Here is a 109616-nt window from a genome sequence, read left to right as displayed (position 1 = left end):
TGTGTTTGTGTATGTATGCAGAAACCATAGGTCTATGCGAACCCTCTTTTTTTTTTGTTACAATGTGGATGCGATGATAGACTGGAGAGGAGAGGACACACAAACAGGCAGAAAGAGTGCCCCTCAGAGCCCAACTGGCAGCCGGCCCGGTGGCTGGGCCTGAGACCCCTGCTGTCCATAAGACACCAAAAAGAGGTGGCTGGCTCAGCTGGGTCTTTGGTGGAAAACAATTTGTATTTTAACTGTGAGAATGTTACTAATATACAGTATGTATGATATAAATATAGTTATGGGAATGCAGTACTTAGGGGCCGGCCTGCAAACTCAATTAATAAATTACAGTGCTGCAAGGATTCTGACACAAACACAAACGTCTGCCCACATCACCCCCATCCTTGCTGACCTCCATTGGCTACCTGTCCCTCAAAGAATTGACTTTAAAATTCTCCTCCTCAGATCGACATTTATTTATTTATTTTTATTTAGCAGATGCTCTTATCCAGAGCTACTTACAGTTAGTGAGTGCATACTTTTTTTTCAGACTGGTCCCCCGTGGGATCTACTCTCCCCCTATGAACCTCCACGCATACGGTCAAGCCATGCCAAACTGTTTCATGCACCCAGGACCCGGTGCCGAACAATGTAGGACCGTGCCTTTTCCTCCCACGCACCACGCCTTTGGAACTCCCATCCTGACAATCTCAGGGCTGTTCAGACTGTTGGGGCTTTTAAAGCAGGCCTTAAAACTCCCCTGAACTACCCTTCCTCCTAGACTTTAATTGTTACTTTTATGATATGGTTATACACTGAGTATACCAAACATTAGGAAGACCTTCCTAATATTGAGTTGTATCCACCCCCCTTTTGCCCTCAGAACAGCCTCAATTCGTCAGGGCATGGACTCTATAAGGTGTCGAAAGCATTCCACAGGGATGCTGGCACATGTTGACTCCAATCCTTCCCACAGTTGTGTCAAGTTGGCTGGATGTCCTTTGGGCGGTGGACCATTCTTGATAAACTGTTGAGCGTGAAAAATCCAGCAGCGTTGTAGTTCTTTACACAAACCGGTGCGCCTGGCACCTACTACCATACCCCGATCAAAGGCACTTAAATATTTTGTCTTGCACATTCACCCTCTGAATGAAACACATACACAATCCATGTCTCAATTATCTGATCACTGATTGAAGTGGATTTAACAAGTGACATCAATAAGGGATCATAGCTTTCACCTGGATTCACCTGGTTAGTCTGTCTTGGAAAGAGCAGGTGTTCTTAATGTTTTGTATACTCAGTGTATATGGCGATTTTATTTTTTATGCACTTTAAGAAAAGTACTTTACAAATGTAATATATTATTATTATTATATTTTTTGAAAATGTATTGATGTGTTTACAGAAGAAGCCTATGCCACCTCCTCCCCTGATGGGGATGTATCCTGCACAGGAGGTTGGTGGCACCTTAATTGGGGAGGACGGGCTCGTGGTAATGGCTGGAGCGGAGTCAGTGGAATGGTATCAAATTCCATTCGCTCCATTTCAGCTATTATTATGAGCCGTCCTCACCACAGCAGCCTCCACTGGTATCCTGGGTATGTGGGGAACATTCTCGTACCACCACCTCCCCCCATGGGAATGAATGGGTATCTGGGGAACAGGGACCCCAAAGAAGTGAACACTTACTCCAGGAAAGCAGGCAAATATTGTTTTCGACTATATGACAATACAGTGCCCACCAATCATTGCTCTCTCTGGCCATCTCCCGCAAAAAAAAATGTCTTCCAATAACAGCAGGTATGTTGGGCAGACACTCTACAAAATGCACCCTGATTCGACCATCACAACGGCTCCAACTCAAATGCCTAGGCCACTCCCTGGCCAGCTCCCTCCCACACACTCAGACCTCATGGCACCAATGGCTGTGCCATTTGATTGTGTTGGCACTCTACCCTACTGAGGTATGATTCTGTACAATCCTTCCAAAATATATTAATTTTATTAGCTGTTCTTTTACTTAGTATAACACATGGCTAAAGTAGCAGTGATATAAACTATTTTTTTTTGTCCCACAGGCCATTTGTCCAGAGTGGATTTTCCCATATCCATAAATGGATTTCTCAGCATTTTAAAAGACAAAAAAAGAAGAACATTTCAGCGTTTAAAAAAAGAAGAACATTTCAGCGTTTAAAAAAAGAATTTGGTGACAGCCGAATAAGAAACTCAAGCATATCCCTCTCTCTGTCATGTTCACATTGCTTTGATATGTGTTCTATCATAATTTACATGCCCATTGCGTGTGCATTGCTATACATCACATACCATACAGATGAGTGTATTTTATACATCTCTTTCAAAAATATTTAAAAACAATTTGCACTTCCCAAATGTAAACATAATTTTCCGTATGGGGACAGACAGACACTGTAACTGTGTTTATTTTATTTATTGAATGGATCAGCTTAATATTGCAGATAGATTGTATCTTCTATCAATGTAATTGTCTGCATCACTTCCAATCCCCCATGTTTTTTTTATATATATATACTCCCCTTTATTACTTTTCAACCCCACCATCCTTTCCTTACTTGGAGTAAATTAGTGAAAAACAATGCCCAGGCCTCTACTTCCGGTCTATACTTACTATCTACACCTTATGGACAGAGTTAATTTTACAATAATTATATTATATATATATATATATATTATTATTATTTTTTGCTCCTGAACTTCTTCTACTCTCAACCTATCCGATCATTTTCATGATGTCCATCCGGTTTGCTTCTATATGCCATATCTTTCTAACTGTGCTCTTTCCCAAAAGCTCCCAACATACAACCTATATACTTATTATGGACACAGTATGCTTAAATTATTAGTTATCTTTGTTATTATTTGTTGTTATTTGTTATTAGTCCCATCCTTCAACTCTATTCAATACCTCCCATCTATCTCTTAACACCATCCATATAGGATTTCTATTTGCCATATATATTTCAACCGTACTGTGATGTTTTACAAAAGTTCTGAACCTTTCTATTCTCATTGCTTCTACAGAATGTGAATTAAAAATAAACATTTTTGCTAAAAGTATTATTATATTATTGATTGATTGACTATGACTTTTCAGATCACCCAGTAATGCTATCTGCAGGGTAAGCTCCAGGTAAATATTGCAATCCTTTAGCCATTCCTGGACCTGTGTCCAAAAACAAGCTACAAATGGACAGAACCAAAACAAATGATCTAATGATTCTGTCTCTTCACAGCAAAATCTGCAGAGCTGGGAAGATTGTATCCCCCATATAAATAACATTCTATTGGTAGCAAGAATTTTATATAATAATTTAAATTGAAAGATTCTAATTTTTGAATCCGGTGTCGTTTTGCATGTCAGTTCATAAACACTATGCCATGGGATCGGTACGTCAAAGATCTCTTCCCAACTATTTTGCAATCTATATGGGACGGCTGTCAATCCTTTGGTCCTTAAGTGAAACTGATATACTTTTTTATTTATCACAGTTTTCCTTAACCAAGGCCGACAGACAAGTTCCTTACTTTCTCCCCCTTCCACTTTCCTCTTCCACTTTTGCGGTAAGGCTGCAATTATTTGGTTGTAATTTTGGGTAGAGCAGACATTTCCATATGTTTTTGTTAGCTGCATGTGCGACATAACTCCACCAGTCCTACCGATGATATCATTTACGAAGATTATACCTTTTTTAAACATTCTGTCAAAAAATAAAGGTTTTTTGTCAATTAGTATATTTGAATTTAACCACAATATGTGTTGCATTATTTGTTCTGTCGTTTCTGGAGGATTAAATTGAAATTGCAACCAACTTTCTATGGCTTGTTTTAGAAATAGTGATATTTGGGAGATTATTTCCTTTTCAAATAACTGAAAGTGAGAGGTTGTAATCTGAATAAAGGGAAAAAGGCCTTTCTTGAACATTGGGTGAGACAATCTTACTAATTTGCTTGAGAACCAGTTCGGATTTAAGTATAACTTTTGTATGACTGAAGCTTTTAGTGATAGGTCTAATGCTTTAATATTTAATAATTTCTGTCCTCCGAATTCATATTCATTATATAAATATGCCCTTTTAATTTTGTCTGGCTTGCCGTTCCAAATAAAATTGAATATTTTTTTCTCATATAATTTATAAAACTGTTCGCTAGGCGTAGGCAAGACCATAAGCAAATAGGTAAACTGGGAAATTACTAAATAGTTAATCAGGGTGATTTTTCCACAAATTGACAGGTATTTTCCTTTCCATGGTAGTAAGATCTTATCTATTTTTGCTAACTTTCTATTAAAATTTATTGAAGTGAGATCATTTATTTCCTTTGGGATATGTATTCCGAGTATATCCACATCACCATCAGACCATTTTATTGGTAAACTACATGGTAATGTAAAATTTTTATTTTTTAGTGATCCAATACGTAATATAGTACATTTGTCATAATTTGGTTGTAATCGAGAGAGGTTAGAAAATGTATCTAGATCCTCTACGAGGCTGTGGAGGGATTCTAGTTGTGGATTTAAAAGAAAACATGAATCATCAGCGTACAATGACACCTTTGTTTTTAAGCCCTGTATTTCTAATCCTCTGATATTATTATTGGATCTGATTTTAATAGCTAACATCTCGATGGCCACAATAAATAGATATGCCGATAGTGGACAACCTTGTTTCACTCCTCTTGACAGTTTAAAACTTTCTGAGAAATAGTCATTATTTACTATTTTACACCTAGGGTTACTATACATGATTTTGATCCATTTTATAAGAGATTCTCCAAAATTGAAATGCTCCAGGCATTTATATATAAACCCCAGTCGAACTTTATCAAATGCCTTTTCGAAGTCTGCTATGAATAGCAGGCCTGGTTTCCCATATTTTCCATAGTGTTCTATTGTTTCCAATACTTGCCTTATATTATCTCCAATGTATCTTCCATGTAAAAAACCTGTCTGATTAGAATGAATAATATCCGACAATACCTTTTTAATTCTATGCGCTATACATTTGTCACAGTTGAGTGTAGAAGTGGTGTGGAATCAAGCGCAGGACACACAGAGGCTTCGTACTGACGTCTTTAGTGAAGACAAAAAGAACAAGCCAAACACGGCTACATACAACCTGGCAGGCAAGCGAACTTTACGCACACCGGTAAAGTACATACAAAGGCACAAAAGTGCGGAGCTCTCTACTACACCGAACAGAGAGACAAAACGAACTAGCATCCCACAGTGACAAAGAACAATTACACACAACACATGACAAAACTCAAGAGAACTTATAGGACGCATAATAAACACTAACAAGGAACAGGTGTAACAAAACAAACAAAACCAATCAAACATCGAAACATAGAACGGTGGCAGCTAGTACTCCGGAGACGACGACCGCCGAAGCCTGCCCGAACAAGGAGAAGGAGCAGCCTCGGCCGAAACCGTGACAACATTTTGCTAGGATTTTTGCATCACAACACTGAAGTGTTAGGGGCCTCCAATTTTGTAAATGGACTGGATCTTTATATTTTCCACTTGTATCCTGTTTCAGTAATAATGAGATCAGACCTTCTTCTTGAGTGTCAGATAATCTACCATTTACATAGGAGTGGTTAAAACATGCTAATAACGGTCCTCTTAGTATATCAAAAAATGTTTGGTATACCTCGACTGGTATGCCATCCAACCCTGGAGTTTTCCCGGACTTAAAGTCTTTAATTGCATCCAGAAGTTCCTACTCTGTAATTTCACCTTCACATGAGTCTTTCTGTGTGGCTGTTAATTTGACATTATCAATAGAAAAAAAATCTCTACAATTAGCTTCAGTTAGAGGAGATGGAGGCGACTGAAAAGAAAACATATGCTTAAAGTACTTTGTTTCTTCCTTCAAAATATAATTTGGTGAATTATGGTGACTCCGTCAATTGTAACCAGTTTCATTAAGTTCTTTTTGGTAGCATTCCTATGTTGAAGATTAAAAAAGAATTTTGTGCATTTTTCCCCATATTCCATCCAGTTTGCTTTATTTTTATAATATATTACACTTGATCTTTCTTGAATAAGTTTCTCCATTTCTTTTTGTTTTTCCTCTAATTTATTCTGAGCCTCTATGTTACAGTTTTTATTGCCATCTATCTGTTCTGTTAGACTTTCTATTTCCTTTCTTAGTATAAACTCTTTTGACCTAAATTGCTTTTGTTTTCGAGATGAGTACTGAATTGCATGGCCTCTAAAGGCATATTTAAAGGTGTCCCATACAATAAGGGGATTCGCTGTACCTATGCTATGTTGGAAAAAGTCAGTTATAAAATCCTTTGTTCTAATTATAAATAAATTATCATCCAATAGGCTTTGATTAAATTTCCAATATCCTCGCCCACGTGGAAATTCAGTAAGAGTAATGTATATGCCTATTATATGATGGTCTGACCGCATTCTGTCCCCTATCAACACTTTTTTTTACTTTTGGTGCCAACGAGAATGAGATAAGAAAGAAGTCAAGACGACTAGCTTGATTCAGTCTCCGCCATGTATATCTCACTAGGTCAGTATATTTAAGCCTCCATATATCTACTAGTTCTAATGTATCCATGACATTCACAATTTCCTTAAGAGCATGTGGGTGATTTTTTGTGGTGTGATTTCCTTTACGGTCCATTGAGCTATTTAAAACAGTATTATAATCCCCCACCATAATAATATTGTCTTGAGTTGCTTGCAGGCTTGATAATTTATTATATATATTGTCAAAGAATTGTGGATCATCATTATTTGGTCCGTAAAGGTTAATGAGCCATATCTGTTTATGGTCCAATAACATATTTAAAATAATCCATCTACCTTGCGTATCTATTTGGACAATTTGCATATTCGGATCGAAATTACTATTAATTAATATCATCACCCCTTTTGAATTTATTTGCCCATGGGAGAAGTATATTTCCCCCCATTCTTTTTTCCACGCTACTTCATCTCGAATTGTTGAATGAGTTTCCTGTATACAATAGATATTATATTCCTTCTCTTTGAGCCATGTAAATATTGTTCTTCTTTTGTTATTATCAGCTAAGCCATTACAATTATAACTGGCTATACTTATTTCACCATACACCATAATGAGAAACAAGTTTCAAGTCTATTTATGATTATATATGTTTGTAAATTTACCAATAAAAAATTGCGTAATGATTGAGTGTCCATATAGCTGTACCGTGATATTTGCATTGCTACGGAGTAACCCTTCAATTGTTCTCCACTAATTCCCCCGCTAAAGCCCCTCCCCATCCCAAGTTGAGCCGTCATCCCACCCACGTCCCTCCGGATCCCTAAGGCCCCGAGAGGCCAGAACCCATCCATCGAAAACAGCACACAGTGCCACCCACAAAATAGAAGCAGATTTACCACCAAAAGCATTTCCAATGCTTTCACCTCTATATATATATCTATATAACTATTTTTTTTAAATTATGCATATCCTATTTTCCATCATTATCAATTAATATGCGTAATAATGTCGGCAGTTCACGCTTAGGATTCTAACATATAACCCGGATTGCCATTGTATTACATTTAATTCATTGACAAGCAATTATTATCCTAGCAAATAATTCCAGTGGTCCATCCCTTTTCAAACACAAAAATGCACACCACATGGTTGACTGCGGAAGAAATGGGCCGAGCGTGCAAACGCACCCGCATCCACATCTGCCGCAAGGGGGAAAGGACGCCAGAGAGAACACAGGACCAACCACAACAACCTCCCGCCAAAAAAGCCATGTTCTAATTATTTGTATTTAAAGATGTATTATTCTGCTTGTTATATCGTTTTATCCTTTTATAAAATACTATACTTACTATAAATGTTATTTAATATTACAATCCCTATCATTGCTAGTATCAGGTGCTCCAATATTTGACTCCTCTATTACAACTTTTAGAATAGCCATGGAGTAGTCTTTGTGTCTCTGAACATTTGGTTGTCAATATACAGTTTATCGACAACAAGTGCAACACGTTTCCCTTTTAATCTATTTTCCTTGAAGATTGGATACAGAACTGATCATTCATGCATATTTTCGTGCCAGCAAGTCTTTTTCCTAGGCTTTTCACCATAGCTTTATCTTTAAAAAAAGCAAATTTGGCAACGATTGGGCGCTCATATTTCTGTCCTCTTTTCCGAAACGATGTACACGTTCGAGTTGGATTTTATCGACAGCCAAGAGTGGGATTGTTTGCTCATAGTAATTATAACGTTACAAACCAATAGGGACAAGGTTATAGGGCCACTAATTTGTATTAAGGCCTTCTCATTCCGATTCCCATTAACCGACATGGAGACACCTCAGTTTAATTTCACAATTTCCCATGTGTGTGGCCATTGCTTTTTCCCTTTTAGAATATAGACACCAATAAAGGTTGGTCAATCATTTTTCACTACGTTTAGATCCATCTGTCTATGATATATCAGACCACCTTAAAAAACACACACGCGCGCACACACACACACTTCAGGCTGTCAGATGCGACGGTCGACCTTAAAAATATCCCTGTTTACTTCCGTGTTTAGCGTTCTAGACAGTTTTCGTTTCGGAACAGCAACATGGTTCGGCTGAAAACAAAACGTTCCTGTAAACTGTTACATCAAACTAATTCACCTTCATGTAAATTATCATGTAGTCAACTTGTCCAACCACTCCTGTCAATAATATTAGTCAGCTCCATCGCAGGTTCTGCTGTAGCAGAAACAGAGACAGGCGTCCTGACAATAACAGATGCTAACTGGATGGTCACTATGGATGGAGAGTGGATGATAAAGTTGTGAGTACAGTACAAAGAAAGAGTGATGATCTGATGTATGAATGTTGGGGGGGAGAAGAAAAAAGGAGGGGGGAAGGATGAGATATACAATTGAAGCTATTAAGTGCCGAATAAGATTGTAGCTCAGTTGGTAGAGCATGGCGCTTGCAACGCCAGGGTTGTGGGTTCGTTTTCCACGGGAGGCCAGTATGAAAAATGTATGCACTCACTAACTGTAAGTCGCTCTGGATAAGAGCGTCTGCAAAATGTAAAATGTAGAATGAAAATGTTGGTTTAGGTCCAGAGTAAGCATATTCTATTCCAATCAGACAGATGTTTCATGTTGAAGCTGATGGAACCTTGCATGTGAAACTAGGCTATATAGACCATGCGAACAGCGTTCCCAGTAAGCAAAATTACGTTTAAAATACGTGTTTTAGAGGTATTTTCCAGACGTTGAAGTTAGGTTCATTTTAGGTTCTGAATGAAAGGTGAAAATACGTATTTTCTGGACGTTGAAACCAGGTTCATTTTCAGTTCTGAATGAAAGTTGAAAAGACGCCAGGAACAGACATTGAAAATATGTATTTTTTGGTCATTGATTCTATGGGAAAATGTAAACTGCACGTTCATACTCAATTAAGTAAGTGTTACAATAATATTTGTTCTATATTTAATATAGGAAAGAGGAGCCAACTGAAGATTGCAACATCAAATATTTATTATTGCTCCCATCTGTCACATGCAATTATGTTAGCTTTTTCAAAAGCTTTAAAAAACTGGCAGCGATGATTTTCAAAGTAGTCCGTACTTCAGAATAAAACAACAGACCACTTCAACTACAACTACATTCTCAGTAACGGTAACACTGTAGAGTACAGTACAGGACAGTAGAGTACAGTATGGTACAGTACAGTCGTGGTCAAAAGTTTTGAGAATGACACAAGTATTGGTCTTCACAAAGTTCGCTGCTTCAGTGTTACGAGATATTTTTGTCAGATGTTACTATGGTATACTGAAGTATAATTACAAGCATTCCATAAGTGTCAAAGGCTTTTATTGACAATTACATTTAGTTTATGCAAAGAGTCAATATTTGCAGTGTTGACCCTTCTTTTTCAAGACCTCTGCAACCCGCCCTGGCATGCTGTCAATTAACTTCTGGGCCACATCCTGACTGATGGCAGCCCATTCTTGCCAAATCAATGCTTGGAATTTGTCAGAATTTGTGGGTTTTTGTTTGTCCACCTGCCTCTTGAGGATCGACCTCAAGTTCTCAATGGGATTAAGGTCTGGGGAGTTTCCTGGCCATGGACCCAAAATGTCGATGTTTTGTTCCCCGAGCCACTTAGTTATCACTTTTGCCTTATGGCAAGATGCTCCATCATGCTGGAAAAGGCATTGGTCGTCACCAAACTGTTCTTGGATGGTTGGGAGAAGTTGCTCTCGGAGGATGTGTTGGTACCATTCTTTATTCATGGCTGTGTTCTTAGGCAAAATTGTGAGTGAGCCCACTCCCTTGGCTGAGAAGCAACCCCACACATGAATGGTCTCAGGATGCTTTACTGTTGGCATGACACAGAACTGATGGTAGTGCTCACCTTGTCTTCTCCGGACAAGGTGTTTTCCGGATGCCCCAAACAATCGGAAAGGGGATTCATCAGAGAAAATGACTTTACCCCAGTCCTCAGCAGTCCAATCCCTGTACCTTTTGCAGAATATCAGTCTGTCCCTAATGTTTTTCCTGGAGAGAAGTGGCTTCTTTGCTGCCCTTCTTGACACCAGGCCATCCTCCAAAAGTCTTCGCCTCACTGTGCATGCAGATGCACTCACACCTGCCTGCTGCCATTCCTGAGCAAGCTCTGCACTGGTGGTGCCCCGATCCCGCAGCTGAATCAACTTATGGAGACGGTCTTGTCGCTTCCTGGACTTTCTTGGGCGCCCTCATGCCTTCTTCACAACAATTGAACCTCTCTCCTTGAAGTTCTTGATGATCCGATAAATGGTTGATTTAGGTGCAATCTTACTAGCAGCAATATCCTTGCCTGTGAAGCCCTTGTTGTGCAAAGCAATGATGACAGCATGTGTTTCCTTGCAGGTAACCATGGTTAACAGAGGAAGAACAATGATTTCAAGCACCACCCTCCTTTTAAAGCTTCCAGTCTGTTATTCTAACTCAATCAGCATGACAGAGTGATCTCCAGCCTTGTCCTCGTCAACACTCTCACCTGTGTTAACGAGAGAATCACTGACATGATGGCAGCTGGTCCTTTTGTGGCAGGGCTGAAATGCAGTTGAAATGTTTTTGGGGGATTAAGTTCATTTTCATGGCAAAGAGGGACTTTGCAATTAATTGCAATTCATCTGATCACTCTTCATGACATTCTGGAGTATATGCAAATTGCCATCATCAAAACTGAGGCAGCAGACTTGGTGAAAATTAGTATTTGTGTCATTCTCAAAACTTTTGACCATGACTGTAGAAAACACTGAAGTCGGAAGTCAGAGATTTCCAAGTTCCGAGTTCCCAGTTGTTTTGAACGCAGCACTTGAGACATAGGCTACCTTTTATTTCTGAATAGGGCTCCAACAAAGCCCTCCTGTCCATATTGATTTGAGAAATAGGCATATCTACACAGTAATGATGGTGGCTGGCTGCAAATCAACTAGCCTAATATATTTTTTTATGGAAGTGATATGCCTATTTTAGCTAAATCAACAAATTAAATTGATTAGATTACTCTGCCAATAAAAAACAAAAAAAGCATAATATAGCCTACATGTAGACTTCATGTAGACGTTTGTAAGGCGTTCACGGTGAGTTCTTTAATAATAAACTAAACTGACACAAACTGACACGTGACGTGTAAGTGTCACGTGTACTTGACGTGAAAGAATGATGTACAAGTAGATGTCATGTAGACCTTAGTAAGCTGTTCATGGTGAGATCTTTAATAATAAACAACATTTATGCCGCATTCAAAACAACTGGGAACTCGGAAATCTCCGACTTCTGACTTCCCAGTTCCCAGTTGTTTTGAACACTGCATTACACCTAAACTGACACGTGATGTGTACAGTGAGGGGAAAAAAAGTATTTGATCCCCTGCTGATTTTGTACGTTTGCCCACTGACAAAGAAATGATCAGTCTATAATTTTAATGGTAGGTTTATTTGAACAGTGAGAGACAGAATAACAACAAAAGAACGCATGTCAAAAATGTTATAAATTGATTTGCATTTTAATTAGGGAAATAAGTATTTGACCCCCTCTCAATCAGAAAGATTTCTGTCTCCCAGGTTTCTTTTATACAGGTAACGAGCTGCGATTAGGAGCACACTTTTAAAGGGAGTGCTCCTAATCTCAGCTTGTTACCTGTATAAAAGACACCTGTCCACAGAAGCAATCAATCAATCAGATTCCAAACTCTCCACCATGGCCAAGACCAAAGAGCTCTCCAATGATGTCAGGGACAAGATTGTAGACCTACACAAGGCTGGAATGGGCTACAAGACCATCGCCAAGCAGCTTGGTGAGAAGGTGACAACAGTTGGTGCGCTTATTCACAAATGGAAGAAACACAAAAGAACTGTCAATCTCCCTCGGCCTGGGGCTCCATGCAAGATCTCACCTCGTGGAGTTGCAATGATCATGAGAACGGTGAGGAATCAGCCCAGAACTACACGGGAGGATCTTGTCAATGATCTCAAGGCAGCTGGGACCATAGTCACCAAGAAAAAGGACTGAAATCCTGCAGTGCCCGAAAGGTCCCCCTGCTCAAGAAAGCACATATACAGGCCCGTCTGAAGTTTGCCAATGAACATCTGAATGATTCAGAGGAGAACTGGGTGAAAGTGTTGTGGTCAGATGAGACCAAAATCGAGCTCTTTGGCATCAACTTAACTCGCCGTGTTTGGAGGAGGAGGAATGCTGTCTATGACCCCAAGAACACCATCCCCACCATCAAACATGGAGGTGGAAACATTATGCTTTGGGGGTGTTTTTCTGCTAAGGGGACAGGACAACTTCACTGCATTAAAGGGACGATGGACGGGGCCATGTACCGTCAAATCTTGGGTGAGAACCTCCTTCCCTCAGCCAGGGCATTGAAAACAGGTCGTGGATGGGTATTCCAGCATGACAATGACCCAAAACACACGGCCAAGGCAACAAAGGAGTGGCTCAAGAAGAAGCACATTAAGGTGCTAGAGTGGCCTAGCCAGTCTCCAGACCTTAATCCCATAGAAAATCTGTGCAGGGAGCTGAAGGTTCAAGTTGCCAAACATCACCCTCGAAATCTTAATGACTTGGAGAAGATCTGCAAAGAGTGGGACAAAATCCCTCCTGAGATGTGTGCAAACCTGGTGGCCAACTACAAGAAACGTCTGACCTCTGTGATTGCCAACAAGGGTTTTGCCACCAAGTACTAAGTCATGTTTTGCAGAGGGGTCAAATACTTATTTCCCTCAATTTATAAAATGTTTGACATGCGTTTTTCTGGATTGTTTTGTTGTTATTCAGTCTCTCACTGTTCAAATAAACCTACCATTAAAATGATAGACTGATCATGTCTTTGTCAGTGGGCAAACATACAAAATCAGCAGGGGATCAAATACTTTTTTCCCTCACTGTAAGTAACAGGTGTACACTACGTGAAAATTAGTATGTGTCATTCTCAAAACTTTTGACCACGACTGTAGAGTACAGTACAGGACAGTACAGTAGTTTAACTCAGTAGAGTACAATACAGTACCTGATACTATACTCTACTGTGCTGTACTGTACTCTACTGCAGTGGTTCCCAAACTGTGGGGCGCGCCGGGCACGGGCTTTAAACCTGCAAAATGTTCTCTCCGCCAACAAGAGGGGTGTGAACAGTTTGTGTCATGAACAGTGCTTGCGCCCATAGAAATAGACGTGGCACGTGTGCGCGCAGGGGTGGGTACTGAACTATACTTTACTGTCCAAATAGTGAATCATAGATGTCTATGATTGATTCAGATTTGGTCCGGTCCGGACGTCTTTGGACGTTGAAATCAAGGCCGGTCCAGACCAGACCAAATCTGAACCAATTATAGACGTCTACGTTTGGCTGGAATCAAGGCCCATCTGGCTCAAATCTAAACCAAATATAGACCTCGGTGTCAGTCAATGCTTAGTGGGTTGCAGCTACAACAAGACCAAAAAAAAAACGGCCGATCCGGACAAGACCAAAAAAAGACGTCAAAAAGACATCGCTGCTGGTCCATGCTTAGTGGTTTGCAGCTACAACATATAATGTTCAGAATATGCTGCGGTTATTTTTAGAACACCTGACTTGTGCCCTGAACACCACCCATCTGTAGAGTCTTCATAATGTCCATAGATACATTTGTGTGTGTGTATAGTGTTGCCCCCTGGTGCCCGGCGTGTGCCCAGCTGAAGGAGCATTGGGAGAGATTTTCCAGCCTGGCAGCAGCCATGGGGGTTTCTGTAGGAGAAGTGGACGTCACAGAACAGCCTGGTATGGAAATATTATGAAGTTGATCCTGTTGGCTCTTACTGTCCTCAATATTGTCTTCTCCCCGCTGTGTGAGATGTGATGCCATACAGAGTCTCCTTCTAACCACCCATCTCTCCTTTCTCTTGTGTGTGTGTTTTTTTTCTCTCAGGTCTCAGTGGACGGTTTTTGGTTACTACACTGCCAACCATTTTCCAGTTAGTATCTCAGTTAACCTCTGACCCTATCCTTTGATCCATGACCTCTAACCTTTCTAACTCTGTATACAGTATTTATCTGTGTGTGTGTATATTCTACAGTGTAAAGGAGGGTAGCGTGAGGAGGTATGTGTCTGTCCGTGAGGCGGAGGAGTTCCATGCGTATATATCTAACAGGAGGTGGGAGGAGGTGGAACCACTGCCTTCATGGAAGTCTCCTACTTCTCCTCTGTAAATATACACACCATATATATTATACATAAACATGGAATTATTAATCTTCTCTTCTGTAAATATATACTGACCTTACCTCTGACTTTGTGGATCTCCTCCCTCCAGGATGAGCTGCATGGCCGGACTCTTCAGGCTTTCACTGTGGATCAGGGTGAGACCAAATCTCTCTCTCTCACACACACAGAGAATGGTGTAAAGGATCCACACTCACTCAAAATCGTGTGTGTGTGCATGTAGCGGACTCATGGGTATCTGACGGGGGATTTGGGCATGCCGGTGTGGGGCTCCTACCTCTCATTTGCCATGGCAACACTTGTCACTGGGCTGCTGATGGGACTGGTGAGTTACACACTAATAATACTTTCACCATATTATTGTATTACTACTAAACTATTACTAAACACAAAACACCCAACAGCCCAAAATTCAATTTTTATGTCACACAAATGCTTTTGAATGGTACTGAACATGTTGAGTATGTCATTGTTCTGAGAAAGATGCCAAATCGTCTCTCTCTTACAGCCTACTAGAGTACGTAGACAAACAAACACACACACACACTTCGATGAGTTTCTCTGCAGTGAAATGTGATCTTATGTAAGAGTGGGAGGGTGGCTGCTATTTCAGGACTTGACAGAGGAGACTGGAGAGGCAGCAGGAGGACAGATGTGTGTGTGTGTGGGCTGCACTCAGCTACTCTTGTGTAACCAGCTGCATTCTACTTAAAGTTTGGAACTCAACTCAACTCCTGCCTACACTGACATTAACCTCTTAACTAGTCTAAACTGGCTTCATTCTAAACTAGATTATTAACTACATTTAGTTGGCTTTATTTTAGTTTGACCGTTAACCCTGTCTAACTGCTCTGATCCTGTCTCAACTCTCCCCTCCACTCAACAGAGCTGCTTTCAACTCCTGTCTCTATACCTCATTCTCTGTGTGTGTGTGTGTGTGTAGGTACTGGTCCTGGTTGCAGATTGCCTCTGTCCTTCCCGACAGAAGCGGAAAGAGGAGAGAGCAGGTGAGAGGATGATTCCACAGAACAAAGCATGCATGCACGCACACACAAACACAGTGTTGTCAGTGCTCTACAGTGTGTGTGTGTGTTTGTGTTTGTTTGTTTCGAGCAGGAGTGTGTGTGAGTATGGCGGAGGAGAGGCAAGCGTCAGACGCAGATGAGGTTGAGGGGTCTAACGAGGAGGAGGAGCCAGAGACACTGAGACAGAGGAGAGGACAGGCAACATGCACCTCCTAACCAGGGGTTGGAACCTACATTATTTTCCATTAGTTTTGTTCTGTACAGAACCATTATTTTTTATGTTCCATTCCACTGTTTTCCGACCAGCAAAATAAAGTTCTGAACCGGTTTATATCGTTCCTTTCTGTTCCTTTTTAAACCTCTGAAATTGTAAATTCTTTACATTTAGCTCGACAATAAATGACTTAACCAATCATGCAGTGCAGATAGAGCAGCTTGCTATGGAGCGGGCAAGCTATAGCTCAGTGAGTTGTTTACATGCATAATGGGAAGACAAGTGTAGGGCGTGAGATGCAGCTGAAATTTTGCTGGTTGGGAGAGAGCAAGAGAGGGTGGAGGAGGAAGCTTGGCTTAATGCGCTGGGCATCTTGTGATGACATGCATTATCTGAATTAGGCTCACAGAATTATAGCTACGGAGGATCGGCTTCTGTGGAGGAACTTGAATGTCTTTGAACTTCAGAGATGGCTTAACACGGAACCAGAACTAGCTATAGCTAGCTAACAAGCTTGTGTGTGCAGAGCGGCACCAGAATTAAAAACACATCTTACCTTTTTGTAGTTAATAAATCCAATGTGAAATGTGATAACTATAGTATCCCTAACTAGCATTGAAAAAGTTAATCCATTCTTCTCTAATTAAAAATCTCTTCTGGAAGGTTTCGTCCACTTATCTAATTTCGTCCACTTATCTAATATTGTCCAATATTCTATGATTATCATAATATAAACGTTATTTTCTTCGATTTTAAATAGTTTTCTATTGTTAAAACTGCCATATGCATACATACCGTTTGAGCTAGGTGGTATGATGCGATTATTGATTGATGACTATGATAATGAAGTTGTGGTGAGTGTTGTTGCCATGTGAGGAGGGCCTTCCAACCTTGATAATGGATCATTTAATCACCAAAATAAACATTTTTATACAAAGGCCTCTTTACTGTCTAGTCATGGTTCCCATCTCCTATCTCTGCTATGTGGACAGTGTTATCATATATAAGGGTTGTGGGGTGAAGGGTCAGGGTTGCTTAAATTAGAATGTGTGTGTGTGAGTGTGTGGGAGGCAGGGCTGTGTAAACTTGTGGTTAATGATTGCTGGTGGTCAGATGATCAGAGAGGAGAGAGGAGAGACTCGGGAGTGTGTGTGTGTGTGACAGCAGTCAGAGTGGTCTATGTGTGTGTGGATCAGGTCGTTTTAGAGTTAGTCGGCCTGTATGTGTTATTGCGTGTGTGGATCAAAGTGTGCATTTGTCTGTGTGTGTGTGTAGTCATGTCTGAGAAGTTAGTGTGTGTGGCTGACTATGAGTCTATGGCCAAGAGAGTTCTACCAAAAGCTGTGTTTGACTACTACTGCTCTGGAGCCGACCAGCAAGAGACCTTGGCAGATAACACTGCTGCTTTCTCCAGGTAACTAGCACATACACTAGCCTATGCAGAGACGCCAGAAAACGCTAACATCCGGTTTTCAGGGATACAGTATTTTCGACCTAACTTCCGTTTCCCCTGAAAAACGGAAGTGGGAACTTTTTACGGCTGCAACGTTAAGTTACACATACACACACTGCTGTTTTCTCCAGGTAACATGAACGCGCACATTCTCTCCTGTAACAACTCTTGCAATGGGAAGAATCAAACCAAGTTGTAACATTGCAACCAGACAACAAGGTTTCATACAACACTACTGTAGAATACTGCAGCTCACACACCGTTTACTTAAGATCTGCGTACATTATGTTCTCCCTCACCATCTCATGGAATATGTCAGTGAGGTGAGTTACAGTGAGGGAAATAACTATTTGATCCCCTGCTGATTTTGTACGTTTGCCCACTGACAAAGACAGGATCAGTCTATAATTTTAATGGTAGGTTTATTTGAACAGTGAGAGAGAGAATAACAACAACAAAATCCAGAAAAACACATGTCAAAAATGTTATAAATTGATTTGCATTTTAATGAGGGAAATAAGTATTTGACCCCTCTGCAAAACATGACTTAGTACTTGGTGGCAAAACCCTTGTTGGCAATCACAGAGGTCAAGACGTTTCTTGTAGTTGGCCACCAGGTTTGCACACATCTCAGGAGGGATTTTGTTCCACTCCTCTTTGCAGATCTTCTCCAAGTCATTAAGGTTTCGAACCTGACGTTTGGCAACTCAAACCTTCAGCTCCCTTCACAGATTTTCTATGGGATTAAGGTCTGGAGACTGGCTAGGCCACTCCAGGACCTTAATGTGCTTATTCTTGAGCCACTCCTTTGTTGCCTTGGCCGTGTGTTTTGGGTCATTGTCATGCTGGAATACCCATCCACGACCCATTTTCAATGCCCTGGCTGAGGGAAGGAGGTTCTCACCCAAGATTTGACAGTACATGGCGCCGTCCATCGTCCCTTTGATGTGGTGAAGTTGTCCTGTCCCCTTAGCAGAAAAACACCCCCAAAGCATAATGTTTCCACCTCCATGTTTGACGGTGGGGATGGTGTTCTTGGGGTCATAGGCAGCATTCCTCCTCCTCCAAACACGGCGAGTTGAGTTGATGCCAAAGAGCTCGATTTTGGTCTCATCTGACCACAACACTTCCACCCAGTTCTCCTCTGAATCATTCAGATGTTCATTGGCAAACTTCAGACGGGCCTGTATATGTGCTTTCTTGAGCAGGGGGACCTTGCGGGCGCTGCAGGATTTCAGTCCTTCATGGCGTAGTGTGTTACCAATTGTTTTCTTGGTGACTATGGTCCCAGCTGCCTTGAGATCATTGACAAGATCCTCCTGTGTAGTTCTGGGCTGATTCCTCACCATTCTCATGATCATTGCAACTCCACAAGGTGAGATCTTGCATGGAGCCCTAGGCCGAGGGAGATTGACAGTTCTTTTGTGTTTCTTCCATTTGAGAATAATCGCACCAACTGTTGTCACCTTCTCACCAAGCTGCTTGGCGATGGTCTTGTAGCCCATTCCAGCCTTATGTAGGTCTACAATCTTGTCCCTGACATCCTTGGAGAGCTCTTTGGTCTTGGCCATGGTGGAGAGTTTGGAATCTGATTGATTGCTTCTGTGGACAGGTGTCTTTTATACAGGTAACAAGCTGAGATTAGGAGCACTCCCTTTAAGAGTGTGCTCCTAATCTCAGCTCGTTACCTGTATAAAATACTCCTGGGAGCCAGAAATCTTTCTGATTGAGAGGGGGTCAAATACTTATTTCCCTCATTAAAATGCAAATCAATTTATAACATTTTTGACATGCGTTTTTCTGGATTTTGTTGTTGTTATTCTGTCTCTCACTGTTCAAATAAACCTACCATTAAAATTATAGACTGATCCTGTCTTTGTCAGTGGGCAAACGTACAAAATCAGCAGGGGATCAAATACTCTTTTCCCTCACTGTAAGTTTTTTTTGGGGTGTTTCAGTGCTGTTCACTGTTTTTTTTCCAGCTGTTTTAGACAGACAATTTCCTAGAAACCACCACAGTAGTTTAATAATTGACTCACCACCTCACTTCAACTCAAAGTCCTGTTCAACGTCTGACACAGCACTGGCTTACACCAGATCACTTCTCTGTGTGTGCGTGTATAGGTGGCATTTGCTCCCTAGGGTACTGAGGGATGTGTCCAGTGTGGATCTGAGTGTTCGTGTGTTAGGTCAGCGAATCAGCATGCCTGTGTGTGTCGGGGCAACCGCCATGCAGAGGATGGCCCACCCTGACGGAGAGACCGCCACCGCCAGAGGTACACACACACACACGGCTGCTTCTAGCCTCTTGTGTATACTGTATGTGTGTAATAAAGCTCCATCTCCCAGCAACCCGAGCGGCGGGGACGGGGATGATGCTGAGTTCCTGGGCCACCTCCACCATAGAGGAAGTGAGGTCATCAGCTGGCAACGGCCTGCTCTGGATGCAGGTGGAGTACCGCTAGATATAGGTTTTGATTACATCACAGTTAACATCACTGGTCTGGTGAACATCTATGACGTATATGTAATCTGTACAGCTGTACATCTATAAGGACCGCGACCTCACCCTGTCATTGGTGCGCCGGGCTGAAGAGGCGGGGTATAAGGCCATCTTTGTTACCGTGGATACGCCCTACCTCGGAAAGAGACGAGATGACGTGCGCAACCGCTTTAAACTTCCCCCTCACCTGAAGTAGGAACCAAAAACACACTCATCACCTCACCATATTTACAGACACACACAAATGCTTCATCAAATAATCTATTGTTTAAACGTACCTCTTATTTTGGTGTTTGTGTTGTGTGCGCGTGTAGGATGACTAACTTTGGTTCGGCAGAGCTGGCGTTCTCCAGTGCTGAGGGTTATGGTGAGGACAGTGGACTGGCTGTGTATGTCGCTCAGGCTATCGACCCTACTCTCTGCTGGGAACACATTGCTTGGCTGAAGAAAAACACACACCTCCCTGTGGTCGTCAAAGGTGTCCTGAGAGGTGACACACAACACACAGTACACACCACATAATGATAAGGCGGGTTTAAGTTTCATGGCAGAGAAGTCGTAACATGTCTATACATCTATCACTCTACATCTCCCCTTCTTCCCTCCCCTTCAGCTGAGGATGCGTCAGAAGCACTTAACCACGGTGTAGATGGGATCCTGGTGTCTAACCATGGAGCAAGGCAGCTAGACGGGGTCCCAGCTACAGTGAGGGAGCCCAACACACACACACTCTTCAGTAATGTTTCATTTCTTGGCCTGTGACGTGTGTTATGTGTCTGTGTGTAGCTGGATGTGCTGTCTGAGGTGGTGTCAGCAGTAGCAGGGAGGTGTGAGGTGTACCTGGACGGAGGGGTGCGGAGGGGGACAGACGTCCTGAAGGCCTTAGCTCTGGGGGCTACCGCTGTCTTCCTCGGACGACCTGTACTCTGGGGGCTCGCCTGCCAGGTACGACTGTGTGTGTGTGCAAATAATGCCCATTGCAATGACTGTGGGGTTGTTTTACCTACTGCTAAATAACTAAAATGTCAAAACATGTGTTTGCAGGGGGAGCAGGGTGTCAGCGATGTTCTGGAGCTCATGAGAGATGAGCTACACCTGGCGATGGCCCTGGCAGGTAACCATGGTGACCACTATCCATGGCTAATTAACCTACTCTGGCCCCTTCCTCACCTCCTCTCATTGCCTTTCCTCCTTGTCTACTAATTCTCGCCCTCAGTTCAGAGGTAAAGGTTGAACCGTGTGTTTTCTGTCTGCAGGATGTTGTTCGCTGGTGGAGGTTAACAGATCCCTCGTCAGAAGACCTGAATTCACCTCCAGAATCTGAAGAATCTGATACACACACAAATTGAGTTTGAAGTCACCAGCCATGTAACACCTGGATGAATGAATTTAATCAATTAGTCAAGCGTAGTGATTCTCACTGCTTTTCGATCGTTTCCAAAGCACCACGAATCGGATGTAAAGTACTCATGACTGTCCGAAATGACAATCGCCACCTGATATAAATTTGAAGCCTCATTAAATAGTTTATTTCCAATTTTACTGGTGTTGGGGTTTTACTAGCCTTGCGCTTCCAAATCTCATCTCCCTGAAGTCTCGGCTTATGAGACTAGGGTTTGACTAACTCTGCTGTATTGACAAAGTCACCAAGCTAGGAGACAGAACTAATAGCAAATTACCAATAGTCAATCTGATAAAACAGCTGCAGTGACTTCAGTAGACCAGCAGGTGTCACCAACACAGCTTTGACACAAACATTTTTGGTACAATTGGTTGTAATGTTGAAAACCTTGGAAAGCTTTGTTTCCACATTACACACGCGCTTAAATTTCCCACCTCACACACTCTTGCAGAATCCTGATCCTCTTTACAGACCATACTAGAAATCTAAACAAGGAGTTGACTTACACACAGCGAGAGGCTATCAGAGCAGGTTCATGGTTCAATCACATTATTCATCAGATACAAAACTGTCAATCTGACAGAATGGTTCCCATGGCAATACTGGGTTAATAAACACACGCTCACAAGAGTTCATTTTTGAGTTTTTACACAAGAATGGGTGTGTTCAACTTGAGTCCTCAGGCGGACCGGTGGGTGCATCAAGTGTTTTATGTTGCAACGGTTACTTGGTGTTGCGGAGTTCAGTTGCCATGGTTACTTGGTGCTGTTGAGTACTGCGAGAGTCTTCATGCCGTAGTGATAGTAGCTGTAGCCTGACACAGTCGTCGTTATTGCTGTGATATACCTGCACAAACAGACAGTATTACCAACATGCAGAACAGAAACAAATGTACCATTTAGATTTCCAGTGTGTAGTCTGCAGAAACAGACTGGCTATGGTTTGTGTCTTACCATAGGGTCTGCAGGAGCGGACTGTCTGTGAAGTGAAAGACGGGTGAGGCCAACGATGCTGCTACCAGGAAGAGCTGAATCGCTGTGTTCACCTGCATGCATGCACGTACGCACACAACACACGATTAACCAACTAGACAAATGAACGAGGACTGTTGTTTACTTGTGTATGACGTTGTGCATGGGTGTGTTTCCCCTATTTTTCCTTCCTACATTTTCAGTGATGGCCACGATTTAGCAGCGGCTGGTGCGCCACTGCTAAATGCATATAGGGGAAACACTGGTGTGTGTGAGGTACAGAGACTTACCTTGCTGAGGGTGGTGGGTTTGAGCTGCGCTGTGGTGTAGCAGGGGTTAAAAAACTTACTGATAGTCACCTGGAGAGCGAGAAGGAAAGAAATTGAGAAGGAGAGAGGACGAGGAAGATAATTATTATGTAGTATAAACAGAGCAACACCACAGATCTAAATGTAACACAGTACTGGATACACTCCCATCCATCTCCTTGTTCCTGTATCCTGACCGATGGACCATAGTGTCCGTGACTTACAGGAGGTGGGACAGTCTTGTATCTGACGTAGAAAACTGCAGCAATCAGACCAACGTCTCTGGCAATCACCAACGCTGTTAGGGGAGCTGAGAACACACACACGGTCAGAAGAGCTGGAAGAGCACAAAATGAACTACTAATTCATTGGTTTTCTCATGGTCCTTCTCCCTCTGACGATTGTGTGGACATTGATTGGGATTATTAGCACCATAAGATTTATTTGAATATTGCAGCAAGGAAGGACTTATATTTCAACACACACCCGCAACACTTACAGACCTGGGATGAGCTGAGCGTAGGTGAGACTGATGTAGAGAACGCTGATGAGGATCTTATCAGCCAATGGGTCGAGAGCACTGCCCAACGCAGACTTCTGACTGGCCCAGTTGCGGGCTATATAACCATCCAGCTACAGAGACAACACTCAGGGTTACCAGAGGGTGTAGTGTAGTATAGTGGTGGTGGTGTGTGTTTATTGTTTTTACTTAAAATCAAAGTATTTACAAGGTGTGTGTGCAGGCAGGCGTGCATACCACGTCAGTAAATCCAGCCAAAGCGAACAGTCCCAGAGAGAGGTGAAAATGTTGCTCAGTGATCAGAACTCCCAGGACTGGAGCCAGTGCGATGCGACACACACACAGCAGGTTGGGGATGGTCCACGGATTCTCATACTGGAAGACAGACAGACGTTTTTTTTTTTTTTTCTTCCATTTAGCAGACGCAGAGCGACTTACAGTTAGTGAGTGCATACATTTTTCATACTGGCCCCCCGTGGGAATCGAACCCACAACCCTGGCGTTGCAAGCGCCATGCTCTACTAACTGAGCTACATGAGGCCTAAAGAGCTAAAGTTAGAGAACATGTTTAGAAATATTCAGTGCAGGACTGTGCATTGTTGATCTGACTAGAGAATGTGTGGTTCGGTCTGCCTTTATTCATGTCATGACAGGACAAAAGTGAGAGCATGGGAAACCAGCCCTAAAAGTAGGAAAGTGGTCCTCTGTAGCTCAGCTGGTAGAGCACGGCGCTTGTAACGCCAAGGTAGTGGGTTCGATCCCCGGGACCACCCATACACAAAAATGTATGCACGCATGACTGTAAGTCGCTTTGGATAAAAGCGTCTGCTAAATGGCATATTATTATTATTATTATTATTATAATAGACTCAGCAATATGGCATCATTTAGCCTACAGCGGGGCAACTTCTTCCTCACAGACAGACATCAACAACAATGAATCTGCCAAGACTACTACTTGTCTTACCACACACCCACAACACTTACCAATTCTTTAAACTTGAACAGCCCTTGGCCAGGATCGGGTGGTCTGTCAGCTGGCTGGGTGGTTTCCTTCAGATCCTCTCCAGGTGTGCTGTCGGCTCCAGGTGTGCTGTCCCGGGGTTTTCCACTACATTGACCTCTCCAGCCTAGAGGTGCACCAAACCTCACCGGGCACAACCTCAGCCCCAGGAGGACATGAGAGGGCGAGAAGGAGGGGTGCTTCGGATAAAAACTAATGCTGGTTTCGTTACCCTGCATCCTCTCGTGAACTCTCCGGCGACAGTATCGGGTGACGCTTTCGGTGGGACCCTTCAGCGCGTGGCCGGTAACCTCTGGGGTCGATAGGATTGGGATATTCGTGTCCTGTGGGGTGTGTGTGTCAGATTGTGTGTAGCTGGACCACTGGGCGACAGAGAATATTCTGTTTTTGAGTCTTTGCAGCCACTTCAGCTCTGCCCTCACACACACACCTGTCTGCTGCCGCCATGACGCAGTTGACCGAAACACACTTCTCATCGCACAGCGCGTTACATTAACTAGGTGCCCTCGCGCACACACCGCGAAGTTATTTTTACAAACCGACAAGAAAAGCATCGCAAACCGCGAACAAGACGCGACTTACAAACTAACCTAATCTACCTCTTCACACATATCCTGCTGTTTATAACACCCTCTTACCGGTTCATATTTTTCCCGTTTCCTTATTATCCAACCAGCAACTCTAGCCGATCAATCCGACGTGGTCCATGTTTTCTGCCGTATTCCGCGAGTTTTACGACGACGTCGTGTTGGTGGATGTCGCTTCAAAAAAAACAGTTAACTAGCTGTGATAGTTTGGGTTACTAAAATCCGAGTATGCAGGACGTGTAACCAGCTAGCTAGAGGTAAAAGAGCTTGATGGTTCAGAATGCATCATATGCTACCCTGCCTCCTTTTCTGTGCAAAGGTTAACTATTTCACGCCTGCGCACTCAGCGAAATCCTTGAACCAAAGACACTTGTGCCACAGCTGAACAAACAGCGCCACACAGTGGCCTCTCTGCGCAGCTGCAAAGAGTCCTGTTCCTAATATTTTCAACATCTACTTTATTTTACTAAAATGTTCGTAATATTTGTAGCTGATTTATTTTACCACACACAGTCTCGAGTATACAGGTACATTAATGTCATAAGTGTACAAGCGTGTCAAATATGACCCACGTAGCACAAAACGTTCCTGTACTTCGATTGGGAAAGGTTGTATATTGGTGTTGCAAAAACAAACGTTGTAACAACGTTCTCTCAACATTCCTAAATAAACGTATAAGAATAAATGTATTTGAAACATATTCCAACGTTGCCAATACATTTGAGTCATTTAGAAGACGCTGTTATCCAGAGCGACTTAGTTAGTGAGTGCATACATTATTTTTTATTTTTCATACTGGCCCCCCGTGGGAATCGAACACACAACCCTGGCGTTGCAAACGCCATGCTCTACCAACTGAGCTACATCCCTGCCGGCCATTCCCTCCCCTACCCTGGACCAATTGTGCGCCGCCAATAGGTTGAGATTTGGTACTGTTTGACAGGTATGAAAGGGAACTCTTGGTCAACGTTTCTAAATGTTGTCAGGAGGTTCAAAATGAACGTTTCAAAATAAATGTATTTGAAACCTATTCCAACGTAGCTAATAGGTTGGGATTTGGTACTGTTTGACACGTACGAGAAGGAACTATTGGCCAACGTTTATAAACGTTGTCAGTAGGTTTAAAAATGAACTTTTGCTTGCACTCCCATTGGCATAGAAACACACAGTTCCATCAACTTGTTTGCGGAATGCCGACATGCGCGCAGATAAGACGCTCTTTTCTAACTCACTTAAGTGAATTCACTGCAGTAACGTCGTCGGGTCACTTGGTAATTTTTATATGTAATAACATGTAACATTAGCTTTTAATTATGTAATCAGTGTTGATGTTAGATGATTAAACAACTGAATGCCTGGAGTTAGCTAGCTAACATTAAGTTAAGTAAGTTAACGTTTTAGTACAAGGTAACGTTAGCTTACCTAACTCAGTTGACTCTGTGGTGTCCGAGACAACGATGCTGATTTATGCTGTGATGATAAGAATTCCGCTGACGCTGTACTTTGATTATAAAGGTTTATTGTATCAAAGAATTCCAGCGTCAATTTACAGACATCTGCAGATATCTGGAGAATAACCGGACCCAAATCTCTGCTATGTTATTCCTCCCCGTCCTTTGTTCAAAACATGGTATTTATATCCTATGTAACATAAGATGGGTGGTTTTTGACAGACCAATCCCCGGGTTCCACATATCTCCAAATGTCCTCTATTCCAAGAAGCCTATGTAGTAATGCTTTCCAGATGTTTCAGCAAAGCAGAGTAGAGTTCATCCATTACACCATTTGCAAATGTCAGCAAAATCATAGACCCTCAGACACTATAACTCCCTTACTGTAACGTTAGCTAAGTTGACTAACGTTAGAGTAAACTAGGCTTATTAACACAAGCTTTACCGTTCTGCTAGTTAACCAGCCAGCTGACCAGCCGTAACCTTACGTTACCCCCTTGCCTTGTGTTCTTCGGATCATCATTCTCCTTTTGCCAAGTAAGTTACTACTGCTTCGGATTCCTCAAACCAAGCCCCGGGTGTGTTCGCTGACACTGACACAAATGTTCCAATGTAACTTAGATCAAGTTACCTTGCGTTGAAACATGGCAATCTATGTTTTCTGTCTACAGTTACAGCTTGCCAACCAGCCAGTCAACGAACCAGCTGTAGCCCTTGGTAACTTACTATTCGTAAGTCTTCCTCCTCCTCCAGCCAGCTAACGTAAGGCGATTGATTAACTAAATTAGTGAAATTAATTAACCCACCCAATTACTCAACTAAGCACCCATAGCCACTGTGTATATATATTAATGACACGACCAATACATTCATTTCAGGATATAATGGATAGAGCATGGTGAAGGCCTTCCCAGTAAACTATATGCATCAGGCTTGTCTGGGTGTCACAAAGAAGTTGATTCTGACTTGGATGCATGGAAAGAGGGAAACAAGAATGTCTAGGGGTCCTATTGCAAATATCAGTACCTGCATGTTGGAGCTGAAACCGGCAGTGCCCAACATCTTTGCTCGTAAGCCTAGGAGTCTAGATGAAATCGAAAGATGGAAAGCCACTGAATTCCGCCAATTCATGCTGTACAGTCGTGGTCAAAAGTTGAGAATGACACAAGTATTGGTCTTCACAAAGTTTGCTGCTTCAGTGTTTTTAGATATTTGTCAGATGTTTCTATGATATACTGAAGTATAATTACAAGCATTCCATAAGTGTCAAAGGCTTTTTTTGAAAATTACATTAAGTTTATGCAAAGAGTCAATATTTGCAGTGTTGATCCTTCTTTTTCAAGACCTCTGCAATCCGCCCTGGCATGCTGTCAATTAACTTCTGGGCCACATCATGACTGATGGCAGCCCATTCTTGCATAATCAATGCTTGGAGTTTGTCAGAATTTGTGGGTTTTGGTTTGTCTACCCGCCTCTTGAGGATTGACCACAAGTTCTCAATGGGATTAAAGTCTGGGGAGTTTCCTGGCCATGGACCCAAAATGTCAATGTTTTGTTCCCTGAGCCACTTAGTTATCACTTTTGCCTTACGGCAAGGTGCTCCATCATGCTGGAAAAGGCATTGTTCGTCACCAAACTGTTCTTGGATGGTTGGGAGAAGTTGCTCTCGGAGGATGTGTTGGTACCATTCTTTATTCATGGCTGTGTTCTTAGGCAAAATTGTGAGTGAGCCCACTCCCTTGGCTGAGAAGCAACCCCACACATGAATGGTCTCAGGATGCTTTACTGTTGGCATGACACAGGACTGATGGTAGCGCTCACCTTGTCTTCTCCGGACAAGCTTTTTTCCAGATGCCCCAAACAATCGGAAAGGGGATTCATCAGAGAAAATGACTTTAGCCCAGTCCTCAGCTGTCCAATCCCTGTACCTTTTGCAGAATATCAGTCTGTCCCTGATGTTTTTCCTGGAGAGAAGTGGCTTCCTCGCTGCCCTTCTTGACACCAGGCCATCCTCCAAAAGTCTTTGCCTCAATGTGCGTGCAGATGCACTCACACCTGCCTGCTGCCATTCCTGAGCAAGCTCTGCACTGGTGGTGCCCCGATCCCGCAGCTGATTCAACTTTAGGAGACGGTCCTGGCGCTTGCTGGACTTTCTTGGGCGCCCTGAAGCCTTCTTCACAACAATTGAACCTCTCTCCTAGAAGTACTTGATGATCCGATAAATGGTTGATTTAGGTCCAATCTTACTAGCAGCAATATCCTTGCCCGTGAAGCCCTTTTTGTGCAAGCAATGATGACCCCTTCACTTTTTCAACATTTTTAAGTTACAGCCTTATTCTAAAATGGATTAAATACATTTTCTTTCCTCAATCTACACACAATACCCCATAAAAATATTTGACTTTTTTTTTTTTTTTTTGGGGGGGTGGGGTGGATCAGCTTAATATTGCAGATATATTGTATCTTCTATCAATGTAATTGTCTGCATCACTTCCAATCCCCCATGTTTTTTATATATATACTCCCCTTTATTACTTTTCAACCCCGCCATCCTTTCCCTACTTGGAGTAAATTAGTGAACAAAAATGCCCAGGCCTCTACTTCCGGTCTATACTTACTATCTACACCTTATGGACAGAGTTAATTTTACAATAATTCTATTATATATATATATATATATTAATTTTTGCTCCTGAACTTCTTCTACTCTCAACCTCTCCGATCATTTTCATGATGTCCATCCGGTTTGCTTCTATATGCCATATCTTTCTAACTGTGCTCTTTCCCAAAAGCTCCCAACATACAACCTATATACTTATTATGGACACAGTATGCTTACATTATTAGCTATCTTTGTTATTATTTGTTGTTATTTGTTATTAGTCCCATCCTTCAACTCTATTCAATACCTCCCATCTATCTCTTAACACCATCCATATAGAATTTCTATTTGCCATATATATTTCAACCGTACTGTGATGTTTTACAAAAGTTCTGAACCTTTCTATTCTCATTGCTTCTACAGATTGTGAATTAAAAATAAACATTTTTGTTAAAAGTATTATTCTATTATTGATTGATTGACTATGACTTTTCAGATCACCCAGTAATGCTATCTGCAAGGTTAGCTCCAGGTAAATATTGCAATCCTTTAGCCATTCCTGGACCTGTGTCCAAAAACAAGCTACAAATGGACAGAACCAAAACAAATGATCTAATGATTCTGTCTCTTCACAGCAAAATCTGCAGAGGTGGGAAGATTGTATCCCCCATATAAATAACATTCTATTGGTAGCAAGAATTTTGTATAATAATTTAAATTGAAAGATTCTAATTTTTGAATCCGGTGTCATTTTGCGTGTTAGTTCATAAACACTATGCCATGGGATCGGTACGTCAAAGATCTCTTCCCAACTATTTTGCAATCTATATGGGACGGCTGTCAATCCTTTGGTCCTTAAGTGAAACTGATATACTTTTTTATTTATCACAGTTTTCCTTAACCAATTATATTATTTAATGCAAGGCCGACAGACAAGTTCCTTACTTTCTCCCCCTTCCACTTTCCTCTTCCACTTTTGCGGTAAGGCTGCAATTATTTGGTTGTAATTTTGGGTAGAGCAGACATTTCCATATGTTTTTGTTAGCTGCATGTGCGACATAACTCCACCAGTCCTACCGATGATATCATTTACGAAGATTATACCTTTTTTAAACATTCTGTCAAAAAATAAAGGTTTTTTGTCAATTAGTATATTTGAATTTAACCACAATATTTGTTGCATTATTTGTTCTGTAGTTTCTGGAGGATTAAATTGAAATTGCAACCAACTTTCTATGGCTTGTTTTAGAAATAGTGATATTTGGGAGATGATTTCCTTTTCAAATAACTTCAAAAGACCTTTCTTGAACATTGTGTGAAACAATCTTACTAATTTGCTTGAGAACCAGTTCGGATTTAAGTATAACTTTTGTATGACTGAAGCTTTTAGTGATAGGTCTAATGCTTTAATATTTAATCATTTCTGTCCTCCGAATTCATATTCATTATATAAATATGCCCTTTTAATTTTGTCTGGCTTGCCGTTCCAAATAAAATTGAATATTTTTTTCTCATATAATTTAAAAAACTGTTCGCTAGGCGTAGGCAAGACCATAAGCAAATAGGTAAACTGGGATAATACTAAAGAGTTAATCAGGGTGATTTTTCCACAAATTGACAGGTATTTTCCTTTCCATGGTAGTTAGATCTTATCTATTTTTGCTAACTTTCTATTAAAATGTATTGAAGTGAGATCATTTATTTCCTTTGGGATATGTATTCCGATATATATCCACATCACCATCAGACCATTTTATTGGTAAACTACATGGTAATGTAAAAATTGTATTTTTTAGTGATCCAATACGTAATATAGTACATTTGTCATAATTTGGTTGTAATCCAGAGAGGTTAGAAAATGTTACTAGCAGCAATATCCTTGCCTGTGAAGCCCTTTTTGTGCAAGCAATGATGGCCCCTTCACTTTTTCTACATTTTTAAGTTACAGCCTTATTCTAAAATTGATTAAATACATTTTCTTTCCTCAATCTACACACAATACCCCATAAAAACATTTGACATTTTTGCAAATGTATTACAAATTAAAAAACATACCTTATTTACACAAGTATTCAGACCCTTTGCTATGAGACTCGTAATTCAGCTCAGGTGCATCCTGTTTCCATTTATCATCCTTGAGATGTTTCTACAACTTGATTGGAGTCCACCTGTGCTAAATTCAATTGATTGGACATGATTTGGAAAGGCACACACCTGTCTATATAAGGTCCCACAGTTGACAGTGCATGTCAGAGCAAAAACCAAGCCATGAGGTCGAAGGAATTGTCCGTAGAGCTCCGAGACAGGATTGTGTCGAGGCACAAATTTGGGGAAGGGTACCAAAACATTTCTGCAGCATTGAATGTCCCCAAGAACACAGTGGCCTCCATAAATGGAAGGCGTTTGGAACCACCAAGACTCTTCCTAGAGCAGCCAAACTGACCAATCGGGGGAGAAGGGCCTTGGTCAGGGAGGTGACCAAAACCCGATGGTCACTCTGACAGAGCTCCAGAGTTCCTCTGTGGAGATGGGAGAACCTTCCAGAAAGACAACCATCTCTGCAGCACTCCACCAATCTAGCCTTTATGGTAGAGTGGCCAGACAGAAGCCACTCAGTAAAAGGCACATGACAGCCCACTTGGAGTTTGCCAAATGGCACCTAAAGGACTCTCAGACCATGAGAAACAAGATTCTCTGGTTTGATGAAACCAAGATTGAACTATTTGGCCTGAATGCCAAGCGTCACGTCTGGAGGAAACCAGGCACAGCTCATCATCTGGCCAATACCATCCCTACGGTGAAGCGTGGTGGCAGCATCATGCTGTGGGGATGTTTTTCAGCAGCAGGGACTGAGAGACTAGTCAGGATCGAGGGAAAGACGAACGGAGAAAAGTACAGAGAGAACCTTGATGAAAACCTGCTCCAGAGCGCTCAGGACCTCAGACTGGGGCGACGGTTCACCTTCTAACAAGACAACAACCCTAAGCACACAGCCAAGACAACACAGGAGAGGCTTCGGGACAAGTCTCAATGTCCTTGAGTGGCCCAGCCAGAGCCCGGACTTGAACCCGATCGAATATCTCTGGAGAGACCTGAAAATAGCTGTGCAGCAACGCTCCCCATCCAACCTGACAGAGCTTAAGAGGATCTGCAGAGAAGAATGGGAGAAACTCCCCAAATACATTTACATTTTAGTCATTTATCAGACGCTCTTATCCAGAGCGACTTACAGTTAGTGAGTGCATACATTTTTTCATACTGGCCCCCCGTGGGAAACGAACCCACAACCCTGGCGTTGCAAGTGCCATGCTCTACCAACTGAGCTACACGGGGCCACGTACAGGTGTGCCAAGCTTGTAGCGTCATACCCAAGAAGACTCGAGGCTGTAATCGCTGCCAAAGGTGCTTCAACAAAGTACTGAGTAAAGGGTCTGAATACTTATGTAAATGTGATATCAGTTTTTTTTGCAAAAAAAATCTAAAAACCTGTTTTTGCTTTTATTATGGGGTATTGTGTGTAGATTGAGTCGAAAAAACGAATCGATTTTAGAATAAGGCTGTAACGTAACAAAATGTGGAAAAAGTGAAGGGGTCTGAATACTTTCCGAATGCACTGTATATCTCGGTAGTTAACTATAATAATTATTTTATTTGTTAAAAAAATTGGGGGGGTTAACTATTTAGTTATTAGCACGTATTAATGTCATTGTCATGTCCGATGTCCTAATAACTTTCCACCGGCACTCGAGTGCGTTAATAAACCAATGCTAAATATTCCCATTGTAAAACCGCCTCTCCAGCACTCAATATTGGGAGCTGAGAAATAAATCGGACACCTTTGAAAGCTGTGTTTCCCCTCTATTCAACACTGGCCATGTCATTTGGACAGCCTTAAAATACATTCTTAGAAATAACTCCCAATGCTGTAATAGATCTCCTCTGAAACCTGAATATTTTAGCCTTACAAGTTATAAATAAACATGTCTTAGTTAGTTACCTTGCTTTGAAGTTGCTTACTTTAGCCATTTGATCCCTGATTCATTGAATGAGGAAATGTTTTGGGCATGTTTAATTGTAATGTTGAAATATTTCATAGGCTATGAAGGTTGGCCAACCATCCTCCATGAGAGCCTTAAAGGGCCAGTGTTGTATTTTGAGAAAGGCTTGAATATGCAAAGAAGCCAATAGGTAGAGGGTAGCCTACATTTTTGTCTGATTCTCTGTATGATAATAGACCTAAGAATGATCAATGTTATTTTGTAAAGTGGTTCCTTGCGTCATACAACACAATTTTCACTTACCTTTTAGGCCCATTGTGTTTCAGACTGGGGGGATCAAATGGCTATAGTTAGCAAGTGAAAAAACAAAAAGGTAATGTCAAGGCCTGGTGTGGGTTACCTGTATCATCTGGCTCTTCCCCAGTCCAGGGTCTCCCACCACCAGTATATGAAGGTCTCCTCGGATGGGGATCCTGTTCTTATCATCAGCATGCTTCTGACTGCCTCCAAACAACGCTAAAGACCTGCTTTTTTATTTATATGTTATGTTTTTTTTCTCTCCACAATTTCGTGGTATCCGATTGTCTTGTTCCATCGCTGCAACTCCCGTACGGACACCGGAGAGGCGAAGGTCGAGAGCCGTGCGTCCTCCGAAACACAACCAAGCCGCTTAACCCGGAAGCCAGCCGCACCAATGTGTCGGAGGAAACACCGTACACCTGGCGACCGTGTCATCATGCACTGTGGGACAAGAACATCCCTGCCGGCCAAACCCTCCCCTAACCTGGACGACGCTGGGCCAATTGTGCGTCGCCCCATGGGTCTCCGGGTCGCGGCCGGCTGCGACAGAGCCTTGACTCAAACCAAGATCTCTAGTGGCACCACTGCGCCACTCGGGAGGCTAAGGACCTGCTTTTACTAGCTACGCACACTTTTTATAAAAAATATATTCAGCCCAGCTAAAACATAGCCACAGCTCAGCTGAAACATTGCCAATGGAAAGCAGGCTTACTCACCAGGTGGCCATAAATGGCTGGACACAAGGAGCTGAAAGACAGTCACATCAGTCACTCAAAATAGATATCAAAAGCACTCTAGTACAGTAGTAATCACAGAATTATGTTTGATTGTGTCTTACTGTGTGTGTCTCTTACTGTACGATGAGCTTCAGTAGGTCAGTTTGGCTGTGTGTTTCCTGGATGGCGTACAGCTCCTTCAAAGATAACTCTATCCCTGATGACCTTTCACCTCCAGATGACCCCTGACCTCCAGCCTCCTTCACTTTCGGACATTAGAAACAAACTTTATTGTCCACACAATTTGGAAACACTTCATTGTTTGGCCTTCGACCTCCCAATAACATGAGTAACAACTACAATTACCTTTAGAGTTGCTGACGGAATTGGCTACGATGTAGAACAGGAACATACACTTATCCTTCTTCCCCCTGCTGCCGCCTACACACACACCTCATCAGTGACTCAGACAGTGCCAGTGATGATGAATTCCCAATCACCCTTACCTTCACCTCCACAAGCCTCCACCATGTTGTCAGTGCTGTCCCGAAACCAAGGGGTCACTTGGACATCATTGAGGGGTTAAGCGATTTTTAGAGGCTAGTTAGGGGATAGAATGACCTCTAACTGACCCTTACCTCAGACTAACTCTGTGTGTGTGTCTGACCATTACCTATTTGAGCACTGGGGGAGGGCGTGAGTTTCCTCTCCAGCTATCAAACTCACAATTTATGCTGAAAAGTTACCACTTAGCTAACATTAGCTACCTCACCTGCTACTAGAAGAACAGCTAGCTACTGTAATTGGAAGACAAATGTTGCTACTCACCCGAGTTGCTTGGTTGGAAAGCGAACGTCACTTCTCTGAAGACAAACTTTAAAAATGAATAGATACTTTTGGTTACGCTGCTTTAATAATGAGATATATTGAAAATGTAATAGCTAGCTAACTATATAGTAGTTAACAAAACAACAGTTTCTTTTGATGGTTCTGTTTATGTTTTCAACTTTGGCGCCATTTTTACGCAACTTCCGCACCGCTTCGCAGCAGGATTTTTCAGAAGAACCTCTCAAATCTCAAAAGCATAAAACATACTATGCACCGTTTTGTTTTCGGTCTTGTATGAACAGCTATATAGCGCACTTGTTATAATAGCAAAAATATATAAATGCAGTATGATTCTTACAAATAAGTCGTACTGGATTCAAACTTGTTGCAATTTTCTCCAGCTCGCTAGGTGGCGGTAATGCACCAAGACTGTCTTGAGGGAATCAATAGATAAAGACATACGACCGAGGAGGACTCTCTCATCAGCACCATCTCTCGGAATCCATTCACAGCTGAACGGATTCTGCGGAATATTTGTTTTTACCTTGTCGACGACACACACACAGCCCAAACAGCGATGGATACCTCCGGAAAAGAGAAGGAGGCCATGCAGCTGATGGCCGAAGCCGACAAGAAGGTCAAATCCTCCGGCTCGTTCTTGGGAGGGATGTTCGGGTGAGATGAGATGCATTGGTTCTCATGTAGCCTACGGAGTCACTACACGAGCGCAGATTCACTACTGCATCACGGCAGGGGGATGTGTCGATGCTTCATGACATTGGACACAACAAATCGCGAGTGCATTGGTTAGCTGTATGATGGTTAGGCCTATATTAATGGAAAGGGATTATAAGTATCATTTTGCAGTAGTGAGGGGGAGGATGGCGGTCCTGTTTGTCGCAGTCAGGCCTCTCTGCCTCGGGGAGAAGATGTGCAGTGCTCCGGTCACCTGACAGCGAACTGTCAACATTTACCGTTTAACCACCGGGGTTGTTGCTCATTACCGACGACAGTAGGGCGCTTATTGGTAGTGGCCTATAATATATTCAGCAGAACAGACATGGCTCTCTGACATGTAGAGTAGGGCAGCACTATTCATGAGATATTCTATATACTGAACAAAAATATAAACGCAACATATAAAGTGTTGGTCCCATTTTTCATGAGCTGAAATAAAAGATCACAGACATTTTCCATACACACAAAAAGTGTATTTCTTTCAAATTTTGTGCACAAATTTGTTTACATCCCTGTTAGTGAGCATTTCATTTCTCCTTTGCCAAGACAATCCATCCCCCTGACCAGTGTGGCATGTCAAGAAGCTGATTGAACAGCATGATCATTACACCGGTGCACCTTGTGCTTGGGACAATAAAAGGCCACTCTAAAATGTGCAGTTTTGTCACACTACAAAATGCCACAGATGTCCCATGTTTGAGGGAGTGTGCAATTGGCATGCTGACTGCAGGAATGTCCGTAAGAGCTGTTGCCAGAGAATTTAATGTTCATTTCTCTACCATAAGCCGCCTCTAACGTCGTTTTAGAGAATTTGGCAGTACATCCAACCGGCCTCACAACCGCAGACCACGTGTTACCATGCCAGCCCAGGACCTCTACATCCGGCTTCTTCACCTGCGGGATCGTCTGAGGAGGGGGAGGAGGGGTGCTGAGGAGTATTTCTGTCTCTAATAAAGTGCTTTTGTGGGGAAAAACTCATTCTGATTGGCTGGGCCTGGCTCCCCAGTGGGTGGACCTGGCTCCCAAGTGGGTGGTCCTATGCCCTCCCAGGCCCACCCATGGCTGCGCCCCTGCCCAGTCATGTGAAATCCATAGATTAGGACCTAATTTATTTATTTAAATTGACAAATGTCCTTCTATGAAGTATAACTCAGTAAAATCTTTGAAATTGTTGCATGTTGCGTTTATATTTATGTTCAGCATATATTTGCTTTGGTAGACAACGTTCAGTTTGCGTCCTCCTGAATGAGACCCAGTAGACACAAACACATGTTCTGATGGTGTCCAGGTCTAGAACTCATGTAACTTACAGTGTTGTTAAATGTGTGTGCGTGTGTGTGCGCGCATATGGGTGTATTTCAGGGGAAGTCACCACAAAGTAGAAGATGCATGTGAGATGTATGCCAGAGCAGCCAACATGTTCAAGATGGCCAAGAACTGGACCGGTGGGTCACACACACACGCACACACAGACAAACACACACACACACACTTCTGAAATACTACATACGTTCCATAGATATGATAATTATGTTTTTGTGTTTGTGTGTGTGTAGCTGCTGGTAATGCGTTCTGCCAGGGGGCCCGGCTCCACATGCAGCTGCAGAACAAACTGGACTCAGCCACCAGCTTCGTCGACGCAGGGAACGCTTACAAGAAGGCTGACCCTCAGGGTAGGAACACACTCCAATACATACTAGACTAGAGGGCAAAGCCTCCCTAATAGTAGTCCCTACTAGTAGGTACTGTATGTTTCTGTCTGTGTTCTTTCTCTTTCACTCACTCTGGTAGGAAAACCTAACCTCTCTTACTCCCTGCTCTTTCTTTCTCTATCCACCTTTCTTTTTTTCTCTCCCCCTCTTTCACTCCTCCCTCTCCCCCTCTCCCCTGTAGAGGCTATCAACTGTATAAATGCAGCCATCGATATTTACACTGACATGGTAAGCCTGGTCCAACCCTTGAGCCCTGACCTCTAATTCCAAACCTGTGACCGCTAACCATACCACTCTCATCTTAACCTGCTTCACCCATTTCTATGTGCAATTGTGCATGTACTGTGTGTGAGGGGGCTATATCTTCTAGCCATCAACGGCTGATACCGCCCGATATGAAGGCTGATACAGTATGTATGTTCTAATGATTCTGTATCAGTGTTGTTGCAATCGACAGGTTATTCTCCATCTCTGTACTAATGATCCACGTGTATTACAGGGTAGGTTTACTATCGCAGCCAAACATCACATCACCATCGCAGAGGTGTACGAGTCTGAGCTGGTGGACATAGAGAAGGTACGGAACACACACACTCACATCTAACTCCTTATGAACAATATTTTACGTGTGTGTCTCCTGTTGCCCAGGCGATCGCCCACTATGAGCAGGCAGCCGATTATTATAAAGGGGAGGAGTCCAACAGGTGAGTCTCCAGTGTTCTGTAGTATAAATGAATACTATACTATTCAGTTATGCTACACTCTGCTACTACTATACTGTACTCAAATGCTTTCTCTCTCTCTCTCTCTCCTCTCTCCTCTCTCTCTCTCTCTCTCTCCTCTCTCCTCTCTCTCTCTCTCTCTCTCTCTCTCTCTCTCTATCTCTCTCTCTCTCTCTCTCTCTCTCTCTCTCTCTCTCTCTCTCTCTCTCTCTCTCTCTCTCTCTCTCTCTCTCTCTATCTCTCTCTCTCTCTCTCTCTCTCTCTCTCTCTCTCTCTCTCTCTCTCTCCTCTCTCTCTCTCTCTCTCTCTCTCAGTTCTGCTAACAAGTGTCTGCTGAAGGTGGGCCACTACAGCGCTCAGCTGGAGCAGTATCCGAAAGCCATTGAGATCTACGAGCAGGTGTGTATATGTGTTTGTGTGTGTGTTGCATGCATTTTAAAGCCCTGAAATGTGATCAGCTCTCTCTGAGTGATGTAATGGTGTGTGTGTCAGGTGGCCACCAATACTATGGACAACCCCTTGCTGAAGTATAATGCCAAAGAGTACTTCTTTAAAGCCTCCCTCTGCCACTTCATTGTGGACGAACTCAACGCAAAGGTATTATTATTATTATCATTATTAGTGGTAGTAGTTCTCTTGTTTTGAAGCAAGACACACAGAGTAGACAAATATTCTTCAGATATTCCAACTGAACTGAGGAAGTACCTGTCAATTAGTAATGATTACAAGTGTGTGTTTGTGTGTTTTTACAGCTGGCCATAGAGAAGTATGAGGATATGTTTCCTGCTTTTGCTGACTCCAGAGAGTGCAAGCTGCTGAAGGTAGACACGATGAGCGCCTTTGTGTGTGTGTGTGTTAACGGACTTCACGTTGCTTGTTTAACAGCATAGCTTCCTTCTTCACCAGCCCACAACCATTTCCCTCCCCCTCTCTGTCTCTCTGTAGAAGTTGCTGGATGCCCATGAGGAGCAGAACTGCGAGGCGTTTACTGAAGCTGTTAAAGAGTTTGACTCCATCTCTCGTCTGGACCAATGGCTCACCACCATGCTGCTCCGTATCAAGAAGACCATCCAGGGAGATGCTGGAGACCTCAAATAAAGAGAGATAGAGGGGTGGGTTGGGTGGAGGGATAGAGAAAAGAATGGGTAGGGAGAGAGGATGGAGAGATGAGAGGGATGGAGGAGAGATATAGGGTTAGGGCAGTTGTGTGAAGGGAGACAGGTCTCTATGTGTTTGATGTGTTCTGTGTAAAGAACTCCATGACTCTGTTGCAGTGGTGTAAAAAGTACCCAATTGTCATACTTGAGTCAAAGTAAAGATACCTTAATAGAAAATGACACAAGTAAAAGTGAGTCATACAGTAAAATACTACTTGAGTAAAAGTCTAAAAGTATTGGGTTTTAAATATACTTAAGTATCAAAAGTAAATATATATGCTACAATATACTTAAGTAACAAAAGCAAAAGTATAAATCATTTCAAATTACTTATATTAAGCTAACCAGACAGCACAGTTTTCTTGTTTTGTTTAATTTACAGATAGCCAGGGGCACACTCCAACACTCAGACATAATTTACAAATGAAGCATTTGTCTTTAGTGAGTCCGCCAGATCAGAGGCAGTAGAGGTGACCAGGGATGTTCTCTTGATGAGTACGTGAATTTGACCATTTTCCTGTTAAAATGTAAAAAGTACTTTTGGGTGTCAGGGAAAATGTATGGAGTAAAAGTACATTATTTTCTTTAGGAATGTAGTGAAGTAAAAGTGAAATATAATAGTAAAGTAAAGTACAGATACCCAAAAAACTACTTAAGTAGTACTTTAAAGTATTTTTACTTAAGTACTTTACACCACTGCTCTGTAGTTCATCATGTCTTACCATACCTCCCCTCACACTCACACACTGTCAAAAACGTTAGCTGTTTCAACTTAAAAATATGAGTTACCCAGGAGTTGACAAAACCAGTTGACAAATTATTAGATACATAATAGTATATAAGTTTATACAACTTTATATTTTAGGTAAGTGGGGTACTCTTACACTCATGTTTTTAAGGTGAGTCAGTATGTTTTTTACAGTGTATGACACACTTAACCTTCCTAACGTCTCCACTGAATATCTTCCCTGGATTGGACCCTGTACAGGTTCATGTTTTAAAGTGTAGGGCTATACAGATAGTGTATGTAAAGGTGGTGTGTGTGTGCGTGTTAGTGTGTGTGCGCGCAATGTATCACATTGAAGCCAATATATCTGTGCCAGTGCTTGTAGTTGTTATTATTGTTGTGTGTGTGTGTGTGTGTGTGTGTGTGTATGTGTGCGTATGAGAGAGAGAGAGAGAAACCAAAGGGAATGAACACTTGTTCAATGGGACTGTATCATGGTCATTTGACGGTAATGATTCTTGTCAAATCGGAGTCCTCCATTATAAAAGTGTTTCTATTGATTATTCTCCTATGAAAATGTGTATATATGTTTGAACCCTTTACTTTCCTCTCCTCTTGCCCCTCCCTCATATCACATCACTACTACCTACACACTTCCCTTAACCCCTGGACCCTTATCCACTACCCCACAGACAGGTCCCCTAGCCCGCTAGACACTTATGATCTGAAACAATTGGATAGGTATAAGCACACATATTCAATCCTCTCAGATCTACACAGGTGTTAGGAGTCAGATGTTAGGGGAAGTGTCTGTGTTGTTGCTGTGTTGTGCTTTTGTGCTGTGTGTGTATTCCTCTCAGCATGTTGCCACGGTAATGATGTGTGTGTTCAGTGTTATTGTCAAACTATAGGTTATCACAATGTATCGCTATGTTCATTATCACCTGCATAATGTACAACAAATAAACGTCAACAAACTTGCATTTGCTGCCGTGTGTGTGTGTGAAAGAAAGAGACAGAGCGATGGATCTATGTAAGGGATAATCAACGAGGGGCTATGTATTCTATGGAAAATAATGTACGACGTGGAAGGTGTGTTCCACAACGCGCTAGCAGAGTAGCCTATATAAACGAGTATTCAACAATGCCATGGTATAATATTGGATCATCCCTAGAATCAAAATAAATTCAAATTACATTTAAAATCAATGTTGAAATTATGGTCATTTTCTTGAAATCAAATATCGAATACTGATATCTAACACTGATTTTCCAAATTGTTTGCACGTTTGTCGGACGGTAGGCCTACAAACAAAACATTATATTCATTCTGTATCATCTCATCAATGAAACAGCAGCAGCTTCATAATTTTGTTTTATCAGCAACGTTCTATTGGCAGTTAGTTTCTGTCTGTTTGTTATTTGGTCTACCCTGTCTGTTATTCACAGAGATATTTCACGTTATTTTCATATACTTTTACATTATTTTATCACATGGACATTCAGGAAGTCTCAGGATCACCTTCTGAGAGCATCAGTCGTCACCAGAGCCCTCAAACTATCTATTCGACAGAGAGCTCCTTCGAGATCACGCAGCCAACCAGCAGGTGTCTCCCGCGTTGTATGATCTGCTGCAGGAGAACTTGCTCTGAGCTGCGAATGCTCACAGTGGAGAGGAGCTGGTGTGCAAGGTCGGTTGATAAAAAAAAATATATATATATACAGTGGGGAGAACAAGTATTTGATACACTGCCGATTTTGCAGGTTTTCCTACTTACAAAGCATGTAGAGGTCTGTAATTTTTATCATAGGTACACTTCAACTGTGAGAGACGGAATCTAAAACAAAAATCCAGAAAATCACATTGTATGATTTTAAAGTAATTAATTTGCATTTTATTGCATGACATAAGTATTTGATACATCAGAAAAGCAGAACTTAATATTTGGTACAGAAACCTTTGTTTGCAATTACAGAGATCATACGTTTCCTGTAGGTCTTGAACAGGTTTGCACACACTGCAGCAGGGATTTTGGCCCACTCCTCCATACAGACCTTCTCCAGATCCTTCTGGTTTCGGGGCTGTCGCTGGGCAATACGGACTTTCAGCTCCCTCCAAAGATGTTCTATTGGGTTCAGGTCTGGAGACTGGCTAGGCCACTCCAGGACCTTGAGATGCTTCTTACGGAGCCACTCCATAGTTGCCCTGGCTGTGTGTTTCGGGTCGTTGTCATGCTGAAAGACCCAGCCACGACCCATCTTCAATGCTCTTACTGAGGGAAGGAGGTTGTTGGCCAAGATCTCGCGATACATGGCCCCATCCATCCTCCCCTCAATACGGTGCAGTCGTCCTGTCCCCTTTGTAGAAAAGCATCCCCAAAGAATGATGTTTCCACCTCCATGCTTCACGGTTGGGATGGTGTTCTTGGGGTTGTACTCATCCTTCTTCTTCCTCCAAACACGGCGAGTGGAGTTTAGACCAAAAGCTCTATTTTTGTCTCATCAGACCACATGACCTTCTCCCATTCCTCCTCTGGATCATCCAGATGGTCATTGGCAAACTTCAGACGGACCTGGACATGCGCTGGCTTGAGCAGGGGGACCTTGCGTGCGCTGCAGGATTTTAATCCATGACGGCGTAGTGTGTTACTAATGGTTTTCTTTGAGACTGTGGTCCCAACTCTCTTCAGGTCATTGACCAGGTCCTGACGTGTAGTTCTGGGCTGATCCCTCACCTTCCTCATGATCATTGATGCCCCACAAGGTGAGATATTGCATGGAGCCCCAGACCGAGGGTGATTGACCGTCATCTTGAACTTCTTCCATTTTCTAATAATTGCGCCAACAGTTGTTGCCTTCTCACCAAGCTGCTTGACTATTGTCCTGTAGCCCATCCCAGCCTTGTGCAGGTCTACAATTGTATCCCTGATGTCCTTACACAGCTCTCTGGTCTTGGCCATTATGTAGAGGTTGGAGTCTGTTTGATTGAGTGTGTGGACAGGTGTCTTTTATACAGGTAACGAGTTCAAACAGGTGCAGTTAATACAGGTAATGAGTGGAGAACAGGAGGGCTTCTTAAAGAAAAACTAACAGGTCTGTGAGAGCCGGAATTCTTACTGGTTGGTAGGTGATCAAATACTTATGTCATGCAATAAAACGCAAATTAATTACTTAAAAATCATACAATGTGATTTTCTGGATTTTTGTTTTAGATTCCGTCTCTCACAGTTGAAGTGTACCCATGATAAAAATTACAGACCTCTACATGCTTTGTAAGTAGGAAAACCTGCAAAATCGGCAGTGTATCAAATACTTGTTCTCCCCACTGTATATATATAGGTATTTATTATTTATTTTTGGAAAACTAGAAGAGGGAGCCAACTATTGAGATGGAAAATAGATAAAAGGAGGTAATGGAGCACCATCATGTGTCCTCTCCTTGTCTCCTAACTCCAGCCTTTCCCCCTCATCTCCTCTTCTTACTGCATGTTCCACCAAGCTCATCAGAAACAGGACAGTTGATGGTCATGTACAGTAGGCCTGTGTTTGTATGTAGGCTGTGATAACACCATAATGCAGATCTTGTCTTACTGGTTTCATAGAGGGCCTCAACAGTATTCCTGTATTCCATCTATAATATAGGCTAATATTGTAGAATCTGTATGAGCTCTCAACAGTGTTTCTGTGTTCTAGGTGCTTCCTGTCTCCCGGTAGGTTCTGTGTTCATACTACTGCCTGCCCCCCCACCCAACATCATCAAGCTGTGTGATGTGGTTGTCGAGGACGCCCATCCTTACTTATTCTTCCCACGTTCCTATGGGAACCTGGAGGCGCTGCTCCGGGCCCGGTGCCGTAGGTTACCAGAGGACGGAGCCCGATGCCTGTACCGACAGCTGGTGTCGGCCGTGGCACATTGCCATGACCTCAAGCTACATAAGTTGTCTTCAAGAACAAGGAGAGTTGCATGTGAGTGTGTGTGTGTAGGCGTGTGCATGCATCAATCAAAGTGTTTTCCTTGTGTGTGTGGGTGTGTGTCAGAACCATGTTGATGCTGGAGAGCTTGGATGATGCAGTCATAATGCAGGAAGGAAACCCCTCCCATCCCACTATTGCAGCCCAGGACCTGGGGATGTCTCTGGTCTCTGTGGGTCTGTGCTCCGGCTACAGCTGTCTGGTCTCTAGGAATAATGCTCCATGCGCTGCTATTGGGCTGCTACCCTGTTGGGGCTGTACAAACCTGAGGGGGGGCCGTACTAACCTCGCAGGCTCGCTGTCTGATACGCTCAGCCCTGCATTCTAACCCCACCCTCCGCCTCTCTGCATCCAAGCTTCTCAGACATCCCTGGCTGTCCACACTTACACAGGCACACACACAGTCACATACACCAGATCAGACTATACCTACCTGACACGCGCATGCACACACACACTCCATATAAAGCAACACCAATAAAGTATTGGATTTTGTTCTTAATTTTCTTTTATGCTATTTTTATTTACACTATTATTATAGTTGTATACATTGTTGATTAACTTTCACCCAAGTTGAATCAAAGAGTTTGGAATATACTGGTTAAAGGCACTTAGTCAGTGGCTCCTGGGACTGTGTCACATATGCACTTGGAGTCAGGAAGCAGGTGCAGAAGGTGAGTTTAATAAACATGAGCAAGACAGAAAAAGAAAACAGGAGAAGCATACTGAAAGTGAACAAAACCAATACTGCCTGATGACTTAGGCTACAGAGGGCTAAATAAAGGGAGAGTAATCAAGGTGATGATGAAGTCCAGGTGTGTGTAATGATGGGGAGCAGGTGTGCGTAATGATGGGGAGCAGGTGCGCGTAATGATGGTGCCTGGACTGGTGGTTAGTAGACCAGCGACGTCATGCGCTGGAGAGAGGGAGCGGGAGTAGGCGTGACAGTAGATATTTCACCAGATGTTTAAATGTGAAGCATCGGGGGTTGGCGTATCCACTCTACCAAATATGGTGATGAGAGGAAGCCCAGTGGCCGACATTCTGCAAATTTCCTCATCGATAAAACATTCGATCACCATACAGTTTTAGAATCTGTAACAAACAGAGTCGACTGCATTTTGTAGACTTTACCCTTTGCCAAAGTTTCAAAGAAATTGCATTGTTTAGAGGTAGTGCAAGGGCAAATTGAGTTACTGCACACTTGCGCGTCACATAGTAGGCGTTCCCTAACAGAAATATGCAAATAAATACTAGAATGCGCCAATAGGATCTCACTAGCTTGTGCTTGGCTCTGCCAAACTCCTTGCTTGTTCTGCCCTCTATGATTAATTTGCTCCCATTGGAAACGACAGGCTCTGGTCTATCTTTGGTTAGTTCTCCAAATATTTTGTACAATCTATGGAGCCACAAGAGGTGAGAGTGAGAACTAGTGACACTGGTAGAAAATGGCATCCCTTGAGAGGGCAAGAACGAGATGTATGTTAGGAGAATAACAATATTATCATAAGGATACATATACTTGGAATACAGAGGAGGAATGGAGGGGAAAAGAGGCATAGGAGGTCAAAGAGAGAGAAGGAGGAAGAGGGTGAGCTTGAGTTGGGTAAAAATTGTGGGGAAAAGGGTGATGGTTTGTCGAAGAAGAATGGTAGAAAGTAGGAGCAGAGTGAGCCGTACGCCGGAATCGAGGTCTGGAGGAGAAATGGAAGTGAATAATGGTGATTTATCAGAGGAGGCAGGTTCGGTGAAGTCCTCAGAGCCAGAGGCTTGCACCAATGGTCATGATAAAGATGAGTCTGTGACGGTAGGAGTGACATTTTTGGAGAAAGTGGACCCCTGCCTTTTGGCTGAACCTTTTGTGGTTTCAGGGTGTGTGAAAAAGTTGGGTGCTGTGGAATCGGTGAAGGTAACCCGAAGTAGTCTTGTGATAATTGTTTATCTTTCTGCTGGTCAGAGGGAGCGGGGGGTGCTTTGGGCCAAACCAATTGGGACAAGCGATGTGACTTGTTTTGCTCTCAAGAAAGGGCCGCCATTACTGGGGTAGCGGTAAATGTGAAAGTGGACCAACTGAAGGGAAAGATTCCTGGGTGATCTGAATCTGGACCCCTTCATCCATGGCATCCCGGGTTGCAGGGTTCTTCCGAATGGCTCCTATACACAAAGAAAGAACATGGAGTTACATTTGAATCCCACATGGTCTTAAACGAGTTTAAGAATTTACTTAAAAGTACACAAAACAAATGTAACACATTTAATATCAAAACTTACTGTGAAGAATGGTCATCAGAAACAAGTTCCTGAAACAGGCCTCATCCCACCCCAGGTGGTGGTGATGGCAAGACTGTTTGACAGAATGCAAGGTAGCATCTGCCACATTGTCGACTTCAGGTCCTTGGCACCCATTACAGCCAGAAATCTACCTACAAAATGCAAGAGAAGTAGTAGAAATGACACACTATGTTAACATATTTCCATCCCCTATATTTTATATACATGTGTTGTGACCGTCTAAAGAACGATTGCAGTTATTTCCAATAAGTATTTATATTTAAGTTGGTAACATTTATGTTCTTACCTTCATGTCTGCGGGCCAAACTTGGCACCGTTGGCCCGTTGTCCAGCATGCGTTTCCAACCCCAAGCTCTGCACAAGGTGAAAAATATTTAAAAGCTGACGGCTAAAATAGCTCAATTTACAGTAAACATGGAATTAACATGAATTGGGTAGTGTTTGTATGGGTTTCTCTTTGTGTTATGTACTTGAGTCAAAGTGTCCCTTTAAAGGGGACAATTACCACTCAACCGACCACTGAACAAAAGACAAGAGAGGACATCTCAATACTTTATTTTCCTTGAAAACAAAGCACTCCTACTACACTCAGGTATGGTCACTGTGCACTTTGAATTGTATTAATCAATTTTATTTTATATAGCCCTTCGTACATCAGCTAATATCTCGAAGTGCTGTACAGAAACCCAGCCTAAAACCCCAAACAGCTAGTAATGCAGGTGTAGAAGCACGGTGGCTAGGAAAAACTCCCTAGAAAGGCCAAAACCTAGGAAGAAACCTAGAGAGGAACCAGGCTATGAGGGGTGGCCAGTCCTCTTCTGGCTGTGCCGGGTGGAGATTATAACAGAACCATACCAAGATGTTCAAAAATGTTCATAAGTGACAAGCATGGTCAAATAATAATCAGGAATAAATCTCAGTTGGCTTTTCATAGCCGATCATTAAGAGTTGAAAACAGCAGGTCTGGGACAGGTAGGGGTTCCATAACCGCAGGCAGAACAGTTGAAACTGGAATAGCAGCAAGGCCAGGCGGACTGGGGACAGCAAGGAGTCACCACGGCCGGTAGTCCCGACGTATGGTCCTAGGGCTCAGGTCTCTCAGTTGGCTTTTCATAGCCGATCATTAAGAGTTGAAAACAGCAGGTCTGGGACAGGTAGGGGTTTCGTAACCGCAGGCAGAACAGTTGAAACTGGAATAGCAGCAAGGCCAGGCGGACTGGGGACAGCAAGGTGTCAGCATGCCCGGTAGTCCTGACGTATGGTCCTAGGGCTCAGGTTCTCAGAGAGAAGAGAGAACGAGAGAATTAGAGAGAGCATACTTAAATTCACACAGGACACTGGATAAGACAGGAGAAGTACTCCAGGTATAACCAACTAACCCCAGCCCCCGACACATAAACTACTGCAGCATAAATACTGGAGGCTGAGACAGGAGCGGTCCGGAGACACTGTGGCCCCATCCGAAGAAACCCCGGACAGGGCCAAACAGGAAGGATATAACCCCACCCACTCTGCCAAAGCACAGCCCCCGCACCACTAGAGGGATATCCTCAACCACCAACTTACAATCCTGAGACAAGGCCGAGTATAGCCCACAGAGGTCTCCACCACAGCACAAACCAAGGGGGGCGCCAACCCAGACAGGAAGATCACGTCAGTAACTCAACCCACTCAAGTGACGCACCCCTCCTAGGGACGGCATGAAAGAGCACCAGCAAGCCAGTGACTCAGCCCCTGTAACAGGGTTAGAGGCAGAGAACCCCAGTGGAGAGAGGGGAACCGGCCCGGCAGAGACAGCAAGGGCTGTTCGTTGCTCCAGAGCCTTTCCGTTCACCTTCACACTCCTGGGCCAGACTACACTCAATCATATGACCTACTGAAGAGATAAGTCTTCAGTAAAGACTTAAAGGTTGAGACCGAGTCTGCGTCTCTCACATGGGTAGGCAGACTGTTCCATAAAAATGGAGATCTATAGGAGAAAGCCCTGCCTCCCGCTGTTTGCTTAGAAATTCTAGGGACAATTAGGAGGCCTGCGTCTTGTGACCGTAGCGTACGTATTGGTATGTACGGCAGGACCAACTCGGAAAGATAGGTAGGAGCAAGCCCATGTAACGCTTTATAGGTTAACAGTAAAACCTTGAAATCAGCCCTTGCCTTAACAGGAAGCCAGTGTAGGGAAGCTAGCATTATATGTCAGGTAGGTCTGGCCGGCTGGCCAGGTAGGTAGGTCCGGCCGGCCAGGAAAGTAGGTCCGGCCGGCCAGGAAGGCAGGTTGTTCTTGGTAGGTCCGACAGGCCAGATAGGTTGTTTACCAAGAAGACAATGAATGCTCCTGAGTGGCCGAGTTACAGTTTTGACTTACATCTGCTTGAAAATCTATGGCAAGACTTGAAAATGGTTGTCTAGCAACAATCAACAACCAATATGACAGAGCAGACGAATATACAGGAAGTTTAAACTGGTCCAATCTGGCCGGCCGACTGGTCCTATCTGGCTGGCCGACTGGTCCTATCTGGCCTACCGGTCCAATCTGTATCCTTATGATAATATTGTTATTCTCCTAACATACATCTCGTTATTGCCCTCTCAAGGGACGCCATTTTCTACCAGTGTCAGTAGTTCTCACTCTCACCTCGTGGCTCCATAGATTGTAAAAAATATTTTTATAACTAACCCAAGATAGACCAGAGCCTGTCGTTTCCAATGGGATAGGACCAGTCGGCCAGATAGGACCAGTTTCAACTTCCTGTGTTTTCGTCTGCTCATAGTGAACCAAAGTACAGCATTCATAGTGAATGCAGAAACCACCCCACTAGGTAGATGGGGCGTGCCCATGAACTTGGTTCATGGCATTGTTTGGAGTGGAGCAGGTTGACAGCTTCAAGTTCCTTGGTGTCCACATCACCAACAAACTAACATGGTCCAAGCACACCAAGACAGTCGTGAAGAGGGCACGACAAAACCTATTCCCCATAAGGAGACTGAAAATATTTGGCATTGGTCCTCAGATCCTCAAAAGGTTCTACAGCTGCACCATCGAGAGCTTTCTGACTGGTTGCATCACTGCCTGGTATGGCAACTGCTCGGCCTCCGACCGCAAGGCACTACAGAGGGTAGTGCGTACGGCCCAGTACATCACTGGGGCCAAGCTTCCTGCCATCCAGGACCTCTATACCAGGCGGTGTCAGAGGAAGGCCCTAAAAATTGTCAAAGACTCCATCCACCCTAGTCATAGACTGTTCTCTCTGCTACCGCATGGCAAGCGGTACCAGAGCGCCAAGTCTAGGTCCATGAGGCTTCTAAACAGCTTCTACCCCAAGCCATAAGACTCCTGAACATCTAATCAAATGGCTACCCGGACTATTTGCATTGCACCCCCTCCCCCTTTTACACTGCTGCTACTCTCTGTTTATTATTACATTTACATCATTTAGCAGACGCTCTATCTATGCATTATCACTTTAATAACTCTACCTACAAGTACATATTACCTCAATTACCTCGACTAACCGGTGCCCCGCACATTGACTCGGTACCGTACCCCCTGTATATAGCCTCGCTATTGTTATTTTTACTGCTGCTCTTTAATTATTTGTTACTTTTATTTCATATTATATATTTTAATTTTTTTTGGTATTCTTTCTTAAAACTGCATTGTTGGTTAAGGGCTTGTAAGTAAGCATTTCATTGTAAGGTCTACACCTGTTGTATTCGGCGCATGTGACAAATAAAATGTGATTTGATTTGTTTACTTCAAACGACCAACACATAGTAATCTCAGAACTTCTCAAGGCACATTTTTTTTTTAAACGTTTGTTTTTTACTAACGTTGGTCATCATGCCCGTGTGGTGTTCTGTCTGGCTGTGTTAATTACAAACAAGCGCGAAATTCAGAAAATTTTCACCATTCTACCTACTAGAGTTTTACACAGATGCTGCCAGTGGTTTGCGGCTATCAAGAAAGATGCTTACGGTGACCTAAGATTATCAGAAGGATTTTCAGGCTGAACGGATTTTAGACGACAGATGAGAAGTGATGCGACACCATCGTTCACAACAAAACGGAAGATTCTTGATTAGAGGTAACGTAATGTTAGCTGGACTAGGTAAATAAGCTAGTAGTCATTCTAGCATTGACTAACGTTAGCTAACGTAAACTAGCTAACGTTAGCAAATAAGAGTAACTCAATCTGGTATACCTCTATGCCACCCTTGTCTGGAAAACACTCTGTTACTAAAAACAGAATTGTAAATATAGCTAACTCACTCTTGGTGTTGGTAGTAATGATGAATGTGTATAAATTGGCTATAGTTGGTTACAGAGTATGTGAGCGGAGTTGAGCAGTCGGAAATCCCGCTCACTGCTCATGGAGCAGTGCACTCCGACGCTCCATGTCCTTTCCAACCCCTCTGCGAAAAACCGCCCCGCACTGACAGGAAAAAGAAATGCCGCTCCAAATTCACTCCATTAATTAAAATCACAATTTAACCAACACCCATCAATTTTTGTGACTACCTGGACCTACCATTTTGTTTTGAAGTATTGAAACCAAACCATGTGATTTGAATGAAGTATTTTAATAAACATGAAAAGGTGAATGTAAGAAGCGCTCATCATTTTAAATAGGCTACTTGTCATATTAAACAGCATATAAACACTCTAAATAGGTCAGGTGCCAGACAGGGAACCTAAGAAGGAACGAAAATGAATTATTTAGGCTATATTATTTCAATTATATGAAGGTTATAGCCTTCAAAGAAAAACATTGTGAAGCATTTGTGAGTGCAACACAAAAGGCTGGCGCTCTGGAGCAGGTTTTCATCAAGGATCTCTGTACTTCGCTCCATTCATCTTTCCCTCGATCCGGACTAGTCTCCCAGTCCCTGCGGCTGAAAAACATCCCCACAGCATAATGCTGCCACCACCATGCTTCACCATAGGGATGATGGCAGGTTTCCTCCAGACATGACGCTTGGCATTCAGGCCAGAGAGTTCAATCTTGGTTTCATCAGACCAGAGAATGTTGTTTCTCATGGTCTGAGAGTCCTTTAGGCAAACTCCAAGCGGGCTGTCATGTGCCTTTTACTGAGGAGTGGCTTCTGTCTGGCCACTCTACCATAAAGGCCTGATTGGTGGAGTGCTGCAGAGATGGTTGTCCTTCTGGAAGGTTCTCCCAATTTCACAGAGGAACTCTGGGGCTCTGTCAGAGTGACCTTCGGGTTCTTGGTCACCTCCTTGACCAAGGCTCTTCTCCCCCGATTGCTCAGTTTGGCCGGGCGGCAAGCTCTAGGAAGAGTCTTGGTGGTTCCAAACTTCTTCCATTTAAGAATGATGGAGGCCACTGTGTTCTTGGGGACCTTCAATGCTGCAGACATTTTTTGGTACTGTTCTCCAGATCTGTGCCTCGACACAATCCTGTCTCAGGGCTCTATGGACAATTCGTTCGACCTCATGGCTTGGTTTTTGCTCTGAAATGCACTGTCAACTGTGGGACCTTATACAGACAGGTGTGTGCCTTTCCAAATCATGTCCACTCAATTGAATTTACCACAGGTGGACTCCAATCAAGTTGTAGAAACATCTCAAGGATGATCAATGGAAACAGGATGCACCTGAGCTCAATTTCGAGTCTCATTGCAAAGGGTCTGAATACTTATGTAAATAAGGTATTTCTGTTTTTTATTTTTAACACATTTGCAAAAATGTCTAAAACCTGTTTTTGCTTCGTTGTTATGGGGTATTGTGTGTAGATTGATGAGGGGAAAAAAGTAGGGGGAAGGGGTCTGAATACTTTCCGAATGCACTGTAGATAAGATGGTGGGGTACACGGTAAACAGTGCTACACCAAACAGTACCTATCCTGTAACTCCCAGTAATGGATACCAAAAATCTTGGGTTAAATCACATTATCTGGTGTAACAATCTAGCTAAGATAACTGGTGATCAGCAGATGATGGAGAGGAGTCACAATGAAATTGCCATTCCAAAGAAACATACACTAAGTTCAGGAACACTTGTACAGCAGGGCGGCAGGTAGCTTAGTGGTTAAGAGCGTTGTGCCAGTAACCGAAAGGTCGCTGGTTCTAATCCCAGAGCCGACTAGGTGAAAAATCTGTCGATGTGCCCTTGAGCAAGGCACTTAACCCTAATTGCTCATGTAAGTCGCTCTGGATAAGAGCGTCTGCTAAATGACTAAAAAATATTTAAAAAATACAGCAGTGGGAGGAGTGCTGTCATGATCAAACTGCCATTCAGCTCCTCTTGAGTTGTCATCTGCTTGAAATCCAGCATAATGTCCAATCCATCGAGAGGGATACAGTTACACTGCTACAATGACACACGCAGGCAAAGTAATTATGTTTCTCTCCAAGAATCCACACCAGAAAGAAGCCCAGGCACCACACAGTATTGTCTGTAAGACAAAAAATTATAATACATTATACTCGTTTGCACAACAGTTGAACTGTGCCAGCATAACACCATTAGGGTAGACTAGTTGAACATGCATACATGTTCATAGGCACATTACATTTAGAACAACATCTAGCCTAATATAAACAAATATGGCATAACCCTCAACCTTTGCACATTGACCAGACCGTACAAAAGTACCTAGGTAGGTAGGCAGACAATATCTAGCTACAGTCATGTCTAACAGGCATGCTTAGGCAAATATCTTTATAGTAAAACCAGTTTTAGAGATTTACAACAGTTAAATTGTTGTATTATTGTTTCTCCTCACTGTTAGCTAGTAAACCTAGCTAGCTAGCTTGCTGGATAGCCAATAATTGTTATTTACATCTGTTTGGAATCCTATCTTGCGTCATGCCTATAATTTTGTAATGCATCCACGGTCATAATCATAACCAATGTCAACCCTTGTCAATTATGTTACATAGCTAGCAAGTATAACTATTTACAGTTGCTGATGTTACTTACACGTTTACTAAAAAGTTACCAACAGGAGGCCTGGCACATAGTAACAAGTTAGCAGGTGCCAGGCTAACTAGCTAGCTACTGCTACCTAACGGAGTTCCGTGCACCACAGTGTTCTGTACACTTATTTTACCGCCAAAAATATTAAATACTTCCAGGTATATGGTAATATTAATACCATTGTAAAGCACAATTTATCCCCTTTCCAGCAAAATCAACGACGAGACCTCTATGCTGCCCGTCTCTGCATGATTGAAGTACAGTGGGGAAAAAAAGTATTTAGTCAGCCACCAATTGTGCAAGTTCTCCCACTTAAAAAGATGAGAGGCCTGTAATTTTCATCATAAGTACACGTCAACTATGACAGACAAAATGATAAATTTTATTCCAGAAAATCACATTGTAGGATTTTTTATGAATTTATTTGCAAATTATGGTGGAAAATAAGTATTTGGTCACCTACAAACAAGCAAGATTTCTGGCTCTCACAGACCTGTAACTTCTTCTTTAAGAGGCTCCTCTGTCCTCCACTCGTTACCTGTATTAATGGCACCTGTTTGAACTTGTTATCAGTATAAAAGACACCTGTCCACAACCTCAAACAGTCACACTCCAAACTCCACTATGGCCAAGACCAAAGAGCTGTCAAAGGACACCAGAAACAAAATTGTAGACCTGCACCAGGCTGGGAAGACTGAATCTGCAATAGGTAAGCAGCTTGGTTTGAAGAAATCAACTGTGGGAGCAATTATTAGGAAATGGAAGACATACAAGACCACTGATAATCTCCCTCCATCTGGGGCTCCACGCAAGATCTCACCCCGTGGGGTCAAAATGATCACAAGAACGGTGAGCAAAAATCCCAGAACCACACGGGGGGACCTAGTGAATGACCTGCAGAGAGCTGGGACCAAAGTAACAAAGCCTACCATCAGTAACACACTACGCCGCCAGGGACTCAAATCCTGCAGTGCCAGACGTGTCCCCCTGCTTAAGCCAGTACATGTCCAGGCCCGTCTGAAGTTTGCTAGAGTGCATTTGGATGATCCAGAAGAGGATTGGGAGAATGTCATATGGTCAGATGAAACCAAAATAGAACTTTTTGGTAAAAACTCAACTCGTCGTGTTTGGAGGACAAAGAATGCTGAGTTGCATCCAAAGAACACCATACCTACGGTGAAGCATGGGGGGTGGAAACATCATGCTTTGGGGCTGTTTTTCTGCAAAGGGACCAGGACGACTGATCCGTGTAAAGGAAAGAATGAATGGGGCCATGTATCGTGAGATTTTGAGTGAAAATCTCCTTCCATCAGCAAGGGCATTGAAGATGAAACGTGGCTGGGTCTTTCAGCATGACAATGATCCCAAACACACCGCCCGGGCAACGAAGGAGTGGCTTCGTAAGAAGCATTTCGGTCCTGGAGTGGCCTAGCCAGTCTCCAGATCTCAACCCCATAGAAAATCTTTGGAGGGAGTTGAAAGTCTGTGTTGCCCAGCGACAGCCCCAAAACATCACTGCTCTAGAGGAGATCTGCATGGAGGAATGGGCCAAAATACCAGCAACAGTGTGTGAAAACCTTGTGAAGACTTACAGAAAACGTTTGACCTGTGTCATTGCCAACAAAGGGTATATAACAAAGTATTGGGAAACTTTTGTTATTGACCAAATACTTATTTTCCACCATAATTTGCAAATAAATTCATTAAAAATCCTACAATGTGATTTTCAGGATTTTTTTCCCTCATTTTGTCTGTCATAGTTGACGTGTACCTATGATGAAAATTACAGGCCTCTCTCATCTTTTTAAGTGGGAGAACTTGCACAATTGGTGGCTGACTAAATACTTTTTTTCCCCACTGTAGGTAATGGAGCTCCGCCGGGTCTTTTTAAAAATAGTGAAGGGGGAAGCGAAGCCTACTGATCGATAGTGAAAGGGGAAGATACAGTATGTCATGTGGGGAAACTGCTTTTTTCACACGATTTGTCTAACTTATCACCTCTAAAATGTCAATAAAACACTATAAAGAGTTTATATAATGTCTTATTACATACCTATTTGAAGGTTTGTGTCGAATCTGAAGAGGGGTGTTTGGGGTTTTAGGGCGGCGCTAACGTTAGCTTCACAAGTAAACTGCGGTTGTCACGGCTTTTGAGAGTCATGAGTAATTAACTTTACACTCACCATTGATAATGTCTTGATAAATAAATGAATAAATACAGTTAAACATATAAGTTACACAAAGTAGGGAACTTTATTTTCAGAGAGGATGGATGTGATTCTGTTCAAAGAGAGAGATGAAGGAACATGTTACTTTATATAATGTTGATGAACAAAGCATGAGAATGATTAGGGTTAATATTATAACTTCCAATAGCACAAGATAAATAATTGTATAAACTACTTAACGTTAGTCAATTACTGTATAAAGCAACAATATTAATATTAATTAAATAAATAAATGTTTTAATATAACTAGCAACAGTTGTAACACCAACTCACCTCTGTCCTCTCACTCCATCATATACAATGAGTGTACAAAAAGTTATAAACACCTGGGGCCTGTTGCACAAAAGTAGAATTAAGACATCCGGGATAAATGACTCAGCTGAGCTCAATGAAGCCAAAACATGTGCGTCCAGGCTTAATTGGTTGCACAAAGACCAAGCCAGGATGAGCAGACACGGATTCATTAAGCCAGGTGAAACCAATCCTGGATAGGTGCGCGCTCACGGCTCACTCAAATAGACCCCGCCACAGATCACAGATTAACTGATTTACCATGGCACTAGAGCCGCGTACTTTTTCCCCGTCGGAAGCACAAATCCTCATGGAGGCATACGAGGAGGTAAAAGATATAATTAAGAAGAAAGGCAACACCGCCACAGTGATAAAGCAAAGAGAAAAAGCGTGGCAAAGTATTGCAGACCGCCTGAATGCGTAAGTAGTGCACAATTACACACTCACCGCTCCGCTGAAACATCACAATTACAATTCAAATATTTAATTCACATCTCCAAAAATGCAGTTGTACTGTAATTATGAAACGGTTAAATTTTTAATTGAAATGCACTGCAGATATGAGTGAAATTGTGTAAAGTAACTCCATCACACTGTATAAAGCTATGATAAATTTTTTGATATTTTTACTGAAAACAAGACAAAAATACCAAGTAATTTTTTGCAGTGTGACTCCATTAAAGTGTGTGTGTGTGTGTGTGTGTGTGTGTGTGTGTGTGTGTGTGTGTGTGTGTAGATTAAACATGAACGGGCCAAAACGGACATGGCAGCAGGTCAAAATCAAATACAAGAACATTCTGCAGAATGGTATGGTCCCTGACTAATATTTAACAAAGCACAAGCATATATTGTACCCAGAAGGTGCCTGCTCACACATTGTCTGTACTGTTTTAGCAGTGAAAAGAATACCCACAGACAAGGCACGGGGTGGTGGGTCACCAAAGGCTGACCTTACCCCAGCAGAGGACATGGCCTTGGAGCTAAATAAAGGCAGGCCCGTCTTAGAGGGGATCCCTGGGGGGAAAGAGACGAGCATAGGTTCCTCCCAAGATGCCACCCGCTTCATTCAAGGTATGTCCTTCCATCTCTACATGGGATACAACCACATTCATATTGAATCAATTTGGACTGTCTGACTTTGGTTTACCTATTGCCTTGCAGTGTCTGGCAGCACTGTGTTCCTGTTAGAGCCACCAGCACAAGCACCAGACGATGCTGATCCAGTGAGTACTCCATCAAAGGCATACTGTAGGCCTGGCATGTCTTGTCTACTAGCTTCAATATGAATCCGATTAAATGTGATAGGGTGAAGGCCCCCAGTGCAGCAGCAACAGCACATGATGGAGACGATGATGAGGAGGAGACCATCTCTCTGGATTCCAGAAGGCATGAGGTATCATGTTAAGACTGTGAAAGTACTATTTACTCTACAATGGTGAGGAGTCCTCATCAAAATCAAAAATCTAATTTCTTTTACAGGACCCAGATGCTATACAGTGGGAAAACCAGCCTGGCAACATAGTGCGTATTAATAAAAGGACACCACATCCTGCCAAATTCCAGCTGCGCTAATTGTATTGTGTTCACAGACCTCACAAGCTATCAGAAAGTTGTATGGCAACCACCTCCGGCGCCAAATAGAACTGGCAGACATAGACATTCAGTACAAGAAGAAAAAGATGGAAAATCTTGCACTGGAGTCCGAAATAAAAAAAGAGGACAATTAGGAAACTGGACCTTGAAATAAAAAAACTTGAGAGGGAGGTGAGATATGCCTTCAATGTACACTGTATGCTAACTGTAACACAAATGTATTAATCATTATTTTTCTTTCCTCCCCCAGCTCCAAGAAGATGACACAGCTCAAAATAAAAATTAGGTATATTCTCGTAAAGTCAAGTGAGCCATGACATATGAGCTCTTATTGTGAGCACACAGGACGGTGGCATCTTTCTAAGGTTTTTTTATTTTCCCAGCAATCAGTACAACCAAGTCATCGTTATAAGGCATCGCCCTCTTTTGCCCACCCCCCAGCGCCAGGTGTGGCCACTAGCCTATGAAGGCCCAAAATTGTGTGTTCCTTTCTGCTCTGACAATGGCATGCCCATTCGTGCGAGATGTGGTGGATGAAGAAGCACTTGTGCTGAGGAGAGCCTTCAGGCGAGAAAGGGTCTTCAGGGACCGGTTGGACCCACTGGCCTTCCCTGATGACCATCTATATGAAAGATACAGGTTTTCTGCAGATGGCATCAGGTATCTATGCAGACTACTGGGTCCCAGGATTAAGCACCGCACTGCACGGAGCCATGCACTGAGTGTGGAGCAAATGGTTTGTGTGGCCTTGCGCTTTTTGCTAGTGGAGCCTTCCTGTACTCAGTGGGGGATGCAGAACAGCTGAACAAGGCCACAATTTGCCGCACAATAAGGAGTGTGTGTCTGGCTATCAAAGCATTAGCAGATGTCTTCATCTCCTTCCCTGGCCACAGAAGACTCTGTGACATCAAAGAGGAGTTCTATAGGATTGCAGGTAAGAGGATCTACAAATTACAGGACAACTGTTAACACATAGTAGGATACTCATTACTTTGTGTGACAGGTTTCCCCAATGTCATTGGTGCAGTGGACTGCACACACATAAGGATAAAAGCCCCCTCAGGTGCCCATGAGGCCGATTTGTGAATAGGAAATCCTTTCACAGCATTAATGTTCAGGTGAACATAACTTTTGATATTGTCCATTGACGAACACTCTGCATTGCCAGTGATGTGCATTGATTGGTGTAATATTCCTCATCTTATGATTTCAGATGGTCTGCAATGCTGACTGTGTGATCAGCAATGTTGTGGCAAAATGGCCTGGCTCAGTCCATGACTCCAGAATCTTTCGGGCCTCTGAAATCTATCAGTGCCTATCACAAGGTAAGCCACACAACCCCTATTTATAACCATCATGGCTGTGTCAAGAATATCACTGTGTTTATGAGGTAGTAATGATGAGATTTTGTGTTGACAGGTGAATTCTCTGGTGTGTTGCTGGGAGACAGGGGGTATGGCTGCCAGCCTTTTCTCCTGACACCTTTCACAGACCCCCAGGAAGCACAGCAGGCCTACAACCATGCCAGGACCAGGGCCAGAGTTGAAATGACCTTTGGCCTCCTGAAGGCACGCTTTCACTGCCTTCACAAATTATGGGTCAGCCCTGTTAGGGCATGTGATATTACTGTGGCTTGTGCTGTCCTCCACAATGTGGCCTGCCTGAGGAAGAGAGGGCCCCCAGAGTGCCACCAGCCATGGACTGGGACAATCCGGCAATCTTCCCTGATGACGACAGTGGTCGGCTGCTGAGGGACCAATATGTGTTGAATTATTTTAGTTAGTATGTGTGCTTTCAATTTTGGTTAAATATGTCCTGCGGTGGCAGAGGAATTTGGGTTTTTTTGGGTTCGTTTTTTACGAATTTGGCCTCTTATGATGTTTGTGCGGTATACTGTGTGTAATACAAGGCTGCAGGGAGGCTACTGCATCCATTCATTTGTCTGTTCAGTTGATGTGTATGGATTTGTCCTGCATTTATTTTAGTGTGCAGACATGCAGGGTGTGTTATATACAGACCTTTGAATGTGTATGTATCATTTTGTATAATATGCTTGGATTCTGTGCTTTCCATCTTGTAGAGTCACTGTGACTTCAGTTTCGAAAGGAGCTGATGGTTTACCTGCTTTGTTTTGTCCTTATTCAATAAAGGAACATAATGTTACACATTGTGTTTTTATATTCATATGGAATGTGTATTTGTTTATATGACAGAGTACTAGGGCCACACTGAAGAAAAAGGATAAAGTCATACATTTATGAGGCTGGTTCTTTCTGCAGAAAAGCTACATATTGTTTTTACAGTTTTGATACTTATGACAATGTGATACTTAATATTCTGGCACATCAGCATGTCTTTGTTTATGAAACCATACTGAAGTACAATTTCACGAAATGCCCCACATCTGTCATTTTAACAACTGTCCTCCTTTAAAACAACTGGTTACAATATTATGACTTGTGTTTTTTTCCCCTCTGTGGCCCTAATATTCTATCATTTTATATATAGCCTTATAGTCTATGGGAAACTGTAAATTATCTAATGATAGCAACATCATCTAAAAATCATTTTTTATCCAAAATCATTGAAATTAATGATCACAAACGTTTAAATAATGACAGTGGGTCTAGTTATATGTGATAACAATGTATAGTGAGCAGTTAAATAACTATTGGTTTCCATTTGTGGTGACTGCTGACTGACATTAGGGATGAGATTAAATAGATCCTGGAATTTAGCCTGGTCTGGAGCAGGCTAGCTCCACAGAATAAATCTCCATGGTAATTTATACCATAACATATCCTCCTGCCCCCTATCCATCTTTAGTGCAACCGGATTACGGATCAATTGAGCCAGGATCACCAAGATATCCTGGCTTAATCCCTTATCCTAGTTTTGTGCAACAGGCCCCTGCTCTTTCCATGACATATGCAATAACATTATGTTGGATTATATGGAAATTATATCCAAATTTGTGAGTCCATTGCCTTGGAACTATCTTAATAAATGATGTGCATGAACACAAAAAAAACCCATTTCATTTGATTTTGACAGTAAATGTCCAGTGGCAGTTCTAGACCATTTCAACTGGAGGGGCCAGGCTGGGGCCAGTTGTACTGTTAGAGGGGCCAGTTACATTAGACATTATTGTTGTCATATCGTTTTCTTCACTGCATTGCAGGCATTAATAGGGAAAAGCCCATGTTTATAATCATTCAACAATTTATTTGCATTTACATTACATTTTTACATTTGCATTACATATTCAGTATCAGTTACATCAACTGTATTCTACGGTTTTTGTGGTTTCTTACAAAAAGATCAGCAAATTCATCTAGATTCAAGGCCTTTGCCATCCTTGACTCAATACTTAATGCACCTAAATTGCTTAATCTCTCATCTGACATTGTGGACCTAAGATACGTTTTCACCAGCTTTAGTGCAGAAAAACTCAGTTCACAAGAAGCGGTACTAACAGGGATTGAAACAGCTATTTTGCACAGTTTAAAGAGCTCAAAGAAAACTTATTTATAAGGCTCAATGAATAATGCTAGCTCTACTACACTGGAGGGTCTCTGCATGCCACTTTGTATTTTCTTTTGTAAAATTCTTCTGAACTGATTGTAGTTCATGCCCCAAGTCCTCAATATTTGATTCATACGTTCTAGCAAATGGAAACAGGGACTTCTCTTTGAGAAATGCATCACTTTTGGGGTTTAGAGTTTGGATGCCATTCATTATGTCACAGTGTTTGCTAGAGAACCGTCTGTTAAGCTCATTGAGCATCTGATCTAAGACAGGGTAGAAAAAGGTTGTACGAAAACGGTCTATTTCTGAATCTGACCTACTGTACTGAGTACACAGTCTCCATTAAATTGAGAGCTTTTTTGGTGGTTTTGCAGGGGGCTGTATTGCAGTATCACATTCCTCAGCAGTGTTCAACACTTCATTCCATAGGTCATCAAAAAATGACTCATCCCTGTAGTCATGCAAAGTTTGAACTAAGGCTTCAACTAAATCAACAGCCTTTGACAGGTCAAGTGATGAAGACTGTAGCATATCTGATATAAATGTTGCTTCTCCAAAAACGTTATGGAGTGTAACAAGGCACGCAATGAATTGTAAATCTATCTGTGCAAGCAGACCTCGTGCCTCAACAGATCTGTCACCGTTGTGTTCTTGGACTATGTCTTGCAGGACTCGCTTAATGGCACGCAATCTATCCATAATAGTATGTAGAGCCATTTATCGACATGCCCAGAGAGTTTCACTTAGTCTCTGAAGTGGTCCTCTGTAGCTCAGCTGGTAGAGCACGGCGCTTGTAACGCCAAGGTAGTGGGTTCGATCCCCGGGACCACCCATACACAAAAAAAAATGTATGCACGCATGACTGTAAGTCGCTTTGGATAAAAGCGTCTGCTAAATGGCATATTATATTATTATAAGCTATCTAGGTGCACCTGGGTACATCTCTCTTCATACGCTAAGCCATTTTTTATGTACATATGACCCAGATGTGAAGACATACAGTCTTTCTAGTAAGGAGAACTTACTTCAGGGACAGCTTTGACTGTATCCACTAAAACTAAGTTTAGACAGTGTGCACTGCAGTGGATGTAAAAGGCATGCTTTGCTTGTTCTTTAAGCTTATTCATTCATTTACTGAAAATAACTGACTTGCTAGGCGGCTAGCTTTCATGTTTAACCTTTTAACATTACAATGCGTTTACTAAGTGTGGTTTAAGTAAAAGCGCTCAGCACTCTTCTTCTTCAATGAGGTTTAACAGCAGTTGGCATCGCATTTGTTGCATTACCGCCACCTACTAGACTGGAGTACAACTCCCTTATATTTTGCTTGAAAATTAAATTAAATAAACTAAAACCCTACCATCTAACATTACTCACAAATTCAAAAATATTATTAATAATTAACACCACCTTTCTCCACTATTTAAAAATATTCATTCCTACCTCATGCCCTCAACCTGAAATGATGGGATGTCACCACTTAACACTCCCTGTCCAGAACAGCGCCGGAAGAAGATGGCTGCCGTTTTACAGCCCTCTAACCAATTGTACTATTATGTGTGTTTTTCCGCGTTATTTGTAATTTATTTTGTACATAATGTTTCTGCCATCGTCTCTTATAACCAAAGAGAGCTTCTGGATATCAGGACAGCGATTACTCACCTCGCGTTGGACGAACACTTTTTCTTCAACGAGGCGTTCGCGAAGGATATTCTACAGACTCCCGACAAGGCCCAGATCCCCGTCATTCGCGTGAGGAAGAGACGGAGATATCGTGGACGTAGGTCGGGGTGCCTTGTAAGGATCCGACGGCGAACGAGTAAACTGCCTCTCCCATCAATCCTATTAGCCAACGTTCAAGCTTTGGAGAATAAAATGGACGATTTAAGATTACGGTTATCCTACCAACGGGACATTAAAAACTGTAATATCTTATGTTTCACGGAGTCGTGGCTGAACGACGACAATGATAACATTCAGCTAGCAGGCTATACGCTACATCGGCAGGACAGAACGGCAGACTCGGGTAAGACGAGGGGTGGCGGTCTCTGTATATTTGTAAACAACAGCTGGTGCACCAAATCAAATACTAAGGAAGTCTCAAGGTTTTGCTCGCCTGAGGTAGAGTATCTTATGATAAGCTGCAGACCACACTATTTACCAAGAGAGTTTTCATCTATATTTTTCATAGCTGTCTATTTACCACCACAAACCAATGCTGGCATTAAGATTGCACTGAATGAGTTGTACAAGGCCATTAATCAACAGGAAAACGCTCATCCAGATGCAGCGCTCCTAGTAGCAGGGGACTTTAATGCAGGGAAACTTAAATCCGTTCTACCTAATTTCTACCAGCATGTTAAATGTGCAACCAGAGGGGAAAAAACTCTAGACCACCTTTACTCCACACACAGAGACGCATACAAAGCTCTCCCTCGCCCTCCATTTGGCAAATCTGACCATAACTCTATCCTCCTGATTCCTGCTTATAAGCAAAAACTGAAGCAGGAAGCACCAGTGATTCGGCTAATAAAAAAGTGGTCAGATGACGCAGATGCTAAGCTACAGGACTGTTTTGCTAGCACAGACTGGAACATGTTCGGGATTCTTCAGACAGCATTGAGGAGTACACCACATCAGTCACTGGCTTCATCAATAAGTGCATCGATGATGTCGTCCCCACAGTGACCGTACGTACATACCCCAACCAGAAGCCATGGATTACAGGAAACATCCGCACTGAGCTAAAGGGTAGAGCTGCCGCTTTCAAGGAACGGGACTCTAACCCGGACGCTTACAAGAAATCCCGCTATGACCTCCGACGAACCATCAAACAGGCAAAGAGTCAATACAGGTCTAAGATTGAATCATACTACACTGGCTCTGACGCTCGTCGGATGTGGCAGGGCTTGAAAACTATTACAGACTACAAAGGGAAGCACAGCCGCGAGCTGCCCAGTGACACAAGCCTACCAGACGAGCTAAACCACTTCTATGCTCGCTTCGAGGCAAGCAACACTGAAGCATGCATGAGAGCACCAGCTGTTCCGGACGACTATGTGATCACGCTCTCCGTAGCCGATGTGAGTAAGACTTTTAAGCAGGTCAACATTCACAAGGCCGCAGGGCCAGACGGATTACCAGGACGTGTACTCCGAGCATGTGCTGACCAACTGGCAAGTGTCTTCACTGACATTTTCAACATGTCCCTGACTGAGTCTGTAATACCAACATGTTTCAAGCAGACCACCATAGTCCCCGTGCCCAAGAACTCTAAGATAACCTGCCTAAATGACTACCGACCCGTGGCACTGACGTCTGTAGCCATGAAGTGCTTTGAAAGACTGGTCATGGCTCACATCAACAGCATAATCCCAGAAACCCTAGACCCACTCCAATTTGCATACCGCCCCAACAGATCCACAGATGATGCAATCTCTATCGCACTCCACACTGCCCTTTTCCCACCTGGACAAGAGGAACACCTACGTGAGAATGCTATTCATTGACTACAGCTCAGCATTCAACACCATAGTGCCCTCAAAGCTCATCACTAAGCTAAGGATCCTGGGACTAAACACCTCCCTCTGCAACTGGATCCTGGACTTCCTGACGGGCCGCCCCCAGGTGGTAAGGGTAGGTAACAACACATCTGCCACACTGATCCTCAACACGGGGGCCCCTCAGGGGTGCGTGCTCAGTCCCCCTCCTGTACTCTCTGTTCACCCATGACTGCATGGCCAGGCACGACTCCAACACCATCATTAAGTTTGCCGACGACACAACAGTGGTAGGCCTGATCACCGACAACGATGAGACAGCCTATAGGGAGGAGGTCAGAGATCTGGCCGTGTGGTGCCAGGACAACAACCTCTCCCTCAACGTGACCAAGACAAAGGAGATGATTGTGGACTACAGGAAAAAAAAGAGGACTGAGCACGCCCCCATTCTCATCGACGGGGCTGTAGTGGAACAGGTTGAGAGCTTCAAGTTCCTTGGTGTCCACATCACCAACGAACTATCATGGTCCAAACACACCAAGACAGTCGTGAAGAGGGCACGACAAAGCCTATTCCCCCTCAGGAGACTAAAAAGATTTGGCATGGGTCCTCAGATCCTCAAAAAATTCTACAGCTGCACCATCGAGAGCATCCTGACTGGTTGCATCACCGCCTGGTATGGCAACTGCTTGGCCTCTGACCGCAAGGCACTACAGAGGGTAGTGCGTACGGCCCAGTACATCACAGGGGCAAAGCTCCCTGCCATCCAGGACCTCTATACCAGGCGGTGTCAGAGGAAGGCCCTCAAAATTGTCAAAGACTCCAGTCACCCTAGTCATAGACTGTTCTCTCTGCTACCGCACGGCAAGCGGTACCGGAGTGCCAAGTCTAGGTCCAAAAGACTTCTCAACAGCTTCTACCCCCAAGCCATAAGACTCCTGAACAGCTAATCATGGCTACCCGGACTATTTGCACTGCCCCCCACCCCATACTTTTACGCTGCTGCTACTCTGTTAAGTATTTATGCATAGTCACTTTAACTCTACCCACATGTACATATTACCTCAACTACCTCAACTAGCCGGTGCCCCCGCACATTGACTATGCAACGGTACCCCCCTGTATATATAGCCTCCCTACTGTCACTTTATTCTATTGTATATATAGCCTCCCTACTGTCACTTTATTTTTACTTCTGCTCTTTTTTTCTCAACACTTTTTTGTTGTTGTTTTATTCTTACTTTTTTTGTTTAAAATAAATGCACTGTTGGTTAAGGGCTGTAAGTAAGCATTTCACTGTAATGTCTGCACCTGTTGTATTCGGCGCATGTGACCAATAAAATTTTATTTGATTTTATTTGTAACTAACATTTACATAATTTAGCAGACGCTCTTATCCAGAGCGATTTACAAATTGGTGCATTCACTCTTCTGATGTCAAGTCTCGCACACACAAATACCTCTCTGCAGCTGCCACCACAACCTCAATTTTCTTCAAATTACGTTCCATCCCTACAGTACAATTAATAACCATTGCTATAAACGCTAAAAATCCAATCTTACTGAAACATATATCCCTTGATGGCCTATCCCTCTGTACTGGTACATATCTACTACTCTCACCACTCCTCCCCCCCCTACCTCAACCTGCTTCACTCGCACGGGACATTTTTGATCCCCAGCCCCATGGCTACCCCTACAATTAACACATACCACTACTTTCCCCAATGCTACAATTCCTTTGTCTCATGCCTTTCTGCACACTTCTCACACCTTGGAACCTCCCTCCTACATACTGCTGCCACACCGATTTTCTTTCAACTTCTGAAAAGAAAAAAACTTGCAGATCCATGTGGTACGATACTGGTGTGTTCCGCCTAAAGGAGTCCCACTAGAAAATGTGTTGGGTTACTTTAGTGTTCCGCTTTGCCACTGTCTAATAACGGATGTAAAAATAAACATGATCGCAAAAATTAATTATGTGATAATTATTTCAGACTCCGCAATTAAATAAACCCGTTCTGCCAGTCACATTCTGTTAAAGGTCGCCAAAGCACACACATCCCTGGGTCGCTCCTCTTTTCAGTTCGCTGCAGCTAGCGCCTGGAACGAGCTGCAAAAAAACACTCAGACTGGACAGTTCTCTCTCCATCTCTTAATTCAAAGACTCAATCATGGACATTCTTACTGACCATTGTAGCTGCTTCGCGTGATGTATTGTTGTCTCTACCTTCTTGCCTTTGTGCTGTTGTCTGTGCCCAATAATGGTTGTACCATGCTGTTGTCATGCGTTGCTGCCATGCTATGTTGTTGTCTTAGATCTCTCTTTATGTAGTGTTGTCTCATGTCGTGATGTGTGTTTTGTCCTATATTTTCTATTTTTAATCCCAACCCAGGAGGAATTTTGGTAGGCCGTCATTGTAAATAAGAATTTGTTCTTAACTGACTTGCCTAGGTAAAGAACGTTTATTTATATTTATTTTTGTTATGATTCATTTGTTCGCATTTGAAACGACGGGCTATGGTCTATCTTGGTTTAGTTATAAAAAAATCTTTGACAATACTTTGCGCACTTCCGCTGGCCGCCATATTGATTTTTTTTTGTCAATGTTGAAAACACACGTTCTTAAATCGTTGTTCAGTTGTATGTCCAACTTTTCGTATCATTGTTTTATATTGTGGTATCTGGTTATTTCTTTATAGTTACTACCTGAAGAATAGCAACACACAACAGCCAAGATGCCGCGTATCATGATCAAGGGGGGTGTATGGCGAAACACTGAGGTAAGTTGGCGTAGCTAACGCTAATACGTCTGCTGCTAACTAGCTTCCAACTAATATTCAAACAGTTTTAGTTAGCTAAATCAACTCCAGGTTAATTAACTACCATGTAAATGTCTTTACTGAATTAGCTACTCAACAGCTTGTAATTCACTGGATCACTTTAGCTAACATTAGCTGGCTAGTCAGCTTGCTGGCTAACAACATTAGCCGTAATAGCTAACTAGCTGAACTTCAATGTAACGTGAGCTAGTTGACACTAGCTAGCTAGTAATAGCTACTAGTTAACACTGTCTTTACATTGTTTGTCTGCAGTTGAAACTGAATTTTACTCGGGGATCAGTGAACAATGAATTCATCAATAAAATAATACCTCCTCCCTCTTTCTCCCAGGATGAGATCCTGAAGGCAGCGGTGATGAAATATGGGAAGAACCAGTGGTCTCGTATTGCCTCCCTGCTGCACCGCAAGTCTGCCAAACAGTGCAAGGCCCGCTGGTCAGTGTGTGTGGTGTGTGTGTCATAGACATTAAAACCGGTGTGTGTGGCATGCGTGATAAGCTGAGCCCCAACACCAAAGAAGACTGAGTGGTTTCTGTGTGTGTGGATAGAGTTTTGTGTATTTAATGTGTTTGTGTGGATAAAGTTCTGTGTGTATCCAATGTGGTGTTTTTGTGTGTAGGTATGAGTGGCTGGATCCCAGCATTAAGAAAACTGAGTGGTCCAGAGAAGAAGAGGAGAAGCTACTCCATCTGGCCAAGCTTATGCCCACCCAGTGGAGGACCATTGCTCCTATCATAGGACGCACCGCTGCCCAGTGTCTGGAGCACTACGAGTTTCTACTGTAAGACCCACGCAAAAACACTTTCTCTCAGTGTTCAGAGAAGACCTCTTGGCGTGCATGTTCTTATGCATTTTCTTGATGTGTGTGTGTATAGAGACAAAGCAGCCCAGAGGGACAATGAGGAGGATACAGCTGATGATCCCAGGAAACTGAAGCCTGGAGAGATCGACCCCAACCCTGAAACCAAGCCCGCTAGGCCTGACCCTGTGGACATGGACGAAGGTACACAAATTGCAACTCTTCCTCGGCTCATTGCTGTTCAGTCAACTTGCATGGTTTATTACAATTAAATAAATAAGACCACACCAGCCATTCCTGACTCGGTGTGTTTCTGTTTGTGTGTGTATAGATGAGCTGGAGATGCTGTCTGAGGCCAGGGCTCGTCTGGCCAACACTCAGGGGAAGAAAGCCAAGAGGAAAGCCAGAGAGAAACAACTGGAGGAGGCCAGGTATACGCACACCCACACCTTTTACACACCAGCACACATCAGTGTTTCAAATAAGAGCTGTGTCATATAAATATAACAAATGCAGGATTTGTCATTTGTGAACTGCATAACTTTCAGACAGACATTTCTGAATTTGCTGTCATAGTGAGGGTACTCGATTAAGCTGGCCAGGGTGCGTGGTTTGTACCAGGTGAAAGGTGATTGCATAAATTTTGGAACTGGGCTGCCTCCAGGCGTGAGCCCCGTTCTGGCCGACGGCGACGTCGTCTCAAAACAAAAGTGACGTAGGTTAAGCACGTGGAGTAATGAGTAGGATTCTGTTTTCACATGCAAAAGTGATTTATTTTTATAAAAAATATTTTGCCTTCCCAATGAAAACTAGCTTGAAAATTCAAACATATATTTTATGGAAAACAGATGTATGTTTCTAAACGATGCAGCATTCTGCCTTGTTGACAACATGACCGAGTGACGCAGATTACTGTTCAATTTGAGCAGGGCGTGCCTCCCTCACCGGTTTCGCACGTTCATGTGACGGGCCATAGCCCGGTGCAACCCGGTCCATCTTAATCGAATCCCCTCAATGCCTACCACCAAATCAAGAAAACGTTCAACCCTGACAAACATGCACGCCCTCTCTTTCTCCTCACTCCCAGACGACTGGCAGCTCTACAGAAGCGCAGGGAGTTGAGGGCAGCAGGCATCGATGCTCAGAAGAAGAGGAAGAAGAAGAGAGGAGTGGACTACAATGCTGAGATCCCCTTTGAGAAGAAACCTTCTCAGGTAACACATTACACACACATACATCGTGTGTGTGATGTGTGTATTATTAGGGCTAAATGTTTATTATGATTCTAGGGTTTCTATGACACTAGCATGGAGCTCTACGACGGTCTGGAACCAAACTTCAAACGCTTGCGACAACAACACCTGGACGGAGAGCTACGCAAGTCAGTCGCACACACATTCACTATAACTCAACTTGACGAGTGCTACATGTATGATCTGATTGGGCTGTGTATAGATGGGATATTTTGACAGTTTGAATGTGTGGAGGAGAGAGCTGTGTGTGTCTGACTATGTGTGTGTCCTCAGTGAGAAGGAGGAGAGGGAGAGGAAGAGGGATAGACAGAAGATCAAGAAGAAGAAGGAAAGTGATCTTCCGTCAGCCATCCTGCAGACCAGCGGAGTAGCGGAGTTCACCAAGAAACGCAGCAAACTGGTGCTGCCCGCACCACAGGTAACATCGCTATGGCTGTGTGTGTGTGTGCGCGCGCAAATCTCTGATGCATAGCTACAGGAAATAGTGCCAGTGAAGTTTGACTGTGTATGTCTGTTGTGTGCGTGTCTGACGCTGTGTGTGTTTGTCTTGACGTTGTCTGGCTGACGTGTGTGTGTAGATCTCTGATGCGGAGCTGGAGGAGGTGGTGAAGCTGGGTCAGGCTAGTGAAGTGGCTCGTCAGACCGCTGAGGAATCTGGGATCACTAACTCCGCCTCCTCAGCCCTACTGTCAGAATACAGCCTTTCCAACAGCGCCATGGCAACTGGGCTACGCACCCCCAAGACCCCTGCCGCGCAGGACAAGATACTACAGGTACACACATTCACTCTCCCCTTTTCTCTTTCTCAGGGTATGATATCAAGCAAGCTGTCTATGGTACATATCACCATACAATGTGAATCATAACATCAATTGAATGCTAATACAATACCTCTGACAACATATCTCTCTCTCCAGGAGGCCCAGAACCTGATGGCTCTAACTAACGTAGATACTCCTCTGAAAGGAGGTCTGAACACTCCTCTCCACCAGAGTGACTTCTCAGGAGTCACACCCCAAAGACAGGCAGTACAGACACCGAATACTGTACTGACCACACCTTTCAGGTACACACGCAAGCCGTTCGCACACATGCCAGCAGCATACCACCTTGCATCCCACTGCTGGCTTGCTTCTGAAGCTAAGCAGGTTTGGTCCTGGTCGGTCCCTGGATGTTGGAGGGTCAGTAGGAGGCACTCTTTCTTCTGGCCTAAAAATAATATCTCAATGCCCCAGGGCAGTGATTGGGGACATTGCCTAGTGTAGGGTGCCGTCTTTCGGATGGGACGTTAAACGGGTGTCCTGACTCTGTGGTCACTAAAGAGCCCATGGCACTTATCGTAAGAGTAGGGGTGTTAACCCCGGTGTCCTGGCTAAATTCCCAATCTGGCCCTCATACCATCATGGCCACCTAATCATCCCCAGCTTCCAATTGGCTCATTCATCCCCCCCTCCTCTCCCCTGTAACTATTCCCCAGGTCGTTGCTGTTAATGAGAATGTGTTCTCAGTCAATTTACCTGGTAAAATAAAAAAATACATTAAAAAACACGCAAGCCATTCACACACACACACAGTAATTCTGTACTGACTAGTGACAAACACTGTTGCTGTTGTAGAACCCCGGGTCTGGGATCTGAGGGCAGTATGACCCCCCAGGGAGGGTTAACCCCTAAAGGACCGGGTACTGTGACCCCTGGAGTAACCCCTGGGCGCACCCCTCTACGAGACAAACTCAACATCAATACTGAGGAACAACTAGCAGACCCTGCCTACGCTAGACTTCTGGTAACACAAACTACCATTGAAATGGCTACTGTTTTCAGTTAGTTTTTCTGTGTGTGTGTAACTTTATTTTCTGTGTGCGCGTAGCAACGAGAGTCGAGGGAGCAGCTGAAGCTGGGTCTGATGTCGCTGCCGATCCCCAAGAACGACTTTGAGATCGTTCTACCAGAAAACGCAGAGACTGAACTGGAGGAAATGGAGACAGAGACCGGATACATAGAGGACGCCTCAGAGATAGAGCTACGCAAACAGGTAACACTCATACAGTCACACAGACCCACATGCATACAACTCGTATAAAGCTCTGCTCTTGACTATCCCCTTTTGTAACTGTGTTTGTTTGTGTGTTGCAGGCTGCTCGGGATGCAGAGCAGGAGAAAGAGCTGAAGCTGAGACACACTGCTGTACAGAGGACTCTACCCAGACCATCAGAGGTAAGCACACACACAGTGTGACTCTCTCACACACAGCGTTCTAGTGCTGCATCACCTTCTCCCGGCCCCAACATTAGCGACAAAACTAATGCATAATTGTGTGTGTAGGTGAATGAGTCTATCCTGCGTCCGATGGGAACAGATCCTCTGTCAGAGCTGCAGCAGGCTGAGGAGATGATCAAGAAGGAGATGATCACCATGCTGCACTTTGACTGTCTACACCACCCACCAGCCAACCAACAGGTACGTGTATACAGTGCATTCGGAAAGTATTCAGACCCCTTGACGTTTTCCACATTTTGTTACGTTACAGCCTTATTCTAAATTGGATTAAGTTGTTTTTTTCCCCTCATCAATCTACACACAATGCCCCATAATAACGAAGCTAAAACAGGTTTTTAGAAAGTTTTGCAAAAAAATAAATAATAAACTGAAATATTGCATTTACATAAGTATTCAGGCCCTTTGCTCAGTACTTTGTTGAAGCACCTTTGGCAGCGATTACAGCCTCAAGTCTTCTTGGGTATGACGCTACAAGCTTGGCACACCTGTATTTTGGGGAGTTTCTCCCATTCTTCTCTGCAGATCCTCTCAAGCACTGTCAGGTTGGATGGGGAGCGTCACTGCACATCTATTTTCAGGTCTCTCTAGAGATGTTCGATCGGGTTCAAGTCCGTGCTCTGCCTGGGCCACTCAATGACATTCAGAGACTTGTCCCGAAGCCACTCCTGCTTTGTCTTGGCTGTGTGCTTAGGGTTTTTGTCCTGTTGGAAGGTGAACCTTCGCCGCAGTCTGAGGTCCTGAGCGCTCTGGAGCAGGTTTTCATCAAGGTTCTCTCTTTACTTTGCTCCGTTCATCTTTCCCTAGATCCTGACTAGTCTCCCAGTCCCTGCTGCTGAAAATATCCCCACAGCATGATGCTGTCACCACCATGCTTCACCGTAGGGATAGTGCCAGGCTTCCTCCAGACGTGACGCTTGGCATTCAGGCCAGAGTTCAATCTTGGTTTCATCAGACCAGAGAATCTTGTTTCTCATGGTCTGAGAGTCCTTTATGTGCCTTTTGGCAAACTCCAAGCGGGCTGTCATGTGCCTTTTACTGAGGAGTGGCTTCCGTCTGGCCACTCTAACATAAAGGCCTGATTGGTGGAGTTCTGCAGAGATGGTTGTCCTTCTGGAAGATTCTCCCATCTCCACAGAGGAACACTAGAGCTCTGTCAGAGTGACCATTTGGTTCTTGGTGACCTCCCTGACCAAGGACCTTCTCCCCCAATTGCTCAGTTTGGCAGGGCGGCCAGCCCTAGGAAGAGTATTGGTGGTTCCAAACTTCTTCTATTTAAGAATGATGGAGGCCACTGTGTTCTTGGGGACCTTCAATGATGCAGACATTTTTTGGTACCCTTCCCTAGATCTGTTCCTCGACACAATCCTGTCTCGGAGCTCTACGGACAATTCCTTTGACCTCATGGCTTGGTTTTTGCTCTGACATACACTGTCAACTGTGGGACCTTATACAGACAGGTGTGTGCCTTTCCAAATCATGTCCAATCAATTGCATTTACCACAGGTGGACTCCAAGTTGTAGAAACGGCTCACAGATGATCAATGGAAACAGGATCCACCTGAGCTCAATTTCGAGTCTCATAGCAAAGGGTTTGAATACTTATTTAAGTTTTTAGGTATTTAAGTTTTTTATTTTTAAGAAATTTGCTAAAATGTCAACCTATTTTTGCTTGGTTATTATGGGGTATTGTGTGTAGATTGATGAGGTGGGAATAGTATTTAATCCATTTTAGAATAAGGCTGTAACGTAACAATGTGTAAAAAGTCAAGGGGTCTGAATACTTCCCGAATGCACTGTGTACACACACACACACACACACACACAGGGCTGCGTTTGGAGCGGAACTGAAGTACTTTGTTTATTCCCCCACAGCGCAGCAAACAACGAGGCCCCGCCTCCACCTCCAATAACGCAGAACACATCGCCCACCTGGACAGACACCCCTACAAGCCAATCAGCAATGAGGAGCTGGCACAGGTAAAACAAACACAAACCCCTACTAGCCAGTGTTTCCTAAGATCTAATGTAGATCAGTGTTTCCCAACCTGTTTCCCCTTCAATGTCAATGGTCTCCATCTGCTGTGTTTTAGTCTATTCTAGTATGTCGCAATCCTAAAATGAATAGGAAAGATGGACACTGTCTAGATGGAGTACTAGGGATGGGTACGGTTAATCGAATATCCGAACGGACGTCAGTATTCGTTTGAGTTCATTTAGATACATTTTTTTTTAGGTCTTTTAAACAACTAAATAGCTTTGTCTAAATTACATTTTAAATTATCCTTGTGACATTGTTACCTACAAGGATATACCATGACATTTGAAATTCTTAATTTAATGAAAAAACAAACTTGAATGTATACTGAACAAAAATATAAACGCAACAATTTCAAAGATACAGTTCATATAAGGAAATCAGTCAATTGAAATAAATTCATTAGGCCCTAATATATGGATTTCACATGACTGGGAATACAGATATGCATCTGTTGGTCACAGATACCTTTAAAAAAAAAATATATATATATATATATATATATGGGCGTGTATCAGAAAACAGTCAGTATCTGGTGTAACCACCATTTGCCTCATGCAGCGCGACATATCTCCTTCGCATAGAGTTGATCAGGCTGTTGATTGTGGCCTGTGGAATGTTGTCCCACTCCTTTCAAAGGCTGTGTGAAGTTGCTGGATATTGGCGGGAACTAGAACGTGCTGTCATACACGTCTATCCAGAGCATCCCAAACATGCTCAATGGATGACATGTCTGGTGAGTATGCAGGCCATGGAAGAACTGGGACATTTTCAGCTTCCAGGAATTGTATACAGATCCTTGCGACATGGGGCCATGCATTATCATGCTGAAACATGAGGTGATGGGGGCGGATGAATGGCACGACAATGGGCCTCAGGATCTCGTCACGGTATCGCTGTGCATTCAAATTGCCATCGATAAAATGCAGTTGTGTTCGTAGCTTATTCCTGCTCATACCATAACCTTATCGCCACCATGGGGCACTCTGTTCACAACGTTGACATCAACAAACCGCTCGCCCACACGATGCCATACACGTGGTCTGCGCATGTGAGGCCGGTTGGAAGTACTGCCAAATTCTCTAAAACAACGTTGGAGGCAGCTTATGGTAGAGAAATGAACATTAAATTATTTGGCAACAGCTCTGGTGGACATTCCTGCAGTCAGAATGCCAATTGTACACTCCCTCAAAACTTGAGACATCTGTGGCATTGTGTTTTGTGGCAAAACTGCACATTTTAGTGGCCTTTATTGTCCCCAGCACAAGGTGCACCTGTGTAATGATCATGCTTAATCAGCTTCTTGATATGCCACACCTGTCAGGTGGATGGATTATCTTGGCAAAGGAGAAATGCTCACTAACAGGGATGTAAACAAATGTGTGCACAACATTTTAGAGAAATAAGCTTTTTGTGCGTATGGAACATTTCTGGGATCTTTTATTTCTGCTCATGAAACATGGGACCAACACTTTACATGTTGCATTTATATTTTTGTTCAGTGTATTTTTTATAATGGTGCATTGAGCTACAGCTGGCCATTTTGTCCTCCAGTCTGCCCTGACATTATTATGCTGTTTTCCCCACTTCAAATGGCAATTACACGCGTACACATAATGTAGTTTCCACAAGACCTGAGATCAATGCAAAATACTCACCAGAAAATATTTTGGGATCAGAATCAGTTTTTAAATGGTGAAAATCATACTTTTCTTTCACTATTGCTATTACCCAAACCTACAGAGAAAAGCACTCTGTCTGCAGTTTACCTCTGCCATGTTAATTTTTTGTCATTTTGATTGGTCAAGAGCGTAAAAATTAATAAATAGCATTTCCACTATCGTCCGTGCTATATGGGATCCTTAAGGATGGGTTTAGAGTAGGGCCTCCCAAGGATCCCGGATAGCATTGACTTTTTTACTATCCAGATATCCGAAAAAATGTAATGATATTATTTTATTTTATGCCCATCCCTATAGAGTAGAGTAAATTTATTGTCCACGCAATGTGGACGTTAGTGTGAAATGCGTAAATAATCAAGTGTGTGTGACTTCTCCCATCAGGCCAGTGAGTTGCTGAGCCAGGAGATGGAGGTGGTGAGGGCAGGTATGGGTCACGGGGACCTGTCCATGGAGGCCTACAGCCAGGTGTGGGAGGAATGTTACGGCCAGGTGCTCTACCTTTCTGCCCAGAGCCGCTACACCAGGGCCAACCTGGCCTCCAAGAAGGACCGCATAGACTCCCTGGAGAAGAAACTAGAGGTGAGACTACATGCACATGCTATCATGTCCTTTTTACACTAGAAGCTGCTGAGCCATAGGTAACTCATGATGTAGCTGTTAAGTGTGTGTGTGTGTGTGTTTATCTGTGTATTCCTAGATCAACCGAGGCCACATGACGTGTGAGGCCCGTCGTGCTGCTCGTCTGGAGCGCCGTCTCAAGGTGAATATATATATACACTGAGTATGAAAATGTATGCACTCACTAACTGTAAGTCGCTCTGGATAAGAGCGTCTGCTAAATGACTAAAAAAACAAAACAAAAAAGTACTCTTTCTGTATGTCTCTCTCTAAAGGTGTTTTTAGACGGTACCATTGCTGTGCTGTAGGCCTGCTGAAGCAGCATGGTGAACTGTGGGAGCAGTTATATGACGTGTGTGTGTATATATAATGTGTGTAGGTGTTACTAGGAGGATACCAGTCCCGTGCTGTAGGCCTGCTGAAGCAGCATGGTGAACTGTGGGAGCAGGTTGAGCAGGCAGCTACGGAGCTCCACACCTTCACTGAGCTGAAGAAACAAGAAGACACAGCGATACCCCGCAGACAAGCGGTACACACACTCACACACCCCGCCATATCACACAAACACCAGACATCTACACACACACACACACTGCAGCCTGTGAAGTTGCTTATTGGACTTCATTTTCTCTTTCTAGGCTCTTAGGGAGGACGTGGAGAGACAACAGGAGAGAGAAAAGGAGCTTCAGCAGAGATATGGAGACTTGCTGCTGGAGAAAGAAGCTCTGCTGTCTGTTAAATACTAACACACACACGCTTACTAGACACCCCATACATGCTTTCTATACACACACATAAATCACTAACACATATTATAAAAACATGTTAAGCAAATGCACACATACTGGAGAAAGTGTCTGCTCAAACACAGGATCAAAGCAACCCTCCTCTCCCCCTCTAATTCTGTGACTTGGTAAAAAGATGTACAAGTGAATGATCTATTGTAGCTCCGCCTCTGTTCTCATGTCATAGTGATGTCATGGCCCAGTGCTTAGAGCATGCCCAGTAGTTGCCTAGTGTCGGTCTGTCCTCTGGTGATCAGTGTCTTTTCATTGGAATAAAGGATCAATACAAATCAGATTTCTCTAAGACCTGTTTGCTGAATGTGGTGTTTGTCTGTCCCGTGCTTACGGATTGATGTTCCCTAAAATTCCTGAGTGACTGTGTTTACTCTTATCCATGACTGTTAGCAAGGTGTTGAAAACATGGTCTGAACCTCTTGGTGTACTGTTAAAATATGCATATTTCCCCACCAGTGGTGTGTTTCCTCCAAATGGACTTGTTGGGGATAAAAACCAGTGCGTGATGAAATAGTGCACACAATGTACTTTTACGTTTAAGTTTTCATGTACGGAATAAAAAGCTAAAGTTCAATTTGGGCTCCTGAGTGGGGCAGCGTTCTAAGACACTGCATCTCAGTGCTAGAGGCGTCACTACAGACCCTGGTTCAACTCCAGGCTGTATCACAATCCAGCCGTGATTGGGAGTCCCATAGGGCGGCGCACAATTGGCCCAGCGTTGGCCGGAGTAGGCAGTCATTGTAAATAAGCATGTGTCCTTAACTGACTTGCCTAGTTAAATAAAGGTTATATAAGAATGTTTCCATTGCATTTTCAACTCTTCTGATAGTTTTGTCACAAACTTGCGTTAAATAGCAAATGTGCCTACTCTGGTCATGGCACGTGGACTTTAGCCAACAGCTGGCAGATACAGTACGGGTAGGCTAGTCTACATGATGAGATTATTATGGATAAGAGCGAGAATATTTTTTTGTGAAGCGGCAGTCAGGCATCGATCATCATGTCACCACAATAAGACCCTAGATATTTATTGGAAAGGAGCATCAAGATCACTGCACTTTCACCACCCTGTGAAGTTCATAACTTATTTCATCTGTAGCCTAATAAACTGCATGCTTTCCCGAGTCTTAGTGGGAGGACCACACCCTATCATCACGTGACTCCCAAGTTTACTCCGATATGGTTTTTATATACATTTTTGCCACCACCATATCTCGCATAAATCATTTTACCTACACAAAAAGATCCCACCATGTCGAACGAACAAATTATGTCAGCATTTATAAAATTGTACCTGAACTTCCTATTTCCATCACAGCTGTCATGATTATTTTTTTTAATTCAGTATGACTTTACTCAGATAAACTGGATGGAAACGTGGTTAGTGTTGAATAACTGAGTCAGTTAGTCTAATCAAATAGCTTTATTGAAGACACCAACTTTTTATATATCAATGATGATAGAAACCAATTACGTATAATCAATGTGAGTGAATGTGAACAAAAAAAATGAACCAGAGACACTAAGGCTGCGTTTACAAAGGCAGCCCAATTCAGAATTTTTTTCTCACTAATTGGTCTTTTGACCAACCAGATCAGCTCTGAAAAAGATCTGATGTGAAAGGATCTGATATGATTGGTCAAGAGACAAATTAGTGGAAAAAATATCAGAATTGGGCTGCCTGTGTAAACACAGACTAAGTGACATCACACCATGTCATGACAGGAAGTTGTCTGGGCTTCAACATAAATAGATAACTGCCTGTGTCTTTATGGTAAATCAATCTCAAGTCATAAAAAAACAACAGCCTGTCGAACCACTCTTCTCATTCTTCTGTTTTTAGCAGGCCAGGAACGCCATCCCATTCCCCCTATTAGCACTCTGGAAGAGGAAAGTGGGACAGTGTTTATTGTGTTATATTGATTTCTTCCAACCAGTTGTTTTGTGAGAGGACAGTCCTAGAGTACATATAGGAGGGGGGGGAGGAGAGAGAGGAATGGAAGTGAGATGAGTGTACCGTGTGTCTGTAACTGTAGCGTCTGATGGCCTCTCTGATGTGGCAGGGCTGAATGGCTCCACTGGGAGGCTCCACACCACTCACTGCTGAGCTCTGAAACACACACACTTTAACACATGGTATACACACACACACAAGCTGTGCAACACAAAAAAACTATCTTAACAGACCTTCTTGCGTTTCCTTTGCCTGTTCTTACTGTCCAATCCCAAGCCTCCATTCGAGGGCTTAGAGGAGTGGGATGAGCAAGGAGTGGAGGGGGGCGTGGTCTCTGGAGATTCTGGATCTCTCTTTACCTGAGAGAGAGTCAGAGAGGTGGGGAAGGGAGCGGGAGGGTGGGTGGAGAGAACATGTTTTAAATGAGCGGCCAGTAGGAATAGCAAGTTAGCTAGCTGCTACTCCTGTTAGATGGCTAACAGAGGAGTGTGTGTGTTAACTTACCTCTGTATTGCTGTGGTAGTGTATGAAGCTGGCAGACACAGCATGGCTGAAGGGGTCTGTCTTTGGAGTCATATCCTGTTTCACTAACAGAGACAGATCTACCAGCTAGAGAGAGAGAACAAGGGAGTGAATCTTGTAATCCAAACAGAGCAACAATACAACCCACATAAAAAAATACTACAGTTTACTATAGAACACTATAGTACCTACTATAGAATTCTGTAGTATACTGTAGAATCCGTCGATCGTGTAGTGCTTACTATAGACTTGTAGTATACTGGAGAAAACTATACTACACACTACTATCCCTTGATCATGTGTAGTACTTACTTTAGAGTGTTCTAGTATACTGTACAATACTATACATTGTAGTATCCCTTGATTGTGTAGTGCTTACTATAGAATTGTGTAGTATACTGGAGAATTCTATATTACACATTGTAGTATCCTTCGCTCGTGTGCAGTGGTTACTTTAATATTTTGCATTATACTGTAGAATACTTTACTACACACTGTAGTATCAAATACAATTGTATTTGTCACATGCGCCAAATACAACAGGTGTATACCTTACCGTGAAATACTTACTTACAGGCCCTTAACCAACAATGCAGAGTAACACAATTATTGCTAAATAAACTAAAGTCAAAAAAGTAACACAATACAATAACGAGGCTATATTCAGGGGGTAAATAAACTAAAGTAAAAAAAGTTACACAATAAAATAACAATAATGAGGCAATATACAGGGGGTACCGGTACCGAGTCAATGTGCGGGGGTACGGGTTAGTCGAGGTAATTGAGGTAATATGTACATGTAGGTAGGGGTAAAGTGACTATGCATAGATAATAAACAGCGAGTAGCAGCAGCGTAAAAATGAGGGTCAATGCATATAGTCCAAATAGCCATTACTTAGGTTTGCCTTAACAAAGGGGTTGAATACTTATTGATTCAAGACATTTCAGATTTTCATGTTTTAATTAATGTGTAAAAATGTATAAAAACATGTATAAAAACATCCACTTTGACATTATGAGATATTGTGTGTTGGCCAGTGACAACAAAATGTGGAAAAAGTCAAGGGGTGTGAATACTTTCTGAAGGCACTGTGGGACTCCAGACAGTCACAGATTATAAAGGGAAAGCCAGCCACATCGCGGACACCGACGCCTCGCTTCCGGACAAGCTAAACACTTTCTTCGCCTGCTTCGAGGAAAACACAGAGCCGCCGAGGCGGGCCTCCGCCGCTCACAAGGACTGTGAGCTATCGTTCTCCGTGGCCGACGTGAGTAAGACATTTAAGCGTTAAACCTCGGAAGGCTGCCAGCCCAGACGGCATCCCAAACCACGTCCTTAGGGCATGTGCAGACCAGCTGGCTGGAGTGTTTATGGACATATTCAATCTCTCCCTATCCCAGTCTGCTGTTCGCACTTGCTACAAGATGTCCATCATTGTTCCTGTACCCAAGAATGTGAAGGGAACTGAACAAAATGACTATCGCCCCATAGCACTCACTTCTGTCATCATGAAGTGCTTTGAGAGGCTAGTTAAGGATCATGTCACCTCCACCTTACCCGAAACCCTAGACCCACTACAATTTGCATACCGCCCCAACAGATCCACGGATGACGCAATCGCCATCGCACTGCCCTATCCTATCTGGACAAGAGGAATACCCATGTAAAAATGCTGTTCATCGACTACAGCTCAGCCTTCAACACCATAGTCCCCTCAGGTTAATCTCTAAGCTTGGGGCCTTGGGTCTGAACCCCGCCCTGTTCAACTGGGTCCTGGACTTCCTGGCGGGCCGACCCCAGGTGGTGAAGGGGCAACAACACCTCCGCTATGCTGATCCTCAACACGGGGGACCCACAACGGTGCATGCTCAGCCCCCTCCTGTACTCCCTGTTCACTCCCTATACAACTCAATCATCAAGTTCTGATGACACAACAATGGTAGGCCTGATTACCAACAACGACGAGACAGCATACAGGGAGGTGGTGAGGTCCCTGGCTGAGTGGTGCCAGGAAAATAACTCTCCCTCAAATTCAACAAAATGAAGGAGCTGATCGTGGACTTCAGGAGACGGCAGAGAGAGCACCCCACCCCCATCCTCTTAGACGGGGCCGCAGTGTAGATGGTGAGACAACCTGAAATGGTCTATCCACACAGACAGTGTGGTGAAGAAGGTGCAATACAGCCTCTTCAATCACAAGAAGCTGAAGAAATTCGGTTTGGCCCCTAAGACCCTCACAAACTTCTACAGATGCACCATTGAGAGCATTCTCTCGGGCTGTATCACCGCCTGGTACGGCAATTGCACTGTCCTCAACCGCAGGGCTCTCCAGAGGGTGGTGGGGTCAGCCCAAAGCATCACCGGAGGCACACTGCCTCCCCTCCAGGACATCTACAGCACCCGGTGTCACAGGAAGGCCAAGAAGATTATCAAGAACCTCAGCCACCTGAACCACGGCCTGTTCACCCTGCTACCATCTAGAAGCCGGAGACAGTACAGGTGCATCAAAGCTGGGACCGAGAGACTGAAAAACTGCTTCTATCTCCAGGCCATCAGACTGTTAAATAGTCACCACTAGCCGGCCTCCGCTCAGTACCCTGCCCTGAACTTAGTCACTGTTACTAGCCGGCTACCGCCCGGTACTCTACCCTGCACCTTAGGGACTGCTGCTCTATGTACTGTACATAGTCATTGAACACTGGTCACTAATAATGTTTCATACCGTTTTACCCACTTCACAAGTGCCTTCAGAAAGTATTCATACCCCTTGACTTATTCCACATTTTGTTGTGTTACAGCCCAAATTCAAAATTGATTAAATTGATTTTTTGTCTGCAAAAACACTATAGTGAATACTTCAGTAAAGTCTGCAGAAACACTACAGTGAATACTATAGTATACTACAGTCATGTCCGCAAAAGAAACACTACAGTGAAAACTATAGTATATACTTCAGTCATGTCTGTAAAAACACTACAGTAAATAATATAGCATACTACAGTCATGTCGGCAAAAACAATACAGTGAATACTATAGTAAAGTCTGCAGTATTTTTTTATTGTGGGAGGCTTTTAGTTCTTTAACTAACAGTAGTCTGGTAGACACCCACACACACCTGAGCGGTGGTCTCATAAGCCAGGTAGGACAGGATCTCCATGGCGACAGTGTTGGGCTTCACCTCCAGACTGCTGCAGTCCAGCCAGTCACGGAACTTAGACGCCTTCTTAGCTACACACACACACACATAACACCTATTAGAGACTGGGTTAGGGGTTAAATGTTGGGAGAAGAAGTGTTACTCACCAAAGCTGAGCTGCCGACTCTCACAGAACTCACTGTACTGAGCACTATCCATCCCCCTGGTCTGTCTTTCCAACCTCTACAGAGAGGAGGGGTAATGAGAGAGAGAGAGTGTGGAGAGAGGAGTTTATAATAACTGAGGGGAGCTGCTACCCAGACACCACTTTAACACACTGTGTATGTGTGTCTGTTTGTGTATTCTGACCTCCAGTCGTTCCAGTTTGATGTCATCTACTTCCTGGTTGTCAGATAGGGACAGGAACTCTCCTGTCTGGTCCACCCAGGACAAGAAGTCCCCTGCCAGCCGCTGGCGCTTGTTACTCCCGGCAACAACCCACCTGTCTAGCAGTGTATGTGTGTGTGTGTGAGTGAGAGAGAAAGGTGACCATGTTAGCCCTCTAAGCAAAAGTCTAGGCACTCTCTGGGAGTACTGGAAGCTAACAAGTCTTCAGGCAGGGTTAAAGTTCTCAGTCACTGCGACGGATTTCCAACATATGGATTCTGAAGAGGTCGTTTTTTAGATCAAAATCTCTGGGGGATTATGGGGTGGTTTGGAGTCTGTTCTACGAAATATATTCCCAAATATGTTATTTTCTCTGTTACACTGAACTGACATGCATGATTGTTGATGACACTCCGATGTTCAGATGAAGGGAATTAAATAGTCTATAGAGTTGTGTAGCCAGCCTACTGTAGCAAAGTCATTCAATGCCCATACTTTATCACTCAGGAAGGAACTTTCCAGTGTTACTATTTTTGCCATTTAATGTTGTTATTAAAACAAAATCAGACAACCCCACAGAAGAATAGTTTACCTATTTACCTAGTCGGCTTATTGTTGTGTGTTCTATGACAGAAAAATATTCATCTCGAGGCGCATTCAAGGGAAACGTATTCCGACAAGCAGTAAATGCACAACCATTCTTAATGCAATCGCAGGAAAACTTTTGAAAGCAGTTTTGGCCTTTGTTTAATAAAAAATAGGGGGATCCCAGTTCTACATTTCTACCAGGTTTATTTCTCTACTCCTTCAATTGTGCTTGTGCCATTGTTTTACAGATGCAGTTTTACAACCGGAGTTTCAAGCATGATTTACGCGCAGTTGCGCAACAGAGCTCTTAAAAGGGCAATGACATACTTTGTAACAGAAACAAACAAAAACTACTTTTTAGAGTAAATAATAACTAATAATTATTGATATATTTATAATAAAATAATAATAATAATGAATAACAACAATCAGGATGTTGTGTCCAATGGGGTAAATGCAGATGGACCAACCCCATGCTTCATCCTATGTATATTTTATAGCAACTATGCCAATCTCTGGAGGTGGAAATCATATTTTAGATGGTGTCAGCATCATTTTATCCTTTTAAAAAGTTACCAGAACTAAGCTTCTCAGTCCTTCTACATAAAAATTATCCCAGGGAGGACCCCGGACCCTCTAAGCAAGGGGACTGGAATTGGTCAAATGCGCAGTTTAATACATATACAAAATGATCCTCTTTCCTTAAAAACATGATGGTCATGACTTTTTTTACATGAAAGGGGAGGATAACTTGGCCCCAGACAATCGGAGATCGACTTAAGTTTCAGTCATGGGATTTGTTTTGCTTTAACCCCTGACTCTTCAGGTCTCAGGCAAGCAGACATGTACTGTGTCAAGTACCTGACTCCAGTGGTTCCTCATCTTCGATGGTTTTCAGCACTTTAGACTTGTAGTCTCTGAACTGTAGATACCTTAACAACCTCCTCACCTTCTTCTGTAGGGGGAGAGAGAGAGTGAAGGGGAAGAGAAAGTGATGGGAGAGAGAGAGAGTGAAGGGGAAGAGAAAGTGATGGGAGAGAGAGAGAGTGAAGGGGAAGAGAAAGTGATGGGAGAGAGAGAGAGTGGAGAATATGATGTAGTCTAAAGTAATACTACAGGCCTCCAGTTTTCTAGTTAACGCCAGTCAGCTGAAATCTGTACTTTACAGGTATTGCAGGCAGAAAATAGTGTGAGTGTATGGTGTGTCTGTGTATGGTGTGCGTGTGTATATAGCTGGTGTACCTTGTCTCTCCTCATGAGGAACAGGATGTCCTCAGCTGAGATGACCCTTGACCCCCTAAGCACCGCCCCCTCACACGCCTGCTGTAGCTACACACACACACACACACACACATATGTTCTTTAAAATTGCTTTCCTCTCCATCTTAAATAAGCATGCCCCATTCAAAAAATGCAGAACTAAGAACAGATATAGCCCCTGGTTGACCCCAGACTTGACCAGCACAAAAACATCCTGTGGCGTACTGCATTAGCATCGAACAGCCCCCGCGATAAGCAACTTTTCAGGGAAATCAGGAACCAATATACACAATCAGTTAGGAAAGCAAAGGCTAGCTTTTTCAAACACAAATGTGCATCCTGTAGCACTAACTCCAAAAATTTTTTGGGACACTGTAAAGTCCATGGAGAATAACAGCTCTGCACCCTCCGCTGCAACTTGCCCATGCCCCCCTCTTCTCCTTCTAAAATTAGCCGCCGAAATTGTCGCAACCCCTATTACTAGCCTGTTCTACCTCTCTTTCATATCGTCTGAGATCCCCAGAGATTGGAAAGCTGCCGCGGTCATCCCCCTCTTCAAAGGGGGTGACACTCTAGATTCAAACTGTTACAGACCTATATCCATCCTGCCCTGCCTTTCGAAAGTTTTTGAAAGCCAAGTTAACAAACAGATCACCGACCATTTCGAATCCCACCGTACCTTCTCCGCTATGCAATCCGGTTTCCGAGCTGGTCATGGGTGCACCTCAGCCACGCTCAAGGTCCTAAACAATATTAAATCCGCGATCGATAAAAGATAGTACTGTGCAGCCGTCTTCATGGACCTGGCCAAGGCTTTCGACTGTCAATCACTGCATTCTTATTGGCTGACTAAATAGCCTTGGTTTCTCAAATGACTGCCTCGCCTGGTTCACCAACTACTTCTCAGATAGAGTTCAATGTGTCAAATCGGAGGGCCTGTTGTCTGGACCTCTGGCAGTCTCTATGGGGGTGCCACAGGGTTCAATTCGCGGGCCGACTCTATTCTCTGTGTATATCAATGATGTCGCTCTTGCTGCTGGTGACTCTCAGATCCACCTCTACGCAGACGACACCATTTTGTATACATCTGGCCCTTCATTGGACACTGTGTTAAACCTCCAAACAAGCTTCAATGCCATACAACACTCCTTCCATAGCCTCCAACTGCTCTTAAACGCTAGTAAAACTAAATGCATGCTCTTCAATCGAACACTGCTTGCACCCGCCCGCCCGACTAGAATCACTACTCTCGGCGGGTCTGACTTAGAATATGTGGACAACTACAAATACCTAGGTGTCTGGTTAGACCGTAAACTCTCCTTCCAGACTCACATTAAGCATCTCCAATCCAAAGTTAAATCCAGAGTCGGCTTCCTATTTCGCAACAAAGCCTCCTTCACTCATGCTGCCAAACATGCCCTCGTAAAACTGACTATCCTACCGTTCCTTGACTTAGGCGATGTCATTTACAAAATAGCCTCCAACACTCTACTCAGCAAATTGGATGTAGTCTATCACAGTGCCATCCGTTTTGTCACCAAAGCCCCATATACTAACCACCATTGTGACCTGTACGCTCTCGTTGGCTGGCTCTCACTACATATTCGTTGCCAAACCCACTGCCTCCAGGTCATCTATAAATCACTGCTAGGCAAATCCCCGCCTTATCTTAGCTCATTGGTCACCATAGCAACACCCACCCGTAGTATGCGCTCCAGCAGGTATATCTCACTGGTCATCCCCAAAGCCAACACCTCCTTTGGCCGCCATTCCTTCCAGTTCTCTGCTGCCAATGACTGGAACGAACTGCAAAAATCTCTGAAGCTGGAGACTCTTACCTCCCTCACTAACTTTAAGCATCAGGTGTCAGAGCAGCTTACCGATCACTGCACCTGTACACAGCCATTCTGAAATTAGCCCACCCAACTACCTCATCCCCATATTGTTATTTACATTGTTATTTATTTTGCTCATTTGCACCCCAGTATCTCTATTTGCACATCATCTTTTGCACATCTCTCTCTCCAGTGTTAATACTAAATTGTAATTATTTTGCACTATGGCCTATTTATTGCCTTACCTCCATAACTTACTACATTTGCACACACTGTATATAGATTTTCTATTGTGTTATTGACTGTACGTTTTGTTTATCCCATATGTAACTCTGTGTTGTTGTTTTTATCGCACTGCTTTGCTTTATCTTGGCCAGGTTGCAGTTGTAAATGAGAACTTGTTCTCAACTGGCTTACCTGGTTAAATAAAAATTTAATTAAATAAAGAGAAGAGAGGAGTTAGTGTTTAGTAGCTGAAAAGGTTTGTCAGTATCAGAGAGAGAACAGGGACTAAAAATGTGTGTGTGTGTTACCAGGTTGATGAGTTGGGTATGTACAATGTCCTCCACCAGAGCAGCAGTCTCATGTAGGGGTCTGCGAGCATCTCCCAGAGCAAACCTAGAACATGCACACACACGAGACGGGTTAGAAACACACACACACACAGGATGCAGGCTCTGTTCTAGTAGGTGAGGTTGAGGGATGTGGTGTATCTCTATGCAAAGGTTGGGTTGAACACCTGAGAATCTGTGAGAGTGTGACGGCAGTGATGTCATAGTCAGATGAATGTGGTTCGTCCAATGAGGGTGGAGCAAGGGAGTATGGTGACCACGCTGTGGTCCGAACGCCATCACACAGACCGCTCTAGGACCACAGAACCACAACGCAGACCGTCTCTGTGTGGCAGACCAGGACCCGACCACACAACAACCCTTCGTCACTACGGTCAACCTACTGCTGAAGCTAGCTGGTTACTCTGTGATACACTGTTGTCATGGCGTCCAACAGCCTTTTCAGCCCGAGTCAACACAACCTCTACTGGGGTAAGTGGATCTATCTGTCTGCCTGTGTGTGTGTGTTTTTGGGGCAATCTGACTCAGTGTGTGTAGTTACATCATGCTCTGTATTTCGGGGATGAAGCTGGTCCGTGTGGGTGGGCGGTCCCTCGCTGAGCTGGAAGAGCCTGCCATGGGACTGCTGCTCATCACCTACACACACACCAGGGTCGTGTTCAGGAAGACAACATTACAACGATTTATGTTAGAAATATAGGCTACTGTGTAGAACAGATATGATTGTTATTACATAGTAATTGCATAGGGAAACATGTCAGCTCTATAAAATAAATGTATATCGGCACATACATACGGTTTATTAACAAAACTGAAGTTGTTGGGTGTGTTGACTCAGTCATATTTCAAGTCTGTTTCTCTATGAACTAGTAGCCTAAACACACACCACAGTTACACAAACATGTTTTTGGTAGCACAGAAAAACAGCTATACACAAACACACACTGTCTACAAACACACACAGTGGTTAAACGCACACAAACACGCACACACATTGTGGTCTGTTGTAAACAAAAGAACAGGATGGAGTCACTCAACCAGAATTGAGCTCAGGCAAATCAGCTGTTGCTATTGTCACAATATGGATTTGAGTGTTTTTGTTCGCTGCTTGGCTGAACTCTTAACCACTGCCTTCCTCTCCCTCCCTACCTTCACTCACTCAGTGTTTGCATGAGCGAATCCTGTGGGACAGTCGTTCCTGTATTCAAACCTGTGGCTGTAGACAGACAGAGAGAGGGGATGTATAGCGCACGCACACATGCAGGCACACACACTCCCATTCTCCAGCTAGTAAACAGGTCTGTCACTTTCTCCCATAACCCTGCCAGAACCAGTCAGATTGAAGTTAGGGGGCAAATAGTAAAGTAGGCTAGTCGAATGTCTTTAGAAGGTGTTAGAATAATCCAATTTTACCGTGATTCAACGATTTTGTAGAAGATTATTTGTCCCTCGTCACTGGTTTCTTTACAAACCACTGCTGCATTTGGATAAACTGCTTGTCGTTTTGTCGCACAGTGAAAGACGTCAGCAAAGTTGATCCCGTCACGGGCTTGTTGCGCCACCTGGTGGACAGCAGCTGACGAACTAGTTTGGCCTGTTTTATGGAGGCTGTGCGAAGTCCTGCCTGACTCGTGTGTGTGCTGTTTAACCCTTTTTTTTATATCTTTTTTTTTTACAATACTTAAATATGTAAACAATACAATGCTGTATGCATAAAAAGAAAAAAAGTCGCACACTATATGCTCCCAACAATGCTATTTACTAGCCTGTTGAATGTAGCCATAGCTGGGTCAGAACTGTTCTTTAACAGATGTTACTTCAGAGGGATCTTTACTTGTCGGCTCATAAAGATCTTGTTGAGTTTCATCATGTTGCTTATTCCCCCAGATCCCCAGATCACCAGCCATAGGTTCAGTCCCCCGCTCCCTGGTAAGGCCAGAGATGGGACAGTGGGAGTGACAGCTCAGCATGAGGACAGCGGCCCCCGGAGTACAGAGGACATCCCTGCTGAGTTCAGGCCCACCGACAGCCCCAACTTTCTGGTGTCAAGCCTCCCCGCACACTGGCGTTGCAACAAGACTCTGCCACGTGCCTTCACGGTAACACACACACAGTGGTGTAAAGTACTTAAGTAAAAATACTTTAAAGTGCTACTTAAGTAGTTTTTTTGAGTATCTGTACTTTACTTTACTATTTATATTTTTGACAACTTTTGCTTTTACTAGAAAATAATGTACTTTTTACACCATACATTTTCCTCTGACACCCAAAAGTACTTGTTACATTTTGAATGCTTAGCAGCACAGGGAAATGGTCCAATTTACACACTTATCAAGAGAACATCCCTGGTCATCCCCATTGCCTCTGATCTGGCAGACTCACTAAAGACAAATGCTTTATTTGTAAATGATGTCTGAGTGTTGGAGTGTGTCCCTGGCTGTCCATAAATAAATAAAAAACAAGAAAATTGTGCCTTCTGTTTGGCTTGATATAAGGAATAAGAAATTATTTATACTTTTACTTTTACTTTTGATACTTAAGTATATTTTAGCAATTACTTTTACTTTTGATACTTAAGTATATTTAAAACCAAATACTTTTAGGCTTTTACTCAAGTAGTATTTTACTGGGTGACTTTCACTTTTGCTTGAGTCATTTTCTATCAAGGCATCTTTACTTTTACTCAAGTATGACAATTGAATACTTTTTCCACCACTGCCACACACACACACACACACACACACACACACACACACACACACACACACACACACACACACACACACACACACACACACACAGTCTCGATTTTGAGTCTTCATCACTTGACCTCATATCAAAATAAAAGTCCCCTTCTTTCAGCTTGCCAGTGTTTACAGTACACAGTGTGCGCATGGGAGTGGTACTGAAAGGTTTAGTGAGGGGACCATTGAACATCTCTCCCCTCCCCATTTAATTTGTCCTCCATCCCCCCTCCGTCCTCCCTCTCCAGGTGGTTGCCCTGGGTGATGTAAGTGACGGTGTTCTAGTCACGGTGATGGCGGGGAATGATGAGAACTGTTCAGCTGAGCTACGTAACGCCACCACGCTGATGACATCACGCACAGCACGCTTCAATGACCTCCGCTTTGTAGGACGCAGTGGGAGAGGTGTGTTTGTGTGTGTTTGTGTACAATAGTATACATGTGTGGGTCTGTGTGTGTGTGATTGTGTTCAATAGTGTACGTGTGTGTGTATGTCTAACATGTCTCTCTCTCTCTCTCTCTCTGTAGGTAAAAGCTTTAATCTGACCATAACAGTGTTCACCAGTCCTCCCCAGGTGGCCACGTACCACAGAGCTATCAAAGTTACTGTAGACGGACCTAGAGAGCCACGCCGTGAGTAACACACACACACACACACACACACACACACACACACACACACACACACACACACACACAGAGACTCAGGTTTTTGAACGGGGACATCTGTGTCCTTCTCTGATTGAAGAGGGCTATAGCTACTTGTGTATGCTGCTCTCTGATAGGTCACAGGCAGAAGCTGGAGGTGGGGCCAAAAACAGGGCTTTTCAGGGTTGCCATGCCGATGCAGAGTCTCCGCCCCTTCAACAACCTCACCAACCCTCCAACAAGAGGTGAGAACAGAGCAGTACAACTCTTTCTGTGTATACTGATGGGGCAAAGTTTTCTGATATTTTCATGAGCTACTAGTGAGACGCCATGATGTTATATGAAACGCTCATTGCTCTTTTACTCCTTCCCTCCATCACTTTCCCTGTCTCGCTCCCTTCCTTTCCTGTCTCTCTCCCTTCCTTTCCTGTCTCTCTCCCTTCCTTCCCTGTCTCTCGCCCTCATTCTTTCTCTATTCCCTGCTCCTTTCATTCTCTCTCTCTCCAGCCTTCCCTCTCTCAGACTCTAGGCCCCTTTCCTCACCCCCCTGGACCAATGATCAATCTTACCCCTTCTCATCCTCAAGAACCACTGGCCTCTCAGGTACGCATGCATGCACGCACACACGCGCACACACAGTAACACAATGATGTGCCCTCTGACTCTGAGTGTGTCTGTTTTCCAGGTGTGTGTGAGCTGGCCGCTGGGTTTGATCGCCCGTTCCCCCCCCTCTCCTCATTCTCCTCCACTCCCAGAATGCACTTCTCCTCCTTCCCCTACTCCGTCACCCCCCCTCCTCCCTCCTACCTTCCCCCCCCTTTCCCCACTCTCCCCCCCCACTCCCACAGTGGACTCTTCCAGCCCAGCAGCAGCCCCATCCTCTACTATGGAGCCTCTGCCGGGACCAACCACTACGTCTCACTGCCAGAGGGGGACAGGACAAACCACTTTACCTCAGTACCGGGGGGAGCGCAGGCCCCCACAGCCGGGCTGGCCAATCAAATGGAGGGTAGGGGGGAGGAGCCTGTGTGGAGGCCATATTGACTTGGACAGGATAGTTCAATCAATCAATCAATACCTGATGGTTAGTGTTTTATGCCTGTGGCTTTAAATGTAGATTTGTTCCCATTAATAATACCAAGATGCACTATGTAGCTCTATGTAGCTCTATGTAGCTCTATGTAGCTCTATGTAGCTCTATGTAGCTCTATGTAGCTCTATGTAGCTCTATGTAGCTCTATGTAGCTCTATGTAGTTCTATGTAGTTCTATGCATGTGTTTTATGAACTCGTACAAAATGTACTTTTGAGTTTTATGGTTATGGAGTGTTATTTTATGGTTGTTGTTGGTTATGGGTAGGCCTATTATTGGTTATCGGGTATGTTTGATCGATTGTGTTTTATTTTATTGTCTGATGCCAAACCGTTATCTATGAAGTGACAATTTTTTAAAAATTAATAGCTAATGTGTTGAATAATATGTAATTAATTGAATCAAATAAAGGATTAGTTTAATTAAAACAGGTTTGATAAATTCAGTTCCAAATGTAATAAAATGGTATCGATTTGATTAGAACAGAGCCATCAAATGAATACATTCCGTTGTCCATGGTGCTGAAAACTCAGAACTCCGCTATTTACTGGTTAGGCCTACATGTGGGAGGATTAAGTGTTTTCTTTCTAAACCCCATCACATGTTTCATATCTTTTATTTTATTATTATTATTATTTTTTTAATTATGGGGGGGATGGATCAGCTTAATATTGCAGATAGATTGTATCTTCTATCAATGTAATTGTCTGCATCACTTCCAATCCCCCATGTTTTTTATATATATACTCCCCTTTATTACTTTTCAACCCCGCCATCCTTTCCCTACTTGGAGTAAATTAGTGAACAACAATGCCCAGGCCTCTACTTCCGGTCTATACTTACTATCTACACCTTATGGACACAGTTAATTTTACAATAATTATATTATATACAGTGGGGAGAACAAGTATTTGATACACTGCTGATTTTGCAGGTTTTCCTACTTACAAAGCATGTAGAGGTCTGTAATTTTTATCATAGGTACACTTCAACTGTGAGAGACGGAATCTAAAACAAAAATCCAGAAAAACACATTGTATGATTTTTAAGTAATTAATTTGCATTTTATTGCATGACATAAGAATTTGATACATCAGAAAAGCAGAACTTAATATTTGGTACAGAAACCTTTGTTTGCAATTACAGAGATCATACGTTTCCTGTAGGTCTTGACCACGTTTGTACACACTGCAGCAGGGATTTTGGCCCACTCCTCCATACAGACCTTCTCCAGATCCTTCAGGTTTCGGGGCTGTCGCTGGGAAATAGGGACTTTCAGCACTCTCCAAAGATTTTCTATTGGGTTCAGGTCTGGAGACTGGCTAGGCCACTCCAGGACCTTGAGATGCTTCTTACGGAGCCACTCCATAGTTGCCCTGGCTGTGTGTTTCGGGTCGTTGTCATGCTGGAAGACCCAGCCACGACCCATCTTCAATGCTCTTACTGAGGGAAGGAGGTTGTTGGCCAAGATCTCGCGATACATGGCCCCATCCATCCTCCCCTCAATACGGTGCAGTCGTCCTGTCCCTTTTGCAGAAAAGCATCCCCAAAGAATGATGTTTCCACCTCCATGCTTCATGGTTGGGATGGTGTTCTTGGGGTTGTACTCATCCTTCTTCTTCCTCCAAACACGGCGAGTGGAGTTTAGACCAAAAAGCTCTATTTTTGTCTCATCAGACCACATGACCTTCTCCCATTCCTCCTCTGGATCATCCAGATGGTCATTGGCAAACTTCAGACGGGCCTGGACATGCGCTGGCATGAGCAGGGGGACCTTGCGTGGGCTGCAGGATTTTAATCCATGACAGCGTAGTGTGTTACTAATGGTTTTCTTTGAGACTGTGGTCCCAGCTCTCTTCAGGTCATTGACAAGGTCCTGCCGTGTAGTTCTGGGCTGATCCCTCACCTTCCTCATGATCATTGATGCCCCACGAGGTGAGATCTTGCATGGAGCCCCAGACCGAGGGTGATTGACCGTCATCTTGAACTTCTTCCATTTTCTAATAATTGCGCCAACAGTTGTTGACTTCTCACCAAGCTGCTTGCCTATTGTCCTGTAGCCCATTCCAGCCTTGTGCAGGTCTACAATTGTATCCCTGATGTCCTTACACAGCTCTCTGGTCTTGGCCATTGTGGAGAGGTTGGAGTCAGTTTGATTGAGTGTGTGGACAGGTGTCTTTTATACAGGTAACGAGTTCAAACAGGTGCAGTTAATACAGGTAATGAGTGGAGAACAGGAGGGCTTCTTAAAGAAAAACTAACAGGTCTGTGAGAGCCGGAATTCTTACTGGTTGGTAGGTGATCAAATACTTATGTCATGCAATAAAATGCGAATTAATTACCTAAAAATCATACAATGTGATTTTCTGGATTTTTGTTTTAGATTCCATCTCTCACAGTTGAAGTGTACCTATGATAAAAATGACAGACCTCTACATGCTTTGTAATTAGGAAAACCTGCAAAATCGGCAGTGTATCAAATACTTGTTCTCCCCACTGTATATATATATATATATATATATATATATATATATTTATTTTTTTTGCTCCTGAACTTCTCCGATCATTTTCATGATGTCCATCCGGTTTGCTTCTATATGCCATATCTTTCAAACTGTGCTCTTTCCCAAAAGCTCCCAACATACAACCTATATACTTATTATGGACACAGTATGCTTACATTATTAGCTATCTTTGTTATTATTTGTTGTTATTTGTTATTAGTCCCATCCTTCAACTCTATTCAATACCTCCCATCTATCTCTTAACACCATCCATATAGGATTTCTATTTTCCATATATATTTCAACCTTACTGTGATGTTTTACAAAAGTTCTGAACCTTTCTATTCTCATTGCTTCTACAGATTGTGAATTAAAAATAAACATTTTTGCTAAAAGTATTATTATATTATTGATCGATTGACTATGACTTTTCAGATCACCCAGTAATGCTATCTGCAAGGTTAGCTCCAGGTAAATATTGCAATCCTTTAGCCATTCCTGGACCTGTGTCCAAAAACAAGCTACAAATGGACAGAACCAAAACAAATGATCTAATGATTCTGTCTCTTCACAGCAAAATCTGCAGAGCTGGGAAAATTGTATCCCCCATATAAATAACATTCTATTGGTAGCAAGAATTTTATATAATAATTTAAATTGAAAGATTCTAATTTTTGAATCCGGTGTCGTTTTGCGTGTCAGTTCATAAACACTATGCCATGGGATCGGTACGTCAAAGATCTCTTCACAACTATTTTGCAATCTATATGGGACGGCTGTCAATCCTTTGGTCCTTAAGTGAACTGATGTACTTATTTATTTATCACAGTTTTCCTTAACCAATCATGTTCTTTAATGCAAGGCCGACAGACAAGTTCCTTACTTTCTCCCCCTTCCACTTTCCTCTTCCACTTTTGCGGTAAGGCTGCAATTATTTGGTTGTAATTTTGGGTAGAGCAGACATTTCCATATGTTTTTGTTAGCTGCATGTGCGACATAACTCCAACAGTCCTACCGATGATATCATTTACGAAGATTATACCTTTTTTAAACATTCTGTCAAAAAATAAAGGTTTTTTGTCAATTAGTATATTTGAATTTAACCACAATATTTGTTGCATTATTTGTTCTGTCGTTTCTGGAGGATTAAATTGAAATTGCAACCAACTTTCTATGGCTTGTTTTAGAAATAGTGATATTTGGGAGATTATTTCCTTTTCAAATAACTGCAAAAGGCCTTTCTTGAACATTGTGTGAGACAATCTTACTAATTTGCTTGAGAACCAGTTCGGATTTAAGTATAACTTTTGTATGACTGAAGCTTTTAGTGATAGGTCTAATGCTTTAATATTTAATAATTTCTGTCCTCCGAATTCATATTCATTATATAAATATGCCCTTTTAATTTTGTCTGGCTTGCCATTCCAAATAAAATTGAATATTTTTTTCTCATATAATTTAAAAAACTGTTCGCTAGGCGTAGGCAAGACCATAAGCAAATAGGTAAACTGGGATAATACTAAAGAGTTAATCAGGGTGATTTTTCCACAAATTGACAGGTATTTTCCTTTCCATGGTAGTAAGATCTTATCTATTTTTGCTAACTTTCTATTAAACAGTTATTGAAGTGAGATCATTTATTTCCTTTGGGATATGTATTCCGAGTATATCCACATCACCATCAGACCATTTTATTGGTAAACTACATGGTAATGTAAAAATTGTATTTTTTTGTGATCCAATACGTAATATAGTACATTTGTCATAATTTGGTTGTAATCCAGAGAGGTTATAAAATGTATCTAGATCCTCTATGAGGCTGTGGAGGGATCTAGTTGTGGATTTAAAAGAAAACATGAATCATCAGCTATGTTTCATATCTTTCCATATCAAGTTGAACTGAAATGTATTAAGTGTACTGCACCACTGAAACTGCCTAGCATGAGGATGATTTGTTCAATGTCAGAATCATGGCACAGGAAAACAAAATTAAACACTGATTCAATGCATGTTGTACTGCATAAATGTAAAGTTAGGGCACTCTGTCTGCCTGTTTCTCTCATGTCCAGATATAACTATCATCTCATCCACATTGTAACAACATCATTATTTATTCAGCAGAGGGTGAGAGCATATGGTTTCTGTATGCATGCACCCTCCCACACACTCTTGTTTACTTTGGTATCATTGATGGGAGAGAATGTTGATTATTAGAGTAACAGTAAAGAGTCCAGCCAACTAATTTCTGAGAAAATATATGTATTATTTAAATTAGAGCAATAACATTCATTGACATTCGTTAACTTATGATCAAATCAGTATAATTATATGACCACTTTGTTGTCAATGCCTGGTTTTACAATACACACTACACTCTGTGACCACAGGACGGTGCAGTCTGGGAAAACAGTTTAGCTTCACAATCAGATGCCCTATCATTCATTAATCTACCAACCAACCATTAATTTAAATCTACTGTGGCCAACAATACTGTGTGTTATCAATACTGTGTGTTAACAATACTGTGTGTTATCAATAGTGTTCTTCCATTCAGTCAGCCAAAATAGCACTTTCCCTTCATTACTGCTTTTTGCTCCAATTTACTGTAATAAAACTTTTCAAATATTAACATATTATAAAGATCAAAGATCATACATCTTAAATTAAGTTAATCTTGCAATATTAACATATTGATCATCTTGCTGTGTCATCCTTGCTCTGAAAATGTATTTTTGTGGGACAGCTGGAACTATATAAAAAAAACAATTATTAGAGTAAAAGTCTAAAACTCCATCACTATAAAAGAAAGCAGGATATACTAAAACAGGTTTTATATGACTGAGTCTGGTTTATTTGATCAGATTTAACGAGACCTGATTTTATTCATTTAGAAAAACTACACAGAGTTATGATCAAATGTCAACAAGCTGGAGGGGGGTGTCGCTGATTCCAGGTATTATCATTTGGACAGCCTCTTAGCCACGTCCTGATAGGCTAGTTCTATTTCTGCGTCAGCGGCGCAGGTGTTGGTGAACTCATCTCGGCTGTAGGCGTTTCGAATGTAACGCCATACACCCCGCAGCTCTGCAGGGATCTCATAATTACGGTATCTCTTAGCGACCACCTGGAGACAGAACACACACCATGGAGAGAATCACAATCACTTCTGATACAGTAACCGTAACCATATAAACCTATAGGTGAGTCTGGACAGAAGGAGTGCCCTGTATGGGCAGAAGGTGGTATTTGAGGTCATAAGAGTTTAGGGCACAACACTAAAGCCAGGAACAGGTGGATCTGAATAAAACACCAAAGGTAAAGAGATATTGTATCTTGATACAGTCCACTTCTGTAATTGGTTGATCATCCCTTTCTGTCTGTAGTTGGATAATAACAATAGGAATAATACCTTGACGACATGTAATTTGGGCAGCAAGTTGCAGTCGGACAGTGTTAGTGTGTCTCCGTCTAGATACTTCCGTACAGACCCCCCTTCTGCCACATCTCTGCCATCCTGCAGCTCCTCTGGCAGCGGGGATAAAAGGAACTCATCCAGCTTGGCTAATGCCTTGTTGAGACTTTTCTCTAGAACTGCAGGAACACACACACATTACTACACACACACAAACCCAGACAACCCACCTAGATCAGCAAGGTGTGTGTGTGTGTCTGTACCTGCGTTGTTCTCTGGCCTGGTGTTTTTTATGTAGGCTGAAAACTTGGCGAAGATGTCGTTTCCTGCCGTATTGGACTCCCGGTTCTTAGCTGCAAGTTTAGGATACCTGAGGAACACCAGTGTTAACACACACACAATCTTATTTACACTCTTTACTGTGTGTGTGCATGCACGTGTGTGTGTGTACCTGGGTGGAGCCAGCATGTCCTCTAGGTATTCTTCTATCTTATTGATGTCCGTCTTCACCTCTCCTTCGAAGGTCAGGAAGGGTGGGTGAGTGCCTGGAGCAAGGTTATGGAGGTCCGCCGGCTTTCTAAAGGACAACACACAATGCTGGGTTAGTGTGTGTCTGAGAGTGTGTGTGTATGTGTGTGTGTGTTTTACCTCTTCAGGTCGACTGTAGTGACGTTGAAGACGACTCCTTTTAGCCAGAGGATCATGAAGAGACGCTGAGAGAATGGACAGTTACCTATACTCTCCCCATCACTCCCTGCCTGCACACACACACACACACACACACACACACACACACACACACACACACACACACACACACACACACACACACACACACACACACACACACACACACACACACAAACACACATTACAGACATTAGTACACATACAGTTATTGAAATATTGCTTGAGCCAGTAACATACCATTTTCAAGTTGCACAACTTGTGCATGGATCTCAAAACAATATGATATGACTACAGCTACCTGTAACCTTTAGGCTACTTCACTGAAAATCACTGCTCTATACACTCAGGCCTTGTCACACTGGCATCACACACACACAATGGCCATGGGTGAAAGAGGATCCTGTAAGGGGACACCAGACACACCATGAATAATATATCAACCTTCCATTATACACCTCACTGGACACACTGCCCTAGAACAACTATCACATTATAACTACCCTAAGCTAACTACCCATAGAACTAACTCATGTACCAGCTAACTACCCCTAGGACTACCTCATATACCAGCTAACTACCCCTAGGACTACCTCATATACCAGCTAAATATCAACCTATACCTATCTTACTACTACACACACTGCCCCTGTAACTAACCACTAATAGGCCTACTACATATAGGCTACACCACAATATAACTACCCCTACTACAACTTCCCCTCAACTACACTAACTACCCCTACTACAACTTCCCCTCAACTACACTAACTACCCCTACTACAACTTCCCCTCAACTACACTAACTACCCCTACTACAACTTCCCCTCAACTACACTAACTACCCCTACTACAACTTCCCCTCAACTACACTAACTACCCCTACTACAACTTCCCCTCAACTACACTAACTACCCCTACTACAACTTCCCCTCAACTACACTAACTACCCCTACTACAACTTCCCCTCAACTACACTAACTACCCCTACTACAACTTCCCCTCAACTACACTAACTAACCCCATTACATTCCATTACACACCTCAAAATGACAGGAGGCAAGTAACATGAACGCTAATGCAAATCCCTTGTTTATTTAGCATAACATACGCCCAAATCTACCTCATACTAACTACCCCACTATACCAACTACCATTACCTCATTAGACCTGCATATCAGGGAGATATGAATAAGTCTAAATGAGTCTCATAAGAATGAGTCTGGCAACACTAGAGCCACAACATGACTGAACCATTTAATTTAACCAGTTAACCTCCTGCTTTCACTGCTTAGAGGACCAGAAATAATTCAGTAGATCTGATCTGTCGTGCAGAGAAAGAGAGAGGGGGCAGCAGAGAATAGGAGGAGAAGGTATAGGAGAGACAGAGGAGAGAGAAAACACTAGCAGGCGTGTTGGGTTACTCTGGCCCTGTGCCACGGGAAAACAACAACAACAACAATACACACACACTACGCAGCAGATAATCATACAGTAGAAAGACATAACCTATGATCCTCACATACACACACACCCCCCACCTTGACAAAAAGTTCAATATCAGGGTCCTTCTCCTCTTCAGCTGCAGACGTGTCAGTCATCTCCACTGCTCTAACAGTTGTGTGTTATCTTCTGCAGGAGTGCGTGTGTTTTCCTGTGCAGAAGTGTGTGTATGTGTGTATTGCCGGTGTGTTCTCAGCCTGGGGTCTGGCCCAGTCACGTCTGTCCTGTTGTACCAAGCAACTCCTTGCTGTGCTGCGTGCTTGTGTGTCAGAGCTTCTGTCCTGACCGTGTCTCTCGATGGATGTGTGTGTGTTTGTGTGTGTGCCCTGGTTGTTTTGATTTGTACTCTGAGTCCAGCTGTCCGAATGAGTGTGTCGGTCAAAAATAGTCAAGGGGGCGTGGGGATGCGGTGTCAGTAAGAAGAGGGGGAGAGGAGGAAAGCAGTAGAGAGTGGGAAAGGAGAGGTGCTTTGGGATTGTAGTGTAGGGAAAAGGAGGACAGGTAGGTACGGATGGATCAGGTTCCCTTCCTTATCAACATAATTAGATCTGAAATGACACCCTTTCCCCTATATACAGTACACTCTTAGAAAAAGGGTTCCAAAAGGGTTCTGCGGCTGTCCCCATAGGAGAACCCTTTTTGGTTCCAGGTACAACTCTTTTGGGTTCCATGTAGAACCCTTTGTGGAAAGGGTTCTACATGGAACCCAAAAGGGTTCTACCTGGAACCAAAAGGGGTTCTTCAAAGGGTTCTCCAAAGGGGAGAGCCGAAGAACCTTTTTTCTAAGAGCGTAGTGCACTGCTTTTGGCCAGAGCCTTTTTCCCCAAGTCTAACCCTATGTGGCTCCGGTCAAAAGTGGTGCCCTATAATGGGAATAGGGTGCCAATTGGGACTCACATCTGAGGAGTCAGGAACGGAAGGTGTGTGTGTGTGTGCGTGTGCGTGCGTGAGTGTGTGTGGGTGTGTATATGTGTGTGTTTGGGTGTGTGTGGATGTGTTTTGCTGCTGACCTTGTTGTTATTTAATGAGGTGTGTTGTCGTGTTAAATGCAATATAGATCAAGTGTGAAGTGGACTTTAGAGCTCCATCAGATTGTAGGAGGATTATAAAACGATATAAAATATCAAACAGATAATCAACTACTCCGCTTCTTCAAGGCCTCACCTGTACTCACACCTGCCCCAATCAATAAATCAATCAAACTTCCTGGAAGGAAGAAACCTTGAGAGGAAGCAGGAGGACCTTACCTGTGATATCCCTCTACACACACACATCAAATAAATACACAGACAGTAAATGTACACACAGAGAGGATTCACATGCTACTGGAACCCTCAGTTGAGTCACTGGGGTGGGATGGAATTCCAGTGAGTTCATTTTAAATTTAGAATCTTGGCAACCCCCCCTCCCACACACACACACACACACACACACACACACACACACACACACACACACACACACACACACACACACACACACACACACACACACACACATGCACACACACACACACACACACACACACAGCGGTAATGTTACTGACTGCCATTAGAGGAGCATGTCACCTAAACGGTCAGAGAGGTGTAAGGCTCTCTCTAGTGGCCTTCAGACCTACTATCAGCCTCAATCCTGTGTGTGTGTGAAATAAAATCTGATTGTTTGAGTGTATCTGATATTTGAGTGTGTATTTGTGTTTGTGTGTGTGTGTGTGTGTGTGTATGTGTGTCTGCGTGTATGTTTAGTCCAGACGTGTTTTATAGCCCATTTTATCTCAGACATGACCCTGAGAGGGCAACCTCCACTCTGATATCAGTCTACAGAGCATGATGAAACACACACACATACACACCACATAAACACACACACACACACGTTATCTTCTTTCTATCCTCGTGGGGAGCAAAAATGTATTTCCATTCAAAATCCTATTTTCCCTAACTCCTAACCTAACCTTAACCTGTAACCATAACCCTAAATTTAACTCCTAACCCTAACCCTAACCCTAACCCTAAACCTAACCACTAACCCCTTACCCTTACCCTTACCCTTACCCTTACCCTTACCCTTACCCTTACCCTTACCCTTACCCTTACCCTAACCCTAATTCTAATCCTAACCCTAATTGTAACCCTAATCCTAATCCTAACCCCTATGCTTGAAATAGCCTTTATCTTCATGGGATGTGGGAAATGTCCCCACGAAGGATAATATTCCTTGTTTTACTATCCTTGTAGGGACTTTTACTATCCTTGTGGAAACAAACACACACACACATGAATGGGGTCTTAAACTCAAACATCTTTCACAGTACAACATACCCTAATATCATTATCATGTTGTCTTACCCTGACGTAGAGTGAGACCTCTGGCCCATTTGCTACTGGCACTGGTTCCTCAGGAGGGTTCCCCTGCTCTGACGACGCTGAGGAAGAAGATGACAAAGAGGAGCGCCCGGAAGAGGCTTCATCTGTGTTCACCTCCGCCTGCAGAACCCTCCTCTCCACCTCCCTCTTCTCCTCCTTCTCCTCCTCCTCCTTCTCCTCCTCACTCTCCTGCCTCTCCTTCTCCTCCTTCTCATCCTCCTTCTTCTCCTCCTCCTCCTTCTCCTCCTCACTCTCCTGCCTCTCCTTCTCCTCCTTCTCATCCTCCTCCTTCTCCTCCTCCTCCTTCTCCTCCTCCTCCTTCTCCTCCTCACTCTCCTGCCTCTCCTTCTCCTCCTTCTCCTGCCTCTCCTTCTCCTCACTCTCCTCCTTCTCCTCCTCCTCCTCCTCCTCCTCCCTCTTTTTCTTCTCCTCCCGTTCTCCCTGGTCTTCTGATGAGCTGGAGGACCTGAAGGAGCTGCTCTCCTGTTGGGGCGATGGAACCGCAGGTGCCTCTCTCAGGCTCTCGGTGTTCTCGTACTCCACAGTTAGACCGGTTCCGTCTCCGTTACCGGATGCCTGGGGTGCCTCCACATCACAGTAAACAGAATAATTCACCACGTCACTGGGTGTCTCGTAGATATTGCTAGTCTGGGTCTGGTTCTGGTAGGTATCCTCCGTTGGGCTGTCTACGTCTCTGTCAAGGGGAGTCTCGTAAATGTTCTCACTCTGCTGCTCCATGTTCATGTTCTCACAACGATGCAACAGGTGCTTCTGACAAGGTGGAGAGGAAGGGAGGGAGGGAGGGAAAAAGAGGGAGAGCGAGAGAGCGATGGAGGTTGATGAGATTGTAAATGACCTAGGGGCCCTGTGTGCACATGAACGGTCTGTTCCCACCAACAGTTATTGCTGTGATTATCTGGGGACTTTGAACCAGGAGGAAGAGTTCACCTAAGGAGAGGAGGAGAGGAGAGGAGAGGAGAGGAGAGGAGAGGAGAGGAGAGGAGAGGAGAGGAGAGGAGAGGAGAATAGGGAGGTGGAGAGGAGGGTTCTGCAGGCGGAGGTGAACACAGATGAAGCCTCTTTCGGGCGCTCCTCTTTGTCATCTTCTTCCTCAGCGTCGTCAGAGCAGGGGAACCCTCCTGAGGAACCAGTGCCAGTAGCAAATGGGCCAGAGGTCTCACTCTACGTCAGGGTAAGACAACATGATAATGATATTAGGGTATGTTGTACTGTGAAAGATGTTTGAGTTTAAGACCCCATTCATGTGTGTGTGTGTGTGTTTCCACAAGGATAGTAAAAGTCCCTACAAGGATAGTAAAACAAGGAAAATTATCCTTCGTGGGGACATTTCCCACATCCCATGAAGATAAAGGCTATTTTAAGCATAGGGGTTAGGTTTAGGATTAGGGTTACAATTAGGGTTAGGATTAGAGAGGAGAGGAGACCCGTTGATTAGCCTTCGGTCCACTGGGCCAATCAGAAAGCGTCTGTTGTGGGTGTGACGCGTCTGTCAACGTTTCCTACATTATGATTGGTTGACCAAGCTCCTTGTCAAACGTAGCGCCTCTATTTTGAGGGAGTTTTAAGACATCATCATAATATTGAAATGACAACAGCTATTGTAGATAGCTAAGGAAGTGAAAGCGGATCTATTTAAAACCCAAACGTTTGCTTTTGGAGGAATATAGACTGAACACGTCAACAAAACGACAAGCAAATGAGAAAGCTGTGGAATTGTTGACAAATAAACAAGGTGCGTATGACGATCTTGCGCAATCCTTGAGCCGGCTGGCTAGCTAGTAAACATCAAATGTTAGCTACCTGGCATAGGTAGTAGCTAGCTACCAAACTTTTAGCTTGGAAAAAAGTCGTCAGTTGTAGCTATAGTTCTGTGTAGCTAGTAGGGAGCTATAACTGTCATTAAAATCGCTAGCTAGCTACATAATGTGCTGTGGACGTAGTGGTGGTGGTGGTGGTGGTTGTAAATTAAGTGCTCGCCAATATAATGTAATGTCATGACTCAGGAGGCTGGCTAGCTACTAACTTCCTGATTGTCTAGCTAGCTCCATTTGTTCCAGTTGTCATATGATTTCCATTTGAAACCCTAGCCTGCAGGCTTTGCATATGGGCGGTGAGATTCACTGGGACTTGTTTGACAATAACCACAGATGTGAGAGTATCCTGTGTGTCAAATCAAATCAAATGTTATTGGTCACACATACACGTGTTTAGCAGATGTTATTGTGGGTGTAGGCTTGTGTTTCTAGCTCGACAGTGCAGTAACATTATAAATAACAATTTCACAACGTATACCCAATACACACAAATCTAAGTAAAGCAATGGAATGAAGAATAACAGGAACAATTTCTTGGCCTAATAACATAAGAAATACTCCATAAAAGAAACTAAATACTGCAAAGTTTCCTAAATGCTAGATGCAAGGCAGCCCTCTGTGCGTGTGTGTGTCACATTGTGTGTGTGTGTGTGTGTGTGTGTCTGTCACACTGTGTATCTGTCACAGTGTGTGTCTGTGTGTCACAGTGTGTGTGTCTGTGAGTCACTGTGTGTGTGTGTGAGAGAGTCACTGTGTGTGTGTGTCACAGTGTGTGTGTCACAGTGTGTGTGTTTCACAGTGTGTGTGTCACGGTGTGTGTGTGTCTTGTGAGCCCTGCCAGATCACACCAGTGGTAATTCAGTATATTAAGGAGATTTCACAGACCTGTAAAAGATCATAGTCCTCTCTGTTCTCCTCAGTAAGATGAAACACAAACTCTAAAATTACATTTGGACATGGGAGAGTCTCCCTCAGGGAGAGAGTGACAGGGAGCTTTTTTCAGAAAATGTAATCTTGGAATACATATATTATCTTATAACAATACTTTATTGGTATCTACTCCACAACCCTAATTTGGTCTAAATTTGTGTTTACTTTCGGTTGAAGCATATGCACCTCCCCAGACTGCAATCATCCACTTTCGTCTGCTTTCGTATGTCACCTTGAACACGGCCATATAAAGGCTTTATTGGCTTTAAAGCTAGAATCCTTAGTTGTTACATACATTTTTGACTACTAAATTAATGATAAATACCAATTGATTATTGAAGAATATAACTTATAAATGCCTCATAAGCTTAGTCAAACTGTTATACAGATCAGAACCCAAAATATTAGCTTATTTTACTCCAATGTTTATAAACAATGTAAACAAACACTTTTTGACCTCAAAACATTGTTAAAACTATCATTTTGTTATCATGGATGGTTAGTCCTTGCATCCATAGCTCTGTCTATCAATTTGAGTGGTCACATTTCTCTAGGGCCCATCCCTCAGCTTTATACCAAAACAGAGGTGGGGTGATCGCTTTATTGTTTCAACTAAGGAATCTAGCTTTAGTGTGTACTCCACAACACTAATTTGGTCTCTCTCTCTCTCTCTCTCTCTCTCTCTCTCTCACTCACTCTTAGAATGTTAGCCCTGCTGTACTTCCTCTTTACCTTCACCTCATTGGCTGCTTCAGTGGGGAAGACAGGAAGTGGCAGAGGTGGAACAGGATGTAAGGCGGGCGCTGCAGCCCCCATTCCGGTACTGCTGGTGTCGTTTGATGGTTTCAGAGCTGACTATCTCAGACGGTTCCCTCTACCCAACCTAAAGCTTCTGTACTCACAGGGAGTCCTGGTGGAACAGATGACTAATGTCTTTATCACCAAGACCTTCCCCAACCATTACAGCCTGGTAATATATAACCTTTTACCCCTGACCTCTAACCCTTTGCGTGTTTTTGGGGTGGTGTACTAACCTAACCTAACCTAACCTCTGCCCTCTAACCCCTCCAGGTGACAGGGCTGTATGCAGAGTCTCATGGTGTCGTAGCTAGCAATATGTATGACCCCCCGACCCAGAAGCACTTCATCACCTTCAACAACACCGACCCCTTCTGGTGGAACGAAGCCACGCCACTCTGGGTCACCGCACTGGATTGTGGGTACAAGACGGGCGTGGCCATGTGGCCGGGGTCAGACGTGGCGATCAGGAACAGAACGGCGACTCACTTCATACCCTACAACCCCTCTGTGACTTTTAGTCAACGCCTGGCCAACGTCACTCACTGGCTGACTGGGGTACTTAACCTCTGACCCCTCGCCCATAACTCCATTGTTTTCACTGAATACTGCTTTTAAGTTTTGTCTCCATTTCTCTCTCTCCAGGGCCAGGGCAAAGGGGAGGAGCCAGTGTTGTTTGCAGCTCTGTACTGGGAGGAGCCAGACAGGACAGGTCACATGTATGGACCAGAAAACACCACCCACATAGGACAGGCTCTTAAAGAGGTGTGTGTGTGTAACACATTGTGCTTGTTTGAGTGGTAAGGCTGAAACAATCGACTGCAGACGAAAGTCGAGGAGTGAAGTCGGGAAAGGTGCATCTGCGACAGCCTAAAATCAGATACTGATGTGGTTTTCCAACAGCAAGGCTCAGTGCAACATGGCTTTTCTTTGTAATGTCGAAATAAACTCCCCCATATTTACATTTACATTTTCGTCATTTAGCAGACGCTCTTATCCAGAGCGACTTACAAATTGTCATCACAGTCGTATTGGCACTGAAAGGTATAGATAGTTAGACATAGAGCTGGTGCTAAACTGTAACATCCTGCTAAGTGACCAATAGAGGAGCTGCTATAGAAGGATAAGGGATGTTATTGGTGCCAGAAGCAGACTCAGTCAAGACAGCCAATAGGCTACAGATGGGGACATGCATGGCTGTTCAATAGTTACATTTGGTGCATTATCCCCCCCCCCCTTCCCCTGTACTGCTGTTTGGAAGCAGGTTGAGACTAGGTGAGCCATGCATTGAGTCTGGATTTTGAAAACCTTAAGAAATGTTTTGTGAATCCAGACCCTGCAACTTTGGTATTAGGTAAGAGAATGCCACAAGGCCGGCTTGAGCAATGAACGGAAACGATGTGCAACAACTAGACAAACAGAGACACAGCCTGAGAGAAAGTCTGTTTGGGCCATCCATATATGTGTGTACATCGTATTATCAATTGGTGATGTCTTTGGTCACGTTCGCTTGGGTCAAACAAAAACACTCTAATGATTGGTTGACAATAGAGCCCCTCACAATGCAGGTGATGGCTGCAGGGTGAAGTTGGGGAAGAGGAACTGCAGAAACTTGCAGTCGACTGACGTAATGGCGTTTGATCACATGGTTATTGTAAAGTTCATGCAGTCGTAATGTAGGCGCAAGTTGGACAATTTTTATCCACATAATGCGACACTTTGAATGGCGGTGACCAACGATGGTCATCAACTCGACAAAATTGATCAACTCAAACACGGACAATATTACATTGCATTATATTGTGCTCAGTTCTGCAAATGTTTGTAACTGGACGGGTTTGTGTGTGTGTGTGTGTGTGTGTTAACAGGTAGATGACAATGTGGGTCTGCTGGTGTCAGAGCTGAAGCGTGTGGGGTTGTGGGGGCATGTCAACGTCATCGTCACCAGCGACCACGGAATGGCCCAGTGTTCCACTGATCGCATCATCAGACTGGACGACTGTCTGCACCCTGACAACTACTCGGTAGTAGACCTAACCCCTGTCGCTGCTATCATACCCAACGGAGGTATACACACACACATATACTCACTTACTGTGAGTGAGAAGTTTGTGACTAGTTAAAGGAGATGTTGTTTAATGTGTGTGTGTGTGTGTGTGTGTCAGATCCCAAGGCTGTGTTTTCCCTATTGAGTGGTTGCCACGCCCACATGACTGCGTACCTGAAGAAGGACATCCCTGATAGGCTGCACTACAGGAACAACGACAGGATTCAACCAATCATATTAGTCGCTGATGAGGGATGGACTATCGTACAGAGGGGAGGGCTACCACATCGTAAGGCTGTTTTACATGCTCCCCCCACCTCCCCTCCCCCCCCTCCCCCCACTCCCCTTTCCCCCACCCCCTAACCCTCTGCCTGTGTGTACCCTCCAGTAGGTGACCACGGCTATGACATCACTCTATCCAGCATGCACCCCTTTCTTGCGGCAGCAGGGCCAGGGTTCCTTCCTGGTTACAGACTCCCGCTGTTACAGAGTGTAGACGTCTACCCAATAATGTGTCAGCTGCTGGGGGTGCCACCGGCGCCAAACAATGGATCTCTGTCCCAGGCACGCTGCTTCCTGGCTGGGGAGGGCTGTGTCGACGTCCCCCTAGTGGTGGGACTGGTGGTGGGGGTACTGCTGGTTCTCACCACTCTCACTGGTCAGTCTGCCTTATTGTTTGTATTACATACATTACATTATTATCATGTTTTTATTGAAATATGTAGTTTTTGCAATAGCCGAAAGACATAGGAAATGTAAAGGAGCACTACAACCCTTCTCTCTCTCTGTCTCTTTTTCTCTTTCTCTTTCTCCCTCTCTCCTCTCTCTCAGGTCTGTTCAAGTTGTGGAGGCCACGGCGTCAGTCTTCCTCTCGTCCCTTCCAACGCATCTTGATACAGGACGATGATGATGATGAACCTCTGCTAGACTAAAGCAATCAATCACAGCTCCCAGCCCGACTATACTGATCAACCACAGATCAGTATGTCATAACAACAAACCAAAGCTCACCACCATGCTCCCAACAACCAATCAGAACTCAAATGGGAATAAATAGGGAATAGAGTGTAATTTCAGACACAGCCATACTCTTTTACAAGAGTAAACAGAGCGCTAGTCAGAATTCAGATTTACACACTCCTCATTCTGAGGTACAATACTTATGGCGTATTCAAATAAATATGTAAACTATAAATAAACTAATATTGAACCATAAATAGATACAAATAAAGAAATAAGACACTAAAGAGAACAGTCAGTTGGGGTTACTTGAATATGTCTGTATAAAGAGAAGCCATCTATAATGATATAACACGTGTTATATATTTGAAGAAATGCTCTGTTTATCTTTTTGTAAGACAATCCTAAAAAGAAGAATACATGTTTGTTTGTTAAGAGAGCTTCTGGTAAAGGGATGTAAATCTGTATTTTGAAGAGTTTATTTCATAAAGAGTACCGCTATATTGCAGTAGTAGCAGTAGTAATTGTTTGAACAGCAGTGATGGGTTTTATTAGATACTTTGTAGACTGCTGAGCCAGGGAGTGGAGTCAGAAACAGCACTGAAGCTATGTGTCTGCCGTTTGTTAGTCAGTTAATTTGATTATAGTTAGAAGTGTGTGTGTGTGTGTGTGTGTGTGTGTAGATAAGCTTTAGCTCTGGTACTGTATGGTTTCCTGTAGTGTTAAAAGGAGACAGACCTACTATACTGTTAGATTCAGGTCCTTTATCTGAAAATAAGTTATTGAAGAAAAATGTTACTTATGGCTTCTGTTTGAGTTTGTCTGATTCTCTGGTCAACCATCTGTGTGCGTGTGCCTGCGTGTGTGTCGGTGTAGAGAAGTGGAAGATCTGCTGTTACTATGGTTACTATACCATTTTCAGTACTATGATTAATATGCTGTAACTATGCTGTTATTATGGTTACTGTACTGTAACTCTATTGTTACTATGTCAACCGCCCGCCTCCAGGTGGCTACTGAACTGGTCCTCTATGTGTTTCTGCTCATGTTGTCATTGACTGTCATATGAAAGTATAACGTCAACCTAAATGTTAGGTGTCCACATTGTATCATTATTTTACAAAGCACTCCACCCTCACCCACTCTCTCCTCCCCCTACCTATGCTTAATCATTATACTTGGATATACAGTGCCTTGCAAAAGTATTCATCCCCCTTGGTGTTTTTCCTATTTTGTTGCATTACAACGTGTAATTTTAAATGGATTTTTATTTGGATTTCATGTAATGGACATACACAAAATAGTCCAAATTGGTGAAGTGAAATGGAAAAACGTACTTGTTTCAAATAATTATTTAAAAAAAAATAACGGAAAAGTGGTGCGTGCATATGTATTCACCCCCTTTGCTATGAAGCCCTTAAATAAGATCTGGTGCAACCAATTACCTTCAGAAGTCACATAAT

The 109616-nt window shown here is 43.3% G+C and overlaps 9 protein-coding genes and 1 long non-coding RNA gene across 22 annotated transcripts; 6 read left to right on the top strand and 4 right to left on the bottom strand.

The window, feature by feature from the left end:
• The first annotated feature begins 8559 nt into the window (after positions 1 to 8559).
• On the top strand, positions 8560 to 16120 carry tmx4 (thioredoxin-related transmembrane protein 4). Its single transcript, XM_041854979.1, has 8 exons — positions 8560 to 8839; positions 14207 to 14322; positions 14471 to 14516; positions 14619 to 14747; positions 14856 to 14901; positions 14988 to 15089; positions 15708 to 15771; positions 15881 to 16120. Exons 1-8 carry the CDS (start codon positions 8622 to 8624, stop codon positions 16003 to 16005), a joined length of 846 nt encoding a protein of 281 aa, XP_041710913.1. The 5' UTR covers positions 8560 to 8621; the 3' UTR covers positions 16006 to 16120.
• Positions 16121 to 17138: 1018 nt separating this feature from the next.
• On the top strand, positions 17139 to 21501 carry hao1 (hydroxyacid oxidase (glycolate oxidase) 1). Its single transcript, XM_041854980.2, has 9 exons — positions 17139 to 17417; positions 19581 to 19732; positions 19806 to 19906; positions 19997 to 20151; positions 20274 to 20449; positions 20573 to 20664; positions 20746 to 20904; positions 21004 to 21073; positions 21216 to 21501. Exons 1-9 carry the CDS (start codon positions 17281 to 17283, stop codon positions 21281 to 21283), a joined length of 1110 nt encoding a protein of 369 aa, XP_041710914.1. The 5' UTR covers positions 17139 to 17280; the 3' UTR covers positions 21284 to 21501.
• Positions 21502 to 21992: 491 nt separating this feature from the next.
• On the bottom strand, positions 21993 to 25109 carry crls1 (cardiolipin synthase 1). Its single transcript, XM_041854978.1, has 7 exons — positions 24148 to 25109; positions 23398 to 23535; positions 23144 to 23273; positions 22865 to 22950; positions 22623 to 22691; positions 22315 to 22406; positions 21993 to 22207 (listed from the first exon to the last, which is right to left on the bottom strand). The coding sequence occupies exons 1-7, from the start codon at positions 24736 to 24738 to the stop codon at positions 22117 to 22119; spliced, it is 1197 nt and encodes a 398-aa protein (XP_041710912.1). The 5' UTR covers positions 24739 to 25109; the 3' UTR covers positions 21993 to 22116.
• A 10008-nt stretch (positions 25110 to 35117) lies between these two features.
• napba (N-ethylmaleimide-sensitive factor attachment protein, beta a) lies at positions 35118 to 39194 on the top strand. 4 transcript variants are annotated; one of them, XM_041854265.2, is made up of 11 exons: positions 35118 to 35341; positions 36767 to 36849; positions 36961 to 37077; positions 37298 to 37344; positions 37616 to 37693; positions 37765 to 37820; positions 38153 to 38237; positions 38331 to 38435; positions 38591 to 38659; positions 38784 to 38942; positions 38996 to 39194. In XM_041854265.2, exons 1-10 carry the CDS (start codon positions 35244 to 35246, stop codon positions 38934 to 38936), a joined length of 891 nt encoding a protein of 296 aa, XP_041710199.1. In that variant the 5' UTR covers positions 35118 to 35243; the 3' UTR covers positions 38937 to 38942; positions 38996 to 39194. The 4 variants fall into 4 exon arrangements, with proteins under 4 accessions (XP_041710199.1, XP_041710198.1, XP_041710200.1 ...); XM_041854264.2 differs by having other exon boundaries at positions 38784 to 39194; XM_041854266.1 differs by lacking the exon at positions 38996 to 39194 and having other exon boundaries at positions 38745 to 38817.
• Positions 39195 to 44987: 5793 nt separating this feature from the next.
• Positions 44988 to 67297, bottom strand: LOC121544813. 4 transcript variants are annotated; one of them, XR_005996157.2, is made up of 4 exons: positions 67218 to 67297; positions 46273 to 46340; positions 45966 to 46117; positions 44988 to 45848 (listed from the first exon to the last, which is right to left on the bottom strand). It is a non-coding gene; the product is annotated as an uncharacterized LOC121544813 (long non-coding RNA). The 4 variants fall into 4 exon arrangements; XR_005996156.2 differs by lacking the exon at positions 67218 to 67297 and adding an exon at positions 66294 to 66427; XR_005996155.2 differs by lacking the exon at positions 67218 to 67297 and adding an exon at positions 66256 to 66288.
• Positions 66259 to 76650, top strand: cdc5l (CDC5 cell division cycle 5-like (S. pombe)). 3 transcript variants are annotated; one of them, XM_041854977.2, is made up of 20 exons: positions 66259 to 66277; positions 66767 to 66847; positions 67238 to 67341; positions 67526 to 67687; positions 67782 to 67909; positions 68037 to 68136; positions 68793 to 68919; positions 68995 to 69086; positions 69232 to 69376; positions 69537 to 69731; positions 69876 to 70024; positions 70575 to 70743; positions 70828 to 70992; positions 71094 to 71174; positions 71283 to 71417; positions 73110 to 73214; positions 75336 to 75533; positions 75652 to 75714; positions 75952 to 76101; positions 76211 to 76650. In XM_041854977.2, exons 2-20 carry the CDS (start codon positions 66803 to 66805, stop codon positions 76316 to 76318), a joined length of 2421 nt encoding a protein of 806 aa, XP_041710911.1. In that variant the 5' UTR covers positions 66259 to 66277; positions 66767 to 66802; the 3' UTR covers positions 76319 to 76650. The 3 variants fall into 3 exon arrangements, with proteins under 3 accessions (XP_041710911.1, XP_041710909.1, XP_041710908.1); XM_041854975.2 differs by lacking the exon at positions 66259 to 66277 and adding an exon at positions 66490 to 66518; XM_041854974.2 differs by lacking the exon at positions 66259 to 66277 and having other exon boundaries at positions 66643 to 66847.
• Positions 76651 to 77780: 1130 nt separating this feature from the next.
• Positions 77781 to 88146, bottom strand: supt3h (SPT3 homolog, SAGA and STAGA complex component). 4 transcript variants are annotated; one of them, XM_041854972.1, is made up of 13 exons: positions 88041 to 88146; positions 87777 to 87843; positions 87169 to 87263; positions 86589 to 86673; positions 84203 to 84289; positions 83822 to 83915; positions 82355 to 82491; positions 82153 to 82228; positions 81965 to 82077; positions 78831 to 78935; positions 78560 to 78685; positions 78390 to 78482; positions 77781 to 78253 (listed from the first exon to the last, which is right to left on the bottom strand). In XM_041854972.1, exons 3-13 carry the CDS (start codon positions 87258 to 87260, stop codon positions 78212 to 78214), a joined length of 1050 nt encoding a protein of 349 aa, XP_041710906.1. In that variant the 5' UTR covers positions 87261 to 87263; positions 87777 to 87843; positions 88041 to 88146; the 3' UTR covers positions 77781 to 78211. The 4 variants fall into 4 exon arrangements, with proteins under 4 accessions (XP_041710906.1, XP_041710905.1, XP_041710904.1 ...); XM_041854971.1 differs by having other exon boundaries at positions 87787 to 87843; XM_041854970.1 differs by lacking the exon at positions 87777 to 87843 and having other exon boundaries at positions 88041 to 88145.
• Positions 88147 to 88495: 349 nt separating this feature from the next.
• LOC121544286 (runt-related transcription factor 3-like) lies at positions 88496 to 91063 on the top strand. The gene is made up of 7 exons (XM_045209054.1): positions 88496 to 88726; positions 89620 to 89776; positions 89900 to 90004; positions 90157 to 90264; positions 90527 to 90622; positions 90705 to 90726; positions 90811 to 91063. The coding sequence occupies exons 1-7, from the start codon at positions 88496 to 88498 to the stop codon at positions 91061 to 91063; spliced, it is 972 nt and encodes a 323-aa protein (XP_045064989.1).
• A 5376-nt stretch (positions 91064 to 96439) lies between these two features.
• On the bottom strand, positions 96440 to 101735 carry clic5a (chloride intracellular channel 5a). Of its 2 annotated transcripts, none has more exons than XM_041854263.2 (6): positions 101566 to 101735; positions 97676 to 97785; positions 97479 to 97604; positions 97291 to 97397; positions 97025 to 97206; positions 96440 to 96739 (listed from the first exon to the last, which is right to left on the bottom strand). In XM_041854263.2, the coding sequence occupies exons 2-6, from the start codon at positions 97729 to 97731 to the stop codon at positions 96575 to 96577; spliced, it is 636 nt and encodes a 211-aa protein (XP_041710197.1). In that variant the 5' UTR covers positions 97732 to 97785; positions 101566 to 101735; the 3' UTR covers positions 96440 to 96574. The 2 variants fall into 2 exon arrangements, with proteins under 2 accessions (XP_041710197.1, XP_041710196.1); XM_041854262.2 differs by lacking the exon at positions 101566 to 101735 and adding an exon at positions 99256 to 99568.
• A 1415-nt stretch (positions 101736 to 103150) lies between these two features.
• On the top strand, positions 103151 to 109255 carry LOC121544809 (bis(5'-adenosyl)-triphosphatase enpp4). Its single transcript, XM_041854969.2, has 8 exons — positions 103151 to 103336; positions 105051 to 105318; positions 105420 to 105704; positions 105792 to 105911; positions 107015 to 107213; positions 107312 to 107482; positions 107582 to 107851; positions 108025 to 109255. The coding sequence occupies exons 2-8, from the start codon at positions 105052 to 105054 to the stop codon at positions 108123 to 108125; spliced, it is 1413 nt and encodes a 470-aa protein (XP_041710903.1). The 5' UTR covers positions 103151 to 103336; position 105051; the 3' UTR covers positions 108126 to 109255.
• Positions 109256 to 109616: the final 361 nt, after the last annotated feature.

Source organism: Coregonus clupeaformis, chromosome 29 (assembly GCF_020615455.1).
Source record: "Coregonus clupeaformis isolate EN_2021a chromosome 29, ASM2061545v1, whole genome shotgun sequence".
Classification (NCBI taxonomy): Eukaryota; Metazoa; Chordata; class Actinopteri; order Salmoniformes; family Salmonidae; genus Coregonus; species Coregonus clupeaformis.
Note: the sequence above shows the minus strand (reverse complement) of the source record. Positions and strands in the feature narration are given on the sequence as shown.

What these genes read in the sequence shown, in the direction of transcription:
- tmx4 (XM_041854979.1), top strand. Translation starts at nt 8,622, where the DNA reads ATGGTTCGGCTGAAAACAAAACGTTCCTGTAAACTGTTACATCAAACT. An exon ending in AAGTCTCCTACTTCTCCTCT is followed by an intron (nt 14,748 to 14,855) that starts GTAAATATACAC and finishes TCCTCCCTCCAG; the next exon opens with GATGAGCTGCATGGCCGGAC. An exon ending in GCGGAAAGAGGAGAGAGCAG is followed by an intron (nt 15,772 to 15,880) that starts GTGAGAGGATGA and finishes TGTTTCGAGCAG; the next exon opens with GAGTGTGTGTGAGTATGGCG.
- hao1 (XM_041854980.2), top strand. Translation starts at nt 17,281, where the DNA reads ATGTCTGAGAAGTTAGTGTGTGTGGCTGACTATGAGTCTATGGCCAAG. An exon ending in AACACTGCTGCTTTCTCCAG is followed by an intron (nt 17,418 to 19,580) that starts GTAACTAGCACA and finishes GTGCGTGTATAG; the next exon opens with GTGGCATTTGCTCCCTAGGG. An exon ending in CCTGGCGATGGCCCTGGCAG is followed by an intron (nt 21,074 to 21,215) that starts GTAACCATGGTG and finishes TTCTGTCTGCAG; the next exon opens with GATGTTGTTCGCTGGTGGAG.
- crls1 (XM_041854978.1), bottom strand. Translation starts at nt 24,738, where the DNA reads ATGCTTTTCTTGTCGGTTTGTAAAAATAACTTCGCGGTGTGTGCGCGA. An exon ending in TGTTCAAGTTTAAAGAATTG is followed by an intron (nt 23,536 to 24,147) that starts GTAAGTGTTGTG and finishes TCTGTCTTCCAG; the next exon opens with TATGAGAATCCGTGGACCAT. An exon ending in TGGCTGGATTTACTGACGTG is followed by an intron (nt 23,274 to 23,397) that starts GTATGCACGCCT and finishes TTGTCTCTGTAG; the next exon opens with CTGGATGGTTATATAGCCCG.
- napba (XM_041854265.2), top strand. Translation starts at nt 35,244, where the DNA reads ATGGATACCTCCGGAAAAGAGAAGGAGGCCATGCAGCTGATGGCCGAA. An exon ending in GATGGCCAAGAACTGGACCG is followed by an intron (nt 36,850 to 36,960) that starts GTGGGTCACACA and finishes GTGTGTGTGTAG; the next exon opens with CTGCTGGTAATGCGTTCTGC. An exon ending in TGGACGAACTCAACGCAAAG is followed by an intron (nt 38,436 to 38,590) that starts GTATTATTATTA and finishes GTGTTTTTACAG; the next exon opens with CTGGCCATAGAGAAGTATGA.
- cdc5l (XM_041854977.2), top strand. Translation starts at nt 66,803, where the DNA reads ATGCCGCGTATCATGATCAAGGGGGGTGTATGGCGAAACACTGAG. An exon ending in AAACAGTGCAAGGCCCGCTG is followed by an intron (nt 67,342 to 67,525) that starts GTCAGTGTGTGT and finishes TTTTGTGTGTAG; the next exon opens with GTATGAGTGGCTGGATCCCA. An exon ending in AAACAACTGGAGGAGGCCAG is followed by an intron (nt 68,137 to 68,792) that starts GTATACGCACAC and finishes CCTCACTCCCAG; the next exon opens with ACGACTGGCAGCTCTACAGA.
- supt3h (XM_041854972.1), bottom strand. Translation starts at nt 87,260, where the DNA reads ATGAGCAGCAGTCCCATGGCAGGCTCTTCCAGCTCAGCGAGGGACCGC. An exon ending in ATACCCAACTCATCAACCTG is followed by an intron (nt 84,290 to 86,588) that starts GTAACACACACA and finishes GTGTGTGTGTAG; the next exon opens with CTACAGCAGGCGTGTGAGGG. An exon ending in TCCTCATGAGGAGAGACAAG is followed by an intron (nt 83,916 to 84,202) that starts GTACACCAGCTA and finishes CTCCCCCTACAG; the next exon opens with AAGAAGGTGAGGAGGTTGTT.
- LOC121544286 (XM_045209054.1), top strand. Translation starts at nt 88,496, where the DNA reads ATGTTGCTTATTCCCCCAGATCCCCAGATCACCAGCCATAGGTTCAGT. An exon ending in AAGAACCACTGGCCTCTCAG is followed by an intron (nt 90,623 to 90,704) that starts GTACGCATGCAT and finishes TCTGTTTTCCAG; the next exon opens with GTGTGTGTGAGCTGGCCGCT. An exon ending in GTGTGTGAGCTGGCCGCTGG is followed by an intron (nt 90,727 to 90,810) that starts GTTTGATCGCCC and finishes CTCCGTCACCCC; the next exon opens with CCCTCCTCCCTCCTACCTTC.
- clic5a (XM_041854262.2), bottom strand. Translation starts at nt 99,315, where the DNA reads ATGACTGACACGTCTGCAGCTGAAGAGGAGAAGGACCCTGATATTGAA. An exon ending in ACTACAGTCGACCTGAAGAG is followed by an intron (nt 97,605 to 97,675) that starts GTAAAACACACA and finishes GTTGTCCTTTAG; the next exon opens with AAAGCCGGCGGACCTCCATA. An exon ending in GACATGCTGGCTCCACCCAG is followed by an intron (nt 97,398 to 97,478) that starts GTACACACACAC and finishes GGTGTTCCTCAG; the next exon opens with GTATCCTAAACTTGCAGCTA.
- LOC121544809 (XM_041854969.2), top strand. Translation starts at nt 105,052, where the DNA reads ATGTTAGCCCTGCTGTACTTCCTCTTTACCTTCACCTCATTGGCTGCT. An exon ending in TGCTATCATACCCAACGGAG is followed by an intron (nt 107,214 to 107,311) that starts GTATACACACAC and finishes TGTGTGTGTCAG; the next exon opens with ATCCCAAGGCTGTGTTTTCC. An exon ending in GGTTCTCACCACTCTCACTG is followed by an intron (nt 107,852 to 108,024) that starts GTCAGTCTGCCT and finishes CCTCTCTCTCAG; the next exon opens with GTCTGTTCAAGTTGTGGAGG.